Below are 120,669 nucleotides of genomic sequence, written 5' to 3'. Positions count from 1 at the left end.
TGGGGGGGGTACATTCCTCACAGCCCATCGCTGACTCTAGGCTGTGAGGACCGCCCTTCTGACAGTGTAGATATATCGGTGCTGAAACTAACGCACCAGCGGGTATACCAGGAAAGCGGACAGTGCGCTGAATTCACACACTGTCGGCTTTCTAGCGATATGTAATACCACAGATCTCATGAACGGTCCGCTTTAAGAACATAATAAAAGCCATTAAGTAGTTCTCCTTTTAGTAATATGCTGCATGGGATTCCCATATGGATGTAATGGACCCCTAATATCAATTAAATACTATTCACTTCCATTATGTCGAAACTTGTCTATCTGGCTATGGTCCGTTTATAAACATACTAGTTGTCCTGGACCACATTTACTACAGCTGACACACCACGTGTCACTTCTGTTCTGTGCCTTATTTCTGATACTTTTTAACGATTCCACTGTTCTTATGTAGAGAGATTAGACAAAGAAAGGGGTTTTTATATACTCAAAAAAGTATGAAGCTCAGTTTGCTATCAAATATGTATAGTCAGTGTAGACTATCAGATTTGGTAAAATCCTACTACAAAACAGATTTTTCTCAGGATTAATAAAATAGTCGAAGAGCTGGGTAAACCAGTAGTATAATAAACATACAGTATCTATATACCTAGACTTAAAACATAGTTTATTATCTTGAAGCCACTGTCTGATTCTGCACTTTTGTTTGCCCCAGCGAAGACATTATAAGAGTGTAGTGGCCATTCAAAGAGAGAAGCATGAACATTGAGCATCTTCTAAAAGTCCTGTATATGTGAACAATATATTATATTTCTGTGACTGTATAAACTACATAACTTAACCCGATAGGATCCATAACCACCCATCCCCATGAATAAAAACAGGACGATATTGTAAACCGCACACCTCCAGCCAAATGGGCAGATCGGTACTACCATAGCAACCAGATTGCACGAGTTAATGAGGATGGAGAGGAGAGAGAGACAAATTCTTAACAAAAAACCGGTGCAATACAGTCAGGAACACCTTCCCTAACCGGATGAGCATTCTGCCATTAAGGTGCAGCCACATGGAACAAACACGCTGCTAAATCAGGGCATTTCAACACCATGTTCCCCTAAAAGCCACTATGTCAAAAACCACACAAACTGGGATGGTTTTTGCTGTGACACAAGACTCAAGCAGTTCTCAAGCAGCTTTCAACCTGTGACTCACAAAGCAACAGATAAAATAATTGATATACTGTAAGCTTACAACCTGCATTACAGGTCATTTTGCACTGAAGGTTATAGTGGCTGCAAATACATGAGATTTGTAGAAATCAGCAGTGGGCACGTTGGATGGCTAAAAACACCCACTTGACAGTACTTTGATATGGACAGCTGAAACTAGGGCCACTGATATCTTTGTAGTAAGGCTGTGTTCACATCTGCGCTAGGTGTTCAACTGGTGCAGATCCTTCACAAATTACTATACGAAAAAGTGTTGCAATCCCGTCTTTTTGGTCCAGCAATTTCAGGTATACGAATCCGCGATCCGTTTGTCATCATTTCTGTCATCAGACAGATGTTTTTTCAGTTCTCTGCTCCTCCGACAGACCAGAACAACAGACTTCCAAGCACAGATGTGAAGTTGTATAATAGGATGATACTGAAAAGGTAAACACAGCAAGGTTTCAGTGGATCAGCCACTTTCTAAAGCTATACAACACTTCTGTAAATCAGCTCTTATTCACCAAGTGGGCGGGAACCTTTTGTATAAATGGTTATCACCCACATAGTGAAAAAGAGGTCATTTACATAGAATCTTCCATGGGCCATATCTTTTGAATGGTTGGATGTATTTTAAGAATAAAAACACCAGTTTGATCTGGGGCACAACAAAAATCAAACGATAGAAGTTATTTAGTATTTTGGACGTGTTTTACCATTCATTTATATAGGAATACAAAGCTATTATTTCTCCAACACAGATCTAATACAAATGTAACATGTTTGTATCTAATAATAATATATCTTTTCCTTCTGTAGCCTTATGTTGTATGATAATCCTGCTGCTATGTGTAATAAAACACTATGTATGACTAATAATAGCAATATGTTGCAATGTTTGGATTTTACTCTCCTTATTTTATCCTACACTGCTCCTAAAAGCAGATGTAAAACTACTGAAGGGCAACTTCTTTGTTCTGTTTTATGATTCCTGGACAATGATGCCATCAATACATGTGTTCACCATTTCAGTATTTATATAAAAGGCCTCTTATTGAACTAGTTGTTTCCTGTGTTTCTCTGATTTCTCATTATTTATATGACGCCAACAAATACCACAACCTTACACATAGATTGTAATCTCTAACTCATCAGCCCATATCCTGAGTGGTGAATATAATGTAAACTCCTCATGGCAGACACACCATGGACATTATTTTATGGAAAAGCAATTAAAGGGGTTCTCCAACTTGGAAGTATTGATGCTACATTTGTGAACACATCGCCACTACATGAACAATGAGAGTCAACTCCTGGCTTGGAGTCAATACCTAACTTAATCCCACCCCTTAATGGCTAACCGCAACCACTATATGGCTAACTCCGCCATCACTCAGCATCCTTTTAACCTTATATTATGATGTCCTGTGGCGGACAGGGTGTCATGTTAACTCAGAAGTCTCTACTAGGGTGTATTTTCCAAAACAGTCCCCTTAAGAGTCTGTTCACTCTACTGCCATTACAATCCATTGCTCTGACCCATCATTGGATAAGAGCCACAAACTGTATCACTGACAAAATGGCCGATGTAGTCGATTCACCCTCTATCTCCATTCACTGTAGTGTAAAGACAAGACAAGATGCCTATGTCCGTCTTCTTTGTTTACCTTTCTAACATAAGATAAAATCGGACCTGCAGGACTTTTTCTTCATTTAGAAAAGGGATGGACAAATGCCAATGTTCCAGTCTGTTTCTCTGATCCTATAATCCATGATACCCTAACTTATGGAGGTACACGAAGAGTATATAAAATTCATTCCTATGTGGCATTTTGTAGATTTAAATCAATGACCCATATAATAGTCTACAGTGTTATTTCTGTGCAACCATCCATAAAATCTAATTGGTGATGGAAAATATTACAAATTAGTAGAGTGATTTGTAATCGGTTATACACATATGATAAACATAGTCCTAGATCCATAAAACGGCAGACATTGCCCTTTCCGGTGTCAGGGGCATGACCTTTCGTCAGACAGAACATCAGTTGATAGTTGATGGACAGCACAACACACAGTACAAGAGAGATCACAGTCAGCTGCACAGAACATGCCGTACACTAAAGAATTTCACCACATTCTCAAAAACCTCAAATGTTTAATCCCTGTTTATTGAGACACCATTATCTAAGCATGTAGTATAACTAGTCAGACTGGACATTAGTTAATGCCAATAACTAGCCTGACCAGTTATTATATTATAGACATAGCTGTCACAGGGACTCTCACATCTTTCAGTTGTTGGTAGGTTACTATCATTTTGATTACTTGTATTTCTGCACATTATATTTTGATTACAAATACTCTCATTTCATTTCTATACATGATTGACAATGTTTGTATCTACTTTGGATACTAGGGGGCAGATTTGCTGTCTAAGACTACGTTCACATCTGTGCCGGAATCTGCTGAAAATTGTCATAGAAAAAAAATTCCTGCTCGGAGGTAGTCAATGGGGATCATAGTCAATGGGTCTGCCGAACTCGTGTGTAACCACTACTAGAACAATGGAGAGACAGTGCTAGTGTGAACCTAGCATTAGAAAGCAAACTTAGACTACAGTCTTATACTACACCAGATCAAAGTATGAAAACATCTAATTCTGAATGATAAATCTGGTAAATCTTTAAACTTTCTAGTCCGCCTTTATATTATCTATTAGTTGGCTTAGTGTATTACATAAAAATTCATCCATGCATTTCACATCTTAATCCTGCGCCCTCCCAACCATGGCCCTTTACCATGATTCCCCAGCCCATTATCAGGCAAGTTGCAGAAAGTGCTTAAAATTGTTAAGAAATGCAATGTAAAACATGTACAGTAGTGAAAATGACACCATTCATTCTGGAGCATTTTCAATAGTAAATCTGCCCCATAGAGCATATGTGTCTGCATATTACATGTAGACTAATTAATTCTATACATTATAATATAAAACCAAACCATCTGATTCATCCTTCATTCTTTCATATCATCTATGCGTATATAGCTGTGTCTCAATAAACACAGACCAAACATTTCAGCTCTTCTGGATTATTGTGACGGTAAATCCGACTCTGGCATCTCACCATTTTAACAGAGTGCAGGCAAAATTTGTATTCGCACAGAACATTTTAATCCTTTACATATTACGCCGTCCCACTAATTTTTTTTTAACTTGGAGTTGTAAACAGGAACACCTGTTTCATATGTCCCTCTATCCCATATATACGCACATTGTCTTATGGTGAATGGAGCATAGTGTAGAGAGGCGTCCTACACATAGTTCTGGTTAAAGTTTAACCTCAGCCATTTCTGTCTATGTCCTGCAGAATGATTATGTTTTCATTGAATATGACCCCTCCTATTTGTCAATGTCAAATGGTGCCTAGTGAAGAGAAACTAGGCATAGTGTTGTGAAAAAGGAGTAGTCTTGTGTTATCCTTGAGTTTGACAAAAGCTCACAGCCTTTATAATGCCCTGGCAGGTGGTTTTAGCAGTTGGCATGAATAAGAAGTTCTGAAGACTGAAGCAATTACAATGTTTAGTCTAGGAGTATCAAAAACCTATTCTGAAAAGGAGCCTGAGATAGAGATGTGAATGTAGCCTAAGAACAAATAATCATCCCTACAGATTCCCTACAGCTATCTGGCTGCAAACAATTATACAACTTACCACTTGTACATCAAAAGCAAATGTGTCCATGATATGGGCTCCATAGACAAACCTAACCAGACCTGTATTTTACTCTACAACTTCAGATCAACCGAAATAAATGTAAAGGGTTATTTGGGATTGGAACAAAAGTCTGGTTTTGAATCATTGCCACTAAAGCCCATAGGCTCCCTCAGGTATCATAGCTAGGCCCCAATTACTTAAATGAGGTTGGGCAGCAAAACCAGACATGGTCAATGGGCAAAGGTGGCTCTGTTTATGGGGGGAAAGTTGACTGTTCTTTCTAACACCTTTATCTTTTATTAGCTGCTTGTGCATAGATAGAACAAGTACACGAATAATAGAGAATTGTACACAATGCTGACCTGTATAACACTTATTCCAAGGCACACCTTAAGGAAGACTTTTAACGTACTTGACAATTATGTGCTTAGTGTAATGGTAACTTAGATGAGATAACACACAATAATTGTTACTATTCCATCTTTTGTATGATGAGCTATCAGTAGATCATTGCACAGCTTTATATACTGCACATCCTGACCTTACTACTTAACATTGTTGTATACCTCTCCGATGAGTAAATACGACATCTCTACACAGGGTTTTATCTGTCAGTGACAAGATCAGTCAGTGGACAAATCAGCACCTTTCAGTGTAGGGGTACATTTTCTAGACATCTTTTGTGCGTATACTTTCTTAATTGTGTGACCACCCATAAACATTCAACCCTATGAGAACATTAGGCTCAATAGGTATTGTGTCAGCTGTCACCATTAGTATTCATTTACACTCATGTACTAGATACCTCTGACTTGCCCTCACATATGAGCTCACATATGATGATTCCGGGGGAAACATGGATTTTATGCTTTGTCTGTATATAAGTGTAAGACATTACATAGGCATTATATTGATTTGTGGAAGTGCCAGGTATCACATTTAGGCCACAACCATGCTTTCTAATGTTTATTATTTGTTGATCACTTTCTCTATTTGTTTGGCCCATCTTTGCTTTGCCTTTCCTATGAGGGCTTTTACCACATGCCTTGAAGGCCCTTCACTCATTGAGCACAGTTAACCCCGGGGTCAGCTAATCCCTATCCTAATCAATGCTGACTTGTAGAATTCTTGGAAAGCTGTCAGCATTAACTTCTTCTGATCAATTCCCTAAAGGGCAGGAAGATCTTTGAAATGTATACCCTGCCAGGACGGGCAGGCCTGTCACCGGTAAAGACGCGACAACACATCTGTTTTGATTCATCTTATTTGTTATACAGCAAACACAAAATAATAAGGTTTTATTAGGTGTCTATCAGTATACATATACATTATATAACAATTCATTATTATTTAAGCAATTCATCTAGGCTATGTACAGGGCATTAAAAAGGTCTCAACCTGATAATGTAACATAAAAGCCCTGAAGGACCTAGTGCAAAACAATCCCGGACCGTGCACAAAACTAGTGTGAATTATGTATATTGAATTAGAGTGGTTGTTCAGAAAATATAAAACTTCACATTTAGAAATACACAGTTGCCAGTGAAAAAAAAAAAGTAACCAAGGAATTCACACTAACACACTGGAAAAAAAAAAAAAAAAAAAGTCAGTCTGGTAATCCCACATAACAAAGGAAAGACACTGATGTGTTATTATCTCTATTGCCTCAGAGATTTTGTCATCGTACACTATCATTAAACTTATAGCTAGTTTACATGGCACGTTCAATGGATAGTGGTGGATTAAACCATCTTTAGGCCGGTGCCCCACGGGACATAAACACCGCGATTTGCCCACGGTGGAAACGCTGCCAGAAAAATCACAGCATTTTACAGTGCAAGCACGGGGATGGGATTCATGCGAATGCCATGCCCACTTTGCGGAATAAAAACGCAGTGCGGACACGCAGCATGTCAATTATATCTACAGAAACGCCGGCAGCTTTCCCGTAGATATAATGGGAAGAGAAAGTCCCAAGAAGAAAACTCCTTGAGCTTTCTCTTCAAAGCGCTGTGGAAAGAACCGCAATGCGATCACGCAGCATTGCGGGAACGCAGCCTTTTTTGTTGCATATTTTGTTGCATTTTGAGCCGAAGCCAAGAATAGCTACATAAGTAATGGGGAATATATAGGAAGCTCTTATACTTCTACCTTCTGCTCAATCCACTCCTGGCTATGGCTCAAAAAACTGCTGCAAAATCTGCAACAAAAAAAGCAGCCTTGCAGTGCTGGAGTCCTGGGTTCTAATCCTGCCAAGGACAACATCTCCAAAAGGTTTGTATGTTCTCCCTGTCTTGGCATGGGTTTCCTCCCACACTTCAAAGCTATACTGATAGGGAAAAAAATACTGCCCCAGAGTTCTTCATTCTACAAGTCTTCCTGAAACAGTTGTGTACAAGTCTTGCAAAAAACATACGGGTTAATTTTATGTTGTTCTTTAATTTTTGGTAATGAACACCTACAGTAAGAGGAGGAGCTTAACCAAGGGGCTGGGACATATTTTTGTGTCCTACTGCAGACAGTGGAAGAGAGGAGAAATTACTGCTACAGTAGATGTTGAGTATTTAATGATGGCACCCTCTTAGGGGCTTTGTAATATCTCACTGGCTATGCCCTGCACAGAACTCAGCAAGCTCAACTCCGATAATAGACTCTCTCTGGGGGCTAAGAGTAAACAGTTTTCAGTCACTACTGCCAACTGCACTGCTGTCATAGTGACTAAGTCACCCTCTATCAACTATCACATACTTGGGGTAACATGGCTCTGACTTGGATTGATCCAGGTGTCTTCCTACCATTGGCTTCTCCAAACTAGGTCTCCTGATATGGCTAACCACAACACTGGCGAATTTCAGTTTCTGAACTAACATACATAAACAACAGCAGCAACAGTCTTTAATAGCTGGATGATGATCCTCCATCCCTGGACCTCGGCAGCAATTAGTCCTCCTCCTCTGGACCTCTTCCTCCAAATCAGCACTCCTGCTTTTGCCCTTCACCCTCTTCAACTGGGAGCTGCCCCTCATGGTCCGACTTGTCACTCGGTCTAACAATGGTCATCCCGACACAAAAGAACTGGGGTCACTACAATGTGTCTTCACACTGGTGTAACGCAAGTGTTGTGCTGCAGTGTTGGGTCACACACATTACATAGCATTATATTGGTAAGTGAAATAAGTATAACATTGAAAAACACAGTTTTATATAGTTATAGAGGGGTGTCTAAACTTGCTTAGGGTTACTGTATATGGCCATCTACGGTCACCCTCCCAAGAGGAGATTAGCCTCTACCTCTTTACAGCTAAGTGGGTGCCATAGCTGCCGGGTCAAACAGTCGAGACATGACAACAGGGTACATGATGGAAGACAACTACAATCGTGTACTATTAAGCCATCAGAATCCATGGTCAGTTGTGACCACGACATCTAAGGAGTTAGTATTTACTTTCAGTCTAGTTTTGACAGCCATAGAGATTGCAGGAGCATTTCAGTTGTCATGGCAGCCTCAAATTTTCTGAAGGCTCCCAAGCATGGGCACAACTAGTGGGGTAGCAGACATAGCAGCTTATATGGGGCCCAGTTCCACTAAGACCTAGGGTGCATTTAGTGATAACTATGGATGATGGACAAAGAAGTGGAAAAAGGACTGCACTTCTATCACTTTACTGTGACATCATAATGTCTGCATTATAATTACTTTCCTCTTATGCTGTGATGTTACAATGCACACAGTGATCTTTTTATGTGAGATTTATCCCTGTGCTATGATGGCATTGTGGACGTTACTCTTGCACATTGTATATTATCTTGCTGTGACATCACTGTCTGCATCATCCTGGTTCTGTGACATCACTATGTACATTATTCCTTTACTGTAATATCACTGTGCAGATTATCCTGGTACTATGGGTCATTATGCAGGGATCTGGTTGTGGGGGAATGACTGAGCATGCATGTTCACAAGCACTCAGATCCCTAGGTCGACATGCATATTGCTATACCAGTGGTTCTTAGCCTTGTTTGAGGTACCGAACTCACCAGTTCCATATGCACATTCATCAAACGCTTCTTTAGTGATAAATCAAATATGATTTATTTCCAAATTCAAGACATAGGTATATATTTTTTTACTGGTACACAAAATGAACCGTGCATATGGCCTAGGGTTCGATCAAACCCTGGTTAAGAACCACTGTGCTATACACTTTAAGCACTAGGTGGCTCCATACTATATAAGCACCTCACAATATTGTCCATATTATTATGTTATGTATAATGAACAAGGATAAATAAAAGGGTATCCCTGATAGAGAGAAACCTGCTGAGCAGTAAAGATTCACACTGGGACTCCCACCGGATGGAATAGAGCTGCAGGTTGGAAATATGTGCTGCTGCTTCATTTATTTCAATGGGAACCACCAGAAATAGCCAAGCACCTTACAAATGGCAATTTCAGCAGACGTGGCAGGAAATTGAATTGCAGCATGAGATAAAATATAATCAAAGGAATTGAGATTAATGGAACAATTGTTGGAATTTTTTTTGTGAATCTTCTTCTAATGAATGTGGGGGATTCCAGAAGATGTCAGGGGAGAAAAAGGATGTGTTGGGAATGGAGGAAAGTCACTGCCAGAGGTGTCCAGCGCCTACTTTCTGCTTTCTATACAAAGAAAGAGAGGAGCCCTGCTGGCAAGGAATCATCTGCAGAAATGGAAGTGTTTCACTGTTGAGAAGTGGAAGATCTCTTACCAAGTGTATCTACTTTTTACATATACATAGCTTTCCTTCCGTTGTTGCCACTAAAGTAAAATCAGTAACTGTGTGATGTGACCTGATTTTGTATTGCTTCATAATTTTCATACCAATGTAATTCCCAAGTGAGATACCATTGAACAAACATGAGTCACATCCTCTTACCAATTCTGCAAACTAATTCTGCAGAAATCTTACATTAAAAAAAGCCCAGTCTAATTAAAGCGTGATGGTCATAGATGTTTTTTTTTCAAGTTTTCAGATAAATTCTTTGCCTATTTTAACATTGTGGCTCCTTCCCGGGAAGTACAGCATACATACATACATACATAAGCACAGCATACATACATTCACTTGAAAGGTGATGGGACTGGCAGGTTGTTAGAGTAGCCACCAATCGCAGCGGCGTAACAATCAAGGTTGCAGGGGGTGCAACCGCAACCGGGCCCAGAGGGGTATGTGGCCCAGGATCACCATGATAGTGGTCAGGGAAGGCCACTGTGAGCATATAATATTGTTTGGGGGCCACTGCTGAGCATGTAATACTGTGTGGGGGCTACTGCAGAGCACGTAATACTGTGTGTGGGTCATTGTGGAGCACGTAACACTGTGTGGGGGTCCACAGTGGAGCATATAATACTGTGTAAGGCCAACTGCGGAGCACGCAATATTGTGTAGGGGACCACTGCAGAGCATGTAATACTGTCCCAGTATTGTTTACATACCGGGTGCTGTGCTTCTGACTCACCGTATTCCTGATAACTGCAGTTGTGGGTACTAAATTTGTACCCCTTTCAAGTATCTGAGATATCGCTTCAGTGCCAATAACTACCACCATCAAGAATTCAGTTTAGAAAGGGGGTAGGGGCCCCCAGACAAAAATTTACACCCGAGCCGACAAAACTTTAGTTACGCCACTTACCAATGAGAATGCTATGTGATACAACTACACCTTTATCTTGTAGCAAGCCAAAGCAAAACCGCATCACGTTTTTTCATGCAGCACTTTTCACAGAAAGTCCACAAAGTTTTGCTTTGCAGACTTTCTGCTTCAATCATACCTATGAAAAACACCAGCATTTCCGTAGGTGTAACTGACATGGTGTGATTTACTAAAATGGGATGGTTTATGAAATTACAGCATTTCTTTTGCAGATTTTTTTTCTGCAATGTGTGGGTGGGATAAGTTGGAATCCCATCCACTTCGCAGGTGCTGTAAAACACTGCGGTTTTTGCCATAGCATTTATAAAAATCGATGCATTTACGCTATGTAGGCCTCTGGCCTTAGGTGACAAAACATAGCTAAAAAGCAGTGCAGAAACACACCAAAAATGCAGCATTTGCTACGTTTTTCTATAAGGGAAACACTTGCAATTCCACAGCTAAAGTTAACCAGCTGTGTTTTTCAAAAGTGTACGTTTTTGAAAAAGCAGCTTTTCTGCAGGTCTTTTTTTTCGCCATATGAGAGTTCAACGAAAATCTCATTTACTTTTCTGATATTGTAAAACACAGTGTTTTCTTCTGCTGTGTTTCTGCAGTAGCCATAAATGTTGGATTATCCAATCCCCTAGTGTTTTTTACACTGATGCTCTATCCATGGGATAGGTTGGACATATCCGATTAGTGGTGGTCCCAGACCTTGACCGATCAGCTGATTCGGTCACGTGCCAGCACTGGAAGCTAATGCTGTGGATAGGGCTGAAAGTAGCTCCTCTCCTATTCAAGTAATAGGCACAGAGTTACAGCCCCATCCACTCTATAGTGGCAGTGCTGAGGTACTACAGCTCTGTGCATAATACTTGAATAGTATGGTGTCCACCTATCCTGTGGAGTCATCAGTATAATAAAGCTACCTGGTGCCAGAAAATCCCTTTAAGGGGCAGCAGTGCGGGATGTACCTACTATGTAAAACATGATCATGAATAACCACACGTTATTTTTCAGCAATTCTTTATTGTGCTGTAATCTTTTTGTGCAAGCAACATATAAGTGTAAATATTACAGAACTTGTCATACAGATACAATATAAATACATTATTTTACATGACATACTATTTACAGTTCGCTAGTCACTCTGTTTCTAACTCGCCATCCACAGTGTGAACGTGATAAAGAGACAAGGCAAGGTTGTTGAAGGATCCAGTCCCAGACATAGTGTTAGCACAAGTCCTGAAGCTGCAGATACTAACACGCTCCTCTGATCCCTGATAATCCTCTTCACAGTCTCACAGAACTGAAAAACAAAGAAAATAGGGTGTCATATTCTGATACATAAGTAATAGCCCTGAAATTACAGAACATATTTAATATTATATAACAAGTCACTTTTTTTTCTTAAAGAACTATTTACCACAAGAGAGTCTACAGTATGTGACTAGTTGTCTCTGTAATCCAGGTGAATAACTCTGTTACAGTACATTATATCACACTGACTATAAACAAGACAAGACAAGATCTTGTCAAGTCATCACAGTTTACTGGAAATAGTGTCTAAGTATTACTGTGGGTTTTGCTAGAAAATTAGTCATTCAGGTATGACAAAATGTAGTAAAGCGATAGCAAAAGATAATGTTCGCATGTAAACCATACGTGTGGAGCATTCTCAGGAAAAAGAACATTACAGTAAATGTCGCAATTTTGCTGGAAAGCACCTGCAAAGTGGAAGGGATTCCATCTGGCTAATATCATCCAAACATTGCAGAAAAATATCCGCAGCAGACATGCTGCATTTTCTAAAACCGTCACGGTTTTGTAAGTCACAGCATGTCACTCACACCTATGCAAACACTGGCATTTTCCATATTTATAATTGAAGTAGAAATTTCATAGAAGAAAAGCGTTGTGGTTTTTCACAGTTGAATGCATAAGGCATAAGACTGTGCTTATGGGAAAAAAAATATGTACTGTGGACAGGGGTGAACCTGCCTGTTTCGCCGCCCGAGGTGAAAGACAGAAAGCCGCCCCCCCCCCCCCCGGGAGGAGGGGGCGGAGCAGAGCGAAGGGGGAAGATCGGAGCGAAGGGGGCGTGGCCGAGCGGCGTTAGCAGGCAGAGAGTAGGCACGGAGAGGACCTGTTCTCTGCCTGAGCGTGAGGGGAGGCCGCTGGAGCAGCGCTGCTCCTGGACTGGCTTAGGTAAGCAAAAATGCTGCCCTCCCCAGGGCCCTGGCCTAGCGCCACCTGAAGCGGTCGCTTCAGGTTGCCTCATGGGAGGTGCGGCGCTGACTGTGGATCAGGACAGCAAATCCAATTTTCACATGAATTTTCCCTTTGCAATGCCAATGGTAGAATCTGAAATGAATCCTTTGGTATACTATACACTGGATTTTTCCCACAGCTTGTGGATAGGAGTTTGGTACATGATCTGCACCAAACGTCTGAAGCAAATCTGTCAAATTAAATATATTTTTTTTCCTAAAATACATGCTGAGGCCAAGGCACAATGTTACAGATCTGGTGGAACTGCCCTAGCTACTACTTTTGTGCCATGATGTTCGTAAAGTCATCAAGACCATCACTGGTGTTGCACTGCAGGATGATCCAGACCCTCTTCTCTCTATTTTACCCTGTAAACTCTAGAAGCACTTCTGCAAACTGATTGATTTCATGCTTGTGGCGGCCAAGTCCTTCATACTTAGGTTGTAGTTGTCCGTTTCACCTCCATCCGTGTCAGATTGGCTCCAAGACATCCTATACATATGATGTATGGAGGACTTGGTTGCAGATCTAAGGCCAGATCAAAGTGCCCATCAAAATGTGTGGCTCTTGTGGAACACTTTTTATTATATCTTATATTATATTCTATTATACCTTCTAATATGCCCATCAAAATGTGTGGCTCTTGTGGAACACTTTCTATTGTACCGTCACCTTCCAAACATCCTTTCACACCCTCTCTCCCTAACCCCTCCTTTCCTGCCTTACTAGCATGCTTCCCTCCATCCTCATCCTGACTCCCACTTTACCAACTCCCTCTTGAGTGTCTCCACTCCCCCAATAGATGCTTGCTCGTACCTTCCCATCTGACAGTAGCTACACCCTCATCTCCATTTTTAGTTAAATTGAGATTGTTATTTTTTATGATGTGTCAGAGCTTTATGTCCCTATTTCTTTCCCTTTTTCTTTTCCTTCATCTACTTGCCATGTCATGAGCCCATCCTTCCCTCTCCCCTTGACCCTTGCCCTGTCACGGCAGCTCTTTTCATTCACAACATTTCTGTTGTATATTATTTTTGAAAACCTTAATAAAAACCTTTAAATACATGGTGAAATATGCCCTTACTATTTCTAAATGTTTGATACTAATTACAATAAATATAGACCATTTAAAGGTGCTCTATCATTGGGAAAAGTCATTTTTAACTAATCACACCTTTGCATAGCCTTTAGAAAGGCTACTCCACACCTACCTGTAGTATGTAGATTGCCTCTGTGGTTTCTGAATAAGTCCATTTTTATTCATATGCTAATTAGACTGGGTGCACAATGCAATCGTGCACTTCTTTGCTATTGTTTTGTATGGGTGTATACAACTCAGCTTCCTGTTTGCACATACAGATAACAGATAATAGTAGAGATGAGGCCGCTGGGAACTTCCTGTGCTGGCTGGAAGCTCATTAGCATATGAATAAAAACGGACTTATTCAGAAAGGCTGTGCAAGGATATGATTAGTTAACAATGACTTTTCCCAGTGATAGAGCCCCTTTAAAATAATTATATATAGATATAGTGACTAGTTTTTGCGCCTCTCATGAGCTGTTTAAGTACAGCAGAAATGCGTTAGTATTCTGTGTGACTCCTTTGTGCATGGCTGAGTGTCTATTGAGAGTAGTTGGACTCTCTAGCTAGTGTGTGGCTAAATAAATATATGGACCTAGCTCTGAATAGTGTGTTTGATGTGTGTATGATTTGGGTACAAGAAGTTTATTGTGGGATCAGTGAGTCTGTCACATTTACAAATGAGATGGTCCTGGTGTCTATGTATTTGTCACTAAGGTACCTGGGTGCAGCCTTTTGCTTTCAATAGAAACCAGCGTGAATAAGCAGGAGGAGGGGGGGCTTGGAGGCAGCGGTGGGCGTGCAGAAGCCATGACGCTAATGTGTGCACGACATGTCCACCGTGCACGATCCAGCTTTACATATCGATTACAAAGGTGATTAACAAAAATGGGGGAGGGGGGGTGTCTTTTTACACACTAATAGAAGCATCTGAATAGCCTATTCAAGCATATCTTTAGCTCATAACCTGTAAATCTGCTGATAGAGCCCCAGTGTTTTAGATTACTAATAAAAGCTATATTTTAGTGTACTTTCTCTACTTTTCCAATTTGACTTTACTAAGGGACATTATACATTTTTTGGAGGCCATAAAGGGGCAAAATACTTTGTAGGGGACACAATGGATCATGATACCATGTGGGGACATTAAGGAGGCCATGTGGGACCACTAAAGATGCATTATACAGTGTTGGAACCCAAAGGGACTAGGTGGGATTGAGTCACAGGACTTAGAGACATGGCTTATGTATATACTCTGTCCCTCTTTCTATCCTCAAAGTAGGGCGGTATAATGGCATAATAGGGTCTGCTTTTTCCAAACTATAAACCATATTGCATGAGCATCAACTCTAACCATACAGTAAGTGTACACTATAGAGCCCCGTATCATGTATTAGGTTCTATACACTTTAGTTAACTGCTGTGCAGGCAATGAATCTAAACCATAAAAGAATTGGCCCAGATTCTGCAATAAAACTACAGAGTAAGGCAAATGTCTGCAGCGTATGTTTTTTTTTTTTTTTTTTTTTTTTTTTACGAGCAAACTACTGAACGTCTACAGAAGAGAGCTTGTAACAGTACTGGGTGTAAAATAAACTTTCAAAGAAATATAAAACTTACTGACCTAGAAACTGCTGTATCTGCCTACTTCATGCTGCTCACTACAGCGCTTGATACTGTAGCTTTATTGGTCGCCCAATTACCCATGTACAGTATATGGGAAGAAGAAAATAAGAAAGCTTGTGAAGTTCAAAACTGAATTGTTTAGGACATGAAAGAGGCCTCTTCACATACAGCACGTCCGGTGACTCGGATTTGTTTCCCTCCGTCATGCTACTTTAAGACTGGAGGAAAACTGAATCCTCCTTCTTTCTTCTGGCAGCAGATTTGGCATCAGTTTCCCCAGTGCTGGGCAGAAAAATGCAGAATGCAGCGTCAGGCTATGGATTTCAGATCAGCGCAAATAGTGCACAACAATGGCATCAACTGTGTCTAGCTCAGGCATAAAAACTGGGCAGACAAAACAAGTGTGTGTGAACCCAACCTGAGCTAAGAATAATCGTATAAAGAGTGATTTGTTAGTAATTGCCACTGTACAATATTTTCCCCACTGCCTACAGAAATAGCTGGCAGAGTTTGCCAACATCTATCAGATCACAGGTGTCAAACACAAGGCCCATGGGACGAATCCGGCCTTCCGCCTTGTGTTATCTGGCCCAGAACTTGGACCTCAGGCAATATTATGATAGCAATAAAGATGGCGGCCGCCAGCATACCGCAGCGGTTGCAGATCCTCCCTTCCTTCTTGTGGGCCCCCCTTTGATCCTGGTGATGGGCGGCCGTGGGAACCAATGAAGTTACAGCTTGTTCCTGCAAGCATCAGGATGTACTGATGCTGAGCATAGTGGCGGGATCCTGCAGAGAAGGTGCCCAGACCAGTAGTGTTCTGCAAGGTGGCATATAAGTAAGCACACAGACATACACACTGAATTTTACCCCAAAATCTATCAACTTCCCTAATGAAAACTACAAACCCGGCAGGTGCAGATCCTCTGCATCTGTTGACAGTTGTAGCTTTGTTCCCCTCCCCCCAGCCAATCAGTGTATTGTTATGCTGGTGTATTGTTATTGTATTGCTATGCTTGTACCCCCAGCCAATCAGTGTATTGTTATTGTATTGCTATGCTTGTACCCCAGTTTGTACTCTAGCTACAATAAATCAGCCCCATAGTATTTACACTGTACAAATAGGATGCCTGATGTTCAAAAAAAAGTCCTGCCTGCTATATTACACAATGCATTCTATTTGTACATTGTAAATACTACGGGGCTGATTTATAGAGGACCTTTCATGTCCTCATGCATATATGGATTTGTATACCTCTAAAAAGTTGATAGCACACTGAATTCAGCGCACTTTTTAGCATCCATATCTCCCCATGTCTAAAATAATCTTAGCCCTTCAAGGTACCCCGTGAACCTGAAGTGGTCCCCGGTGAAAAGGAGTTTAGAGTTTGACACCCCTGTATTAGATAAACCATAGTGACTTTTTCACCTGCATGCGAGTCAGCGGTTACGTTACTTCGAAACTCAAAGGTGAACCACATTCAGCAATAATGCTCTGTATACTAAAGCACTGGCTAACACCTGCCATATCATAAAATGGATTGTAGGATCTACATTGCAGAACTACAACTTGAGGCCCTGCCCTAAGGGGGTTTATAAATTCTTATTAATTTCCGTGGAAAACCACTACACTTGCAAAAACAAGACCTAACATAAATCATGGTAAATGCTTTAGGCAACTCTATATCTAAGCTTAGAGGAACTTCAGTGATCAAGGGATGGACTAGTAATATTACACAGGGCAGGGATAAGCAGCTCCAGCACTATTATGACACTACAACTCCCAGCATGCTCCAGTCACTTCTGTGGGACTTTCAATAAAAGAGAAGCAGGTGTGCTGCAGGTTACGGTCACTTAAGTAGGGGGATCATCTTCACAAAGATGAATGCACATAACCATATCTTGCTACCATCCTGGATGCAGCAGAACAGTCCCAGATTCCAATGTTGTCCCTCTTTCAGGTATAAGGATAGCTAAACCAGATTACTTCACCTGAATGGGTCCCATATGTGCTGTGACAATTGGGTTATTCCTATAGGTGGCTCTCTATGGGTGTATATGGACAATCTGTAGGTATATAGTCTATTGCCTGCAGAGCAGTCCCATACTGTGAACAGAATTACAAAACAAGGTAAGGCGAGGGCTACATGGAGACTTTGGCTGGATGTTTTTCACAGCTGTTTTGCACCTTGATCATCTGAATCTAGTCTTAGATTTGCAAGTAGGGCCAGTCTAACGCTGGGTTCACACCTGCGTTTGGGGTCTCCGTTCTATGGTTTCCGTCTTCTGCATGCCAGAAGACGGAAACCATAGACCGGGTCCGGCCGTGCGCGGCGGTGAGCGTTTTAGGCTCTCCGCCGCGAAACCGGATTTTTTTTATCCGGACACAGAGTACTGCATGTCCGACTCTGTGTCCGGATAAAAAAATCCGGTTTCGCGGCGGAGAGCCTAAAACGCTCACCGCCGCGCACGGCCGGACATCTCTCTCACCCATTCAAATGAATGGGTGAGAGAGACTCCTGCAGGTTTCCGTTTCCTGCCTGTGTTTTAGGCAGGAAACGGAAACCTAAGTACGGAGTGCCGGGCCGCAGATGTGAACGAGCCCTTAGCGGTTTTTGTTTCTTTGTAGTAACACAGAGCACAATCTGTCCCTGCTCTGGGTACCGCCAACAGTGTGTTACCTTAGTTCATATAGAATAGTAATACATATGATATACAATGATTAAGTACAGTAGGTCACTGTGTGTAGTTATCTGAGCAGTATACAGCTATAGTTGTTATTATTATTTATATAGCACCATTAATTCGTTAGAATTAATATTGGTTAGATGTATCAACCTCTCTGCACCTCTGTCATAGAGAGATTATATTGTGGCACCAGTCTTAATGAATATACCCCATTATATACTATATGAGCAGAATATTTTTGTAGTATTTATGTAGTTTAGGTATGGTGTTGCAGTACAGTACAATATATTGACTTTCCAGTGTATTGAGAACTACCAAAGTCAAACTGAATTTTTAGTTGCAAAACTTGTGTCAGGAAATTAACCCTGTTCTAACATGTAGGAAAGCTGCTATACATTATTGACCATCACCAGTGTACGTGCTGCAAGCACGTTTCAGAATATGCTGTTACGCTTTACAGATTTTCTGTCTGCATACCTTGGTCATGAATATGCCTCTACACGTGTTCCTGGAAAGCGTATCGAAGGTGTGGAGACCATGGTTTTATTCTTCCATCACACTAAATCATTCTCATTAATGCTCATTAAAGTGTTCACACCCTGAGGGACAATAATATGCTTTATATGTGACTGTAACCCACCAGAAGCAGCCATTCATTAGAATGCTTAGCTAGCCCAGAAAGCTCACAGTAGATTACAAGCTTGCGGATCATTTAGGGCACTTTCATCTAATTCCATACAATAGATTCAAACATCACAAAGACTGAAAGCTAAAAATGTCACATTAGAATTTACCTTATCAGTCTGAAAGCTTACAGGAAACCCATATCTGCAATAAGTGACAAAGTGCTCGCAGTTATCCCATAGCAGGCTGTATGATGTGGACCCCAGCAGCTTCTCAGCCCTCTCAGCCACTTCTTCACTAGAAAGAGGTTTTGTCTTGAAACTTTTGTCCATGTGATTAACCATTATATCTCCACCATAGGCAAAGTCCTGCACTGTGTCCACCCTTATACTGGCCACCTTAGCCAAGACACCCAGGATCAGCCTTTTGTTGGTGACGACTTTTCCAATCAGACACTTGTCATCTGAAATAGCTGTAAGGATATCAGGCATCAGATGGGCAACCTTGTTATTCCCCAAGTAGATCCCAAAGTGAACAAACAAAGTCCTGTGGACCTCTAGCAAATCTCCTCGTTTAAGAAAAGGTGTGTCTTGAAAATGGGAATCTCCTTGAGCCCGTTCTGGCATGCTGAAGAGCTTAAAGTTTGTGACTAATGATATTTTATCAAGGAGAAGGACCAGCAAATCCAACAGAGAACTCTTCATCTTGTGACTTTTTGCTTTCAGGCTGGCTGCTGCTACTGAGACCTAAACTTATGCTGAGGGAAGTGATGCTTTGGGCTCTTTTATTTGGGGAATATTTATAAGGTTTCTGTGTTTTGAAGTGACATCACCGCACCGTGGTCACGATTGGCTGGAAGGAATTTGGCAGCAGCCTAAGCGGTTTGTTAATGTAGCATTGGAACTAACTCTCTAGACATAAACACTCAGACGGCAGTAGCACTTCTCTCCTCGCCCTCTGTAGAGTAAATTCACAGAACAGGCACTCCCTATTCTACACCAGGGATTTTCCATAGTGGAGAACAGGCTGATTCATGAATGAAGCTTCACAACATTTTTTTTTACAGACCTGGAGGCTTAAAACTTCTTTCCACTTCCTTTTCATTTGGACTGTTTGGTCATTCCCATTTGCATTGCGTGAACCAGACTGACTGACTTTCATTATTCTTATTCTTCATTTTAACTGGCAAGAGACTCACATATAGTTATTGATAATTCCACTGTGCTTGACTACATATACTAGATGAAATATTAATATTCATTTACAGAGGTGGATGGGAATGGTGCAATACTGAAAATAAAAAACAATAAACACACTCACCTGTCCCCATTGCTCCATTGTCTGCCACCTTCACATTTGTGCCATGCCCTTACCGACGGAAATCTTGTGCCAGAAAGTAATTGGTGACGTATGTGGGTGATGTCACTGGTTCCTTTCCAGTGACCGCTGAGCCAACAGATTAGTCTCAATGGTCAAATGTGATGAAAGACTTCTTGCAGCGAGGGCACAGCACAAGACCGAATGGACAGTGGAGGCTGACAATGGAGCAAGAGCAGGAGTAAGATATATATATATATATATATGTATGTATATGTATGTTATTCTTCCCCGACCTCCTTTGTGGTTTGTTTAAATCCTGGACAACCCCTTTAAGACTGGCATGATGGGACCCCAAGGCGAATATATTTGACCTGGGGCCACCAAGCCCCCTGACACCCCCCGCCCGCACAAACCGCATTCCTGCACACACTATTATTCACAATAGTGGCCCCTGCCCTTCAGACCCCAGAGTTATAATGATCAAAGACCAAGGGGAAGATACAAACATAAAAAACACTGTTACCTCTCCCTGGCTCCAGCACACTCTTCAATGTTGGACTAGATGTTACCTGATCCAGGCTGGCTTTGCGACTCATAATAACGCTGGCCTCGACCCATGTAATGTCTCTGAAGTCACCGAACAGGTCCAAAGCCTGCCGGAGCCCAGGAGAGGTGAGTAACAGTGTTTTTTATGGTCCAGCTATCATTATTTTCCAGGGTCTGAAAAGATCCCAGGGTATACTGATAGCAGTGTTTATGGAGTTCGGGGCCCATACTCTAACTTACCAATTCCCGCTCCTGATCACAGCCCCCTCCGCAGAAGGGGAAGCTGAGGCGACTTTGAGCAGGAGCGAGGATCGGTAAGTAAATAGGACCTGTTACATACTGGGGTTACTCCAGCAGGTAATGGCCTGTTAAAAAAAATGAAACATTTTTAGGGGGGCCCCCTAATGTCCCGGGCCCTGTGGCAGCCACTACTGCAGCTACCACGGTAGTTACACACCTATTCTATTGTAAATTGTAGTAAATCACGTTTATGGGAAGTGGTATGAGCTGTTGAAAAATCAAAAAAGCTAATGTGCACCAAAAATTGTTTCACTTTTTTGAGACTAAGTGTCAGATAGAGGTAGCCTAGCCCACCGTCCTTCCTGAGCGCCCACTAGACATAGTCGTAGCCTTCCAACCTGCCTATACCCTGGAAGTTTCATACCACACGGATGGTACAGACGTGAGAGGTGAGCAGCCGCAGCTCCAGAAGGTGAGCAAGAACTGGGAGCAGATGTGACGTGCCTACTGTGGTTTTAGCTGCGTAGGTAGTTCCAAGGATGCCTGCTGACACAGTGCAGGAGGTCTAGCTGCAGTTAGAATGGCTGCTGGTGCTGTTTTGAAGCCATTAGAGGACTTAAAAGGGAATGAGGCAGTAGGTTCTGTCCTAACCCACTCAGCAGTAGTGACTGGTTGGAGGCCAGAATAGAGCCCTGAATGGGTGCAGATGGATGGACAACGAGAGGATGTTCCCAAGAGGATGTCAACATTTAGTGTTTTACATGGCGGCTGGGCAGTGGCAGAGGAGTATGGTCTCTGGAGAGCACCCTCTGGAGCAGCAAGCCACAGCTTTTTCAGAGCAAGTGAGCGCACTGGACATGTAGGCTGAAACCACCTGGGGCTAGTTTGGCTCAGGGCACGGATTAGCAAATGAAGTTTGAGTCAAGCATCATGGCTAGGAGCGGAACAGCTGACTCATGGAGAGGGCATTACAGTGAGTTTCTCTGTGAGCTCTCCTCTACAAATGATAGGAACCTACACTTTAGACAGAGGTGGTGCGGAGTCCGGAAGTGATGTTATTGTTATCAAAGGACTCGGTATAATTTGGAGGGACTTTGTATCTTTCAAACCCTGACTAGCGGATCTACTGGAGGAGGTTTTGCACAGGACGGAGTGGCTGTACTGTCCCTTTGGGTTTCTCCAGGTGTAACACCCCTATCCATGGAACAGCTTGCCCACCTACCTTCTTTCTTCTAGGCTTTCTCCTGCTCAGATTCCTACAGGGTCTGGACCATCAGGTGAGTACTCTTGCCTTCTGTCTTGGTCTGCCCTTTCTGCACCATCTTCTCTAAGGAATAGGGATTTTGTATCTAACTTAAAGCAGTTGGTAGGTCATATGGAGAGTAAATTGGGTGCTAGCAACCCCTTAACATCATGGGGGGGGGGGGGTCTGTGAGTCGAATGGACTACATAATTTTGCATTTAGTGTTTTGTGTAGTGGCACTTCTGGGGACATAGAGAAAAAAATGTAAAAGTTGATTATGTAGAAATATGGTTATTCTAGTGGATTACATTACCATGGACAAGTAGTGTACCTTTGAGACAGGTGCAGTTAAGAAGTCAAAGATTGCAAAGACCTTTGATCACTGGATATAGCCTTTATATTAGCATATATTTCTTGTCAGCAATGTCCCATGTGTGGCCCCGATTCCTCTGCACCAAAAAAGGTTTCTCTCCATCAGATGCAAGTATTGTTGAGTCTGTTTATATTCGCTTGCAAGTTTATATCAATGGGTTGTCCCTTCTCCCTAAAGTTCTCTTTGGCAACAATGTCAGCCCCACATTTTTATACGGATCACTAAGTCTCTTAATGAAGATCTCCATATATGGCACACCTTCAGTTTTAAACTGAGTCTTTTCAATAATGCAGCAGGGGGCAAGACAATTTAGCCATAGTGTATGGTAACCGTTGGTGCAAGGGTTCTTGGCCATCTTCTTCGCATGTTCAGGGCTTGATAAGAAAGTCCTCTATTGGAACTATTTCTACTAGTCGTCACCGAAGAGCTGTGTAGTCTCGATATGGCAGGAGAATTTGTTTCTGGACCGACAGCATGTCTGTGGTAGGTGGTTTTTGTGGATTGTTAACATTCAGTCGTCTTCTTCCCTTCCGGTATTAGCTCTATTGCATCATTTAGAATTGAGATGTCTTCAAACCAACAAATGGTTGGACATTGTTAAAATGTACATCAAAATTTCTGGTTGATGTGCATTGCTTTTATAGTCATGGCCTAAAAGGGATTTCCAAGACAAATATAAATCCCTACTCCAATCTAAACACCCTCCCCACTCCTACTTTCTAAATAACTTAATTAATCAAAAATGTATATTTATCCATATTAGACATTTTTTGATTATCCGATGACGATACATTTCCAGAAACGGATTGTTGCTACTACTTCTCTCCCCCCCCATCCACTCCATCATAATTACCTTCCAGGCTTCTTCCTGTGGGACTGCTCCTCCTGCTTTTTTGACTGCCGACACTTTTCCATGCACTTCTCTGCGCACTGCTGCCGTTAATCCACTTCTTCTGCGCAGTTCCCACGCCTGCACAGTAATGGTGGATCGTGACACAGACCAGCGCAGGGAGAAGAGTGCACACAGAGGGAGGGGTTGTCCCGTAGGAAGAAGCATGAAAGGAAAAGGGATAAGTGTATAATGGGGTTGGGGGTTGGGCTGGGTAGGTAGGGAAGGGCTAGTAGTGGGTGGGATAGCTAGAGAGACAGGGAGGGGTGTATGGGAGGGAGGAAGGAAAGAGGGGAAGTGAAGTGAGAGGGGATAGTGTGAACGTTACAAAGCAGGAAGCTGAACCCCATAAACAAATGCAGGAGATACCAGAAGCTCAAAGAGACACCCAGAAATCACTCAAAACATGGCTAAAGGTACATAGGTGCATTTATTAACCCATTAATAGCACTAAGACATTTTTTCTATAAAAAAAAAAATAATAATTTGCCCAGAAAACCCCTTTAACCACTTCAGTAACAGGCCAATTTCTGGCCCAAAACCAGACATATTTTTGGGTTTTTTGTATGTGCGGTTTTGAGGGCTGTAACATTTTTTTCATTTGGGTTATTCAACTAATTTCTGGGGGGGTTTCGGTGACACATAGGACTTTATTTTTATGTTGTTTTTATTTTTGCATTTTTTAAATATTTTTTTATATCTGGGAAAATATAAATAAAAGCGAAAGGAAATTGTGTCTGTTTTCCCTTTTTTTTTATTTTAAAAAACTTTTTAAAATAGTAAATATTCATTTCAATTTTGTTTTATTTTATTTTGTATGCTATTGTTGGCGGTGGGGCTAGAACCTGTAATAAGAGTGTGTTCCATAAGGTCATAATAGATCTTTGGGGTCATCTAATCACTTTTTTTGTGGGGGAGGCTGATTTCCCCTGTAACTGGGGCTGGTACATTTCGCTTCAGTTGCAGGAAGAAATCAGCCTCCTGCATGTTACTATAGAGCTGATCTGGGTCCTGTAGGACAAAGGGGCTCTATCACTGGGAAGTCATTTTTAACTAAGCAAATGCATGCATAATCTTTAGCATACCTTCCAACCATCCTGGATTCCGTGGGACATTCACGGATTCAGTGTCCTGTCCCGCGGTCCTGGTCGCCAGGAGGTATTTCCCGGTTAATACATGGGCGATTAAAGCAGGGGCTGTCACAGCTCAGCTCCTGCTTTAACGCTGCACTCCGGCTTCTGCATTTGTAGGCATGATGTGATGACGTCTCATCGCGCCAACAACTATGTGAGTGAGACTGGAGAGAGCGACGCGGAGCGTTGGAAGGTGAGTGTAAGTGTTTTTTTGTGTTAAACATTAAGGTGGAACATAATGAAGGTGGCCCATGAAACTGGGGACAGATGAAGGGAGGGGAATGGCATGACACTGGGGCAGATGAAGGGGGGGAAGGCATGACACTGGGGCAGATGAAGGGGGGGAGAATGGCATGACACTGTGGGCAGAGATGGGGGGACATGAAACTGTAGGCAGATGAAGGGGGGGAGAACGGCATGACACTGGGGCAGATGAAGGGGGGGACGGCATGAAACTGTGGGCAGAGATGGGGGACATGAAACTGTGTGCAAAGATGGGGGATATGAAACTGGGGGCAGATGAAGGGGTTATATGAAACTGTGGGAGAGATAGAGGGGGACATATAATTTATGGGTGACTGTAGGAGGATTATACTGTGTGGGAGCACATGAAAAATTAATGAGAATGGGCGGGGTCAACATAAAAGTGGGTGGAGCTAAAGTTGCTGCACCGCACATTTTGTCCCTCTTTGTACTCTTCAAAAGTTGGGAGGTATGCTTTTAGATAGACTATTTCACACCTACCTTTTGTATGTCAATTGCCTCGGTGGTTTTTGAATGAGCCGTTTTTATTCGTATGCTAATGAGCTTCCAGCCAGCACAGGAAGTTCCCAGCAGCCTCCTCTCTGCTATTTTTTCCTATGTGTGTGTGCAAACAGGAAGTCAGCAGCAGCCTGTGCTGTACACATACATAGGAAAGAATAGGCAGAGGGTGTACGATGGGACTTCCAGGGTGCACCGAGAGGCTAATTAGAATATGAATAATAACGGGCTCATTCAAAAACCATTGATGCAATTTACATATAAAGGTGGTGTGGAATAGCCTTTCTAAAGGCTATGCAAGGATGTGCTTAGTTAAAAATGACTTTTCCCAATGATAGAGCCCCTTTAAGCCCTTATATGGCTCTTTGAATAGAAAAATAAAAAAGTTATGGGGTTTGGAAGATGAGTCAAATACGAAAATCGAAAAATGCCTCCAGTGGGAAGGGGCTAATAAAATAAAAGAGGTTTTTAAATCAGTGATATTTTGTAAACCTTATATATTTTAGGGAAAATGTATCATACGAGGAATATTTAAATTCAATTTTTCTCCATTGACATAATCTGCGCTAAATGTATCTACCGTTGCATGCAGTTTGATAAATTCTGTATATCTTTGTATCACCATTCTTTATTTAGTAAAATCAGATACGGAAATGTATCACTCTTTTGTAATGTTTTGTTTTTTTTGTAATTTTACATTTTTATTCAATCTTTTGTACATGATTATGGGTACTGAACTGTGATTCACATGCATAGGATGTAAACTTGTATATGTCTAGCGCTGGTCTTAAGTCAGACGTGCATATAGTTGTTTTCAGTCGGGCAATGTAGCTCACAGAAATTTATTTGACTTCTCTGAATTTTGGCAGCAAGAAAATGGATTTCGGCAGGTCCCTTTAAGATGAATGGGAAATCCAAATACATTTCTGCTGAGTGTGAATAAATGGTAATAGTATTCTATACTAGAACAAGAACCCTGCCCCAAAGTAGCTTTAGGGGACCAAGACCCTAAGTGAGGACATGCCAAATTTATAAAGATCAGGGAAGTAATGACTGAGGCTTGGGTTCTGACAACTATATACCATACTGATTTATGGTTTACTGAAGATATATATTTAATATAATAATTATATATAGTGATTTATAGAATGATGCAATGCTGCAGGAAACAGCCGTGAATAACCTTCTGTAATACATATTTCTTTGTCTACATGCAACAGCAAAAATAAATGAACCGTTACTTCTATATTTTTTCATCATATGGATTTACTTGTGAATTTATAAAGGCACCTCTACACATAAACTGTGATAGATGTTCTTGTTCGTCTACACAGATCACATTCTAGTTTGCGTCTTATTGCTTCACTTGGAATATCTTAATTCTGCCATCATAACGGAATGTCCAATAAGTTCGATCATGAACGTCATTTGTTGCTGTTGGAAATAACTTCCAAAAAAGTCAAACACTGTTCCGTGGACAGGAAGCTGGAAGCAAAAGCTCCGATCTGCTCATTATCTGGTATGCAAATAAAGATTATTCAATGCAAGAACAAACTGAATGGCATTCTGTCTTAAGTGATGCAAGTCTGCCTTTCAGCTATTCAAGAAGATTCAGGAAAGGACGTGCTGTCTTTTTCTTCCATTCAAAGATATCTCCAAAAACGCTGTTAATGGGTTTAAGGGATTTTACGGGTTTTAAAATAATGGAAATAACCTTTATTTATATAGTGCCAACTTATCCTGCAGTGTTTTATACTCAGGGCAACAGTGATTATACCAAATGAGAAATAATGAAGACAGAAGAACCGTGGCCACAAGAGCTTACAATCTAAAGGGCAAAGGTTTATATGCAAGATTTAACTCTTTAAGGCTAAGGCCCCTGTAGGAAATACCACAGCGGAAATGCAACAGTTATTCCCGCATGGCTTTCCATCTGCGGACTTTCTACTTCTATTATATCTATACGGAAATAGCCTTTCCTTAGGAGGTAGAATTGACATGATGTGATTTGCAAAAAATGTATTTAGAAATCGCATCATGTCTGCTGCAGATTATTTTCTGGAAAGTGTGGATGGGATTAGCCAGAATCCCATCCACTTTGCAGTTAACATAAATTGCAGCATTTATGTTATGTGGCGCTCCTTACACACTTTGCAGATATACTTTTGTTATTCAGAGTTGCAGCTCCATTATTGAGAAAATTTCTGCTTTTCGCTGAGGAAGGAGGTAGGTTGAGCTGGACAGAAGTTGGAGGGGGTAATCTATAGCGTAGAGTGAAGATAAGAAACTCTGCCAAAAGCCCCTTTTTCACCTAATTTACATATGAATAAAACCATTTTCTCAATAATGGAGCTCCAATGTTGAATTACAAGACTGTATTTGGAAAACGTGTAAGGAGCACTACAAGCCACTGGGATAACTATGATTTTCCAACAGAAACTCCCTTTAATGATGACCAGACACTTGCTATCATTTTTGTGCACATGGTGGTTTAATGGCCCTTATTTATTTATTTATATAGGGCTGTTTATTAGAGATATATTTTAGTTTTATTTGGTGTAGACTGCTTAATTTATTTATTTGCAAATTATTTGTAAAGTAGAGAGATGAAATGAGTTCACAGTTGTGTTATTTTGCTATATAATATGGATAGTCTCAGGTAAAAATAGAGTGACTTTGCTTTTCATTGGCGTCAGTAATGTTTTTATACTATTTTTTATATTATTTTTAACCCCTTCCCACTCTGCACCATAATACAGTATTATGTCAAGCTGAGTTTAACACTCAGTACCGTAATAGTATGGCGCTGAATGGCTGTGGCATTACTTCTGACACTTGGCTGTATTACCGATATAGATACAGTGTGTAAGCGGATGGCTGGTCAGGTAATGGAGAGGGTGTACATCTCACCCAGACTACTCAGGTGGGTGAGATGAGAAAACTCCAGAAGGAATGTTTGTTCTCAGCAGACAACTTTCGTCTGCTGAGCATTTTGGTAAATGCTCAGTATTGGGCTGGATTTTTAGGAATGGCAGGTAAGTTGGTAGTGGGACCTGTCATTCCACCCCGCTCCAGTCCACACTTTGGGGATGTTCCGGCAGTGACTCAGCTGCAGAGAGTCTCCTCATCAAGGAGGCTTAAGAAGCCAGCTCCAGCAGCAGACTTTGGGCAGAGCCTGGCTGGAGAGCAGAGAGGTCATATTTTTGGAGCTGTGTCCTGAATGATTCTACTGGCTTTTGGATTTCTGTTATTCTAGGTGAGGTAACCTATTCTATGTTTAGTTAGAGCCTAGCTGGGCAGGTATTTATTTTTGTATTGTTTCCTTTTGTTGCTGCACTACCTTTTTGAATGAAAATAAACTCAACCTTTATTTTGGACTAAAGAAACTGGACTTTTGTGTCTATGCCACCCCACCCAGCAACCCCAGACCCTGACAAGTGATACTCAGACTGTGGAGGAATCAGCCCTTAGATGTCATGATCAATAGCATCATGGGGTCCAGGGGGCATCACCCATCACAACCACTCAGATTCCCCACGATGAGAGTGTGGGGTCTGAGGGGTGCCCTCTTGCCCAGCTTTTTCATCTGCTGCCTTCAGTTTTAAAACAGACGACACCCACAGACTCCATTTTAGTCAATGGTGTCTGATCCATATGTAACCACTAGAGATGAGCGAATAGGTATTCGATCAAATACTACAGTATTCGAACTCGATCGAATAGTACTCGCTATTCGCAGTAAATATTTGATTCAGAGCCAGCGTTGATTGGCCGAATGCTATACAGTGTATAGCATTCGGCAAATCAATGCTGGTTCTGCAGCAGGCTCATCCTTGCTAGTCAGGAGAGCTGGCAGCTTGCTGTTACGAGCGAGCTTACTTTTTCTCATAGGAATGAATAGACCAGCGTTGATTGGCTGAATGCTGTAAACTGGCCAATCAACGCTGGTTCTGCAGGAGGCTCATCTGTGAGGAGGCGGAGTCTAAGGTCGGACCACAGCAGTCTCCATTGTGGTCCGATTTTAGACTCCGCCTGCTCAGACAAGCCTCCGGCAGAATCGGCGTTGATTGGCCGAACACTGGCCAATCAACGCTGGTCAATTCCTTCCTATGAGAAAGAGAGTCAGCTCCCTCATAACAGCAAGCTGCCATCTCTCCCAGCTAGCAAAGATGAGCCTGCGGAAAATCAACGCTGGTTCTGCAGCAGGCTCATCCTTGCTAAACAGCAAGCTGCCAGCTCTCCTGACTAGCAAGGATGAGCCTGCTGCAGAACCAGTGTTGATTTGCCGCAGGCTCGTCTTTGCTAGTCAGGAGAGCAGGCAGCTTGCTGTTATGAGGGAGCTGGACTTTATATCAGCGCAGCTGCAAGCGCTGTGCAGTTAAAGCGCACGGTCCCCATAGACTATAATGGGGTCTGTGCACTTTAACTGCACAGCGCTCCTCCTAAACACTCTCCTCCTGCTATTCGTGGACTTGGTGACTCTCCTGAGTCGAATAGTGGTCTCCCCTGAAACGAGCATTTTTTTCCCCCTAGACTATAATAGGATTCGATAATCAATTGAGTAGTCGAATATTGAGGCTCTACTCAAAACAAATATCGAATCTCGAATATTTCACTGTTCGCTCATCTCTAGTAGTAACCACTATTTTTGCAGTCTAGCTTTCTGGTTCTCTGACGGACTAGGACAACAGGCAGATGATGCTAGTGTGAACCTAAGTTAAGACAACATCATAATATTGTAAAAAAATAAAACAAATGTGGACCTTATGTACAATCCACTTAAACTATAATGTAGAATTTTCTCATCTCCACAGCTTTATCAGCATAAATTATTCTGCTATCCTGTTATCCACACTTCCCAACCCTTGAATTCCCATTTGTGGAAATTTCTAATACAAATCAAAGCTTACATGGATTGTCCAGGAGTACAAATTCATACAATACATATTAACATAGCAGCACTGACACCAATCAAAGTCATACTAATAGGCTTTCAATAAAATGTTTCCAAATTAGATTATTTCTTCTTTCGGGGACAGTGACAGAAGAAAGTGACCCCGACAGTCTGTGTAGAGCACTGCAGTATATGTTGGAGCTATATAAGTAGTCAGGGGCGGATCCAGGGCCGGGTGAGCCGGGCAACCGCCCAGGGCCCCGCGGCGCGGCCGGGACCTAACAAAATGGTCCCGGTCGGCATGTCCCGACTCCAACTGAGCTCAGCGTTAAAGCAGGAGCTGAGCTCACAGCTCCTGCTTTAAACGCCTATGTATTTCAGCTCATCGGCGGTAGGACGCCGATGAGCTGAATGCATAGGCGGTAGGACGCCGATGAGCTGAATGCATAGGCGTTTAAAGCCGGAGCTGTCACAGCTCAGCTCCTGCTTTAACGCTGAGCTCCGGCCTCCGGCATTTGTAGCTGCGATGTGATGACGTCATCACATCGCAGCTACAATATGTGTATGAGGGAGAGAGCTGCGAGGGAACGAGGAATTGTGAGTGTGTGTGTGTGAGTGAGAGAGAACGGCATGGCACTGGGGCAGATGAAGAGGGGGAGAACGGCATGACACTAGGGCAGATGGAGGGGGGAGAATGGCATGGCACTGGGGCAGATGAAGGGGGGAAGAACAGCATGACACTGGGGCAGATGGAGGGGGAAGAACAGCATGACACTTGGGCAGATGGAGGGGGGAGAACGGCATGACACTGGGGCAGATGGAGGGGGGAGAATGGCATGACACTGGGGCAGATTGAGGGGGGAGAATGGCATGACACTGCGGCAGATAGAGGGGGAGAGAACAGCATGACACTGGGGCAGATGGAGGGGGGAGAATGGCATGACACTGGGGTAGATGGAGGAGGGAGAACGGCATGACACTGGGGCAGATGGAGGGGGGGAGAACAGCATGACACTGGGGCAGATGGAGGGGGGGAGAACAGCATGACACTGGGGCAGATGGAGGGGGGGAGAACGGCATGACACTGGGGCAGATGGAGGGGGAGAACGGCATGATACTAGGGCAGATGAAGGGGGGGGAATGGCATGACATTGGGGCAGATGAAGGGGGGAGAACGGCATGACACTGGGGCAGATGAAGGGGGGAGAACGGCATGACACTGGGGCAGAGATGGGGGGAAATGAAACTGTGGGCAGATAAAGGGGGAGAATGGCATGAAACTGGGGACAGAGATAGAGGGGGGGACATGAAACTAGGGGTAGATGAAGGGTGTATATGAAAATGGGGGGGGAGATATAATTTACGGGTTACTGTAGGAGGATTATACGGTGTGGAATCACATGAAAATTGAATGAGAATGGGTGGAGTCAACATAAAAGTGGGTGGGGCCTAATTTGCTGCGGCGCGCTGCGCGCGCTGCACGTTTTGTTCCCTCTTTCTACTCTTCGACAGTTGGGAAGTACAGGTTAGAAGTGCGAGACCGCAAGAAAGTAGGGCCCCGCCAAAGTCAATTGCCCAGGGCCCCGCAAACCCTGGATCCGCCACTGTAAGTAGTCACTCTCACTTTACTCTAACAAATCATCCCTGCTTTATTACTATGATATCCGAATCTCCTTAGTAGCAAATTGTGGGATGTACTTGTTCACTATATTGAATGGATGACGTTAACCCACCATTTTCAGAAAGGAGTATTTTTATGTAACAAAAAAACAAAACTCTGACACCCCAAGTTATCTCCACCAAGTGTCCTCTCAAGCAGACATGAGCCTTATATAAAATGAAACACAACATACATATAATATGGAAGAGTAACATTTATTCAGAATACAAAATGTTCTAAAGTGTTATTTAAAATGTAAAAATTTGCCATGCAGCTATAGTAGAAAAGCTGATATGTAATATACCTATAAAGAGATTGTGCTAGAATTGTATACAAAACCTAAATATTAGCATGCTTAAAAACTGCAAGCTTACCACATCATCCGAACCCAGAACTGTCACATTCTGTATTCACTACCACCACAGGATGTATACAGATACCTAACACATACCATATGGACGTTTACACTATAACTATTTGAGTCTGGACATATAACAGACTTCAAGGGTTTCTCCAGGAATCTAAGTATTACTTGTATTGCTCGATTCCTCAGGAATGGTGGGGGCTAGCAAAAAATGTAATCTGTGCCAGAATTGGAGTAGCACCTATTGAAGGATGCAATAAGTTCGAGATTGTGTAGGTGGTAAAATGAGAACATGTCACAATGAAAATGTAATCTTATCTGCACTTACTAGGTTATAGAGCTAAAGAAGCTGACAAGATTGATGTATAGATCTGTAGGAAAAGATTCCTGTAGACTATGCCTAAGGATTTCAGTGGGAGATCCTATTCAGTGACTGACAACTGTCTATGTAGGCAGACTGACAAGGTAAAGGTTGTCAATCACTGGCTAGTATCCCCCCATTAATCTTCTACATATGAAATGAACAGGAATTTAAATGAATACAATACAAGTAATACTTAAAGGGTTTGTCCAGGGTTTGTTTGGGGTCGTGGAGCTTCATGTTACGCCTCTGTTTCAGAAGTTCTTCTAACCTTAATACATGCTAAACATTTAATGACACACAATCATAGTCTTCTTATCTGTTTTATATTCGGAATATATAGTCCTATTTTCTGTACTATTTACATGATTATGAGGGTAGCCATCTTTCAGTAGCAGTTGGTAGACTTTCTTCTGCCACAAGCACCTGAGCAAAATGCACTGGAAAATGTCTGACTTCTAAGGGAGAGTGCTGTGAACTTGCTCTGTGGCATGTGGAAAGGTCATTGAGGAAGGAGCAAGAACTAACCGAGCGGTCTTGCACAATCACTTATTGTAAATGGTGGATCCCATGTTTGCTTCCAGTTTTTAGAGGCGTTATCTTTCATTGCAATCCTGTCTTCTTATGAGACTGCTGAATTGCTGACCCTGCCTCAGTGTACACAGCACAATCTCAAAAAACTGAGGTCTTCAAAATAAGACATGTCAGCCCTATTGACAGGGTTGACATTGATAATTAAAATTGTAGAAAATTTGCTAAAGAAAATACAACCAGTAAGGGCGGAATAATTTATAGTATAGCTCAAATACTTTCTAAATTCCTGGACTTGGCTTTAGATCAAATGGAAGACAGGTACAATATAAACCTGTGTTTGCAACTGTTAATTTTCTTTTCTTAGCAATATATCAGTAACATTATACATGGTGCACATTTCTGCATTTATCTTAAGTGGTCAATTCAAGGAACATATGATACTGAAATAATTTTTTAGTCCACTGCAAATACCATAACGCCGCAGTTTCCCTATAGATATAAGTATATATATATAGTAAAGTAGAAATCCACAGAGGAAACCACTGCAGATATATTGTAAAGAGCGCTGTGGGAAAAACCGCAGTTTTTCCTGCAGGGCTTTTTCACTGCAGCTCACTACTTGGGGCCTTAGACTTGGGGTCCATTCACACAGAGGAAAATGGTGAGGAATTTGCCTCAGATTCAGCACTGAAAAAAAGCCTCTCATTGACTTCAATGAGTTCCTTTTTCTGCTAGCAGAAAAAGGAACTCATTGAAGTCAATGGGAGGCTTTTTTGTTTTTTTTTCAGCGCTGAAATTCCACACCAATTTCTCACCATTTTCCTCCGTGTTGTCCAGACAAAAATGGGCAACCAATTTAAATTTTAAGTCAGCCACGGCACTGATTTTTTTTTTTTTTTTTTTAAATTCACACACTCACCTGTTCCTGATGCTCCGGTGAAGAAGAACCAGGAGGCTCAGGAAGACACCGTAGCATTAGGGACAGGTGAATTTTCTTTTTTCCAATGCCCCTGGCTGATTTAAAAGTTAAAAAAGTTTTCCATTTTTGCCTCGACAACCCCTTTAAGGCATTTTGAAGCAACACTTCATGGCTCCTACGTAGCACTGTTAGCAGGTTTCCATGACAAAAACTGTTAATACATGGCCTGTAAATCCATTTTGTAATTGCCCATAATTTTGCCAGATTTCCATTTTTTTTTGGCTTCACAGAATAGTGCAGAAGAGGATAGTATTTTGCATTGATATAGAGCTGAACCAAATAAAAAGGATGCAGATTTAGCCTGGGGGAAGTTTTATCAAACAGCGTATGAAATGATAACAAGCTTGAATTAAACTTCCATACTATATATATATATTAAGTATAAGTATATTAAGTGCATAGAAAATATATTTGACTACTAATAGATGTTATTGCTTCTTATGTGTTAACCCGTTGTAATGTTTCTCTATGAACTGAGAAAAATTCTATATTAAACCTCTAGTAAACATTTTGGCACAGGTTTATTCCAATTCTATCAGATTAATCGATCAATGATTTTAAATCGGGGACGTTTTTTATCTCAAGGTCAAGTAACATTTGTCCAAATGCTTTGCCCTGAAAAACAAGAAGAATAGAACAAAAATTAAAGTGTGAACATGTAAACATTTATGATGTGATACAGTACCGTGCAAATATTTTAGGCAGGTGTGAGAAAAAGATGCAAAGTAAGGCCTGGTTCACATCTGCGTTCAGGGATTCTGTTCCCCTCTTCTGCATGAAAAATGCAAAGAGAAAAGTGCTTCAAGCAGAAACCACACAGACCCCCATTATAGTCTATGGAGTCTGTGAGTTTCCTAAGGATTAGGACCCTTCCTGAACGGAAATAGAAACACAGATGTGAACATAGCCTACGAATGCTTTCAAAAATAGAAATGTTAATTTTAATAAAGACAAAAATAACCTATTAAGTGAACGAACAAAAGAAATCTAAATTAAAACACTACGGTATTTGGTGTGACCACCCTTTAGAGGAGGAGCCCTGGAAGTGTTGATATGTCCCACACAGAATCCTGATCTCTGGGGTTAAAAGAAATGATAATCTGTGGTTATTTCTCTAGGATGTTTCAAACAACCTCCCTGCAGAGTCCCTTCAAAAATGTGTGCAAGCCTACCTAGAAGAATTCATGCTGCTTTGAAGGAAAATACTGAAGTGATTTTTCTCTTTTTTTCATTCCTTTAAAGTTGTTAGCTCAAAATAATCTATCAATCAACGTTTTCTTACTTTGCAAAAAATGAAAAAAAAAAAAAAAAAAAAAAGATGCACAGTACTGAATAACTATTCAGATATGGAACCAAGCAAGTACAACTGACCCTTTAAATTAATCAAGACTGCACAGAAATGAATTTTATCATGTACTATAATAAGTTTCTGGCATTTGGTGTGCTGCCTGGTAAGACCCAGGTAGTCAGCCAACAGACTGGGATCACCTAAGTCTTCGCTCATAATGAGGACTCATAACCACCTGTATTATAAAAATAATTTATCCAACACAGTAAGTGCCATATAAAAACAGCTAAGAAATTACACCAGAAATTAAGTTTTGTTCATCCTGTTAGAAAAAAAAAAAAAGGAATTAAAAAATAAAATAAAAAAAGTGACCAAAAAGTTGTGTATCCCCACAAAGATATCAATAAAAAGTAGAGCTCATCTCAAAGTTTTATTTTTTCTCTTCAGAAAAGTGTTGAATATATTGTGCAAATGAAAACACAAAACACAAAAAATGTATTCCACATGTAAAAAAAAAAAAAAAAAAAAAAAATAATGCAGAAAACAAAACAAAAACAATGCCAAAATCAGATAAGACTTAATCTCATTTAATAGTACATGTGATGCTGGACCATTATATTATTCACTTTAAAAATATTGCTGCTTTCTGCCTGAAATCCTTTTCAGAAGGGAGACACCTAGTGGCGGGAACTTCAATCTAATGTGCAGTTCAGCCCCTTTTACTAGGAAAATCTTGTCTCCATAGATGAGAGACTGGTTCACAGTGAGTGGGGAAAGGTTCTTTTCTCTCATCACACAGTAAATGCAGATATGAGGAGCCGGATCTCCTCACAGCTACCCATATCTGCAAACTTTCTCTGAGCAAAGGACTGAACGTTCTGCAAACCTCACAGTTTCCAATGTAAGAAAAGTCTGTACTTCTATACCGATTTCTGGCTGCTTCTGCGATTACAGATGGAATATTATTCTCACACACACATACACACACACACACACACACACACACATACACACACACACCAAGCAGCTTTCCTGACTGTTCTCACAAATTGCTCTTTTCCTGTGACATGCCTGCGTGCATTTGCCGTTTATTTACAGTTAGTTCATTGTCCCCGATAGGATATTGTTCCTATATGATGGCCATATGGGTTTTTCAGCTATTTGTTTGCTATTGTACAGTTACTAATGACAGAATTCCATATAAACAAAGCAAACTAGTTATACTGGATAGGGGAGGGGGAAGATTGCTCCTCACTGTACACGCCAACAGTCTGAGACACAAATGTAAAATGTGCTACAGCCATAATCTGTTTATTAGCAGCAGGGAAACTGAAGGGTAACAATGTATGAAGGCTTATACAGTCCTAGAATTGACTGACCAGCAATACCCTGCACAAATTTACATTTTTCATGCAACCTATGTGCCCTGACCGTATTCTGCTGCTGACAGGAGCTCATATAGTAAAGCTCAGTAATATCAATTTTTCTGATTCACATCAAGGCCACTGAAGCTGATCCCAGCAGCAGTGTTTTAAGGAGATTAGTCAGGATTAGAAAAGTATGCTGCACCTTATCGGTTCATGGTTGTGATTGGCAACTGTAGCTCAGCTCCACAGGTATGAATGGGGCTGAGATGCTATACCACTCACATCCTGTAGCCAGATGTGGCACTGTTTAGAAAAAATAGATGCCCTGCTCTAATCTTGGAAACCTCTAACTTGTGTACATGTAATATTACAACTCATTTCTGTAGTACTCCTAATATCGCATATCCAAAATCTAGCCTAAAGCTTGCTTCTCGATGCTGGAATTAATGTGTACAGCACATATGTAGATAGTAAGTACCATACCTGTGGGTCACTCCTCAATGATGCAATGCCTCCACCACCTAATGCATTCTTCAAAACAAAATTCAATCCATATATTCCTGGCAACTCGTATCTGGAGAAAAAAATAAATAAATTGTCAAAGAAGAGATGGAAGAAACTTTCAATCTGAATTTACCCCTCTAATAATTCCTTATATGATCAAATACAATCTGGATTCCAGACAAACCATTCAAATAAACAGGGTACTAAAATTTCCAGTGACCTGCTGCTAAATCTAAGGAACTCGATGGTAATCTTTCATGACTATCCTCCACCTTTAACTATGATGATCACACTCCACTCCAGATTCTCTACTTCAAGGTATTTTTTTTTGCCTCCTGTATCAGTTTCCAAGACCCCAAGATCCCCCCTCTCTACATGTCGTTTGCCCAGTAATTCATGTCTCACTTTTAAAAAAGAGGATACCCAATAAAAACATTAATCATCCATTCATGGAATAAGAAAAAGTGTGTAATGACTAGAGGCTCCTCCACTGGTACCACCAACACTCTCTAGAAGGGTTTTGAATACTCACTGCTCCATTCTACATCTATGGGTTCTGACAAACCTTGAAGCTCCCCCGTAAACACTGAACAGAGCGGCAGGGCACATGGAAACAGCAGCTCTATTGAAACGCATGAATAGAATGATCATGATGCTCACACCAGTAGATTCCCCCTATCATACATGTAGCGCCCATCTAATGTTGCCTAGTTCCTTACATGACATTACTGGATTGTAATCTAAAGTAGAGAAATCACCTGGTCCAGATGGAATACACCCCTGAGTTCTGAGGGAATTAAACATGGTCATAGATAGACCCTTGTCTCATATTATAAAAATGAGTTTAAAGGGGTTGGCCACTTTCAGACCAATATTAACAAACAAATGTACAATAAAAAGATATACAATTTTCCAATATACTTTCTTTATCAATTCCCCACGGTTTTCTAGATCTCTGCTTGCTGTCATTCATTCTGTTACTTCTAGTGGATAAAACTCTGACCATGGTCATGTGATTTACGGTCCATGGTCATGTGATGAGGACACAGGTGCACAGCTGATTACCAGGCAGATGTCTGATTACTGTGCTGTGACTGTAACGAGCGGCACCTGTGTGCTCATCACATGACCATGGACCGTAAATCACATGACCATGGTCAGAGTTGTATCCTCTAGAAGTAACAGAATGAATGACAGCAAGCAGAGATCTAGAAAACCGTGAGGAATTGATACAGAAAGTATATTGGAAAATTGTATATCTTTTTATTGTACATTTGTTTGTCAATATTGGTCTGAAAGTGGCCAACCCCTTTAATGTTTGTGTTCTTTATGCACAACCAAACGACCGAACCAATCTTCACCAAATTTGGCACACAAACCTTCCTGGACACCTGAAGTATCTAAAACCAAGCCCCAACTCGCTCGGACGTACCGTTGCTGAGATACAGCATTCCCAAAACAATGACCCCCCCCCCAATCAATACAAACCTCCAAGTCTTTCACTCAAATTCCAACTGCCATAAACACAGTCACTCCACATGCACAAGCCAACACTGATATTCAAACAGATACACGCATCGGAGCTTTAGATACGCCGTCTGCACACAGTTCCACATGCCAGAGGATTAAATACGTGACACTGAACAACAGGGGATAAGATACACGCGTCCGCACACAGTACCACACACCGGAGGATTAGATACTCACATCTGCACACAATTCCACACGCCCAAGGATTAGATACGCATGTCTGCACACAGTTGCACATGGCGGAGGATTGGATACTTGTGTATGCACACGGTACCATATACCGGGAGAAAAGATAACACGTCTGCACACTGTTTCACACGCCAGAGGATTAGATACGCGTGTCTGCACACAGTTTCACACGCCCGAGGATTAGATACGTGCATCTGCACACAGTGTCACATTCCCGAGGATTAGATACTCGCGTTAGCACACAGTACCACAAGTCAGAGGATTAGATACACGCCTCAGCACACAGTACCACAGACAGGAAGATTAGATACTCGGCTCTGCACAGAGTACCACATATTAGAGTTTTACTCCAGGTTTCCATAGCAACCTAGCCATATTTCTTCACTGCCGTGTGTCAGCTTTAAAGGGGCAGGGCATTGTGGATAACACTGTTACACAAGATCACATTCACACAGCTTTACTCCAGGTATCCATAACAACCGATCCCAGGTTTTTCACTGATATCCAAAATGAGATGCACATGATCACATGACACTTATGGACACAACATACATCAGTGCAAACCTGGTGCAAATTGTTATGGGGCCGCTATACAAACAAAAAAAATTATATATACCCGTGCAAAGCCAGGTCCTTCTGCTAGTATCTAATATTTAAGGATTCAGTAATGACTGGGTCTGTTCCACAGGACTGGCGCATAGCAAATATAGTGCCAATTTTTAAAAAGGGGTGTAAAAGTGAACCTGGAAACTTTAGGGAAGTAAGTTTGACTTCTGTGGTGGGAAAGATATTTGAGGGCTTTCTAAGAGGCTATCCTGGAGTATCTTAATGAGGAGTACAACGATAGATTAACAAACTTGGGGTTACTCAGTTTAGAGAAAAGACGTCTATGGGGAGATCTAATAACAATGTACAAATACATGAAGGGACAATACAAAGAACTTTCTAAGGATCTTTATATTCCTAGGGCAGTGACAAGGGGACATCCTCTATGTCTGGAGGAGAGAAATTTCACCAGAAACATAGAAGGGGATTCTTCACAGTAAGAACAGCGAGGCTCTGGAACTCTCTGCGCCAGGAAGTGGTGATGGCGGATTCATTAAACAAGTTCAAAGTGGGCCTGGATGCCTTTCTTCAAGAGGAAAATATAACAGGTTATGGACTTTAGATTTTAAGGACACATTGATCCAGGGTTTTTATACTGACTGCTAGATTGGAGTCGGGAAGGAATTTTTTCCCCTGAAATGGGGCAATTGGTATGAGCCTCATGGGGGTTTTTCGCCTTCCCCTGGATCAACACTGTAGGGATTGTATGGTTATAGGTTGGACTTGATGGACTGATGTCTTCATCCAACCTCATCTACTATGTAACTGTTTCTCATGGGTAACACCTTTAAGCCTCATATTCATCACTTGCAACCTGTTCTTCAATTCCAGTTTCTATCTTTTTCTCTTCCAGGACATTAATGAAATGCTAGTATATGCACCGCCTGTTACAATCTTCCCCATGCATTGTGTAGACAGCTAACACTTTACCAATCTATCCCTACAAATGCTCACCAAAAGATTACCCCTTCCAACAAGAATATAACTTGGCCGGAAATCTCCTCTAGCTGGTTTTCTAACAGTCGCCTGCTGGCACGTCTGGAGCTGCTAAGACCTTTTCCTGACCTCTTCCAGCCAGATGGACTCTTCCTTACAGATTCTAAACTACTATAGCCTAATGTATCTTGTAAACATGGTTATCAATGTGTTAATCCAGTAATAGGTCATGTAAGGAACTAAGGAAGATGGTGCCATGCCAATAAATAGTAATGAATGACTTGTCAATCCAATGATCATTCTGTAAACACTTTTGGTGCTGTAATGAAACAACACCTTAAAATAGAGGAACTCCTGTTATAGTTGTAACAGCAGGGGCTGGCATTACCATGAAGACAGCCAAGGATTTGACAAAGTTGCCCAGGGCTATCATGTGTTTGTGTATTAGGGCACAAGGAAAGTATGGCCTAACACACCTTGTGTGCATCTCTATACACAGGCACAATATACTGTCTTACGAAGGTAAATAAAGCTTTGCAAAAGTGATTAAAGCAAAATAGAAAACACATTTCACTATATACCTAACATTTCAATTATACCCACCTTCAAAATATAGCCTTAACTTATGTCAATAATGCGCAAAGAAAAAAAAAAGAAAAGAATTGTAATATTATATATATATGCACTCCCAACAGGTAATAATAAAACGTATATCATCTGCCAGACACACCACACAAGGATTTACTAAAAATCAGACAAATTAGGAGTAAAGGGTCCTCTACATAAGGGCTCATTTTGTCTTGTAAGTGGTGTATAGATAGACTCCCTTTTTAATGCTATCATTGGCTTTAGTGATTTTTAACTAAAAGCGGTGCTCAGGGAACATCTAGAAGGCTTCCGATGCTTCATGCTGGATAATTAACATATCAATAAAAGCGGTCTAATTAAAAAATGCTGGCGCTGATCAATGCATAAAAGGTATGCCTGGAATAACCTTGCTCAAGTTAGAAATCGCTACGGCCAATGCTTGGTTTCCCCATGAAACATGTGGAGAGAAAAATCCTGTAAGCCACACTTTCTCTCCGCATCTTTTGTGTAGAAACTGAGCGGAAACCACATGGACACAATTATAGTCTATATGGTCCGGGGGTTTCCTTAGGTAACCGCTTTTTTTATGCGTATAGCTTTCTGTCCGGGGGTCTCCAAGGAGACTTCCCAAATGGAAACCCGGACGCAGATGTGAACCGGATCCAACTATATAGATTTGGTATCGATGGGATTATGGCAACCCAAAGAATAGGAATTTGTTATTTTGGCTGCAGTGAACAGCATAAAAACAAATCTCGAAAGAAAATGGCACAAATGCAGTTTTTCTCTAATTCCACCCCATTCTAAATTTTTTTTCTCCAGTTTCGCAGTACTTCGCACACGATATCATATGGTACCATTACGAATTTCAATTTGTCTCACACAAAATAAGCCCATATATGGCTCTGTGAACTAAAAAATATAAAAGTTATGACTTTCAGAATGTTGGAAGTTAAAATAAAACCCAACACACAACTGACCAGAAAGGGTTAAAAAAGGAGAAGAAACATACCTTTGTGGCCATAAACTCATGAAGTAATGTAGAGATAATCATTATCTAATGGATATGCAAATTGGCCTGCAAGTGCACCAGGGGCTAGCCCAGTTTGCCAGAATTGCATATTGACACCTGTGACAAGAAGAGGCTGAACATGTCATTCACTGCCAGAGGGGCTTCACCCGTGGCTATAATCTGGCAATTCAAGCCTTCCCTCAGTGCACTTGCAGGCTTGATTATCCTTGCATTGCATTGCTCAGTTTGTGGCTATATAGGCAAGTTTCTGTTCTTATTAAAGGCCTTTGCACAGCAGTATCATTGGTTTGGGAGGGGTTTTATACCTGCCAGGGCCCCTTTAAGTATTAACTTGAACTTAAAGTGATGAAAATAAAGGGAAAAAAAAAAGTCACAAGAGATGAGCATTCTGAAGTGGAAAAAAATGTGACATTTCAGAGGCACTGGCTAAAACCATAATACCCTCAATGAAAGTCCTATTACTGTTCCATTCTTCTTCACTATCCTACAACTAATTTCGCACAAGGTTATATGAGCGAGGCATCAATCTACCCTCACCTTTGGGTCACACACCTCAGCCGCAATTTTCCTGCCTGCTTTCAGTGTAATGCGGTTTAGACCATTTTGTCTATTCTATAAGTGAGGATAGCTGTTCTCCACATATCTAGATATTTTCAGACATAAATGGTGAATTATGAGCTCTATATTATACATCAGGGTCAAGTGCAGTGTAATTGCCACAAAGCGATGGATAGTGTGAATAATGTCACCTCAGATGGCCCTTTAATAATTTTTTTTCTCTCTCTTTTTATCCATGAGAATAACTTCCAGTATCTGCTGTGTCAACTACATAGAAGGTCACCATCCTGTCAAACTATAGGTTTGAGAGTACATTTGTATTGTGATAACTGACCAGCACTAGTGTTGCTTCATTGTTGTTCTGGTCTGTAGGAGGACCAGAACAATGGAGAGACAGACCACTAATATAGCGGTTACATGTAGAGTCCATTGGACCCCACTGTTAACAATGGGGTCCATCAGGTGTTTGTCACTTTAAAACTGAAAAGAGAGGAGGAAAATGTCCTCTATATAGGGCTTTTCCTCTGTGGATTTTCAGGCAGACACAGTCTGACAGGTGTGAACGTAGCCTTGGTATATAAATGGCAAATACACAAAACATGCAACAAAAATGAGAAAAATAATCCGCTTCAAAGCAACCATGCAATATATGATCATAGATCGTAACCATTGCTAACACAAGATAAATCTATTTACAGATACCTTCCTGCCAGTATAAACTTCCCTGCATTAAACATGAGCCCGCCCATGCCTAGTCCAGAGGAGTATCTAGATTTTAGCTAGGTAAAGAAATTCACTGTATTTTTTAGAGAAAGAAGCCAACATTAATATGTATTAATGTCACATATGATGCCAAAAAATGAAAAAAATTGTCCAAAAGGTATAATCACACTTTAACCCTTTCAAGGACAAGCCAATTTTCTCTTATGCCTTCATGTTTTACGCCATACTTTCCAAAAGTTTTTTGTTTTTTTTTACTTAACAGTCCCACCAGAATATCAGAGGATCCTCTACTGGTCACAGGCTCTAATATGATAATAGACTAGCAAAATACACCCACATTTTAAAAGGTACAACCTAGAGGTTCTTGTAAGGTTGGAACCTCAGAATCATTTTATCTGGTGGACCCAAGGAACTTCAGTCAAACACAAATATAAATTCTATATTACTGCAGTCTTTGGAAAAAATTCTGTTATTATTGAGCCCTGCCACAGGTACTGGCAGACCTAGGAGTCTTCAGAAGTCTCCTGGCTGCATTGGTAACTGCATGCTTCCTTCAATCTCACCATACCATACAAGTGAACAAAGAAAACGATCAGATGTGATGGTTAAATGCCTGTGATCAGAAAGGTTTCAGGTCACAGGCATGGCTGTTAGGTCCCCATTGTGTGAAACATAAGATATTTAACATATTTTCTGATGTTAAGAGGCATGTTAACAATAGGAGAGGATGAACAATTAACAAGGCCAGGATTGGGGCACTAGAAACTTGACTGTGCACATATGAAACCTAATATATTATAAATATATTTATTTTTTATTTATTTATTTTTTTAATATCAACTTCTAAAATATATTACTCAGTAGAGGTACATACCTGGCCACAAGTTGCTCCTCAGGATCTTTTTTCTGCAGTAAATGCTGGAAGTAGTCTTCTACAACTTGTGATGTTAGTGCTCTTTTCAGGTATGCATAATATAATGGGTGACGAGCCACAACACCTACAGTACAAAAAGACAGCACTCACTCTACAAATAAACTGCAGAAGGCCATTTTTGTTTGGTGGGGCTGAAGATATATAAGGGATGAACCATAAGAACTCAGTACGTATTGAGTCAACATCCTACAGAGTCTCAAAAATCATGTTCTGTTACGTGGATAGCCCCAACTGTTCCAGATTATTGGGATTTTATAGTAAGAATCCTTAATATAAAATACTTTAAATCTAAAAATATAGAATAAATTATAGTTACATCTGCAGTATTAATAGACTCACAGAAACTACAAATATGCATTAGTGGAACCACAAATAGTATAATTACCTATGTTTGCAATGTTTCCTTTGTCCCCACTTCTCGTGTAAGCAAGTTCCTCTAAACGATATGTGTAAGGACCACTTGGTAAGTCTAGAAATATAAAGGCAATAAAACGATGCTAATAAGATCTGAGCACTATTGTGTAATGACAGACATTAAGAAATCATTACACATGAATAAACTATAAGGTGGTCATAATATTGTGCTTAACAAGGTGCCATTTAAGGTATGTCCTAGCCTGATCAGGTTAGTGCAACTTCTGGCACACATGTATTGGGGCCATATGTGGCATATTACATGGTGGTTTTCAGCCAATGAGGAAGGGAGGCACAATAGTTAGAAAATAATGCCCCGACCATACACTTAAAAGGGATTGTACCATTAAAACCTTTTTTTGTGGATAAGACGTCGGAATAGCCTTTAGAAAGGCTATGCGTCTCTTACCTTTAGATGTGGTCTCCACTGCGCTGCTCCTTAGAAATACCGTTGTTTTACCCAGTGCTCAAACAGCGATGGGGGCATCCCCACCGCTGCCAGAGAAGAGTCTCCAAGTGCCGCCTCCTTCTTCGTCCGACGCATCATCTTCAATGTCTTCTTCCGGCGCAGGCTCGTAACTTCTAGCAGAGCAGACTGCGCAGGCGCACAGGCCACGGGAAAATGGCCGCTAACAATACTGTGCAAGCAGCCATTTTCCCATGATCTGTGCACCTGCGCAGTCTGCTCTGCCCAAGGCCCGAGGTCTAGAAGTTACGAGCCTGCGCCGGAAAAAGACATTGAAGAAGACGCTGCGGAAGAAGACGCTGCGGACGAAGAAGCAGGCGGCGCTTGGAGACACTTCTCTGGCAGCGGTGGGGACGCCCCCATCGCTGCGAGAGAACTCATTTGCATACCGGTAAAAAACGGTATTTCTAAGAAATGGCGCAGTGGAGACCACGTAGCCTTTCTAAAGGCTATGCTATTCCGATGTCTTATCCACAAAAAAAAAAAAGGTTTTAATGGTAGAAACCCTTTAAGATAAAAGTTTGGTCATAATGATGCGTTCCTACTATCGACATAACCACTGCATGATCTGGGTGGGCAGTGTAAAAATTTATATATATGCAGAGTCTGTGCAAAATAGCAAATTATTGGGCAAATTTGGCCAGTTAAAGCACTTATATTTTCAACTAACCCATGGAAGAAAATTTGCAATAGAACAAAAGTTTTTTGCAGACAGAATTCTGCCACCGGCCACTAGTTATTTGCAGTCATTTTTGTTATATGTTTAGGGAAGACTATTAAAATATTAGATTATTGGGTGCTGACTTTCAACAAACCAGTTAATCAGCTATTTGATGGGGCCACAGCACTCCCCTTCATTGTTTACCATGTATAGCGCCACACTTTGTTACAGCTCAGATGCCTTCACTTGCATGTAGCGAGCTGGAAAGTCAGGCATTAGCAAAAGTACAGAGCTGTGCCTGGTATAATATATAGAGACCTCTTCACAAGGCTGATTGCCAGGGATGCTAAGAGTTTGACCCCTCTGCCCTGAATAACCCTTTTAATAGGTAATATATTATTCATTAATATGAGTAAATATATTGACTTTTTTTTTTAACATAACACGTAAAAGAAAAAAAGTCTCAATGATCTGTTTTTGAAACTAATTGCAATTTGCTATTAAACTATATTTAATCTGATAAAATTGATCTCTCCAAATACCTTTGGGCACTTCTGGTGTTACAGGATCTACAGCAGAAATGTATTCATCCACCGTGAAAGAATGGTCATCCACAAACTGTTCTATATGTTTTCCGTCCATGAAAATGTCAATCTAAAATACATGACATTACAAACTAGATATTTAGTTACAGATTATGCAGCTCTAAAATGCCTTAAAATGGCCATACAGTTTACATAGGTTTTGGGTGAACCTGACAATTTTGACAGGCTTGACCAGCCATCTAATTTATATTGAGACCTCTTGAGTATCACCTGATAGCAGATGTTGGGGGGAGATCATGATCGGGTTGTGGGATTTCAACTGCTAATCCTTCTGTTCTCAGGTACATAAGTAACTGCTAGAACTGTCTGACAGCAACTTTCTCCGCTCTCCCTGTTTAGTACACATGACATAGTGGTGAAGTATGCTCGTGTATGAGGAAGTCGAGCAACGTAGTTGTCAGCCAAGTGAATTTTCGGCCTAGAGCCATCTAAAATATAGGGCCAGTTCTTACGGGATAGCCCCACTGCTGACATACACTCACCGGCCACTTTATTAGGTACACCATGCTAGTAACGGGTTGGACCCCCTTTTGCCTTCAGAACTGCCTCAATTCTTTGTGGCATAGATTCAACAAGGTCCATATTGACATGATGGCATCACACAGTTGCCGCAGATTTGTCGGCTGCACATCCATGATGCGAATCTCCCGTTCCACCACATCCCAAAGATGCTCTATTGGATTGAGATCTGGTGACTGTGGAGGCCATTGGAGTACAGTGAACTCATTGTCATGTTCAAGAAACCAGTCTGAGATGATTCCAGCTTTATGACATGGCGCATTATCCTGCTGAAAGTAGCCATCAGATGTTGGGTACATTGTGGTCATAAAGGGATGGACATGGTCAGCAACAATACTCAGGTAGGCTTTGGCGTTGCAACGATGCTCAATTGGTACCAAGGGGCCCAAAGAGTGCCAAGAAAATATTCCCCACACCATGACACCACCACCACCAGCCTGAACCGTTGATACAAGGCAGGATGGATCCATGCTTTCATGTTGTTGACGCCAAATTCTGACCCTACCATCCGAATGTCGCAGCAGAAATCGAGACTCATCAGACCAGGCAACATTTTTACAATCTTCAATTGTCCAATTTCGTTGAGCTTGTGCAAATTGTAGCCTCAGTTTCCTGTTCTTAGCTGAAAGGAGTGGCACCCGGTGTGGTCTTCTGCTGCTGTAGCCCATCTGCCTCAAAGTTCGACGTACTGTGCGTTCAGAGATGCTCTTCTGGCTACCTTGGTTGTAACGGGTGGCTATTTGAGTCACTGTTGCCTTTCTATCAGCTCGAACCAGTCTGGCCATTCTCCTCTGACCTCTGGCATCAACAACGCATTTCCGCCCACAGAACTGCCGCTCACTGGATGTTTTTTCTTTTTCGGACCATTCTCTGTAAACCCCAGAGATGGTTGTGCGTGAAAATCCCAGTAGATCAGCAGTTTCTGAAATACTCAGACCAGCCCTTCTGGCACCAACAACCATGCCACGTTCAAAGGCACTCAAATCACCTTTCTTCCCCATACTGATGCTCGGTTTGAACTGCAGGAGATTGTCTTGACCATGTCTACATGCCTAAATGCACTGAGTTGCCGCCATGTGAATTAAGTGTTAACGAGCAATTGGACAGGTGTACCTAATAAAGTGGCCGGTGAGTGTAATGTAACATCTGAACCTCTGATGAGGAAGAAAGAAAAATAACCTAAAAGCAAACAAACAATGGTGGCCAAGAATTGTAGGAGGTATATGTATGGAGAATTCATTATGCAGTTTTTTTTTTGGTTTTCTTTTTTTACTGACATGACTTGATTTACTTATACATTTTCCACTGTCTATGGAAGGCATATTCACTCATAAATAGATAAATGCTCAAATACACTCACATTCACATCTTTCCTAGGGTATAGGAAGAAAAATGGTTTCAGGACAGGAGACCTATGATGAAAATGAAAAGGATAAATATATATAAATGAAAAAAAGTTCAAAAGCAGCGGCACCGTTCTGTGAGTGTGAACATACACCAAATCACTGGATCTCAAACTAGATGATCTGGCATTCAGGTGGTGCTCACTGTTAAACAAATAGTCCAATATAGTGCAAAAAAAATAGAAAAAAATCAGGGCACTCACCAGCCAGTAGTAAAATTCACCAAACTTTAATAATCTTCCATAAAAATAGGCACTTGAACAGCATTTACAGACGGGGGTAGGGTAGATGGAATGTAGAAGAAATGAAGCGACGACCGTTTCGTGCTAAATGCACTTCATCAGGCATCAACACTCATTTATATCACTGATTTATTAAACGTCAGATTCATTTAAATAGTCTCAATAAACCTTCCCTGCCTTCCCTCTGAGAGCTTCGGCTGAAGTTGCAGCCAGCTCCCAGTTTCAGCAGTTGCACGATCTCGTGCAGCTGCTGTGATCTGATTGGATGTACCGGTACGTCCTGTCAGAACAAGGAAACCACCTTCTGGATGTATAAAGTCTATGGGCGGTCCGGAAGTGGTTAAAAACACATGCATGCATTGGGATGGAGGCATTGAGATTATTAAAAGTGTATAGGCATCTTAAGATGGTGTTGTCCAAATCAGACAACCCCTTTCGAATTTTTCCTTAAAGGGGTTGTCCCATAACAAGGATCCTATCTATACTGCTAGTTTATGTGGATTTAAGACATTTCCTAAATATCAAAACTGCTTTGTTTGTCCGCTATCTTAATTTATTCACTTCATTGTTGACACTGTGTTTCTATGGCCACTGGGCTTATCTGCTCATTTCCCAAGTGAAGTAGCTGCCTGCTCTCAGGGGGGAGAGAGGGGCTTAGTGCTGCTTATGTCTGATAAGTAATGGGGCTCCTCAGATAGGGGAGGGGGAGGTGAAAGTTCAGGGATTTCTGAACTCTATCTTCAGCTCTTCCACTTATCAGTCAGTTTAATTGAATTTGGCTGATAAGGGCTGAGATAGGGAGTCCTGTACCTCTGTATGTAATGCAAGTTGATTCAAATCCAGCTCTGCTACATAAGCCTCTAAATCAGCTTCATACTGTGGTAATGCATTTACAACCAATCCCTCATTACTACCTGCAAACATAGCAGAGCAAGTGAAACCCCGCCCACCAATGTACCCAGAAAACCAGGAAGTGAACAGAGCACAAAGCCTGAAGGTTGGTGAACAAGGGTTATGGGAATACCCCTTTAACACTGTCTGTTCTGCTGACCATGATTACTTATTCTGCTCTCAATTCTCTTATTTGTAGGGAGTTCTTTTTTATAATACAAATGGCAAAAAAAAAAAAAAAAAATTAAGTTCGAAGCAAACAATACAGTGCAGTTCAGAAAGGTAGCAACACTCACACTCGAGGACGTCCACCTACAACAGCAGTGAGACCTGGAGCTACAGGAACAAAACAAAAAAAAATATATGAAATATAGCAAAAATTTATATTTTTTTTTAACTTTCTGCTAGAAGGCAAGCTATGATGTATGACGTAATTATATAAAAGCAATATATGTGCCTCAAGTCATGGGACAAAAATGGAAACTGAGACATATATACATATTAGATGTTTTACATGAAACCATCTAATTTAAAAAAAAAGCCCAAAACTGAATTATTTTTTTTGGTTGGTGTTACATATCTGTCCCACTAATTAGAAAATATATTGAGTGCATGATGTGAATATAACCTATGTCAAGATATAGCCAAATGACATTATTGTATGCTTACATATAGTTACATAGTAGATGAGGTTGGATAAAGACATCAGTCCATCAAGTCCAACCTATAACCCTACAATCCCCTACAGTGTTGATCCAGGGGAAATCTGGAACAGGTAAACTGCACTAAATTGGCCAAATGTGTTAAAATGACATGATGCAAGTATATTCTTATCTGCATCCTGCGAACAATAGCACTGTATTTAGGGCCCACGAGGATTCCTTTTTCTGCGAGTTTGGATACAAAGTTGTTATTCTTTGTCATCTTACAAGGAAATCAAGGTTCAGGAAAGTCCAACTAGGACACAGGGAACAAGTTTAGGTCTGTACTCTATTGCCAATCTCTTTCTGCAGGTGCCTACCCCCATATTAACAAATTCATCTGCTATGGAGACATACACTGTATAGGGAAATGCTTCCAGAAAAGATGGGAAAACGGGACATTGACATCAATTTGTAGAAAAATTTACAAATGTAAACTATTTTTTATACATCTACAATATAATTCTAATAACAGACTTAGCAAGTACATTGCTGGTAGTGGTTTGGCCACTTTAATTTTTTACTAATATATTATAGTGTTAATACTAAACTGTGGGAAAAAGTAAGGGTCTCAAGACAGAATGGATCCATATCTCTTGCAGGCAACAGTGTTGTTTTGATGACATGCACAGGGAAATAGACTGTCACCAAGCCATTGCCCTTGTTGGCTAGGAAAGGTCTTGACACTGTCAGCTATTATCTGCGAGAGTGGGGTCAAACAGAGAGTAGGTCAAACCGTTAAACTTATGACTTCTTTTGCAAAGTGTCTTCAACTTGCTATGTACGTGTTATTAGTCATAATATTTATAAATAAGAAGCTCTCTGAAATCTCCAACTACACTAACCAGCTGCCATTGTGGAGTCAAATGGAGGTCAGCTCAATGTGAATTACAGGTCACTTGCTCATGCATGGACTATATACTGTGAATGCTTGCAGATGCTTTTACAATTTCTCTACCATAAAGTAAGGTAATCATCCAATTTCCATGCAAACAAAATCCCATCATTCTATAAGACCTTTAACCTTCTCATTGCTGGAAATTACTATATGTACCATAGGAGTAGAATAATTCACCACATTGGTGCAGGGCACAGCTCTGGCTTATCTCTGAAGCTTTACAGTCCTTGGTACTACTGCAGGACAACATAGCCACCCAAGGCTTATAGGAACATTAAAATTTTGGGAAATGATTCACATATTTTGTACGGTTTTCCTTAATGAAGATCTGTCTGTGTGTTCAGATATTGTCACTGAGACATGATATAAAACAAAGACAACATTTAACCCTTTGCCATCTAGATAATATGCTTACAAAGTGTTAAAAGACACCCGCTATGAGGACTTTGGCCCACAAACCACCACCAACCTTTCATCTAGGACAGCAACAATTTGACAATGTCATTCTTTTGTATTCTGTCCAATTCCACATAACATTGAAAAAGAAGTTTACAATCAGTGTGTGTGACATTTAAAGAGAACTTTATCCCTCCTCCACCAAGTCCAGATATTCAATAGGCTTCTCTCCATTGATTTTGGCACAGTTGGAGTCATTTCTTTTGTCCCCACAGTTCCTGAGCAATCAGTGCAGTTAGTTTTGGTGTCCGGTGTGCTACAAAGGCTTTGTGCTGTCAGGTGGGCAGTGTCAGGCAGGAGCAGACAAGGTGTGTGATTCTGAGCTCTGACACTGGCCGCTTTTCTTTGGAGCTCTAAAACACCACCCCCATCTAACATGGTTCTTCTGACATTTCAGAGCCAAAATAGCACATCGGGACAAAAACTAACTGCGCTTGTTCCTCAGCAACAGTAAGGGTTATGCTGGAATCAGTGGAAGAGCATTTTAGTAGATTCCAAGGCCTGGAGTCGTTGTAGGTAGTGAAAGGTCCTCTATAAAAGACATGCATGGAGTCATGGAAGGAGTCAATTCATCAGAATATAAATCATCATTGTCATCTGTTACTGTCCTGGATACCAGATTATACAGCAAAACTCTGAACACAGTCATTCAACTCCCTAGATGCATCTATCGTGTGTAAACAATTGACGTGGACTCCCTTCGTTACCACTTAAGTGAACCCCAGTATTGTGCTTGTAAAAGAGAAAAAAAATTTTTGCAAGCATGGCATTTAATCTCAAACGTCTGGACACAACCTCTCTAACTTGCTTGGTGGGATTTCTGTGCTAGATTTGCTGAATTCATGAGCATGACTTTCTGTAAATGAGAAATGACAGGGACATTTGTTGTGTTAATTTAGCTTCTGACCACGGATTGAACTTTCTTGTGTAAATATAGCTTTAACTACAAAAACGCAGCCATCTCAGTATCTTCTCGGCTACATCCAAGCATACTTTAAAGGTCAAGTTTCAAAATATTGTTAATTATACTAAAAGAATTTAATTGAGTTTGTAATGAAGATGAGGAAATAAACAAAAGAAATGAAATAAAATACATGTTTAGTGCTCTAGATTCATAATATTGTTTTATGTTAAAATATGTTTTGGGGGTATTAAAGAAGCAGTCCAGCAAAACAAAAAATTCCCATGCCTGGACCCTTTCAGCTGATTGTTTGTCACACTACAGAATTCCTTCACGTATACTGCCCTCATATTCCGGTAATTTCCTCATCCCCTGATCAGACACCATTTTGGCTTTATATTTCTCTTTGCTCTGTTATCAAACCCATGTAGGGCCTCATTCTCTAAGACTCAAATCAACTTCTGTAGCTGCTATGCCCATGGAAACACTCCTGAATGTACAGATCAGATCACATTAGATTCAAACCATCATGGTGCCTGTTCACGCACGGTCAAAAACCACACAGTAAAAGCTGTACATGGTTGTAGCTTATACAGGTGAAACCCTTTGCCGCTTTAACTGTACAAGATGTGCAGATAAACCCATTGCAAAACCGCAGCAGCTTGTGATAAAACCATGTGTGAATATTTGTTGTGTGGTTTAAAGAGGACCTTTGATGGTTTGGAGCACATGCAGTTTTATATACTGCTGGAAAGCAGACAGTGCGCTGAATTCAGCGCACTGTCGGATTTCCAGCAGTATATAAAACTGCATGTGCCCCAAACCATCAAAGGTCCTCTTTAAACCACTACATATATGAGCAGCCTTAAAGGGGTTTACAGACTTAAAATATTGATGACCTAGCCTAGTGAAAGAAAATGACTAACAGATTGATGGATGTTGGACACCTAACAGCCCAACTGATCAGCTGTCCTCAGCGGATACACATAAAATTGTGCAGGAAGCAGACAGCTGCATACACTGTGTAGTGGATGAATCGAGTAATTACAACTTAGCTAACACTCAGGTGATTACTACACACAAAAGAGCCGTCTGCTTTCTGCTCCATTCCCTGTGTATCAGCTGCCAGGCACAGCCGATTGATGAGGGTGTTGGATGTCGGACCCCTTCCTATAACATATTGATGAACTATGCTTAGGATAAGCCATGAATATTTTCGACATGGAAAAAGCCCCTTAATGCAGTTTCAGTATCCGTGTACAGTGAATAGTAGAGCCTTTATTCATTCTATGTACTTTTCCATCAGTCATATCATAATTCAGGTAACAGGGTAGCCCAAAAAAATTTACCCATTCCAGTGCCTGCAGGTGCAATCTCCCTTGCAAAGATTTCTAGCGCTTTCTTTTGTTTGTGATGAACACCAAGCCAAACGACTGCTTCTCGAACAACCTGAAAAGTGTCAGAAAATATTGCTAAAACCACAGACATGGTCTCAAATATTAAGAATTTCATTACCTTTTGTGTAAATATATCAGAACACATTTACTAAAAGCCAGGGGAAGATTTAGGTTAGGGATTCATGGCTTTTGCCAAGGTAAAACCACAACCACATGTTGTTGGCAATTTCAAGAAATCGACCATGTGCAACTTCTTGCAGTTGTTGTGGAAACTTTACTAAGTTTGTGGTTTTCAATTGAAAATGCACAAGCATTGCTATGAATCACTTGCCTTATATTTAACGGTTAAAGGAGTTTGCCGTGCAGATTTTTTTTTTTTTTTTTTTGGGAAAGGTCTGTTAATGGTTGTAATGGGTTAAGTAAAACCATATACCTTCAGCAGTGTTTGGAGTGATTTCTGGGTGTGTCTGGTTGCTGCCGACATCCTCTGCATTTGTTTACCTGGTATAACTTCTTACTGTGCAACTTCTACACTAGTTCCCTCTCACTCAGCTTTCCCCCCCACTGTCTCCTTAGCTACACTATCCTACCAATTACTATCCCCTCCCACCCTCTTCCAGTCTCCCTAGTCTAGAACTATTACCCATTACTAGCCCCTTCCAAGTCTTCCTAGGTAAACTATTCCGCCCACTACTAGCAGTGAGGAAGAGGGGAGGAGCCGTTCCTGGACAAAGAAATGCTTGGTAGGTACTTATGGGGACTGCGAGTGGGTTGATCGGGAGGGAAGAGTAATAGTGACATTCAGTTTCAGAAGCAGTGAAATGGAACGTCACTGGATTATTAGAAAATGACCCTGGGGGCGGTCACATGACTGATCCAGGGATATGGGCAATTATAGATTTTTTTATTTTTTTTTAAATCTAATTAAATTAGAAGTTAGGCGGGGGAGGGGGTTAGAGGGTTTACTTAAGGGGTTAATTCTTACTTTATCCTGGACAACCCCTTTCAGTTCAGCATACAGTATTAAAAAATAAAAAAGAAAAGCAAGTCTCCTCGTTTGCATTGGAATTTAGATTGTGAGCCCTATAGGTGACAGTGTTGATAATGTCTGTAAAGAGCTGTGGAAAATGATGGTGCTATATAAGTAAGCAAAATAAAATACATGTGTCTGTGAAATGAAAATAAATGCACCAAGGAGTTAATGGAATAAAACGTTCTGTTTGTGACTATAATAATATTTTATATATGCGCTTACAATATTAGCACAAAAGGATCAGTTTATTCTGTAGAACTGTACAATTGAATTGAGGCTTTGAATGTGAACGCACACAAAGGCTGCGGATGATATCTTGTAAACAGTGAGATCCCCTTCTGAAATGACATGACCTAGGCACATGGCTGCCAATAACTGCACTATCCTCTAAAATTTACTTTAAAGAGGACCTTTCGCCATTTTGGGGACATGCAGTTTAATACACCGCTACAAAGCAGACAGTGCGCTGAATTCAGTGCACTGTCGGCTTTCCCTTTCTGTGCCCTGGGGGAAGAGCTATTGGTGCCGGTACTGTGGCTCTTCACTGTCAGAAGGGCGTTTCTGACAGTCAGGAACGCCCTTCCTCACAGTAGCGCCTATAGTGCTGTACTGTGAGAGCAGTGAGGAACGCCCCATCCCTCTCTTGTTAGTACTTCTCCATAGACAAGTACTGGCAGGGGAGGAGGGGGGGAGGCGACAAAAGCCTTCTACCATAATGTTTTTACTTTTCTGATGAAAGAAAAATTCTGCATGTTTCTGTTACAAAAGTAAACAAACATGACGGAAGAAAGTCTTATGTTTTGTTTTTTTTGTATTACATTGGTCTGTCTCTGTTACTCCTCTACTGGGTAATTTCTTTTTGGAGGTCTTTATGAGGGTGCTCTGTCTTTACATACCCTTCAGTAACCACCCAGTATTCTAACATTTGATAAACCCATGAAATCCTGTTGCTAACATACTCATTTAGACACACAAAAGAAAAAAAAAAAAAAAAAAACACCCCGGTAAATTCTTACATCTTTGCCTCTGGCATGTGGTCCATATATATCTTCCGCACCAATAATCTGTATATGCACTGCACTATAGTCCTCCAAACCATGCCGTTTAAACATTTCTCGGGTTCTAAAGTAGTATAAAACAAAAAGCAACAATATTAATCATAGGTTAGTCTCTTAGGAAGGTCACGGTGTCTGCTCCTATGTAGGCAACACAGAAACATAGTCCCCAAATGGTGTGGGATCAAAACAAGACACATTCACATGAGAAGTCTATAATACCCGGGGCACAACAAGAATACAAGTACAAAAGTTGTTCACAGTAGGACAATGGAAATTGTTGGAGTAAGCAAAGATAGAAAGGTATACAAAAAAAATCTAATGCTGAAGAACCATCAGTCAGGCATTTAATTTACTTGAAAAGGAGTAAAGTGAAATTGTGCTATGAGGAAAGCAGTATAATAAAGCTAGAGCAAAAAAAAAAAAAAGAGCAAGGACAGTCCATAGCAATCATTCATATTCTGTTGATCTGCTCTTTGGGAAAGGAACAATTGTGTGAAGTTCTATTACCTTTTCAGAATGCTCTCGGCTGTGCGCCTTCCTTTATCTGCTGACCTTGGCCCTCCGACTGCACATACAGCAGTGGCTCTGTATCCATCCAGATATGTGGCACACACCTGGTTACAGTTATTAATGTTACTATCAGAATCCATTGTTAGGATTTGTAGTGATATGTTACAATACTAAAATACTTCTATTGGCAAGAAAACTGCATTCACTTTGCAAATTGCTGGTTAAAAAGTTTTATTTGTTCTTTATTTTTCTTGGAGGAATACTTGTCATTTAGAGAAACAGGTTTACGCTAGGGTCACCACTTCTGATACACTTTCCAATGGCCCCTTTACACAAAGCAATTATCGGGCCAGTTATGGGAACTAACATTCCTAAGAATAGTAATTTCTTATAAATTGTAAATAGTAAAAATGGTCACTGGACAAATACGTAAACACTTGCTTACTGGGTTATTGAATTGTTTATGTAACGTAAGCAAAAGTAGATTGTTAAACATCATTCCGTGTAGACTGCCAGCATATGCAATCTCATATCGCACCAATGATATGCTACGTTAAAATAAATAAATAAATAAATAACCGTAAAAAAAAAAATAAAATCATTTTTCTAACATTTTTATTTTCTCATTGTAGGCTTTTAATTCTATTTTCTGTATATGATTATAGGAGCCATCATCTTGCCTTAGCTTCTTCTCTGCTCTGTTAACAGTATTTGGTGATCGGCTATACAGCAGAAGCAACTCAATGAGGTCTATGGGGAGCTGAGTAGATATGATGTAGCATTAGCTACTGTCAGTAGTGGATGCAATGATAAGCAAGTGGCGTCATCTTACATTGTGATCCTGTCTATGATATAAAGGAATCTTAAAAATATGTTTAACATAAAAACTTGATTTAAAAATATACATTCCCTTTAATGGCAGAAAACCATTGGGCAAAAACCTTCCTGATTGTTGCCATAAAACTGTTTCCGTGCAAAGGAGCCTTGGGGAACGAATCAGCATTTACATGGGAAATTCAGCCAAGAATCATCTGCTGACATGTTATAATCTACTCTGAAGTAACTGCAATTTTCTGGCAACATTTTAAGTAAAGCCGCACTTGAATGACTTGCATGTGATGACTGAGGAATATTTATGAAAACTGTCAAAAATGTTACCTATACCAGAACCAATAACTCTGTTACTTTAGAAAAGAATAAAAGCTGCAAAGACAATTCTCAGTCAGTCTCATAAACTTGGTGAGTTAGGTTGACAATCTAATGTGTATGGCCAGCTTTATTCTACTACTGTTCGTAGTGCATGGCTGGTTGGCTTAGGCACCTGTTTGCAACGGTCGGGACTAAAATACCTGAACTCAATATAATATGGAAAGAACTCATACTTTTGCTATATAAGCCTTTATAAACGGACCTCACTGCACTGAAAATCATATAATAGAAAAATATGTCACATTAAAAGCCAAGTTATCAAAAACAGAAAACCTTATAAAATGACGAAGGTTTCACTCCTCGGGCACCTTGGACAGTAACCGCTTCAGCATCTGAGAAAGCAAAAGGCCACAAGTGAGATGGATGAAATTACATGTGTACACGGTTTTTAGGGTTATTCAATTTAAAGGTCAAGAATTCTGTTATTCTGTTTTATCCACTTATCTGCAGCTTTTCTGACTAGGATAGATATGTGTACCTATTATCACACAGCTAATGGCAAAAGTGGACTAGTCTATGAAATGATAAATTATTTGGTACAGTTTCCTATACACATCATGATGCAATAAAGTACTAAGCCTGAAAAAAAAATAAAAAAATAAAAATAGAAAGTTTGATCAACAAGTTTTATGACCTCTAGAACTCCTTGTATCTACATATTATGAAACCTCAATCCAGACTTATCCCGGCGTTAAAGCAAGCAAACAATAGCCTAGAAGTTTCATTGCACTACCCATCTTCTGCATGTTGTTGTGTCATAAGGTTTACTATGCACATCCGTGATTGGAGATGGTCACATAGATGGTGTAAGCGGAATAAAGACTTTACTAAGGTGGAAAAAAAATACATAAAATGTAATGTTTATTAAATTTATAAATAATGGTTCACATAAAAGACATTAAAGGACAAAACAAATCCGGACCACTCAAAAACCAATGTCTTGTTAAATTTACACAGGGATCAGTGTCTGTGCTACACGTTATAACAGCATAGCTGTTTTTCATCAAAATTAACCCCAAATATATTGGGCTCATCAGCAAAGTGGAAGCTAGTCACCACTATTTGTGGTAGAAGTTCATAACACTATAGACTGAATTACATAATATACAGGTGAAGCCTACAAACCATCCAGGCTTGAACCATCTTGAATCACAGCAGCTTGATCAGCACAGAATGGAATGGCTGTAGGCACACTATAGACTATAGTATAGAGCAACCATATGGAGCAGATACCATAGAGTATTCACATCAATTACACAATATATAGGTGAAGTGCCGCCATTACCCAACATCTAGAGGCCAATATTAATTAACCACTAGGACCCAAAAAAAAGCAAAAAAAAAAAAAAAAGTGCCTACTTAAGATCTCTATAGTAATAAAAATCTGCAGTGCAGGTTCCTATTAGTGAATCCTTGTACTCCGTAGAAAGCCAGGTGTTGCCTACAGCCTTGTCATTCTGTGACTAAGCTGTAGACAAACAAAGCAGAATTGCAAAAGTAATATATTTAGGAAAAGTCTTCAATTTACATAAGCGACCAGTATAGATAGTACCCTTGATATGGGAATCCCCCTTTAATTCAGGCATCTGCTGTCCTGTACCTCTGGCGTTAGGAAATGTACATATTACATAAGAACATGAGAGCGGTGAATGGTGATCTGCACACAGGGTGCTACGGTGCATTTGATGCAGGAGGGATGACAAAGTATAAGTTCCCTTGCAGACGACCGTATGAATGGTCAGTGTGCTATCCGGGATTTACCTGAATAGCACACACCCATTCATTTCTGTGGGCCAGCACACATGACCATGAATTACATGGTCTAGTGTGTGGGCCGAAAGCCCAGGCCGCAAAATACGGTACAGGTCCTGTTCCTGTCCAGTTTTGCGGCCCTGCTTCTGCGGCTCCAATTCAATGAATGAAAGGGGCTGCAGAAGTATGGCTGGTGCACAGCCGGAATACGGATGACATACCTGTGTCACCCATGCGCTGCCCGTGCGGTTAATTCACGATAGCCAGTTAGTACACAATCATGTGCAACTGGTTTTACTTTGTCAAGCTGGAACAATGAACTATACAGTATCATATTATCCAAAGTAAAATGTTAGACTTTGGGGTAAATTTGGGTGAATAAAACAGATGGAAAACAGGGCTTAAAAAGTTCAGATGCAGTTCATACAGCGCGCACAGGATGTACAGTATATACAGTAAAGATAATTTTAATCAAGGAAAATAATGAATGGCCCATGTAAAGATATTAACTTCCAATCTGCTTCTGCTGTACGTGTCAAAGCACTTGAGTCTAAAATGTGTAGAGATCGACATTTTCTCCATCCGCTCCAGAGAACTTTTAAAAAGTTCACAGAGAAGTTCACTTAAAGTTCAACCATGTTATTTTAAGTTTTTCTCAAGGTAAAAGTTCATTGGGAGGTTAAAATACATTTCTGCAAATAACCCTGAAACATACGTTTTTGGCTATTTGTCAATAGGACATACATCATTAGGTAAACATTTACATTCCCAATCTGTCATAAACTAGTACAGAGCCCATCAGCTGGTAATGCATAAATCACTACATACGTCCGGAAATGTAAAGGTATTTTTTAGAGAAATCTGAGTGTCATAAATAAAGAACGGGAATGAAATAAAACCCAAATATATTGAGGTCACGCACAGGCTAGCATGTTCACATTAGCTCTCATCTCAACCTCAGCTGTTCCTTATCCTGTTTGCGAACTGCCTGAATGCCACAGGAGGTGAAGAAGAAGTAGAAAAACAAGACTTCATGGACGGCCCTTTAATCCATTCTATTATAAAGCAGTCCAGTCTGAAATAAAACCTGGTAGAAGTCTTTTGCCATCTTCGCTTATAAATTCCCCCTTCAATTGCTGCCTAAAGCCCACTTTGCAGAAATAAGCACAACAAGGTTGATTATTCATTCTTATTATCAGTGTTTCAATGTACTAAGCTACTAAAGATACAGAAACCAGGCCGAGAAAGTGGTCTATCAATGTAACACAAAGAAGATCACAATTTGTCTTTGGCCTATCAAGCGTATAGAAACACTTTGGTCTTTACAAAAATAAGGATTATTTTGGACTTGTGAGAAAAGGGATAGCAAGACATTGGCTAGATCCCATTCCACCTATAATAAGGGAAATTATGGGACAATAAGGATGAAACTGAAGGTGTACATAAAGAGAGGAGTGGTGCAGACATTCAAGAAACAATGGGTGAAATGGATAGAATATCCTGGGCTAGCCACTAGATAGCTTCTGAAGAGTAGACTAGGAGACAGACATTGAGATGGAAAATGTTGTGGAACACAGTTTTGGGAGTGGTGGTAAATGGTGGTAAATGTGCTTTTACTTGGTACTGTGAACTCACATATGATTAACTTGCTGCAATGTACAGTACAGTATAGTGGATGAGATGCCATATTTCCAGAATAGTTTCCACAGCAGTCAAAAAAACAAAAACAAAAACACACATCAGGGGCCCGCCAGGCCTTGTGGCAGCTGCTACCACGGTAGTTAGGACTCTGCATTCTGCTATAGACTCAGCTACATATTGAAAGCAATCAGATGACACTGGGAGAGACATCTGAGTGTCATTTAAGTGCATTCTGCTATGCACTTACCTCTGGGGGGAGGGTTCTTATCCATTCTCTCTGCACTTCAGCATGCAATCACTTGTTTTCTTATTCAATAAACTGCAATACTTCTGTTCATTTTCTGACATATTACACCTTTTCCACAGAGTGTCATGAGCATACTATAATTCCAGGTCTATGGCCCTTAACAAGGCCCCACAACCCCTCAGCACTCAGTGAGTGTGCCATGGGGAAGGGAGCAATTGGGGTATATGGGGAGGGGTAGTCATTTCTATTATTATATTAAATAAGAAAGTTGGTTACTGTTTTTTTTAACGTCAATAAAAACTATTGTTAAAATCTGCATGGAGGTGCCCTCATTTTTCAAGAAAACATTAGTAAATGATGACATTTTGCATTCTGAAATGGATGTATAATAACCTTTGCTCTCGGGATAACCTCTTTAAGTGCAGCTAGTTGCTGTTTTTATCATAGGGAAATTACTATTATTCTGTGTGGTTTATGTACTTTGTGCTAATGATGGCTTACATGGAAAATGCAATGAAGGTCATTTTGGTGACCCCAAGCTTCTGTTAAAGCCTTCAAAATTCATAAAGCACATGGGAGCAAGAGGGTTTTTATGTTTAATATAAGCATGTAATGTCCCCAAATCATAAAAAACTGCTAATAATCTATGTTAGGATTTATACACTAACTCAAATAATATCTATAAATACTATACGTACCTTGAAGTTCACTTATAGAAACATTGGAAAAATCACAGGATACATCTGGAAGAATATAGTGCTCGGGATCACCAATTTCATAAACTAATTGCTCAGCAACAGTGCCAAAAGAGATAAGTCCTCCAGTTTCCCGAGGCTTTGATATGATGAATTTCCCATCTGAGGTACATTCTGCTATTGGAAAGCCAATATTATCCCTGGTAAGAGAAGCATAAAATCTCAAATGGGTTTAGAGAGAAAAAGAAACATACATGCAATAGCTAAAGGCTCTATTCAGATGACCAGGGTGAAAAACAGCTATGAAAAAGGGATGTTTTTCAAGGCCCATTTTCACAGATCCTTATAGATTTCAGGTTGAGGGATTTGCCCAGTCCGTTAAAACACACTTGAGTAGCCCCATTCACTTTTTTTAAATGACTGTCATGATCAGTAATGAGAACCAGGAACATTGTATGTGTGAATAAGAAAATATGTAATGTACAGAAAATGAAGGGATAGCAAAAAATGATCACTATTTCAAGAGACTGCTTTTTCTTTTTTGAAAGTCACAACCACAAAAATCCAACATGCACCAAAATTGAGACAGTTGTGCAGTTTTAATACATACCGCATGCATGAACTATTTTTTTTTTAAATTCATAGACAGACTGCTAACCAGAGGCTGTTGACAGATCTAGAATTCATTGTTTATTACCTTGTGTGTACACTGCCCTGCTAGGAAAGGATAGGATTCAAGTTTTTCTAAATAACACCTAAATATTCTTGCAGCTAAATATATTAAACACATTATTCCCTAATGTTGTTCAGAAAAGTAGAGCACCAGCACTGTTCCAACATCTCAAAAAAAAATAAAAAAAAATCTATTAAGATTGCCAGAATCAGCTGTAACAGTGTGTCCCCTGTCTTAGTCCCTATGTTTATGTATCTTACTATGAGATAACCAAGTAACAGGAAATATAAAAAAGATTCAGGAGGTCTATATCCCCCACCCCTTCCCCAACAGCAGATGCCACAGGAAAGAAGTTTGCCCATGTTATTCTGCTTTTGACGAGAGAGGTCACAACAGGGGCCCATTTTGTGCCAGCTAGTGCAACCCCAGTCATGTGAAAGCTTAAAAACAAAAAAGTTGACATTATTATCCAGATATAAATATGAACAAATCACTATGTTAACCTAATGTGCAAAAGGTCAGTAAAATGCACCTGGTCAAACATATCCAGTCATTAAGGGGTTAAAAACTGTGGGATAATTTGTTGGTAAAAGACTATACATCTCCAAACTCCGGATGGATAGTGCTGATACTGATAAACCAACAAGGGCTTATGTACACACAAGTAAAATAAACTGTCTAAAGCAGCCGTGGTCTGCACTGTAGCTACTGTGGATTATGGCATTACCAGCTATCCAAATGTGAGCAATAAAATTCATTCAAAGGCCATTACAACCGCGGCTTAAACTAAACTACAAAGCCAGCACAAGAAAACCAGTATACAGTACCATGCATTTCATATGATAAGATTTTTGGATTAATATATAATACATAAATATTCCAAAGTCACTTGGAAAAGTAAAACAGTTTTTCCACTTTCTACCTGAAATCTTTGCTTTTGCTTTTTCACCCCTACTCACACATAATTTAAGGGGGTTATGCCAGAAAAGTTATTTATCCCCTATTCATAGAACATAATTGGTGGGCATCCATCCACTAAGACTCCGAACGATCCTGAGAACTAGGGCGATTTACTCTCATTGTGAATGGAATAGTGGATGCAGAATGTGAACTCCACTCACATCACTTTAGTGCTGAAAATAGTCAAAAATACAGCACTAAGCCATCTCCAACACCGCTATTGAAATGAATGAAGTGGAGGTAGACACCACAGTTCTTGGGATCAGTAGGGTCTCCCACCGCTTTAATACTTCCGTAAAAAGGCAAGCAGCGAAATCCACAGGAATCAATTTTAGACATTTTGACTGAAGACCCATTTTGATCACATTTTTGATAAGTTTCCCATCATCTGGGCCTAATCAGGAGCGGGATGCACTGCATCGGCATCCAGTTGCAGCTAGCCACACAAAAAGGTTCTGCTACTGCTGCAGAGAGACTGACACTGGTCACGGACGCTGTGGCAGTGACTGGCTGCGGCAGTTTTTAGTATTGTTACATCACTGGAATACATAGTAACACTGGAGATAACAGAAACAGATCAGTAGAAAGTATTAGAGCCTAGGCCTTTAAGTTATAACAAGGGTCTCAAACTTGGACCCTATAGTATAATTAGCAGTGGCCGAGGGGAGGTGAGTACACAAACTGTGTAACTCACCTCCCTTGGGCTCTGGCATGAGCCCCCATCCTCTTCGATCTATGATTGGATATCAGCAGTTATGCAAGACATGTGGCATCATAACCCTTGCATCCATGTGTCATAACGCCACGTGACCCATGTGACTGCTGTGGCCCAATCAGCAGTCCACATAATAGAAGTTCTGGTTCAGACTTGGTTAGTCCAAACAAAACTGCAGGGTGAACCTTGTGAATACTGTAATAACCAAACCCAAATAACCAACGAGCTCAAATTTTGGTTATTATGCGATTAATAGTCTAGCCATAGTTTCTGCTACAGTAAGGGAGGAATGATACTAAAGTAGAGACTACAATATCACCAATGATAAAAAAAAAAAGGATCATCAGGTAACTGAAGTAAATGCGAGAAGCCTGGATGGCTAGCATACCTGTGTAAATAATGCAAAAGATATATTATACTGTAAGAAAATGAGAATATATCCAGCTTACCAGTCAGGTACAAGATGCCAGTCAGTGTATATCCCACCTGTGCACTGTGCACCGCATTCAATAAGATGGCCAGCAAGACTGTCAAGAACACGGGACATACGTTACATGTGCTATAAACAAGTTCAGGCTATTCTGTACAAGGTAAGCACTAATACACACGAAAGCTATAGACAATTTGGCACCTATTCTATTTGTACCATGTCAGCGCAATTCTAATATACAAAATGAATGCTTTAAGTAGTTGTTAAGCAATATTCTTCTCCTATTCTAGCCAGCAGAAATGGGAAGAGGCAATCTTATTACTGACAAATTGTCTTCTCCTCCACTTATTTCAGACAGGGTGTTATTATGGTGTGTCATTGTTGATGGTGCAGTGGTAAGAGATGAACTGCCAAGGTGTTTTTAATGGAGGCTGTTAGGTAGATAGTCCATTACAAATGAAATAAAATACATTTCTTAGTGTTCTTCAGTTATCTACACTCACCGGCCACTTTATTAGGTACACCTGTCCAACTGCTCGTTAACACTTAATTTCTAATCAGTCAATCACATGGCGGCAACTCACGCACAACCATCTCTGGGGTTTACAGAGAATGGTCCGAAAAAGAAAAAACATCCAGTGAGCGGCAGTTCTGTGGGCGGAAATGCGTTGTTGATGCCAGAGGTCAGAGGAGAATGGCCAGACTGGTTCGAGCTGATAGAAAGGCAACAGTGACTCAAATAGCCACCCGTTACAACCAAGGTAGCCAGAAGAGCATCTCTGAACGCCGCACAGTACGTCGAACTTTGAGGCAGATGGGCTACAGCAGCAGAAGACCACACCGGGTGCCACTCCTTTCAGCTAAGAACAGGAAACTGAGGCTACAATTTGTATCAAACAAAAAATATATAGGGCAAATCTAGGTAGTGTTTAACAGAAACCAACCATATTGACCCATAGGCCAACTACCATATAAGAACAAAAAATCGGTATAAAAAATATAAATTTATTGAAAAACATAAATAACAATAAATATGGATTCAGAGGCAATTTGTGCAACCAACAATGGATGCAATGAAATACATACTAGCAGGTTTCCATAAAGAATGCACTTTATAATTAGTCAATGCAATACTGAATGACAAAAACAAGAGTACTCCATAGAGTGGGTATCATTCACTGTGTTCAAATAGGTATATGAAAGGATCATAGATCACTAGTAGAGATGAGCGAACAGTGTTCTATCGAACTCATGTTCGATCGGATATTAGGCTGTTCGGCATGTTCGAATCGAATCGAACACCGCGTGGTAAAGTGCGCCATTACTCGATTCCCCTCCCACCTTCCCTGGCGCCTTTTTTGCTCCAATAACAGCGCAGGGTAGGTGGGACAGGAACTACGACACCGGTGACGTTGAAAAAAGTAGGCAAAACCCATTGGCTGCCGAAAACATGTGACCTCTAATTTAAAAGAACAGCGCCGCCCAGCTTCGCGTCATTCTGAGCTTGCAATTCACCGGGGACGGAGGTTTCCGTCCAGCTAGCTAGGGCTTAGATTCTGGGTAGGCAGGGACAGGCTAGGATAGGAAGGAGAAGACAACCAACAGCTCTTGTAAGAGCTAAATTCCAGGGAGAAGCTTGTCAGTGTAACGTGGCACTGACGGGCTCAATCGCCGCAACCCAGCTTTCCCAGGATCCTGAATGGAATACACTGTCAGTGTATTCCCGTATACCCGATATATACCCCGATACCCGTTCCAACGGTGTGCCCCCCCACCTTCACCCCAGAAATACCCTGCAAGTCCCCTAGCAATAGAATTGGGGCTATATACACCCACAATTTTTACTACTGGTATACAGTGCCATTGTCTGACTGGGAATTCAAAGAATATATTGGGAATACAAATACCCTCATTTCTTGCTACTGCCATATAGTGCCAGTTTCTGACTGGTAATTCAAAGAATATATTGGGGTTACGTGCACCCACAATTTTTACTACTGGTATACAGTGCCATTGTCTGACTGGGAATTCAAAGAATATATTGGGAATACAAATACCCTCATTTCTTGCTACTGCCATATAGTGCCAGTGTCTGACTGGGAATTCAAAGAATATATTGGGGTTACGTGCACCCACAATTTTTACTACTGGTATACAGTGCCATTGTCTGACTGGGAATTCAAAGAGTATATTGGGAATACAAATACCCTCATTTCTTGCTACTGCCATATAGTGCCAGTTTCTGACTGGGAATTCAAAGAATATATTGGGGTTACGTGCACCCACAATTTTTACTACTGGTATACAGTGCCATTGTCTGACTGGGAATTCAAAGAATATATTGGGGTTATAAATACCCTCATTTCTTGCTACTGCCATATAGTGCCAGTTTCTGACTGGTAATTCAAAGAATATATTGGGGTTACGTGCACCCACAATTTTTACTACTGGTATACAGTGCCATTGTCTGACTGGGAATTCAAAGAGTATATTGGGAATACAAATACCCTCATTTCTTGCTACTGCCATATAGTGCCAGTTTCTGACTGGGAATTCAAAGAATATATTGGGGTTACGTGCACCCACAATTTTTACTACTGGTATACAGTGCCATTGTCTGACTGGGAATTCAAAGAGTATATTGGGAATACAAATACCCTCATTTCTTGCTACTGCCATATAGTGCCAGTTTCTGACTGGTAATTCAAAGAATATATTGGGGTTACGTGCACCCACAATTTTTACTACTGGTATACAGTGCCATTGTCTGACTGGGAATTCAAAGAGTATATTGGGAATACAAATACCCTCATTTCTTGCTACTGCCATATAGTGCCAGTTTCTGACTGGGAATTCAAAGAATATATTGGGGTTACGTGCACCCACAATTTTTACTACTGGTATACAGTGCCATTGTCTGACTGGGAATTCAAAGAGTATATTGGGAATACAAATACCCTCATTTCTTGCTACTGCCATATAGTGCCAGTTTCTGACTGGTAATTCAAAGAATATATTGGGGTTACGTGCACCCACAATTTTTACTACTGGTATACAGTGCCATTGTCTGACTGGGAATTCAAAGAGTATATTGGGAATACAAATACCCTCATTTCTTGCTACTGCCATATAGTGCCAGTTTCTGACTGGGAATTCAAAGAATATATTGGGGTTACGTGCACCCACAATTTTTACTACTGGTATACAGTGCCATTGTCTGACTGGGAATTCAAAGAATATATTGGGGTTATAAATACCCTCATTTCTTGCTACTGCCATATAGTGCCAGTTTCTGACTGGTAATTCAAAGAATATATTGGGGTTACGTGCACCCACAATTTTTACTACTGGTATACAGTGCCATTGTCTGACTGGGAATTCAAAGAGTATATTGGGAATACAAATACCCTCATTTCTTGCTACTGCCATATAGTGCCAGTTTCTGACTGGGAATTCAAAGAATATATTGGGGTTACGTGCACCCACAATTTTTACTACTGGTATACAGTGCCATTGTCTGACTGGGAATTCAAAGAATATATTGGGGTTATAAATACCCTCATTTCTTGCTACTGCCATATAGTGCCAGTTTCTGACTGGTAATTCAAAGAATATATTGGGGTTACGTGCACCCACAATTTTTACTACTGGTATACAGTGCCATTGTCTGACTGGGAATTCAAAGAGTATATTGGGAATACAAATACCCTCATTTCTTGCTACTGCCATATAGTGCCAGTTTCTGACTGGGAATTCAAAGAATATATTGGGGTTACGTGCACCCACAATTTTTACTACTGGTATACAGTGCCATTGTCTGACTGGGAATTCAAAGAATATATTGGGAATACAAATACCCTCATTTCTTGCTACTGCCATATAGTGCCAGTGTCTGACTGGTAATTCAAAGAATATATTGGGGTTACGTGCACCCACAATTTTTACTACTGGTATACAGTGCCATTGTCTGACTGGGAATTCAAAGAGTATATTGGGAATACAAATACCCTCATTTCTTGCTACTGCCATATAGTGCCAGTTTCTGACTGGTAATTCAAAGAATATATTGGGGTTACGTGCACCCACAATTTTTACTACTGGTATACAGTGCCATTGTCTGACTGGGAATTCAAAGAGTATATTGGGAATACAAATACCCTCATTTCTTGCTACTGCCATATAGTGCCAGTTTCTGACTGGTAATTCAAAGAATATATTGGGGTTACGTGCACCCACAATTTTTACTACTGGTATACAGTGCCATTGTCTGACTGGGAATTCAAAGAGTATATTGGGAATACAAATACCCTCATTTCTTGCTACTGCCATATAGTGCCAGTTTCTGACTGGGAATTCAAAGAATATATTGGGGTTACGTGCACCCACAATTTTTACTACTGGTATACAGTGCCATTGTCTGACTGGGAATTCAAAGAGTATATTGGGAATACAAATACCCTCATTTCTTGCTACTGCCATATAGTGCCAGTTTCTGACTGGTAATTCAAAGAATATATTGGGGTTACGTGCACCCACAATTTTTACTACTGGTATACAGTGCCATTGTCTGACTGGGAATTCAAAGAGTATATTGGGAATACAAATACCCTCATTTCTTGCTACTGCCATATAGTGCCAGTTTCTGACTGGGAATTCAAAGAATATATTGGGGTTACGTGCACCCACAATTTTTACTACTGGTATACAGTGCCATTGTCTGACTGGGAATTCAAAGAGTATATTGGGAATACAAATACCCTCATTTCTTGCTACTGCCATATAGTGCCAGTTTCTGACTGGTAATTCAAAGAATATATTGGGGTTACGTGCACCCACAATTTTTACTACTGGTATACAGTGCCATTGTCTGACTGGGAATTCAAAGAGTATATTGGGAATACAAATACCCTCATTTCTTGCTACTGCCATATAGTGCCAGTTTCTGACTGGGAATTCAAAGAATATATTGGGGTTACGTGCACCCACAATTTTTACTACTGGTATAAAGTGCCATTGTCTGACTGGGAATTCAAAGAATATATTGGGGTTATAAATACCCTCATTTCTTGCTACTGCCATATAGTGCCAGTTTCTGACTGGTAATTCAAAGAATATATTGGGGTTACGTGCACCCACAATTTTTACTACTGGTATACAGTGCCATTGTCTGACTGGGAATTCAAAGAGTATATTGGGAATACAAATACCCTCATTTCTTGCTACTGCCATATAGTGCCAGTTTCTGACTGGGAATTCAAAGAATATATTGGGGTTACGTGCACCCACAATTTTTACTACTGGTATACAGTGCCATTGTCTGACTGGGAATTCAAAGAGTATATTGGGAATACAAATACCCTCATTTCTTGCTACTGCCATATAGTGCCAGTTTCTGACTGGTAATTCAAAGAATATATTGGGGTTACGTGCACCCACAATTTTTACTACTGGTATACAGTGCCATTGTCTGACTGGGAATTCAAAGAGTATATTGGGAATACAAATACCCTCATTTCTTGCTACTGCCATATAGTGCCAGTTTCTGACTGGGAATTCAAAGAATATATTGGGGTTACGTGCACCCACAATTTTTACTACTGGTATACAGTGCCATTGTCTGACTGGGAATTCAAAGAATATATTGGGGTTACGTGCACCCACAATTTTTACTACTGGTATACAGTGCCAATTTCTAACTAGGAATTCAAAATGCGCAAGGCTCCCGGAAAGGGACGTGGACGAGGCCGTGGGCGAGGTCGGGGGAATGGTTCTGGGGAGCAAGGTAGCAGTGAAGCCACAGGGCGTCCCGTGCCTACTCCTGTGGGGCAGCAAGCATTGCGCCACTCCACAGTGCCAGGGTTGCTTGCCACATTAACTAAACTGCAGGGTACAAACCTTAGTAGGCCCGAGAACCAGGAACAGGTCTTGCAATGGCTGTCAGAGAACGCTTACAGCACATTGTCCAGCAGCCAGTCAGACTCTGCCTCCTCTCCTCCTATTACCCAACAGTCTTGTCTTCCTTCCTCCCAAAATTCCGAAGCTTTACAGAACAATAACCCAAACTGTCCCTGCTCCCCAGAGCTGTTCTCCGCTCCTTTCATTGTCCCTCAACCTGCCTCTCCACGTCACGATTCCACGAACCTAACAGAGGAGCATCTGTGTCCAGATGCTCAAACACTAGAGTCTCCTCCATCTCCGTTCGATTTGGTGGTGGATGACCAGCAACCCACCCTCATCGACGATGATGTGACGCAGTTGCCGTCAGGGCATCCAGTTGACCGGCGCATTGTGCGGGAGGAGGAGATGAGACAGGAGTTGGAAGAGGAAGTGGTGGATGATGAGGACACTGACCCGACCTGGACAGGGGGGATGTCAAGCGGGGAAAGTAGTGTGGATGTTGAGGCAGGTGCAGCACCAAAAAGGGTAGCTAGAGGCAGAGGCAGAGGTCAGCAGCTTAGGCGAAGCCAGGCCACACCCGGAATCTCCCAAGATGTTCCAGTTCGTACCCAGCCCCGAAAAACTCCCACCTCGAGGGCACGTTTCTCGAAGGTGTGGAGTTTTTTCAAGGAATGCGCCGAGGACAGATATAGTGTTGTCTGCACAATTTGCCTCTCGAAATTGATTAGGGGCTCTGAGAAGAGCAACCTGTCCACCACTTCAATGCGCCGTCATTTGGAATCCAAGCACTGGAATCAGTGGCAGGCAGCAACGGCAGGACAAAGGCCGCCTGCCGTTCACGCCACTGCCACTGCCTCTGCCTCTGCCACTGCCACTGCTGACTGTGCTGGCGATGCACTCCAGAGGACGAGCCAGGACACCACTTCATCTGCCTCCGCCACTTTGTTGACTTCTACCTCATCCTCCCCTGGTCCTGTCTTATCTCCTTCTCCTGCACCATCAAAGGCACCATCAGGCGTTTCTTTACAACAACCCACCATCTCTCAGACATTGGAGCGGCGGCAGAAATACACTGCTAACCACCCACACGCGCAAGCCTTGAACGCCAACATCGCTAAACTGCTGGCCCAGGAGATGTTGGCGTTCCGGCTTGTTGAAACTCCCGCCTTCCTGGACCTGATGGCAACTGCGGCACCTCGCTATGCCGTCCCTAGCCGTCACTACTTCTCCCGGTGTGCCGTCCCCGCCTTGCACCAGCACGTGTCACTCAACATCAGGCGGGCCCTTAGTTCCGCGCTTTGCACAAAGGTCCACTTGACCACCGACGCGTGGACAAGTGCATGCGGACAGGGACGCTACATTTCACTGACGGCACACTGGGTGAATGTAGTTGAGGCTGGGACTGCTTCCCAAACTGGCCCGGTGTACCTCGTCTCCCCGCCTAACATTCCTGGCAGGGACACGAGAAGAACACCCCCCTCCTCCTCCTCCTCTACCGCCTCCTCCTCCGCCACCGCCTCCTCCTCCGCCACCGCCTCCTCCTCCGCTGTTAGATTGACCCCAGCTACGAGTTGGAAACGTTGCAGCACTGGCGTTGGTAGACGTCAGCAGGCTGTGCTGAAGCTGATCAGCTTGGGGGACAGACAGCACACTGCCTCCGAGGTGAGGGATGCCCTCCTCGATGAGAGGCAATATGGTTTGAGCCGCTGCACCTGGGCCCAGGCATGGTCGTTTGTGATAACGGCCGGAACCTGGTAGCAGCTCTGGAGCTTGCCGGACTCCAACATGTTCCATGCCTGGCCCACGTCTTCAACCTAGTGGTGCAACGTTTCCTAAAGAGCTACCCCAATGTTCCAGAGCTACTGGTGAAAGTGCGGCGCATGTGCGCCCACTTTCGCAAGTCGACAGTAGCCGCTGCTAGCTTAAAATCTCTCCAGCAACGCCTGCATGTGCCACAACACCGGCTTTTGTGCGACGTCCCCACACGCTGGAACTCAACGTTTCAGATGTTGAATAGAGTGGTTGAGCAGCAGAGACCTTTGATGGAATACCAGCTACAAAACCCTAGGGTGCCACAAAGTCAGCTGCCTCAGTTTCACATCCATGAGTGGCCATGGATGAGAGACCTTTGTGACATCCTACGGGTCTTTGAGGAGTCCACAAGGAGGGTGAGCTCTGAGGATGCGATGGTGAGCCTTACAATCCCGCTCTTGTGTGTTCTGAGAGAATCCCTGATTGACATCAGGGATAACTCAGATCACACAGAGGAGTTAGGGATAGCATCCGATCCGTCACAGCTGGAGAGTAGGTCCACACATCTGTCCGCTTCACTGCGTTTAATGGAGGAGGAGGAGGAGGAGGAGGAGGAAGAAGAGTTGTCCGATGATGTGATGGTGATACAGGAGGCTTCCGGGCAACTTCGAATCGTCCCATTGTTGCAGCGCGGATGGGTAGACATGGAGGATGAGGAGGAAATGGAGATTGAACTTTCCGGTGGGGCCAGAGGAGTCATGCCAACTAACACTGTGGCAGACATGGCTGAGTTCATGTTGGGGTGCTTTACAACCGACAAGCGTATTGTCAAAATCATGGAGGACAACCAGTACTGGATCTTTGCTATCCTTGACCCCCGGTATAAAAACAACATCTCGTCTTTTATTCCGGTAGAGGGGAGGGCCAATCGCATCAATGCTTGCCACAGGCAATTGGTGCAGAATATGATGGAGATGTTTCCAGCATGTGACGTTGGCGGCAGGGAGGGCAGTTCCTCCAGTAGGCAACCAAGTTCTCACCGGTCCACACAAACGAGGGGCACACTGTCTAAGGTCTGGGACACCTTGATGGCACCCCCTCGCCAAAGTGCCGCCACGGAGGGTCCTAGTGTCACCAGGCGTGAGAAGTATAGGCGCATGTTGCGGGAATACCTTTCCGACCACAGCCCTGTCCTCTCCGACCCCTCTGCGCCCTACACGTATTGGGTGTCGAAGTTGGACCTGTGGCTTGAACTTGCCCTATATGCCTTGGAGGTGCTGTCCTGTCCTGCCGCCAGCGTCCTATCTGAGAGGGTGTTCAGTGCAGCCGGTGGCATCATCACTGACAAGCGCACCCGTCTGTCAGCTGAGAGTGCCGACCGGCTCACTTTGATAAAAATGAACCACCACTGGATAGAGCCTTCATTTTTGTGCCCACCTGTGTAAAGCACCCCAACATGAAACTCCATGTCTGTACTCAACCTCTCCAATTCCTCCGCATCCTCATACTCATCCACCATAAGCGTTGCACAATTCTGCTAATACTAGGCTCCCTCCAACATGATTTCCCCCAACTCTGGTGGTTAGAGGCTCCCTCCACCCTGATTTCCACCAACTCTGCTGGTTAGAGGCTCCCTCCACCCTGCTTTCCCACAACTCTGCTGGTTAGAGGCTCCTTCCACCATGAATTTGCCCAAACTGGGCTGTTTAGAGGCTCCCTCCACCATGAATTGGTCCAAACTGGGTTTTTTAGAGGCTCCCTCCACCATGAATTGGTCCAAACTGGGCTGGTTAGAGGCTCCCTCCACCATGAATTGGTCCAAACTGGGCTGGTTAGAGGCTCCCTCCACCATGAATTGGTCCAAACTGGGGTGGTTAGAGGCTCCCTCCACCATTAATTGGTCCAAACTGGGCAGGTTAGAGGCTCCCTCCACCATTAATTGGTCCAAACTGGGCTGGTTAGAGGCTCCCTCCACAATTAATTGGTCCAAACTGGGCTAATTAGAGGCTCCCTCCACCATGAATTGGTCCAAACTGGGTTTTTTAGAGGCTCCCTCCACCATGAATTTGCCCAAACTGGGCTGTTTAGAGGCTCCCTCCACCATGAATTGGTCCAAACTGGGCTGGTTAGAGGCTCCCTCCACCATGAATTTCCCAAAACTTGGCTGTTTAGAGGCTCCCTCCACCATTAATTGGTCCAAACTGGGCTGGTTAGAGGCTCCCTCCACCATTAATTGGTCCAAACTGGGCTGGTTAGAGGCTCCCTCCACCATGAATTTCCCAAAACTTGGCTGTTTAGAGGCTCCCTCCACCATTAATTGGTCCAAACTGGGCTGGTTAGAGGCTCCCTCCACCATGAATTTGCCCAAACTGGGCTGTTTAGAGGCTCCCTCCACCATGAATTGGTCCAAACTGGGCTGGTTAGAGGCTCCCTCCACCATGAATTGGTCCAAACTGGGCTGGTTAGAGGCTCCCTCCACCATGAATTTCCCAAAACTTGGCTGTTTAGAGGCTCCCTCCACCATTAATTGGTCCAAACTGGGCTGGTTAGAGGCTCCCTCCACCATGAATTTGCCCAAACTGGGCTGTTTAGAGGCTCCCTCCACCATGAATTTGCCCAAACTGGGCTGGTTAGAGGCTCCCTCCACCATGAATTGGTCCAAACTGGGGTTTTTAGAGGCTCCCTCCACCATGAATTGGTCCAAACTTGGCTGTTTAGAGGCTCCCTCCACCATGAATTGGTCCAAACTGGGGTGGTTAGAGGCTCCCTCCACCATTAATTGGTCCAAACTGGGCTGGTTAGAGGCTCCCTCCACCATGAATTTCCCAAAACTTGGCTGTTTAGAGGCTCCCTCCACCATTAATTGGTCCAAACTGGGCTGGTTAGAGGCTCCCTCCACCATGAATTTGCCCAAACTGGGCTGTTTAGAGGCTCCCTCCACCATGAATTTGCCCAAACTGGGCTGGTTAGAGGCTCCCTCCACCATGAATTGGTCCAAACTGGGCTGGTTAGAGGCTCCCTCCACCATGAATTTGCCCAAACTGGGCTGTTTAGAGGCTCCCTCCACCATGAATTTGCCCAAACTGGGCTGGTTAGAGGCTCCCTCCACCATGAATTGGTCCAAACGGGTTTTTAGAGGCTCCCTTCACCATGAATTGGTCCAAACTTGGCTGTTTAGAGGCTCCCTCCACCATGAATTGGTCCAAACTGGGGTGGTTAGAGGCTCCCTCCACCATGAATTTGCCCAAACTGGGCTGTTTAGAGGCTCCCTCCACCATGAATTGGTCCAAACTGGGTTTTTTAGAGGCTCCCTCCACCATGAATTGGTCCAAACTGGGCTGGTTAGAGGCTCCCTCCACCATGAATTGGTCCAAACTGGGGTGGTTAGAGGCTCCCTCCACCATTAATTGGTCCAAACTGGGCTGGTTAGAGGCTCCCTCCACCATTAATTGGTCCAAACTGGGCTGGTTAGAGGCTCCCTCCACCATGAATTTGCCCAAACTGGGCTGGTTAGAGGCTCCCTCCACCATGAATTGGTCCAAACTGGGGTTTTTAGAGGCTCCCTCCACCATGAATTGGTCCAAACTGGGGTTTTTAGAGTCTCCCTCCACCATGAATTGGTCCAAACTGGGGTTTTTAGAGGCTCCCTCCACCATGAATTTGCCCAAACTCTGCTGGTTAGAGGCTCAATCCACCCTGATTTTCAAAACAAATGTTGGTGCCAACCTCAACTTACTACAAGGGCCAAATTCACTGCTGGTGACAAGCTCTCCTCACTGCAAGTGCCAAATACACATGTTTCAAGGTGTTTTCCTACTGTCAGAGAGGTGGTATTGAGTGTGTAAAGTGTGTAGTTGTTAGGCTGTGATGTTGGGGTAATAGAGGGTCTTTGGTGTGTTAGATGCCCCCAGACATGCTTCCCCTGCTGTCCCAGTGTCATTCCAGAGGTGTTGGCATCATTTCCTGGGGTGTCATAGTGGACTTGGTGACCCTCCAGACACGGATTTGGGTTTCCCCCTTAACGAGTATCTGTTCCCCATAGACTATAATGGGGTTCGAAACCCGTTCGAACACACGAACATTGAGCGGCTGTTCGAATCGAATTTCGAACCTCGAACATTTTAGTGTTCGCTCATCTCTAATCACTAGCAATTGCTGAAAGCTAACACATTAACCCACAATATTGCAGACATGAGAGAAAGCATTTGAGATACATTTACATTACCTGTATGTATAACATGCATTAGTACGCGCCCCGACGCGCGTTTCACCACATAAGTGGCTTCGTCAGGGGGAAAGGCTATAGCCACTTATGTGGTGAAACGAAGCCACTTATGTGGTGAAACGCGCGTCGGGGCGCGTACTAATGCATGTTATACATACAGGTAATGTAAATGTATCTCAAATGCTTTCTCTCATGTCTGCAATATTGTGGGTTAATGTGTTAGCTTTCAGCAATTGCTAGTGATCTATGATCCTTTCATATACCTATTTGAACACAGTGAATGATACCCACTCTATGGAGTACTCTTGTTTTTGTCATTCAGTATTGCATTGACTAATTATAAAGTGCATTCTTTATGGAAACCTGCTAGTATGTATTTCATTGCATCCATTGTTGGTTGCACAAATTGCCTCTGAATCCATATTTATTGTTATTTATGTTTTTCAATAAATTTATATTTTTTATACCGATTTTTTGTTCTTATATGGTAGTTGGCCTATCGGTCAATATGGTTGGTTGAGGCTACAATTTGCACAAGCTCATCGAAATTGGACAACTGAAGATTGGAAAAACGTTGCCTGGTCTGATGAGTCTCGATTTCTGCTGCGACATTCGGATGGTAGGGTCAGAATTTGGCGTCAACAACATGAAAGCATGGATCCATCCTGCCTTGTATCAACGGTTCAGGCTGGTGGTGGTGGTGTCATGGTGTGGGGAATATTTTCTTGGCACTCTTTGGGCCCCTTGGTACCAATTGAGCATCGTTGCAACGCCAAAGCCTACCTGAGTATTGTTGCTGACCATGTCCATCCCTTTATGACCACAATGTACCCAACATCTGATGGCTACTTTCAGCAGGATAATGCGCCATGTCATAAAGCTGGAATCATCTCAGACTGGTTTCTTGAACATGACAATGAGTTCACTGTACTCCAATGGCCTCCACAGTCACCAGATCTCAATCCAATAGAGCATCTTTGGGATGTGGTGGAACGGGAGATTCGCATCATGGATGTGCAGCCGACAAATCTGCGGCAACTGTGTGATGCCATCATGTCAATATGGACCAAAATCTCTGAGGAATGCTTCCAGCACCTTGTTGAATCTATGCCACGAAGAATTGAGGCAGTTCTGAAGGCAAAAGGGGGTCCAACCTGTTACTAGCATGGTGTAACTTACCTTACCTTTCGTTCACATTTGCGTTGGTATTCGGGGCAGGGGAGTCCGTATAGGGACCCCCTGAATGGAATACCAAATGCAACTGCAAGCGCTGTGCAGTGAAAGCACATGGATCCCCATAGACTATAATGGGGTCTGTGTGCTGGCCGCGTGCTGCCCGCATGAATCATACGGGCAGGAAAGTAGATTGTGAACTACTTTCCTGTCCGCATGAGCTCTGCGGAGATCTGGCAGCCAGCACACGGACCCCATTATAGTCTATGGGGTCCATGTGCTTTCGCTGCACAGCTCTTGCAATTGCGTTTGGTATTCCATTCGGGGGGGTCCCTATGCAGACTCCCCCGCACCGAATACCAACGCAAATGTGAACGAAAGGTAAGTTTAAGGTGATGTCACAATGCACATTGCATAGTACCGATCTACACAAAGCCATACAAATATTACCTGCTGTGAAGAGAAGTTGCAATTGCATTCGGTATTCCATTCGGGGGAGTGGGGGTCCTCATGCGGACTCCCCCAGACAGAATACCAATACAAGGGAAAACTGTGTACAATATGTCTGCTATTTAATAAAATGAAATAGTATGATTGAAAGGCATCACGTAAAACAAAATTCCAGTATCGGAAATGGTTATAGTTACCTTCCAGCAGCAAGTAAGTCAAAGTCATTTCTCTTCCAGCCAAACTACAAAGGAAAAGGAATGAAACATTGAACAAGCGATTTCTCTGGTATATGATACTATACTATAAACCAGTGATGGTGAACCTATGGAAAATTTTTCTGTAAGCACGCGCCATCGCACCAGCCAGACTCCTGGTTTGCTTGATAATGGGGAATCCAGGACAGCGAGCACTTCTTTCAGGTGTATGTGCAAATGCCACTGCGCAGCATATTATAATGTGTGGGGGCCACTGTGCAGCACCTTATACTGTGTGGGGGCCACTGTGGAGCAGATTGCACTGGCCCTTCACCATTTATATAATGTTATCTCTTTTATAGCAGACATGATATTAGTACAGGCTGTAGTAACATTCACGATCACTATAAAACAGATCCTGTGTGATGTAAATAGTGAACATTAATTGTTCAAAAGTACCAAATGCAAACTTCTACCTTTCAGTATAAAGTTGTTTGTATCATTGAAAGCTCTGTAAAACATCATTCATACATTATTTTGTGGGTCTGTAACTGTCTGCAATTGTGAATCTGCACAGTATTGAGGTTGGCACTTTGCGATAATTTAGTGGGTTTTGGGTTGCAGTTTGGGCACTCGTTCTCTAAAAGGTTTGCCATCACTGCTATATACGATACTGTATAATGTACATAAGGATTGGCATGCTGCACTGCAATAATTTAAACTTGACACATAATATGATACCTAAATGTTACAATTTGAAAAAAAACAAACAAAAAAACGTATTTACTCAAGCAAATAAACACTTCAGTTCTTAAACAGTTCAGTGAATTGTTAAATCTGAATTATAGTAACACCATCTGTCATAGGCAGGATGTCACAATTAATTGGATGGAAGACAAAAACAATGTAAAAAGTCAAATGCTCTTTTATTTATTTGTCACTGTAAGAATCACTGACAAATAAATTTGCATTATTTTTCATATTTTTTCTGAAGAACAAAAACAGTATGGAAAACACGCACATTATAGAAATAGGTATTTCTATACTGGTAAATGGCGCCACCTCGTGGCAATATATGGGAAAGTAAGTTACTTTTACTCTTACTACTCTTATTACTTATTACTCTTATTTCTCTCAAAAATAAAATGGATCAAACTCAGTCACAGCTTTGCAATTGCACCCAATCTGAATAACATTGAGAGCTTTACTGTATTCATGGCTGTCAGCACCTCTGGCTAGGACTAGATGGTGACTTTGTGCGTGGAGACGGTCTGTAACAGGAGAATCAAAAGCCAAAATTTACATGAGTGGCTTTTGTCAGCAATTCTGCTTAGTCAAGTTAGCCTTCATATAATATTTGAAAAACTGGAAAGCGATTAGTATTCAATGGCTTCCTATCTGTACAAAATTTGCTCTGTATAGAAACTAAAGTCTGCTAAGAATTAGTTATGACAGTCACCTATAATAGGGATAACGTCCATCCTTAGGGAGAGACCACCTTTTCAGGTGTGTGGAGACTTATACAGCCATGGTTGCTCCACTGCAAAGGAACATGGGAAGAATAGCCAAATCTGTCTCCCAAGATGTAAACAGGGAGACAGTGCCTCTGTTATGCTGCCCTCTATGGGAAGCACCCTGAACATCATGCCCAACTTCCCAGAAGTCTTTACTGCATAATGCGGGGTAGAGGGCAGCATAACAGAGGCACTGTCTCCCTGTTTACATCTTGGGAGACAGATTTGCATATTCTTCCCAAGTCATAAACCCTATAATGTCATTTATCTGGGGAGCATTGGGAAACTGCCTGCTTAGGAATAAGAAACAATATGAAGCAGAAATCAACATAGAGTAATGGGATCCAGTAGGAAACCCATTTCTTACTTTGTTCACAGAGAATATTTCACTGTATACGAAGCTAAGAAAATCATATCAAACACAGGAGGATAGTAGTGACAGTACCTACAATTAAAGTGGCAACAAAAGCAAATATAACTAGTACATAGTTTCCAATACTTTCAATTGTGGTCTAATAAGGGTCATCTACACAATTATGAGACTTATAGAAAAGGATAGTAGGATCCGCTCGACCAGGTAAGTTAAAAAATAACTTTTAATCCGACATGGTTAAAAAACACACAAAAGAAAATAGATGTGAAATGACAAAAAAGAAGAAAAATGGTGATTAAAACCACATTCTGATAGCTCTAGCTGACGCGTTTCAAGACACAAGGTCTCTTACTCATAGCTTTGCTTCTCAATAGTCTCAATTATGAGACTATTCACTTAATGGCGGTAATTTATAATGACTAACATTCTGTACGCCAGTCTTAACCAAGCCCCTGGCTTCCGACCGCTTAATAGTTCAGACATACTTCCCTGCAGCAGAATTGAAATCTACACCAGCCAAGAACTGGCATAGATTTCCAGTATAACCAACACCAGCTTTCTGGTGCGAGTCATTCTAAATTTGTCAGGCCAAGGCGCTTTAGTCTCTTCTGCGCTTCACCCACTTCAATAAAAAGGTGTGAATGGGGTACAGAAGGAACAATGTGGCACTTCTTTGTCATATAGAAGGGCCATGCACCAAAGTTGCAACACATTTAACAACTGTAGCAGAAAATAAGGGCAGATTATTTACTAAATCCCCCAATATATTTTAGTAAGTATTGTATTCCGCACAAAATATAAATTGTGGAACGTGGAAGATATCTATATTGTGCAATTACTCTTATGCACGAGTTAAATAAGTAGGTGTTACCATTTGGTGGTTTGCCCCTACCCACTCAGACATTATCCCATTACTGCTCACTGTGCTGACATATCCCACTGACAAGGGGAATGGAAACACCCAGTTGTCAAGTTAGCCATAAATTTCAATGAGGAACAGCACAACACAGATGTTAGAAAACTGACAGAATGGTTATTTCATTGGGATGCTACAATACATTGTTGGGAGTGGTATCAGGTTCTCTTTATAAGACCTGTCCCAAAAGAAGCTGCTCTAGTGACTGGGCCTTCTCGATAAGTGTGGAGGTTCATCCCTACCTTACATATTTCTATGACTACTTTAAAGAGCACAAAGTAGAATACATTTATCTCAGGAAACCCCTTTGACCATTACCAAACCATTTGTTCGATTAGCCCAAATAAAATAAATTGTAGACAGTATAACAGTATATAATAATATAGTTTATAGCAGGACCAGGCACCCTGTAACCATCTTACTTCAGATTGTCACATTAGAAACAGATACATACAGAATGTATTAGTGGTCCCAGAACAAGGCTGCTGTCTACACATCTTCCAGTGATAACAATATCGGCCCCGAGATCCAGAGCCCTGCTAATGGGCCTTGCCCTGGGAAAATAAAACAAAGTAAATAAGGAGTTGCGGATAATGTTTATAACAGTGAAAAGCCTAGCCACATAGCTATAATGGATGCAAGTGTGTATGATGATCTGGGCACACCATAAGAATGGGAGATTTTGCATTAAAAAGCAATATATGTGGCTCTGGCAGATCTCCTTATATGTTTGTAATAAAGCTTATCCAGTGCAGAGGATGCATTGGTCATTATTCTTTACTGAATAACCCCTTCAATGAATGTGCCAATTTGACAGGACCAACATTTATCAAAAAAAAAAAAAAAAAGCAACAGCACTTAAATTCCTTTTTCATGGTATTACAAACCAGTACATATGGATTACTACAACTAATGTGCAGTGCTTATCTCCCTATGTTTGAGATATAACCCATATCTTGTAGCTAGAGTTTCATTGGGATGTATTGCAATAGACTGACATATGATTGCCATGTGCAGTTCTTTCACATTGGTTAGAATAGCCTACCCCAGGTATGCATTCATGCTTTGAATATGCTCAGGAAAAGGCTTCCCGCTGTCCATATCTGTGATCCCAGCTTCTTTAAACGCATCTTTCTGGAAGCCAAAGAACAGCATGACAGAAATCATAATGGTAATACACATGGTATTGTTAGACTGGAGTCTCTGTAACCGCATATTGTTAGAGGCAAAGATAGGAGAGAATATAAAAGAATAGACGTTTCAGTCTTTTCTTGGTAATTTCCCTTCTTTTGGGCTCACATAGCTGCCTTAAGACCTGCCACAAAGTTTTCTGCCTCCCCAGTTTGGAAAAAAGTGTAAGGGGGTGAGCAGGCTTTTACAGCCTAAGGTGCGTCTGTCTACAAGATCCAAGGCAACTCATGCCAGTGTAGCAGATTAATATTGGTGGACTAAACACCACTCTTAATATATCTGCCTCTATGTGTAAAGTGGGGCTTTACTTTAGAGACCACATTACATCTTAGCTTTCGGTCAGTTGAAGACATTTTACTCACTGTATGTAGCCACTGGCTTATATTATTATACAAAATTTGCTACAAAAAAACATCAAAATGCAGTCACTAACATAAAATACTTTTCGCTAACAGTTTACCCCATGACCACATTAGGATTATGGATATGAATACTTTTTCCTGACAGGATAATGAAAATGTCACAACATATCTGTGCTTCAATACTGATCTCTCTAAAGCTGGGTTCACATCCGTGCATGGGTCTCCTGACGGACCTGAATGACGCAGAACAGGACCACTAAAACAGTGTTTACCCACAGATCCCATAGCGTACAATGGGCGGTCCACCGTTTTTATAATGAATCCATGCAGGACTTTTCTCTCTGCTGATTTTCAGCAGTTTTTGTGGCCAAATCTCCAATGGAGACTCCAGCGCGAATGTGAACCAAACCTTAGGTTCTGGATTCCAAGTTTGCCCAAATCTCTCCAGACCCCAGAGTATAATGATCGGAAGCCGAGGGGAGGTGAGCAAACATAAATAACTATGGGCCACACGGTGGCTCAGTGGTTAGCACTGCAGCCTTGCAGCGCTGGAGACCTGGTGTTCAAATCCTGCCAAGGGCATAAAACTGTCTGTAAGAAGTTTGTATGTTCTCCCCGTGTTTGCATGGATTTCCATCCCATATTCCAAAAAGACATAATGATAGGGAAAAATGTAAATTGTGAGCTCTATGTGGGGCTTACAATCTACATTAAAAAAAACAAAAACATAAATAACTATTTTCTCTCTGGCGTGACTCAATGCTGTCTTCAGCTTCTGTAATGACCTCTCAGATGTCACATGGGTCAGGCTGGAATTGCCATGCGTAACCCACATCTGTGACATCATTGAAAAGGGCCAAAAACAGCTGTTTTCAACAACAGAGTTGTGTCAAAACGCAGGAGAGGTAAGTAAAACTGGTTGTTTTTTTGTCTTTTTTTATGTTTTTCACCTCCCCTGGGCCTCCTATCATTATACACTGGGGTCTTAAAAGAATAATTGAAATCTGTTTTATTTATTTTTGACCATACCACAATACGCCCTAACCTATTGAACAGCAAAGGATGGCTTACAGAATTTCTTACAAACTTACCTGTTTCATCAAGTCATCTCCGGTCACAACAGCAATTTTTAGATCAAGGCCGCTTTTCTTCACAATCTCATGTAAAGCAGCAGCACAGGCGAGAGGGTTTGTACCGCCGGCGTTACTGACAACACGAATACCTAGCAAAATAAGTTTTGGCTTAATTTCAGTGTAACGAAAAATTTAACTTGTTCAGAATTCAAGATTTCTGCTTGCTTTCATTGAATAGAAACATTTGTTACATACATCCAGATGATGAAAAGCTGTCTCTAGGCAGTTTCTCTCTTTTTAACAAACTGTGCACATACGGCATGATCAGGATGTAAATAGATAGCATATCAGGTACCAAAACTAACAGCATTGACTACTCAGGAACAGTGCGAGCTAGATAGAAAATGCCAACTGTGCTGGAATCAATGGAACAGCCCTTATAAACATATAAATAGCAGGATTTGGCAGAGGTAGTGAAAGGTTCTCTTTGAAGATATGTCAAACATATAAACCCCTTCAAAGATGACTATGTCAGAGTCACTATGTCATACCATGTAGAGTCATAGAATAATTTGCTTGTATATTATCTATACATTATTACTAAGCATGAGTGGGTAAAATCCAATAACAGAGCAGGAGAACAACAAGGAAGTCAATGCCCACTATAGCCTTACAAGTCCATCATCAGAATTCAAGCTTCCTATTATGGCAGCCTATATTCTGCTGACCAACTGCAGAGTATTTGGATTATGCTCAGATACTGGAACCTTAGTGAACCTGACATGAGAAAAGGTTGTTGTAAAACAAACCCAAAAACAAGTGGGATTCAACGTTTAGCGGTTTTTAGTTCCGTTTTATTTTTTTAACTAGCACTTTCCACCAATTATATCAGTAATACAACAAAAAGAAAAAAAGTGTCAAACCAACTCCACAGAGTGGATAATTGGTAAAACATGAGATATGGTTACAGTCAGTCCTACTGCTGAGCCATCACACATACATGACCACCACTGGTGGTTTAACACATTGCTTGAACTCCTTTTTCATAGGCCAAAGAAAGTGACAAAAGGCATTTTTATAATCCTGAATAACCATTGAACAAGTGAATGTAACATGAAATACCTGACTTATGAATGTCTTGCAAATATGGTGCCATAGCCGTGTGTACAAAGTCTGGAGTAAATCCAAGGCTCTGCAAGTACAATGTAATCTTATCAGAACACATTATAAGTATACGGTACATTCAAAGTCATTCCTGTAAATTAATGAAAGTGATGCTACCTTTGCTCATGGGACTGTACGGAAACTTGGCATGTATTCTCTGTTTCCAAGAGAGTGCAGAAAAACTCCAATACTACACATGTATTAGGCAATCTGTAAAGGCCTGTTGCCCTATAGCTGGCTTTGTTTTCACCTTTGAACACAATTTACCGGTATTTATTTTTTTAAATAACAGTATTGGGCTTGGTTTTAATTGGGTCCTCAAATTTATCTTTACCACCCAAACTTCATTTGTATAAAAGCACCATCTGCATTTTAAGCAATAATATCGTTAACTTTTAAGAAAAGGACTCGGGGGACGGGGGGAATTGACGAAAAATAGAGTTGTCCTTTACCATTATGGAGGCCACCAAGAGATCCTCTTGGTGGGCCAGTCTGAAACTGAGGTTATTATCCCTCATATACAGTAGATTTTACAGTAAATTGTATTATACCCCAGATCCGTATTCATAATTCTGCTTGTTCCTACTGTAAACAGCTGACAGTCTTATACACCAATAACAGAATAACTCAGCTCCTATAATGATCTAAGCTCTGATGTTTGGAAAGTTGTTAATGTCAAGCTCACATTGCAAGCTGTAAGTCACAATAAAGTACAAGATACATAATGTAATGCATGTACACATCTACTGTTACTCAGCTGTCAGTTCTAGAATATGGGTAGACTTCCACATATTCATCCTTTTTACAGTTTTGTGCCAGATATCTTATTTCATTGCACTCTTTAGGTTGCCTCTCTGTAAGAATGGACAAATACGTAGAATCTGTATAAGATGTAATAACATTTGTTATCTTTTTATTGGGTACATTCTACATATAAATAATAAAATGGTGTTCAAAAGTGGATACAGTATAAAAGGGTTGTCACATCTAGGTAATTGTTTCTGGACATGAGGACTCGCTGTCTGCTGTATAGTGCAGGTCTAGCACCTGATACAAGTGATCACTGGTGACAGGTAGGTAGATGGCCACTGCATGACAGTACTGGTATTATGGCACTGATGCAAATGAATGTATAGCTATGTCATACAGAGTTGTGCTACTTCCTCCACAAAGGGAGCTGCTCAAAGGGGCAAAGCACTATAGAGTCAGATGAGTAACATTAACATATCACACAACAACGGATTTACATATTTATGTATTATGTTCTCATTTACGCTAGGATCACACTTGTGTTCGTGTCTCCATTCAGAGGGTCCCCAAGAGGAAACCTAATCTGCTTAAAAAAAAAAAAAAAAAAAAAAAAAAGCAGTTACCCGCGGTCCCCATAGACTATAATGGGGTCCGCCTGAAAGGGGCGAAAAATGCAGAGGGTAAAGCGCATTTATAAAGCAGAACGGGGAACGGAATCCCCAGGCAGAGTGCAGGTGTGAACCTAACCTTATGTTTGTGTATTTAGATTTAGGAGTACATTCTAAGTATGCAGTTTTTGTCCTTGAATACTATTGGCTAGGAATATCAGCTTACCTATATTTTGAAATAAAACAAAAAAAAAAAAAAAGAAAAAAGAAAAGAAACAGTCCTCATTGTATCAGTTTACTAAACAGTACAATTTAGAAGAAATATTGAATTTTTTTCCTCTAGACCTCAAATTCTGTGCACTCATGTCCCCGTGATAACATCTGCTCATGTACTCACTATTCAATGGTCACACATTTTGTGGATCCAAATCTTAATACAAACTAAATTAAATGTGAACATTGATGTGGATTTATACTAGGATCTACACAATGTCCCAAGAAGAACATTAAGGTAGGATTCCGATTGCCGTACAAATCAAATCCACACCGCAGATATAATGACCTGCACTTACAGTACTATAGATCCCTATTATGCAGCTAGATCCGGTCATCAGTCCTTGTCTTAGCATTTTGGATTGACTTCCCATTTCATAAGCAATTTCCATTATTGCTTAGAAATTCTTCGCTGTGGTGGTGACAGATAAAGTGACTAACCTATTTCCAGTGGGTGTGTAATTTATATATATATATATATATATATATATATATATATATATATATATATATATATATATATATACACAGTCCTATGAAAAAGTTTGGGCACCCTTATTAATCTTAATCATTTTTAGTTCTAAATATTTTGGTATTTGCAACAGCCATTTCAGTTTGATATATCTAATAACTGATGGACACAGTAATATTTCAGGATTGAAATGAGGTTTATTGTACTAACAGAAAATGTGCAATATGCATTAAACCAAAATTTGACCGGTGCAAAAGTATGGGCACCTCAACAGAAAAGTGACATTAATATTTAGTAGATCCTCCTTTTGCAAAGATAACAGCCTCTAGTCGCTTCCTGTAGCTTTTAATCAGTTCCTGGATCCTGGATAAAGGTATTTTGGACAAACAATTCAAGTTCAGTTAAGTTAGATGGTCGCCGAGCATGGACAGCCCGCTTCAAATCATCCCACAGATGTTCAATGATATTCAGGTCTGGGGACTGGGATGGCCATTCCAGAACATTGTAATTGTTCCTCTGCATGAATGCCTGAGGATTTGGAGCGGTGTTTTGGATCATTGTCTTGCTGAAATATCCATCCCCGGCGTAACTTCAACTTCGTCACTGATTCTTGAACATTATTCTCAAGAATCTGCTGATACTGAGTGGAATCCATGCGACTCTCAACTTTAACAAGATTCCCGATGCCGGCATTGGCCACACAGCCCCAAAGCATGATGGAACCTCCACCAAATTTTACAGTGGGTAGCATGTGTTTTTCTTGGAATGCTGTTTCTTTTTGGACGCCATGCATAACGCCTTTTTTTTTATAACCAAACAACTCAATTTTTGTTTCCAAAATGAAGCTGCCTTGTCCAAATGTGCTTTTGCATACCTCAGGCAACTCTATTAGTGGCGTACGTGCAGAAACGGCTTCTTTCTCATCACTCTCCCATACAGCTTCTATTTGTGCAAAGTGCGCTGTATAGTTGACCGATGCACAGTGACACCATCTGCAGCAAGATGATGCTGCAGCTCTTTGGAGGTGGTCTGTGGATTGTCCTTGACTGTTCTCACCATTCTTCTTCTCTGCCTTTCTGATATTTTTCTTGGCCTGCCACTTCTGGGCTTAACAAGAACTGTCCCTGTGGTCTTCCATTTCCTTACTATGTTCCTCACAGTGGAAACTGACAGGTTAAATCTCTGAGACAACGTTTTGTATCCTTCCCCTGAACAACTATGTTGAACAATCTTTGTTTTCAGATCATTTGAGAGCAGGCTGTCCATGTTCGGCGACCATCAAACTTAACTGAACTTGAATTGTTTTGTAGAAAGAAATGGTCCAAAATCCCTTCATCCAGGATCCAGGAACTGATTAAAAGCTACAGGAAGCGACTAGAGGCTGTTATCTTTGCAAAAGGAGGATCTACTAAATATTAATGTCACTTTTCTGTTGAGGTGCCCATATTTTTGCACCGGTCAAATTTTGGTTTAATGCATATTGCGCATTTTCTGTTAGTACAATAAACCTAATTTCAATCCTGAAATATTACTGTGTCCATCAGTTATTAGATATATCAAACTGAAATGGCTGTTGCAAACACCAAAATATTTAGAACTAAAAATGATTAAGATTAATAGGGGTGCCCAAACTTTTTCATAGGACTGTGTATATATATATATATATATACACACACACATGTATATATATCTGCAGCATCATTATCTGGCAGTCCCTTCACAGTTTTTTTCTATGCACTGCGGCACCTAACCACTCATGGTGCTAGGAAATCATACAGCTCCATTCAGTGCCCTTTCATTCTCATGAAGTGATGGCATAGTCTTTCTTATTTATACAAGAGATACCATATACATAAAGGGGGATGGGGGACAATCTGTTAATAGCCATAACTCAACTATACAGGGTACGTAAAATACACAGATGTTCTTAGTGACAAAATCTCATGTCAACACCTGATGAAGGCACTGACTGAATCTTCTTACAGTATATATAAGAATGTACTTACAGGTGACTTGGCTTTTACTGCCGTCAGAAGAGACATTGTTATTTCAGAGAGGTAGTCAAAAACTAAGAAATCCAATTTTCCTCCGTAAACAAGCTGTGGAACTTGAAAACAAAAGGAGAAAGACAATGACATTGTGATAGTGTATACTATTTAATGTATTTTTTTTTTTTTTAGTATTGTAAGTTTCATTAACATTTGTATAGTACTTAGAGAAGGCATTGGGACAGTTATATCTCACCATTGTCTTTCTTGGTGAAAATATCGATCACCAGTCATTTTGATCCAAATACCTTTTTCTCCTAAGTAATAGCTTCTAGACCAGGTAGACACAGCAATTCCCTTTATGATATAAATTATTCTAAGTATTTGTGTCAACTCAGAATCACAAAAAATAGTCTGTGGGTCATTGTTCAATATGTAAAAGCTTGTACTAACTTAAAACTTCGTGTGCCTACAAAATTGTTCATACAATAGTGGAGTGAGATACTGATAACAGGTGGTATAGTAAAATTGTAGTTTGTAGGCTTGTATGGCAGCACATAGTCTCTATGATCTGTGTAAAAACTTGTGTATGCCATCATAGAACTAGAACATAGATCATGGACTGAACTCACTGATTTTATATAATATGCTGAGCCTTGAGTTTCTGGTGTTGGTTTGAAGGCATGTTTAGCCTCATACAATGGAGATAAGTATAACGCTGGGTTCACACCAGCTTTTCCAGAAGACGGAAACCTGTCAGACTGGGTCCGGCCGTGAGCGTTTTGGGCTCTCTGCGGCAAACCAGTTTTTTTTATAAACCAGACACAAAGTCCTGCATGTCCAACTTTGTGTCCGGTTTAAAAAAAAAACTGTTTCGCCGCGGAGAGCCCAAAACGCTCACAGCCAGACACTTTTCAAACCCATTCAAATGAATGGATTTGAAAAATGCCTGCAGGTTTCTGTTTTCTGCCCAGTTTCGGGCAGGAAACGAAAACCTGTATAATGGAGACCCCGGGAACAGATGTGAACAAGCCCTTACCAGTATAATGCCACATGCTGCATTTTCAGTTTTTTTTTAATGTAAATTGTGAGCCTCATATGGGGATCACAATGTACATTTCCCCCCCCCCTATCAGTATGTCTTTGTAGAATGGGAGGAAATCCATGCAAACACGGGGAGAACATATAAACTCCTTGTTGATGTCATTCCTGGTGAGATTTGAACCCAGGACTACTGCGCTGCAAGGCTGCAGTGCTAACCACTGGGCCACCGTGTTGCCCCCTAGCATTTTCAGCTTTGGTTCTGATATGGAAACCATGTCAAAATTGGACAGGACCACCTTCAAAAGCCATCATGTGAACCAATACAATACCACTGACCTATATTGATGAGGGGGGGGGGGAAACACACCCACATATCAGTCACTTCACAGGTCACTGGCATCACTTTCATTGGTCACATTGTCTGTGTGCAGCTCAGCCCCATTTAAGCGTGGGTACTAAGAATATAGGTCAAGAGGGCTATAGGACAGCATTGCAGTACTTACACTCACCACTATAGTTTATACAGTGAGCAGCACGGCTCACGGTATGTAAATATTATTAAGAGATGCAATTTATTGGTGATAGGATAGGCCGTCTAGAAACCGGATAACCCCTTTACAAAATTATCACAATTTACCTGAAGCTGCAGTGTCACCCCAGAAACCAGATGCACAACCAATTCTTACTGGAGGACGTCTCGGGGTGGAAGGTGGACAGTCTTGCTGTACAGAATCCACAGAAAGCTGTCGTATGCAGGTCCGGCATAGTGTATTATAAAGAAGCCCAGATTCAGGCCTCCATGATGGAATGCACCTTTTTGCTAAAAGAAAAACCGTCCACCCCATATTTGAGGTTAAGGGGTAGAAAAGTGTCCCGCAGATGTTTAACAAACTTCTTTACTTCCTTGTTTCCAACCACTATGCAATCTGTAAGATACACAAAACATTTTTTTAGGAAAAAATAATAAATTCACTTAAAATATGTGAGGTTGAGGAAATTTAGAGAATAAGTCAATTTACTCAAATGAAATAATTTGGGGATTGTCCGGTAGTAAAAATGGTTTGACAACAGGCTCATAATGGCGTAGGGGTCGTTCACATTACATTTTAATCATCCGTTTCGCCGATCAGTTCTATGGATCTGAAAATGGAAGCAAAATGATGGCCATCTGCTTACATAGAGACCATGATCAATTAAAACAGATCTACGTAAACGGATAGCCATCAAACTGATAAACTGAATCAAAACATAATGTGAATGGTCCCTCACAGAGGTTGTCCGCCTAAAATCTCCTTGTGAATGGAGCGCCAATGCACTTTCATGACTGCTGTTCCATTCACTTCTATGGGGTTACGGGTGCATTACAGTCCCAGCAGCTCCATAGAAGTGAATGAAGTGCTGGTACTTTTGGTGCCCCACCCACCTGATCACTCGGGAACTTGGCAATAACAGCAATTTTTCTACACCAAGGACAGGGCGGAATAGGGATTTTTCTTGCTCCCCCTCTATGTGGCAGTTCTGGATGGCCGTGTCACATTTTCCCTGGATTTTCTACTTCTCTGCAGGCAGATCAGCTATGTAAACAATGCTTGATATTATTAAATGTAAAACAGATACAATATATTAAGGCATACAAACTAAGATATTGAAGACTTATCACAGGATAGGCCATGTATATCAAATCAGCAGCGTCTGACACCCAACACCTCCACAAGAGCATTATTTGGAGGAACACTGCGGCCTCTCCACTACTTAGTAAGCACAGGGCTGTGCATGTGTAGCAGCTGTGCTTGGTATTGCATCACAGCACCATTCACTTTAATAGGACAGAGCTGAAAAAGGACATGTCAGCAATATTTTAGCTCAGGAAACCCCTTTTAAAATCTATTACAGCAGTAAATATAAAACATTGTTTAAGGACAAAAGGTTCATAGAGTGACACTAATACATAACTAAAAAACTATATCTAAAAACAGAATTAAAAAAACAAACACCTTCTTAATCCCTTATATTTACAGTACTAGGAGGGTATAGTTCCCACACCAAAGCCATAAATATACAGTGCATGAATGGTGTGAGCTTAGGTGCTACACCAGCAAGCTGACTGCGATCCTGGCTCTTACACCACTTAGATGTGGTCTACAGTGACCATAGCACTTAGGTGGTCCACAGAAGGAAGAAGATCCCTTTTAAGAACATCGGCACCCCTGTCGGTATGATGACAGTTATCTGGCACCTAACATGGATATAAAAATATACAACTAACTGGTATAACAACAAATACTAGAAAATGAACAAGTTATTTAGCCAACAGAGTGAACCATATTAACAAAAACCAAACCTTAAAAACAATGGAAGGATTTCTGTTTTTGTTACTCACACTAAAAGGGGGTCTAAGGCCTTGTTCACATCTGCGTTCAGGGATTCCGTTCACCACTCTGCATGAAAAATTTGGAGAGAAAAGTGCTGCAAGCAGTACTTTTCTCTCCGCATTTTTTGTGCAGAAACCACACAGACTCCATTATAGTCTATGCGGTCCACGGGATTCCTAAGGTAACAGCTTTTTTATGCGTATTAGGTTTCCGATCGGGGTCCCCAAGCCTTACACCACCAAAGTCTCTTCTAAAGCTGCCGCCACGCAATGTACCTGATGTAGTCTTTAGGAGACCAGAGCTGTCACTTCATCTGCATGTGAATTACTGACCACACGTTTTTGCAGTTACTGTGAGGCCAGTAATGAGAAACCCATGAGAAGTGAAAGCATTGGTAGCCCAAACACTGAATGTGACTATAGCCGCACCAGGTACATTGTGCGGTGCCCTAGTAGTGTTAAAGGGGCTCCATCACTGGGAAAAGTAATTTTTAACTAAATCACATCTTTGCATAGGCTTTAGAAAGGCTATTCCACACCTACCTTTAGTATGTAGATTGCCTCAGTGGTTTCTGAATAAGTCAGTTTTTATTCATATGCTAATTAGACTGGTAGATACTCCTCTCTTATTGTTTCCTATGGGAGGCTTCTGCTGATGACTCAGCTTCCCGTTTGCACACACATAGGAGATAATAGCAGAGACGAGTGCTGCTGAGAACTTCCTGTGCTGGCTGGAAGCTCATTAGCATATGAATTAAAACGGACTTAATCAGAAACCACTGAGGCAATCTACATACAAAAGCATACCTCCCAACTTTTGAAGAACCGAAAGAGGGACAAAATGTGCGGCGTGTGTAGCGCACCGTGGGAAATTTAGCCCCACCCACTTTTGTGTTGACTCCACCCATTCTCATAAATTTTAATGTGCCCGCACACAGTATAATCCTCCTACAGTCACCCGTAAATTATATGTCCCCCCTCCATCTCTGCCCCCAGTTTCATGTCCCCTCCATCCCCCAGATTCATGTCTCCACATCTCTGCCCCCAGATTCATGTGCCCACATCTCTGCCCCCAGTGTCATGCCGTCCTCTCCTTCATCTGCCCCCAGTTTCACGTTCCACCTCAGTGTACACATTACACTTACCTTCTCCTCATTCCCTCGCCGCTCTCTCTCTCACGCGCGCACAGTTGTAGACGCGATGTGACGTCATCACATCCAGTAGACGGCGTGCAGCGGCGAAGCAAGGAGCTAAACTGTGACAGCTCCTTGCTTCAGCCGCATATATGTTGAACTCAGATCTGCGTCCTCTGGAGTTGAAATCGGAACATACCTCCCTCCAACCAGGACCACGGGACACGTCAACTGAATCGTGAATGTCCCGCGGAAATCGGGACGGTTGGGAGGTATGCAAAAGGTAGGTGTGGAATAGCCTTTCTAAAGCCTATGCAAGGATGTGATTAGATAAAAATGACTTTTCCCAGTGATAGAGCCCCTTTAACCACTTATGTGCTGTTGTAGGGACAGTAAGGGGTCTTCGGATCACTGTGTTAGGTCCTTGATATAAAACAGGGGTAATTTATTAAGACTGTTCCTATGCCTGTATTAATAGAGGCCTCACATGGTGCATTTGAATTATCAAGAGATTCCCGCACACGATCATGTGCTCTGTGAGTGTGCTAGTCGTTTTCACGGCTACTACACTGACCTGTTATTTTCTATGACCCATTTACATGCTTATGTATTATCATGGGTCCCTGATAGGGGCCGTGAGTGTAGAGCAAAACTCAGGACATGTCCTGAACCCACCCATTTTGTGGCCTGGGCTTATCAATGGAAAAATCAATGGGTCCATGGAGGCACAGGCAGCACCCGGATTTCATCCATGTGCCGTTCACACGGTTTTCCAAGGGCCTGTTGCTGCACGTGTTTGTGCCACAGTCAAGAACTTGTATAGATTTTCTATATGAGTCAGTGCACAGAGTTTTTTGGCACTGATTTTGACGCTGAATCCACCTCCAAAAAAACCTTCCCAATATAACTATTGGGAGGCGCTTTTTTTAGGCTGATTTTGAGGCCAATTCAGTGTCAAAATCAACACCAAAAAACTCCATGTGCACTGACCCTAATTCGTTGTGGTTTTCCACTCCACGTTCACAGAAACTAGTGACCAAAGCACAGAATAGGGGACTGTGGTGTATATTTAGAACAAATACGGGTTATGCCCCAAACATCCATCTGCACCAAAAAACTGGAAGGGTCCATTCAGACGAAGAAAAATGGAAGTTGGTGTGTAATTTTCCACGCTGGAAAAGAAGCCTCCCATTGATTTCAATGGGTTCTGCTAGCTTTTGCTAGCTTCTACTAGCGGAATTTTCCGCTATTGGGAAAAAAAAGCTGGCAGAACCCATTGAAATCAATGGGAGACTTCTTTTTCAGCGTGGAAAATTATAAACCAAATTCCTCACCATTTTCCTCCGTGTGAATGGACCCTGTGGGTTGCTAAATTCCACCAGGCACATTTCCTGGACTGATCAGGGCCATGTAATTGGGACTCACTGCATAAGGAGACATGATGCAGTGAGCTACCTAAAAGCCAAAAGGCTTTTTTTTTTTTTTTTAAATGTAGATTGTGAGCCCACGTAGGGCTCACAATGTACATTTTTTTTCCTATCAGTATGTCTTTTGGAGTAAGGGATGGAAATCCACGCAAACACAGGGAGAACATACAAACTCCTTGCAGATGGTTTTTTGCCCTTGGTGGGATTCGAACCAAGGACTCCAGCGCTGCAAGGCTGCAGTGCTAACCACTGAGCCACCGTGTGGCCCCTAAAAGCCAAAAGGCTTCTTTATTGAATGGACATAAAAGTTTGAGTTCAGTGCAGCATCATTGAAGACCTAAGTGCATCATAACAGTCTATAATGCAGTGATTTCCAGAATCTTGCTGCTGAGAAAATTCACTTTTAGGGAGCCTTCACACGGAGTAAACGCGCGTGTATTTTTGCAAAATACACGTGTAAAGATAAGACTCCCATTGACTTCAATTATATTTTTTACACGTGTAAAAATACGCCTGTAAGATGTCATTGAAGTCAATGGGAGTCTTATTTTTACACGTGTATTTTGCAAAAATACACACACGTTTACTCTGTGTGAGGGCTCCCTTAATCCAGAAGCACAAACTGTTCAGTGCAGCTGAGACATCACCACACCTGCTAGAACACCTGTCTTTGTGGTACCAGAAAGCTATGCCCCTCCAACATAAAGACTGGCATCCCCATGTGCAGTGACCACAAGCAAAAAGAGGCACTTCTATAGACGTGGCCATAGCTTATACAACTCGTTTGGCTTATGGATTAAAAGTTGATTTTCTCATGTAACTAACAGCCCCAATAACAACATCATAAGTGGGTCAGAAGATATTTCGGTAGTGTTACACCAGGGTGATGGCAGGTCCCTTAAAGTCAGATGTAGTCCAAGTAGTAGCAAAAAAAGCCAAGTAGTCTGGGGAAATAAATTTCCCTCATAGATCTACAGATATTCTTATTCACTTACAGTATATATTGTTATTTATGTTCTGTTTGGTCTGAGGAACACAAGAATGGAAACAGTAAAAAAGGATCTAACAGACACCTATGGAGCTCGACAGATCCCTCTGACTCTAATGGGTTGTGTTATCTATTATGGTGCCCATTTTCTTGGTGGATGAATAATTTTAGATGGACGCTGCCATCTCTTTAGATGGAGCCACTAAAGCAGATGTGAATGTAGCCTAAATTGGCTGAAAATATCGTATTAAGATTTTGGCCCTTACATTTCAAGCCTGGTTCACATATGTGTTTGGTATTCTGTTCAGGGAGTCCACTTGAGGACCCCCCGAATGGAATACTGAATGCATTAAACAGTGATGAGCAATTAAACCACAAGGACCCCATTGATTATAACAGGGTCAGTTTTCCACATGAATCATGCAGAGAGAAAAGTACTGCTTGAAGGACTTTTCTCTCCGCAGGATTCATGCGGACATCATTATAGCCTATGTGGTCCTTAACGCAGATGTGAACCAGCCTTAAGAGGCACAAATATAAATAAGCTATTTTAGAAAAAAAAAAAAAAGTATTTTTATAGTGAAAATATTATATATATAAAATACATGTGAGGAATGGTGTAATTATAGTTGCTGGAATGCGGGGGGCGTGGCTTGGCCATGGAGGAGTGAGGACGCTTGTTGCCTCCGCTCCGTCTCTGGCCCTCGGTGGAACGCTGCTTTGCTGCTGACCGGCACAAATTCCACTTACCTGAAGATGGGGAAGAACCGAAAGCCTTCCCAGCAGTCCTCTTCTACCCCTCCTGGACCTTCGGGATCTTCATCTATCGCCCGCTTCCTCCGGGTGCCGCGCTGTGAAGAGGCCTCCTCCCCAGCCGGATCTAAGATGGCGCCTGTGACTGCTGCTGCTCCACGCGGCCGGCCCACCGCATCGCCGACTCTCTCCTCCGCTGCCACTGATGATGCGGGTGACCGCTCTCTTGCCTCCGGTGATGACCTGGATGCCCTGCTGCCCGGCGCTCCCCGTCCTTCAGCGCACCTTCCCTGCAGGCCTGCTCTCCTTTCTCCCGGTGTGAGCGACGCTGCTCAGGTAGGCCGGGACTCTCCCCTGCCCTCCCTCCTGCCGGCTTTTGGTCCGGATAGCTCCTGGCCGTCCCTGCCGCCCCTATGATGTCTCCTGCTCTGGCTCCCATGATTGACGCCTCCACAGCCCTTGCTTGGGGTGAAGACCGGTCTGCCTGGCTCTCTGCTGTGCCCTCTCCCTCACAGTCGGCCTCTGACTCCCCTCCAGCTGCTACTGATGTGTCCCTGGTTTCTGGGGCAGTACCCCAGACTCATTTGGCCCCGGAATGTGACAGGCCTGAGGACTGTGGCCTATCCCCCTTGTCTGCTGCTCCCAGGGGTTGTGGCTCCCTCCCTATTGCCCCCTCTCGGTCTCTCCAGGGCCATCCAGCGGTGTCTGCTCCCCTGTCGGTCCCTCCTGGATTACCTTCAGCTCCTGTGGATTGTGGGCCTCATTTTTGTATTGCTAATGACTCTGCTGGCTCTGGTGCTTCCCCTGCCTCCATTGCTGATACTCTTGTGGAATTGCGCCGCCTTAGCGCCCACTTGGTGGCAGTCCCCACCAAGTCTGATATGGAGGACTATGTGGTGCGACTTGAGCAGTCCTACAAATCGGAACTTTCTGCTTTCCGTTCCTCTGTACAACAACTTGAAACCAAGTTGGATTCCCTTGAGGCGGCCTCTGCCTCTCACGAGACTCAGCTTTCCTCTCATGAGGCTACCATTGCTTTCCACACTCAGCAGCTGCGGTTTCTGTCTGATATGTTGGGTGACCTGGAGAATCGCAATCGGCGTAATAACATTAGGGTGCGGGGCCTCCCTGAATCCGTTGAGTCACAACATCTGGATGCTACCTTGCGCACCATCTTCAATTCCATTTTGGGGGTCCCCTTGCATTTGCCCATTGAACTTGACCGCGCGCACCGCTCTCCTGGTGATAATAGGCCTCGAGACATCATTTGCAGGGTTCACCGCTATCAGCTGAAGGAGGCGATTATGCGCAAAGTCCGGGAAGCCCCGAAGGTTCTGTTTCAGGACAATGAGTTGCAGCTGCTGCTGGATTTGTCTCGCCTCACCTTGGCTAAACGGAGGGCTCTGAAACCCCTCTTGGAAGTGCTCAACCAGCATCAAGTTCCGTATACATGGGGCTTCCCTTTCCGCCTGCAGGTCCGTCATGGTGGCCGTGTTATCTCCATGTCTCATCCGGATGAACTTTACAATTTCGCTTCTGCCTTGGGTCTGCCATCGGTTCCTGCCCTCTCCTGGCCTCCATTCCCTGGTGATCTACTGTCGGCCCCTCCTGCTCGTCCTCAGCGGCGCTCCAGAAGGCGTCGTAAGACCCGCTCCCCAGAGGGGGCGGACCTGTCTCTGGCTGCTTCTGGCGCTTCCACCTGACTGCTGTAGTGGCTGCTGTCGTTCCTGTTCTTTTGAAGTGGACTGTATGTCTATTTTTTTGGGCATTTGTGGGAGGGTTTCGGGACGTGTTTGACTTATGTCTTTTTCCCCTTTTTCCTTGGGGGGGTTCCCATCCTTTCCATGGTGTAGTCCTTTTGTTGGGTCCGCCCTCCTTATTCCTTCTGTTTAGTCTTAGACGCCCTAGGTGGCGTTGTGCGGACCCCTGATGTTCTAATTTGTTGGTCAGCGTTTATTCTGTGTTAGTTTTTTCATGGTATTGGTGTTTTTGCCTGGGGCCCGGGGGCGGGGTGCCGGCTTCTTTGTTTGGAAAAGCCCGTTTCCCACCGGGGTCACCACGCTTTCTGTTTGCGTGGTCTTTGGCAACTCTTTTCTTTGCCGTTTCCCCACCCTTTTTTTTGTGTGGAGTTCTTCCCTCCACCCCACTTAGTTGGTCTTGTTTGTCTATTTTTCGTTTATTTTCCTTCTCCTTTTTCTTTTCTCATTTGTTTCCCTCGATTGTTCTTCGTTTGTCCCTTTGTTGTCTCGTTCTTTTTGTTCCTCTTCTTTTTTTTCCTTGGCCATGTCCTCTGTTAACTTTTGTACCCTCAATGCTAGGGGTCTCAATGTCCCCCAAAAGCGTAATCAGATTTTGTATCAGTTGCATAAACAGCGCTCACATGTCCTTGTTTTGCAGGAAACCCATTTTAAGAAGGACCACGTCCCGGATATCCGCAGCCGTTACTTCCCTAAGTGGTTCCATAGTGTCAACCCAGTTGCTAAGTCCAAGGGTGTCTCGATTGCTATCCACCGTTCTCTGCAGCATGAGGTTCTGGACACCTGTATCGACCCCGAGGGTAGGTTCCTCTTCTTGAAATTGCGCACCGGTGGTACGATTCTCACCGTGGCTGGTTGCTACCTCCCAAATCAGGGTCAGTTGGCGTATTGTAGGTCCCTTATCCGCAGATTGGCAGACTTTAGTGAGGGGGTCGTGGTTTTGGGTGGTGATTTTAATTTTGTCCTGGACCCTCAGGTTGACTCCTCCCCCCGCGCCCCTCCCACGCTCCCTCGCAATTGCGCCGCTTGTTGTCGGCTCTTCATAACTCCCAATTGGTTGATGTTTGGCGCATTCTAAATCCTCAGGGTCGAGATTATACTTATTTCTCCCCGGCTCATAACTCGCATAGTCGCATTGACTTTTTCCTGACTAGCCATCATGCCCTTTCATGGTCCCCGGTAGTTCGTATTGATTCGGTTCTTTGGTCGGACCATGCTCCGGTCCATTTGTCCCTGGACATCCCTGGCCTGTCACGGCGCCCCTTTAACTGGCGCTTGAATGAGGGCCTTTTGAAAGACATCCCCTGTAAGGAGGCTGTCGGGGAGACCATTCGGAATTTTTGGCTCGATCATGCTCTTGATCCCACTTCTCTCCCTATGCAATGGGAGGCTATGAAGTGCATGGTGAGGGGGGTTCTTATCCAACACGGCGCTCGTCTTAAGAGAGAGCGAGCCGCTGGGGTTACCGCCCTTTTAGACCGTATTCATGACCTGGAGCTGTCTCACAAACAGTCTGGCTCCCGTTCAACCTTTACGGAGCTTCTTAATGCGAGGGAGGAACTTTGCGTCCTCTTGGACGGGAAATATCTGCGCTTTAGGGACCGCGTTAAGAAACACTACTATGAGTTTGCTGATAAATGTGGTCGCTCGCTGGCTCGTCGTCTTCATCCGCGAGATTCCCCTGCGTATGTTCCGCGCCTGCGTACTGGGTCGGGTGGTCTTGTTCATAACCCCACTGATATTGCTGCGGAGTTCCGCTCGTTTTATTCAAACTTGTATGATATTCACGGTCATTACGCGGATTTGGACCCGTCGGTGCTTAGAGACAAGATCCGACAGTATGTAGCCGACACTGCTCTCCCCTCTCTTTCTAGCTCTGATGCGGAAGCCCTTGAGTCGCCATTTACGTTAGAGGAAGTCGCCGCGGTAATCCAGTCTACACCCGCGGGTAAAGCGCCGGGACCGGACGGGTTCTCTGCTCGCTTTTATAAATGTTTCAGTTCCCTCCTTTCCCCGGATCTGGCGCGGGTGTTTAATAGTGTGGGGGATTCGTCTCCGTTCTCTGCGCAATCCTTGTCTGCCCTGATCACTGTGCTTCCTAAGCCTGGTAAGGACCCTGTATGCCCGGGGAGTTACCGGCCTATTTCCTTAATCAATATTGATGTGAAATTATATGCAAAATTGTTGGCGAATCGCCTCTCTTCCTTCATGCCCGCTTTGGTTCATAGTGATCAGGTCGGCTTCATCCCGGGTCGGGAAGCGCGTGATAACGTTTGCAAAACTGTTCTGGCCATCTCTATAGCCCGCTCCTCCAAGGTTCCTCTTTGTTTGCTCTCGATCGATGCTGAGAAGGCGTTTGATCGCATTCATTGGGGTTTTCTTCGGGAGACCCTTGCACAGATCGGGGTTGGCTCCGGTTTCCTGGGCAAGATTTTGGCTCTTTATGGGAATGCGTCGGCGCGGGTCCGGGTGAACGGAGTGATCTCGGATTTTTTTCCGGTCCGCAATGGTACCCGCCAAGGTTGCCCCCTCTCGCCTTTGCTCTTTGCCTTGGTGATGGAGCATCTGGCGGTGGCGTTGCGTCGTTGCCCCGATGTCCACGGTATACAGTTGGGTTCCCGTATGGTCAAGGCGGCGCTATATGCGGACGATCTTCTGCTCTATGTCTCTGAACCACGGGTTTCGTTTCCGGCTGTCTTACGTGAATTCTCCCGCTTTGGTGCCCTTAGCAATTTTAAGGTCAATTTATCTAAGAGCGAGGCTCTTAATGTCTCACTTCCCCCTTCTGAGGCTGAGTTCCTGTCTCGGTCTTTTCCGTTTCGGTGGCAACCCTCCTCCTTCAAATACTTGGGGATCCGTATTACTCCTGATCCTGCTTCCCTGTTCCAACTTAATTATCTCCCACTTTTGGATACTATTACCTCTGATCTACGTTCTTATGGAGCTCGTCTCCCCTCTTGGTTTAGTCGCATTCATGCCCTTAAGATGGATGTCCTCCCTCGGTTCCTGTACCTATTCCAGGCATTGCCCATCCCTCTTCCACGTGCTTTTTTAGCCAGGGTACAGTCGTTGTTCGGGAAGTTTGTGTGGGGTTCCTCTCGGAGCAGACTGGGGTTCAGTACTCTGGTCCGGCGTAAATATAGGGGTGGCGTTGGTCTCCCGGATGTGCGCCTTTACTATCGTGCCTTGGTTTTGCTTCGTCTGTTCGATTGGCAGTTCCGTCGCCATGATAAGCAGTGGGTTTCCATCGAATTTGATCTGATTTCGTCTTCACTTTCCTCTTGGCCATGGATCCCTCCGCACTTTCGCCCTAAATCCCCTGGCCTCTACGTTCTCCCTTCGCATTTTCTGAAAGTATGGGATCTGGTCTGTTCTTCTGGCCGCTTGGCCCGCGTCCCGGGCCCTTTGACTCCCCTCTTCGACAACCCTATGTTCCCTCCTGGTAGCTCGGTTGACCGGTTCCTCTGCTGGGACCGAGCGAATTCTACTTGTCTTCAGGAGGTGGCGGGTGATTCTCCGCTCCTTCCGTTCGCCCAGCTGTGTAGTTCTCACCCTGACCTGCGCCTCTCGTGGTTGGAGTACGCTCAACTCCAGTCCTTTCTGAAGCAGTTTTCGCTCACTCCTCGCCTCTCCTCTCCTCCATTAGCCCTTGAATCCTATGTCGGGCGTCAGACCACCCCCCCCCCTCGTGCCCTTTCGCTACTGTATGATGTTCTCCTCTCGGATGTCACTGCGGAACTCCCTCCCTACGTCGCCGCTTGGAACGCCGACCTTCCTGTGGGTTTGTCATCTGCGGATTGGGACCGGTCCTTTTTGCTCTCTCACAAGCTGGCCCTCCCGTGTAGTGCTCAGGAGAGGAATTATAAGATTCTGTCCCGGTGGTATAGGTGTCCAGTGCTTCTCCATAGGATTTTTCCCGCTGTTCCGGACTTATGTTGGCGCTGTGGCTCCGCTAGGGGTACTATGTTGCACATATGGTGGGACTGTGACGTTCTGCGCCCCTTTTGGGACGCGGTGTTTTCTTTGTATTCCAGGGTCAGTGGGCGCTCGGTGACTGTCTCTCCCCAGCTGGCACTTCTGTCGGTTATCCCTGGTAAGCTGTCGGAGATTAAGAAGGACCTCCTGGGGCACTTTCTTGTGGCCGCCAGGACCGTCATCCCCAGACACTGGCGCAGCCCTACCCCTCCCTCCTTGATTGAGTTCCTCCAGGAGTTCCTTCTTATTCAGCGGATGGAGACCTTGGTGGCGGAAGATTCCCCTGACTATTCCAAGTTTGAACTTCGTTGGCGTCCCTGGGTTATGTTCCAGGAGTCGTCTGCCTTCTCTTCTGCCTTTGCTTGAGTGTGACATGGCCGTCTGTTTTCTTCTTTTCTTCTTTTGCTTCCGTTGTGGTTCTTTTAGTCTTCGTCTTGTGTTTGTTTGTTTGTTTCTTGTCTATTCCTTTTCCCTTTTTCCCTTTCTCGTTGGGCTATAGTTGATTTGTGCGAAGGGGGGTCTTTTTGGCCTCCCTGTCCGCGGACTGTTATGTTTCTTCATTATTGCTCGACTTCATGTTTGTTGTTTGTTCTGTATTATATTGAAAAATCTTTAATAAAACCCGTTTAAGCATAGTTGCTGGAATGCACTGTATACAGCAGCAATGTGTGGCTTTCCATATTTCCCTCTCTCTAAGCCTCTTGTACATACAATAAGCTGTACATTTACAGGGCACGAGTGCTTTTTCACACCAGATATGATTAGGAAAGGACAAAGGTTTCTCTGCTCTGCCTGTACAGCTGGTTTGCACACCAAAGTGCTCCACTTATATACTACAAGCTGAAAAAAAAAATACATATATAGTGTGTAGAGAAAAAACAGAAAATATAATTAAAAAAAGTGTGCTAAGTGGTTATACTCCAATACCTTCAAAAACATTGTCCATTGGCTATCACCAGCCAAAAAGACACTAATTGTGCCATATGGTAGGCCAATATATACTGGAATACTTTTGCCTCAACTGTACTTGAGCTATGTTCACATCTGCATGAAGTGTATCTTCATTGCAGGTTCTTCATGCAGGACTTTTTTGTCTGACAAAGTGACAACTGTAACAGGATTAGCTCAGGGATCTGCTCAGATAGACAGCACTTTTTGGCACAGTAATGAAAGTCCAGCCAAATGTAGTGCAACTGGCCGCCACCAGTTTTATTAGAACTTATCAGGCAAATCAAAATACAATACAATACAAACTAAAATCCTAGCCATCCGGCTACTACCTACAAGACAGGTCACCTAACTACTGACAGCTGGGTCTACTGTGCAGTCTCTAAATACAAAGCACAGCAATGATACTCACAAGTGGTTTCCCAGGAGCAGAGAGAGCCATATACCTGTGCTGTATACCCTTATAGACACACATTTCGGGATACCAGGATTTATCCCCACACATCCCAAAACCTGGAGTGGCTGAATGGAGTAGAGACACACCCAAAACTCTTCTTTTCTCAGCTGCATCTAAATCATATATAACAGGAACCTGAGAGAAATGTACTGTATACTCCTACAACTTTGCCCCCTGGTCCTGTCACACAATCCACATAACGAATAGCAGACAAACCCACTAGACTAGGGCTACAAGGTGACTTTTGACACGACTACTGTAAGTGAATAGAGTTGCATTACAACTAGAGATGAGCGAACACCCGAACAGCACGCACCCATAGAAATGAATGGAAGCACCTGTGACGCTGACTTTGCCGGCGGGCGGCCGGCGACACAGGTGCTTCCATTCATTTCTATGGGTGCGTGCTGTTCGGATTGGCTGATCCGAACAATGTTCGCTCATCTCTAATTACAACCCAAGACCCAACTTCTAAGGCTAGGTTCACACCTGTGCCTAATCTCCGCTTGGGGATTCCGTTCGCTATTCTGCTTTAAAAATGTGCAGAAACCCAGCACACCCCATTATAGTGTATGGGGTTTGCGGGTTTCCGCAGGTAACTGCTTTTTTAAGCCAATTAGGTTTCCGTTTGTGGGAAGTAACAGACAATGTCGCCCTAGCCTAATTGTCAATGGGCTCTACCAAGATCTGTTTCATATCATACATACATTCCCATTGTGATGTCCTATAAGGAACAGAGAAACCGAAAACCTGAAAGAGAAACCTGCACATTGCTTGACATTTCAGGTATTCCAGATGCAACATGTACAAGCAGTGTGCACCTTAGCGCTTTGAATTGGTATACAGGTAAAAGCAGTGTGAACCACAGCACCTTGTGTACATGTACAGTGTGAACCACGGCGCCTTGTGTACACGTACCGTGTGAACCACAGCGCCTTGTGTACATGTACAAGCAGTGTGAACCACAGCGCCTTGTGTACATGTACAGTGTGAACCACAGTGCCTTGTGTACACGTACAAGCAGTGTGAACCATAGCGCCTTGTGTACAAGAACAAGCAGTGTGAACCATAGCGCCTTGTGTACAAGAACAAGCAGTGTGAACCACAGCGCCTTGTGTGCACGTACAGTGTGAACCACAGCGCGTTGTGTACACGTACAAGCAGTGTGAACCACAGCGCCTTGTGTACATGTACAGTGTGAACCACAGCGCCTTGTGTACATGTACAAGCAGTGTGAACCACAGCGCCTTGTGTACATGTACAAGCAGTGTGAACCACAGCGCCTTGTGTACATGTACAAGCAGTGTGAACCATAGTGCCTTGTGTACATGTACAAGCAGTGTGAACCATAGCGCCTTGTGTACATGTACAAGCAGTGTGAACCACAGCGCCTTGTGTACACGTACAAGCAGTGTGAACCACAGCGCCTTGTGTACATGTACAGTGTGAACCACAGCGCCTTGTGTACATGTACAAGCAGTGTGAACCACAGCGCCTTGTGTACATGTACAAGCAGTGTGAACCACAGCGCCTTGTGTACATGTACAAGCAGTGTGAACCATAGTGCCTTGTGTACATGTACAAGCAGTGTGAACCATAGTGCCTTGTGTACATGTACAAGCAGTGTGAACCATAGCGCCTTGTGTACATGTACAAGCAGTGTGAACCACAGCGCCTTGTGTACATGTACAAGCAGTGTGAACCACAGCGCCTTGTGTACACATACAAGCAGTGTGAACCATAACGCCTTGTGTACATGTACAAGCAGTGTGAACCACAGCGCCTTGTGTACACGTACAAGCAGTGTGAACCATAACGCCTTGTGTACATGTACAAGCAGTGTGAACCATAGCCCCTTGTGTACATGTACAAGCAGTGTGAACCACAGCGCCTTGTGTACACGTACAAGCAGTGTGAACCACAGCGCCTTGTGTACACATACAAGCAGTGTGAACCACAACGCCTTGTGTACACGTACAAGCAGTGTGAACCACAGCGCCTTGTGTACACGTACAAGCAGTGTGAACCATAACGCCTTGTGTACATGTACAAGCAGTGTGAACCACAGCGCCTTGTGTACATGTACAAGCAGTGTGAACCACAGCGCCTTGTGTACATGTACAAGCAGTGTGAACCATAACGCCTTGTGTACACGTACAAGCAGTGTGAACCACAGCGCCTTGTGTACATGTACAAGCAGTGTGAACCATAGCGCCTTGTGTACATGTACAAGCAGTGTGAACCACAGCGCCTTGTGTACATGTACAAGCAGTGTGAACCACAGCGCCTTGTGTACATGTACAAGCAGTGTGAACCACAGCGCCTTGTGTACATGTACAAGCAGTGTGAACCACAGCGCCTTGTGTACATGTACAAGCAGTGTGAACCACAGCGCCTTGTGTACACGTACAAGCAGTGTGAACCACAGCGCCTTGTGTACATGTACAGTGTGAACCACAGCGTCTTGTGTACACGTACAAGCAGTGTGAACCACAGCGCCTTGTGTACATGTACAAGCAGTGTGAACCACAGCGCCTTGTGTACATGTACAGTGTGAACCACAGCGTCTTGTGTACACGTACAAGCAGTGTGAACCACAGCGCCTTGTGTACATGTACAAGCAGTGTGCTTTTAGCGCCTTCTGTTGGGATATAGAACTCTATAGTTTTGTTCTTTACTATGCAGATGTGGTTGATGGAGACATTGTGTAAGATACAGTAAGTACATGGTGTTATCCATATGTATGAGCGGTAACAGGACACTACCTGTCCCCTTATTACATAATACGTGATGTGACTTCTCCAGCACATACACACCTGAGCCTATCCTGACAGTGTGAACAGGATGCTAGTGCCATGTTACCGAATCAATAACTCCCAGTATAAATCAGCAGATGTGACATTGTAGCCAAGGAGCCCGGACCAAAACAAATGCTCAGTCCCATAGTGGCCAAGCCAAAGTGTGCAGAGCGGCAGCGCTAACCCTGTTACCACCAGTGGGGCACACACCCCAGAGCACTATAAAGCCCAGCATTCTCCCCAATCCCAGGACACTCCGCCTGGACCCGGAGCTTCCTGCATTTTACCAAAGTTTTGTTACTTACTCTGCAGCCGTAGCGGCTCTCTCGGAAGCCCATGACAGTCTCACCCAGCCGGCACATTACAACAGGGGTTATCTAACTGCTTTTCATATGTAAAGCAAAACACATAGGAACTGAAGACGAAAGTTGTACACAGAATGGTTACAGGATTTCATAATTCACTACAGAGTCATGTTTGTTTCCTCACATTACTTACTAATAAAACAGAAACTCTTTTATGTAATGTTTTAGTGTCCCCCATTTACAAGTTGGAACAGTCCACAAATAAAACCTGGGCGGCTCTGCTGTGATTCCAGTGTTGTCCAGTAGGTGGCAGGCGAATACTGTTGTTTGTTATTCTGACTGGTGCAGATGTTAGTTCCGTGTAAGTTTCCGTATAGAGGAGAGCTGAGGGCTGACACCCGCATACCCGCCATAGCCAGTCACACGGGCGTGTAATAGTGACCCGGTAATACACAGTATACTAGAGGGGGGTCTCTACACTGCAATACAATCGTTCACGTGAGGCTTGTGCTCAGGCTGGCTGCTGACACTAGTATGGGGGAGGGGGGACTCCAGCATGTGAGTGAGGTCACAGCTGTGAGTACACAAACAGGAGAGGTACCAGGTGTGTAGTGATGGCTGTGACACAGTATATAGAGCTGTGAGTACACAAACAGGAGAGGTTACCAGGTGTGTAGTGATGGCTGTGACACAGTATATAGAGCTGTGAGTACACAAACAGGAGAGGTACCAGGTGTGTAGTGATGGCTGTGACACAGTATATAGAGCTGTGAGTATACAAACAGGAGAGGTACCAGGTGTGTAGTGATGGCTGTGACACAGTATATAGAGCTGTGAGTATACAAACAGGACAGGTACCAGGTGTGTAGTGATGGCTGTGACACAGTATATAGAGCTGTGAGTATACAAACAGGACAGGTACCAGGTGTGTAGTGATGGCTGTGACACAGTATATAGAGCTGTGAGTATACAAACAGGAGAGGTACCAGGTGTGTAGTGATGGCTGTAACACAGTATATAGAGCTGTGAGTATACAAACAGGAGAGGTACCAGGTGTGTAGTGATGGCTGTGACACAGTATATAGAGCTGTGAGTATACAAACAGGACAGGTACCAGGTGTGTAGTGATGGCTGTGACACAGTATATAGAGCTGTGAGTACACAAACAGGAGAGGTACCAGGTGTGTAGTGATGGCTGTGACACAGTATATAGAGCTGTGAGTACACAAACAGGAGAGGTACCAGGTGTGTAGTGATGGCTGTGACAGTATATAGAGCTGTGAGTACACAAACAGGAGAGGTACCAGGTGTGTAGTGATGGCTGTGACACAGTATATAGAGCTGTGAGTATACAAACAGGAGAGGTACCAGGTGTGTAGTGATGGCTGTGACACAGTATATAGAGCTGTGAGTATACAAACAGGACAGGTACCAGGTGTGTAGTGATGGCTGTGACACAGTATATAGAGCTGTGAGTATACAAACAGGAGAGGTACCAGGTGTGTAGTGATGGCTGTGACACAGTATATAGAGCTGTGAGTATACAAACAGGAGAGGTACCAGGTGTGTAGTGATGGCTGTGACACAGTATATAGAGCTGTGAGTATACAAACAGGAGAGGTACCAGGTGTGTAGTGATGGCTGTGACACAGTATATAGAGCTGTGAGTATACAAACAGGAGAGGTACCAGGTGTGTAGTGATGGCTGTGACACAGTATATAGAGCTGTGAGTATACAAACAGGAGAGGTACCAGGTGTGTAGTGATGGCTGTGACACAGTATATAGAGCTGTGAGTACACAAACAGGAGAGGTACCAGGTGTGTAGTGATGGCTGTGACAGTATATAGAGCTGTGAGTACACAAACAGGAGAGGTACCAGGTGTGTAGTGATGGCTGTGACACAGTATATAGAGCTGTGAGTATACAAACAGGAGAGGTACCAGGTGTGTAGTGATGGCTGTGACACAGTATATAGAGCTGTGAGTATACAAACAGGACAGGTACCAGGTGTGTAGTGATGGCTGTGACACAGTATATAGAGCTGTGAGTATACAAACAGGAGAGGTACCAGGTGTGTAGTGATGGCTGTGACACAGTATATAGAGCTGTGAGTATACAAACAGGAGAGGTACCAGGTGTGTAGTGATGGCTGTGACACAGTATATAGAGCTGTGAGTATACAAACAGGAGAGGTACCAGGTGTGTAGTGATGGCTGTGACACAGTATATAGAGCTGTGAGTATACAAACAGGAGAGGTACCAGGTGTGTAGTGATGGCTGTGACACAGTATATAGAGCTGTGAGTATACAAACAGGAGAGGTACCAGATGTGTAGTGATGGCTGTGACAGTATATAGAGCTGTGAGTACACAAACAGGAGAGGTACCAGGTGTGTAGTGATGGCTGTGACACAGTATATAGAGCTGTGAGTATACACACAGGAGAGGTACCAGGTGTGTAGTGATGGCTGTGACAGTATATAGAGCTGTGAGTACACAAACAGGAGAGGTACCAGGTGTGTAGTGATGGTTGTGGCACAGTATATAGAGCTGTGAGTATACAAACAAGACAGGTACCAGGTGTGTAGTGATGGCTGTGACACAGTATATAGAGCTGTGAGTATACAAACAAGACAGGTACCAGATGTGTAGTGATGGCTGTGACACAGTATATAGAGCTGTGAGTATACAAACAGGAGAGGTACCAGGTGTGTAGTGATGGCTGTGACACAGTATATAGAGCTGTGAGTATACACACAGGAGAGGTACCAGGTGTTTAGTGATGGTCGTGGCACAGTATATAGAGCTGTGAGTACACAAAGCGTAGAGGTACCAGGTGTGTAGTGATGGCTGTGACACAGTATACAGAGCTGTGAGTATACAAACAGGAGAGGTACCAGGTGTGTAGTGATGGTTGTGGCACAGTATACAGAGCTGTGAGTATACAAACAGGAGAGGTACCAGGTGTGTAGTGATGGCTGTGTCACAATATATAGAGCTGTGATCATCACTTTTTCGACTCAAAATCAGAGCAACAATGTTCACTTGCATTACTTTTAGTGTCTGAGGATGACATGGTGATCTTTAGTAACAAGGCAGGAGTGTAGCCAAAATAATCATGTAGCCCCAGCCTAAAATGTAATATAATATAAATATACTACTATACAGAAGCATAGCTTGTAGCTCCTGGGCCCCAAGGCAAAATCTGTACAGAGGTCCCTACCTTGTGCCTTTAAGAATAAAGTGTGGAAAAGAGACTTTTGGGGCATCCTCCACTACAGCTGGACCCCCCTGAGAACTATACACACAAACATACTACTGCTATACTGCACACATACATTCATAGTACTGCATGCAAACATAGTACCGTTACTTTACACACATATAGTATTGCTATATGAAATGCACATACATTATCTACACATACATATGTATACACATTTTAGATGCAGACTGTATATGATATACTGTACATATTAGTGATATGTGTATACATTACAAACACATACAGAGACAATACATACAAATTATATACTCAAGCTGGGTTCACATCGGCACTCAGTGTGTGCTCTGAGATTCCTCCGTTCCCCACTCGTGCAGAGACCCGGCGGACCCTATTATAGTCTATGGGGTTTGTGGGTAACCACTTTGTAAGTGGATTGGGTTGTCCGTTTTTCGAGTGCCCAAGTGGACCCAAAGAACGGAAACCCAAGTGCAAGTGTGAACCTAGAGTCATTCATACACATGTATTACATATGTACCTATTAGAGATGAGCGAACAGTGTTCTATCGAACACATGTTCGATCGGATATCAGGGTGTTCGCCATGTTCGAATCGAATCGAACACCGCGTGGTAAAGTGCGCCAAAATTCGATTCCCCTCCCACCTTCCCTGGCGCCTTTTTTGCACCAATAACAGCGCAGGGGAGGTGGGACAGGAACTACGACACTGGGGGCATTGAAAAAAATTGGAAAAAGTCATTGGCTGCCGAAATCAGGTGACCTCCATTTTAGACGAATAGTGGATTTCAAATCCGGGTCATATGAGAATGTGAACTTTGTGACTATGAGACAGGGATAGCTGTACAGGCAGGGATAGCTAGGGATAACCTTTATTTAGGGGGGAATGTTATTAAAAATAACTTTTTGGGGCTCTATCGGGTGTGTAATTGTGATTTTTGTGAGATAAACTTTTTCCCATAGGGATGCATTGGCCAGCGCTGATTGGCCGAATTCCGTACTCTGGCCAATCAGTGCTGGCCAATGCATTCTATTAGCTTGATGAAGCAGAGTGTGCACAAGGGTTCAAGCGCACCCTCGGCTCTGATGTAGCAGAGCCGAGGCTGCACAAGGGTTCAAGCGCACCCTCGGCTCTGATGTAGGAGAGCCGAGGGTGCACTTGAACCCTTGTGCACCCTCAGCTCTGCTACATCAGAGCCGAGGGTGCGCTTGAACCCTTGTGCACACTCTGCTTCATCAAGCTAATAGAATGCATTGGCCAGCGCTGATTGGCCAATGTATTCTATTAGCCTGATGAAGTAGAGCTGAATGTGTGTGCTAAGCACACACATTCAGCTCTACTTCATCGGGCTAATAGAATGCATTGGCCAGCGCTGATTGGCCAGAGTACGGAACTCGACCAATCAGCGCTGGCTCTGCTGGAGGAGGCGGAGTCTAAGATCGCTCCACACCAGTCTCCATTCAGGTCCGACCTTAGACTCCGCCTCCTCCGGCAGAGCCAGCGCTGATTGGCCGAAGGCTGGCCAATGCATTCCTATGCGAATTCAGAGACTTAGCAGTGCTGAGTCAGTTTTGCTCAACTACACATCTGATGCACACTCGGCACTGCTACATCAGATGTAGCAATCTGATGTAGCAGAGCCGAGGGTGCACTAGAACCCCTGTGCAAACTCAGTTCACGCTAATAGAATGCATTGGCCAGCGCTGATTGGCCAATGCATTCTATTAGCCCGATGAAGTAGAGCTGAATGTGTGTGCTAAGCACACACATTCAGCACTGCTTCATCACGCCAATACAATGCATTAGCCAGTGCTGATTGGCCAGAGTACGGAATTCGGCCAATCAGCGCTGGCTCTGCTGGAGGAGGCGGAGTCTAAGATCGCTCCACACCAGTCTCCATTCAGGTCCGACCTTAGACTCCGCCTCCTCCAGCAGAGCCAGCGCTGATTGGCCGAATTCCGTACTCTGGCCAATCAGCACTGGCTAATGCATTGTATTGGCTTGATGAAGCAGTGCTGAATGTGTGTGCTTAGCACACACATTCAGCTCTACTTCATCGGGCTAATAGAATGCATTGGCCAATCAGCGATGGCCAATGCATTCTATTAGCGTGAACTGAGTTTGCACAGGGGTTCTAGTGCACCCTCGGCTCTGCTACATCAGATTGCTACATCTGATGTAGCAGTGCCGAGTGTGCATCAGATGTGTAGTTGAGCAAAACTGACTCAGCACTGCTAAGTCTGCATTCGCATAGGAATGCATTGGCCAGCCTTCGGCCAATCAGCGCTGGCTCTGCCGGAGGAGGCGGAGTCTAAGGTCGGACCTGAATGGAGACTGGTGTGGAGCGATCTTAGACTCCGCCTCCTCCAGCAGAGCCAGCGCTGATTGGCCGAATTCCGTACTCTGGCCAATCAGCACTGGCTAATGCATTGTATTGGCTTGATGAAGCAGTGCTGAATGTGTGTGCTTAGCACACACATTCAGCTCTACTTCATCGGGCTAATAGAATGCATTGGCCAGCGCTGATTGGCCGAATTCCGTACTCTGGCCAATCAGCACTGGCTAATGCATTGTATTGGCTTGATGAAGCAGTGCTGAATGTGTGTGCTTAGCACACACATTCAGCTCTACTTCATCGGGCTAATAGAATGCATTGGCCAATCAGCGCTGGCCAATGCATTCTATTAGCGTGAACTGAGTTTGCACAGGGGTTCTAGTGCACCCTCGGCTCTGCTACATCAGATTGCTACATCTGATGTAGCAGTGCCGAGTGTGCATCAGATGTGTAGTTGAGCAAAACTGACTCAGCACTGCTAAGTCTGCATTCGCATAGGAATGCATTGGCCAGCCTTCGGCCAATCAGCGCTGGCTCTGCCGGAGGAGGCGGAGTCTAAGGTCGGACCTGAATGGAGACTGGTGTGGAGCGATCTTAGACTCCGCCTCCTCCAGCAGAGCCAGCGCTGATTGGCCGAATTCCGTACTCTGGCCAATCAGCACTGGCTAATGCATTGTATTGGCTTGATGAAGCAGTGCTGAATGTGTGTGCTTAGCACACACATTCAGCTCTACTTCATCGGGCTAATAGAATGCATTGGCCAATCAGCGCTGGCCAATGCATTCTATTAGCGTGAACTGAGTTTGCACAGGGGTTCTAGTGCACCCTCGGCTCTGCTACATCAGATTGCTACATCTGATGTAGCAGTGCCGAGTGTGCATCAGATGTGTAGTTGAGCAAAACTGACTCAGCACTGCTAAGTCTGCATTCGCATAGGAATGCATTGGCCAGCCTTCGGCCAATCAGCGCTGGCTCTGCCGGAGGAGGCGGAGTCTAAGGTCGGACCTGAATGGAGACTGGTGTGGAGCTATCTTAGACTCCGCCTCCTCCAGCAGAGCCAGCGCTGATTGGTCGAGTTCCGTACTCTGGCCAATCAGCACTGGCCAATGCATTTCTATGGGGAAAAGTTAGCTTGCGAAAATCGCAAACTGACAGGGATTTCCATGAAATAAAGTGACTTTTATGCCCCCAGACATGCTTCCCCTGCTGTCCCAGTGTCATTCCAGGGTGTTGGTATCATTTCCTGGGGTGTCATAGTGGACTTGGTGACCCTCCAGACACGAATTTGGGTTTCCCCCTTAACGAGTTTATGTTCCCCATAGACTATAATGGGGTTCGAAACCCATTCGAACACTCGAACAGTGAGCGGCTGTTCGAATCGAATTTCGAACCTCGAATATTTTAGTGTTCGCTCATCTCTAGTACCTATACATAACACATATATAGTAATGAGAAAAATAACCCATAGAAAAGCACATCACACACATCGTGATGCTTGAAGCAAACTCTTTAAAGAGAACCTTTCACCACTTTTGGGCACATGCAGTGTTATATACTGCCAGAAAGCCGACAGTGCGCTGAATTCAGCGCACTGTCGGCTTTCCCGATCCGTGCCCGGTGTAAAGAGCTTACGGTGCCGGTACCGTAGTGCTCTATGGTCAGAAGGGCGTTTCTGACCATTAGCCAGAGACGTCCTTCTGCCTCGCGGCGCCTATCACGCTGTGCTGCGGAGCGGGGAGGAACTCCCCCCTCCCTCTGCTCACAGCGCTCGTCCATAGACGAGCATTATCAGGAGCGGGAGGGGGGAGTTCCTCCACGCTCCACAGTAGAGCGCGATTGGTGCCGCGAGGCAGAAGGACGTCTCTGGCTAATGGTCAGAAACGACCTTCTGACGCTAAAGCGCTACGGTCCCGGGACCGATAGCGCTTTACACCTGGCACGGATCGGGAAAGCCGACAGTGCGCTGAATTCAGCGCACTGTCGGCTTTCTGGCAGTGTATGACACTGCATGTGCCCAAAAGTGGTGAAAGGTCCTCTTTAAAGAGAAGACTTCCTCAGGAAGGTAGACATTGACTGATCCCAGGGAGTATATATCACTCAGCCTCCATCCAAGTCTCGTGTTGTAGAACTGTGTCTGCAATTTGCAATTTGTACAAGACAATTGCCTGACAAATTCACCACTGTCCTGAGTCTTCTATCCTGTATTCATCATCAAAGGCACTGCAATTGCCACCAGGCTTAGGCAGACTTACTACAGGCAAATACCCTGGGGATACTACTACCACCATGTTTCCCACCTCAAGCCTCGTCTTTACTTTGGTCTAGCTGACTACAGCCACCTTGAATCCATTAGTGAAAACTACTACCCCCAAGCTCCCTGTTCTTCTCTACTGGTTTACTACACTTTCATGACACAGACAAGAATGTAAGAATGTCGGTGTCCTGGTGGATGAAGGCTTGGCCAATGCTAGCATTCTGGTCTTGTGACTATGAAAACTGAGGCTACAGCAACTCGCCTGTTGATGTGCACTGTATAGGCCAAGGTCACCAAAAACAGAAAAAGAAAAACAGTTTGAAATATTAGAATTTAGTAAAAAAAAAAAGAAAAACGCCTTTATGTGACCACTTATTAGGGTCAGATGGAAAAAAAAGTAGCTGGAAAAAAACAGGGAAGAGCTATACCCCTATTTTCATTGCATCAAAAATAAGTCCTAGGCTAAGTTCACACTTCCATTATTGCATACCGATGCTGTCATCCATCATAGAATGACAGTAACGGACATTAATAGTAGTGGAATAACTTTAGCCCTCTCTGTCTGCGCCATTCCCATTGACTATACAATAAAGTACATGACAAATACTTTCCATCATGTTAGCTTATTCTTGTAAGAGAAAAATCTACTTTTTTGTTCCATCAGCAAAGTAAAAAACATGATGAAAGAAAGCTTCTATAATGTTTTATACATGGGGGGATGCTGACGGGCACCACACAAAGGGGGCTCTGTCTGCATCTGTCATTTAAGGGGTATTCCTATGTGGCATACTCACCAGTCTTCATTGCTGTAAAATCTTCTGTCTTCCTGCTTTGTTGCGTCATTGGTGGGCGGGGTTACATATGCAAAGCCAGCGGCGAGATGCCGATGCCGCTGGCCCTGCGTGCACGCTCATAGATGGTGAGACCAGTCTAGCCTTCACAATGCAAATACAGACCCGGCATCCGCTGTAATAGAGAGGTGGATGCCGGGGAGTGTAGACGCCGGCAACAGTGCCTGCAACATCGCTATGCTCCTGCCCTGCATTAAGCCAGCAGCGGCAGGAGCTCCTGTTATTCCGCTCCTCCGCCCCCCCCCCCCGTCCCCTCTGGAACAGCAGCATCGTTCCTGCCGCTGCTGGCTTCATGCAGGGCAGGAGCATAGCGATGTTGCAGGCATCTGTGTCGGCGTCTATACTCCCCGGCATCCGCTGTAATAGAGAGGCGGATGCCGGGGAGTGTAGACGCCGGCACAGTCTGTATTGGCGCTCCCATGCACTTAGCCCCTCCTCCCTCCCCCCCTCCCCCAGAGCAGCAGATACATCACTTGACTTATGACCAGATAAGTCAAGGGATGTGTCAAAAAAAAAAAAAAAAAAAGAATAAAGTAAGATAGTGGACAAACAAAGCAGTTTTGCTGAAGCAGTGTATTTAGGAAAAGTCTTACATTCACATCAACAAGCAGTATAGATAGGATCCTTGTGATGAGACAACACCTTTAATGTCTTAGGATGGATGAGAGCAACAGGCATTAAATAATGTTAGTATGAACCTGTCTCTATATGGACAAGAATTTTATATCATCTATGGTCATCTTAATGGAGTTTTGGTGCATAAGTTATATTTATATTTTCAGTATATCATCAGGAAATGTATTCAAACTACATAGAAATATTTTTAGACCAAGGTCAAAATAAAAGAAAGTAGGTAAGTCGGAAGAAAGTTATAAAAGGCTTCCAGATGTCCTCCAGAAATCATGTGAGGTGACAGAGGATTTACAATAATAGAAATGATACAGCTGAGACCAAACATTACAACAGAAGTAGAGGAGAGCTGCTACAGTAACTGCTTACAAAGTATTTATAGGACTTGAAGTCCAGCCAAGTGAATCAAGTGTTTAGAAGGATTTCAGATGGATGTACATATATGGAGAATGGAACATACCATTCAGCTGTCCACCATGCGAGCAGCAGCCGTATACAGTAGATGGATGGATAGATAGATAGATAGATAGATAGATAGATAGATAGATAGATAGATAGATAGATAGACAGATAGGTAGGAGATAGATAGATAGATAGATAGATAGATAGATAGGAGATAGATAGATAGATAGATAGATAGATAGGAGATAGATAGATAGATAGATAGATAGATAGATAGATAGATAGATAGATAGGTTGTGAGCAGGGCCTTCACTCCTATTGTTTAATATCTTCATTCTTTTCTTGTGCTGTATTGTCCAGTCCTGCATAGTACTGCAGTGCTAGCACTATTTGAATAAAATGATTATTGTGTATATATTATCAGGAGTATAATTCGAGAACTGCAGAGACTGAATATATAGCAAATAGATTCCCAATGTGATTGTGTCCCCAGAGTCAGGATCCAAAAAAGCTGTCTGGATAAGGAACACTTTGGAAACAGGAAAAATGGGCAAGTGTGATAAGGCTCTCAGGAACTATGAAAAGGGACAAATTGTGAAACTTAAGACAATGCTGTCAGACCATCTTCAAAACATTTTTTTCTGGTATTGTGAAGTTAATACTTATCAAAGGTGTCTGTATGGTCCAAGTGAGAACCTCATGGGTGACCAAGGCTTAATGATTCTTGTGGGAGCAAACTATAGCATATATGGGCAGGCACGGTGGCATTGCAGGACTGGAGACCTGGGTTAAAATGTGTGCCGGCTTACGGGCGCTACACATTGAAATCAATGGGAGGCTTTTTAACCCATTGATTTCAATGTGTAGCACGCGTGAGCCGGCACACATTGAAGTGAATGGGATCTGTTTTGAGTGCTCACACTCTGACACGTATAGACGTGTCTGAATGCGTGGCGTGTTACTCCGTGGGAATGGAGCCTTAGGCTCGTTCAGGTGCCTCCTAACAGTAACACCACTATGGCTTCCCTCATAGAAACTTCTAGTCTCGCTCCAGATTATGCCTAGCCTCCTATGACACCTACAGTAGGGGAACATTATTCAAATATGCATCTACTGCTGACTCCTGGGCAGTGGTCGCAGGTCATTTGCTTTGTGCACAATATGGGTAATTATCTACCAAGGGTTATCATGAAAGTTTGTGCTTGATGCAGATGTGAAAGGAGCAATTGTGTACGGTGGACAGAAACACATGACAGCAGTCCAACTCTTTTCTCCATTGCTTTTTCTTGGCAATTTTTTCCAGCCTATTAAAAACAAAAAACAATGAATAATATAAAGATTAGTGAAATATCCCAAGAACATGCATCACTAATTTGAAAACTAAGATAAAACCAATTTGGATTACTATTTAGCCATTATTAGTTAATTTTGAATGAACAATATTTTTCATAGTGGCATGAGCATTGACCACTGTCAGGCTGAAGGGTCAAAAAGAAAAAGCTTGAGAGCCTTGATCTAACCCCCCCCCACCACCACCACCACACACACACACACACACACACACACACACACACACACACACACACACACACCATCAGCAATGTATCTAACTACTCTGCTTTACTGTGATCATGTATACTGCATGTATTATACACTTAAATGTAGACTGCAATTTTATGTCCCACACAGATCAGCTGTTCTGGCAGCCTCCAGTCCATGAAAGCAGTGGACAGGTAGCATAAGCAGCTCTAACTTCCGGAGCCTGGAGCCTGCTGGAACAGCTGATCTGTGTGGGGTCTGGGAGCTGGACTCCCACAGAACCTATCCAGTCAGACCTATCCTTTATATAGGCCATCAGTATCAAAACACATTTTGGCCCAGAAAACCCCTTTAAAGTTGCTGGGTATTCAGTCAGTCACTATGGGTCCAGATTCAGAACCGCACACCGAACAGCTGTTATTGCCAAGGAAAACTGCAGCCAGTTATACATTTCCCATGCAGAACTATAGTATCACATGGCAGCCATTCTTGGGCATGACTGATATATGAAAGTGATGAATCTCTGTTTTATTTCATAGAGGGATTTGCCAAAACTCATTATGACCTCTTTATGCCCTAACAATACACATGGTTAATGGTTGCTGTCTTCATGACACATTGGATGCTGTTCTATGCTTACTCAAGGCAACATTAATACCAGTATTATAAAAAAATCTATTGTAAAATATTACTTAGTTTGAGTCTATCATAATATTTCTCAATAGGATTCTGAGACCAAGATGAAAAATAAGTGCTCAAAACCAAACCAAAGCACTGTTGTCTAAGCTGATCTCTACAATAATTTTGGTATAAACATGAGATGGCGCTCTAGGCTGCTTTGTTGAAAAGAACAAGATATCTACGGAGAAGGTACACAGTCCTTGGACTCTTCCCAATCAATACTTTCCTATTCCTGCCCTGCGGATATTGCATGGGTCCTGTATTATCTCCTACTAATCCTCACTAAACACAATGAAGATGAGAAATATTTCCTTTTGCACTTTTTCAGTTACTTATTGCAGAATACAGTAATCCCAACTAAGCTGAAAGTGAGACGAACGGATGTCTGATCATCATTGTTTAGACCAATGTTTCTCAACCATTTCAATAGAAGTACCCGCTAGTGAGAAAACGTCCCAACCGAGTACCCCCAACGTAGTGATCACTTATAAATGTCATAAAAAGGCTTTGTTTGGAGCCTCCATCAGCAGTTATGTAATGACCCCCTCAGTGCCCTCACATGTAGTGTAATGGCCCCCTCAATGCCTCTACATGTATTGTAATGGTCCTCACACTCATTAGAACAGCACCCCAAGGTGCCCCTATGTGCAATATAATGGCTTCCCCCAGAGTGTCTCCCCAATGTAATATAATGACCCCACATTTAAAATAATGTTAAATAATATAAGGCCCGTTTCACATCTGCATTCAGATTTCCAGTCGGGGAGTCTGCTTGTGGACCCCCCCCCCCCTCCCCGAACAGAAACCTATCCACATAAAAAAAAGCTATTACCTAGGGAAACCCATGGACCCCATAGACTATAATGGTGTTCGTGTGGTTTGCGCTCAGTTTACGCACAAAAAATGCGAAGAGAAAAGAGCTGCTTGCATGACTTTTCTCTCTGCATATTTCATGTGGATAGGGGAACAGAATAGCCCGAACGCAGATGTGAACCAGGCCTTAGAGTAAATGGTAAGCCGAATTCTTACCACTTTTGCTCTATGCTTTCTCTCTGCTCTGGTGATGTCAGCACTAAGAATCTGAAGCAGAAAGGAAGTGGGGAACAGACTGGTGAGTACTGAGCGCAGCTTACTACTCAATCCCTGGGGTGCGGGTAACTGCAGTGAGCCTCCATCAGTGCGCTTGTAAAGTAAGGATGGCACGTGCCGCTGGCATTCATTCTTGCCTGGAGGGTTTGGGGGTTGGGTGGGACAGCACTTCTCACTGCAGCACACACCCTTGGAGATAGGAGGGCGCACCACTGCTTTACATCATAGGTTTTCTTACTTCTGCCAAGAAATTAATATCTACATAAAGCCTTGAGTCCCATAATGTATACATTTTAATCATGGTGAACTGCAGAAAAAGATACATAGTGGGTGCATGTAAAAGAGGTACTATGGAAGGCTAAATAAACCATAAAAAAATACCGTATAT

The 120,669-nt window shown here is 42.7% G+C and overlaps 2 protein-coding genes across 2 annotated transcripts; both read right to left on the bottom strand.

The window, feature by feature from the left end:
* Positions 1–11,651: 11,651 nt before the first annotated feature.
* Positions 11,652–19,599, bottom strand: LRAT (lecithin retinol acyltransferase). The gene is made up of 2 exons (XM_075265677.1): positions 19,066–19,599; positions 11,652–11,914 (listed from the first exon to the last, which is right to left on the bottom strand). Exons 1-2 carry the CDS (start codon positions 19,597–19,599, stop codon positions 11,762–11,764), a joined length of 687 nt encoding a protein of 228 aa, XP_075121778.1. The 3' UTR covers positions 11,652–11,761.
* A 12,590-nt stretch (positions 19,600–32,189) lies between these two features.
* Positions 32,190–107,304, bottom strand: LOC142219380 (uncharacterized). The gene is made up of 21 exons (XM_075257418.1): positions 107,259–107,304; positions 90,984–91,272; positions 89,321–89,421; positions 85,170–85,239; positions 84,066–84,196; positions 82,467–82,555; positions 81,876–81,975; positions 78,622–78,665; positions 64,946–65,023; positions 62,152–62,348; positions 58,087–58,145; positions 56,602–56,708; positions 56,053–56,158; positions 53,956–54,055; positions 49,947–49,986; positions 48,475–48,526; positions 46,533–46,644; positions 44,835–44,918; positions 44,390–44,513; positions 37,332–37,422; positions 32,190–34,808 (listed from the first exon to the last, which is right to left on the bottom strand). The coding sequence occupies exons 2-21, from the start codon at positions 91,189–91,191 to the stop codon at positions 34,734–34,736; spliced, it is 1,968 nt and encodes a 655-aa protein (XP_075113519.1). The 5' UTR covers positions 91,192–91,272; positions 107,259–107,304; the 3' UTR covers positions 32,190–34,733.
* Positions 107,305–120,669: the final 13,365 nt, after the last annotated feature.

The sequence above is a fragment of the Leptodactylus fuscus genome, chromosome 1 (assembly GCF_031893055.1).
Source record: "Leptodactylus fuscus isolate aLepFus1 chromosome 1, aLepFus1.hap2, whole genome shotgun sequence".
NCBI classification, from domain to species: Eukaryota; Metazoa; Chordata; class Amphibia; order Anura; family Leptodactylidae; genus Leptodactylus; species Leptodactylus fuscus.
This window is presented reverse-complemented; position numbering and strand designations above follow the sequence as displayed.

Bases quoted from the DNA above. Each gene is read 5' to 3' on its own strand.
- LRAT (XM_075265677.1), bottom strand. From the start codon at position 19,599: ATGAAGAGTTCTCTGTTGGATTTGCTGGTCCTTCTCCTTGATAAAATA. The intron at 11,915-19,065 runs GTAAATTCTAAT...TTTGTTTTTCAG, and splicing joins TAAGCTTTCAGACTGATAAG to TTCTGTGAGACTGTGAAGAG.
- LOC142219380 (XM_075257418.1), bottom strand. From the start codon at position 91,191: ATGGGGTGGACGGTTTTTCTTTTAGCAAAAAGGTGCATTCCATCATGG. The intron at 65,024-78,621 runs GTAACTATAACC...TGTTCTTGACAG, and splicing joins GACTTACTTGCTGCTGGAAG to TCTTGCTGGCCATCTTATTG. The intron at 44,514-44,834 runs GTAATTATACTA...TTTGTACTGTAG, and splicing joins AGGAAACATTGCAAACATAG to GTGTTGTGGCTCGTCACCCA.